This window comes from Uranotaenia lowii, chromosome 3 (assembly GCF_029784155.1).
Source record: "Uranotaenia lowii strain MFRU-FL chromosome 3, ASM2978415v1, whole genome shotgun sequence".
In the NCBI taxonomy this organism is placed as follows: Eukaryota; Metazoa; Arthropoda; class Insecta; order Diptera; family Culicidae; genus Uranotaenia; species Uranotaenia lowii.
The window spans coordinates 116,053,080-116,197,258 of NC_073693.1; the positions used below are offsets into that span (position 1 = coordinate 116,053,080).

Sequence of the window (144,179 nt, forward strand, 5' to 3'; positions counted from 1 at the left end):
CCGAGTTCGCAGTCCGGTACCTTACCACGATGCCAACTCATCACTTGACATGATCCACGCTATAGCTCTATAGGTGAGATTTTTTTACGAACCGGTCAAAGGAAAAAAGGACCGCCCATATCGTAAATTAGTTTACTCAAATCGTAATTGTCGAATCAGCATATTCCCAACCTTTTGGAGACATATTTACGAATTGACTAAACTGCTATCCGACTCAACTATTTTTGGGCAAAGCTTGTCGTAAATGAATGATAGAAAATCCCGAAATACCAACTTGTTTACGATGGTTATCGAATATGTCTTAATATCGGATTTGGATTATCATTTCCATTACGATTTCATGTTAGCTGGGAAGATTTTGTTTACCATCAAATTCTGAATACAACTTCTAAAACAGGATGAATACACCAATCGGTTTTAAACCCTTTCTCAAATCTCAAACCATGTAAAACCATGTAGATAGGCATAACATTAGAAACTACCATACAGAGTTCATCTGTACTGGATAGCAGTCAAAGCTTGCTGATACAGTGAGCAAAATAAGAATAGTACCACTTGAGTTTTTCAACAAAAACAAGATTATTTTTTAAAATTTACGGTGTAATCATACTTCTATGAATTATTTGAATACAAAACTGCATTTTAGGAGTTTTCCAGAATTTCAAAGCTTTTCAAAGGTATTAAAGAAGGCTTTTTAGAGATGCTCCTCTAGCGTTAAGGAATTTTATATTTGAGCTATAAAACTTTATCAAATTGCTTGATTTCTTCATTAATATTCATAAGCATGATGCAAAATGATGAAACATAGATTTGAGGCTGAATTTTAATCCATAAAACAAGTAAGAATTCAAAAATACTAATGTTTTTTAATAGTCGAACACTATTTCTCTAGTTTTAAGTCATAGATGGCAGCACTATCTTGCAATTTAACCAAATTCATGCCAATTTTCGAATATCCGGGATTAATTAGGGTGTGCTGGATGATTTTGGTCAATAAATAAATTCATGGTACCGTGTGAACGCTTTAGAAATTCTAAGATCACTAAATAAAAAAAAAGTAGAATTGCATCAAAGTCACTAAAAGTGATTTTTTTGGACCGATTATCAGAATAAAGTTGTACTTTCCGATGGAGCTTGATGGACCAGACGGCTAGCAGTATTATTGGTATGATTTGCAATTGAATCGGAAGTTGAGATGAGCAGGAATTTTGGCGGTTGTACATTCTTGTGCTGGTGATTCTTTTGCAAATCCGGAAAAAATTTCTGCAGCGTGAACTTCCACAAAACTGTGATAGGAAAATACCTCGAAATGATAAATATGGGCCTAAATAAACCTGGAAAATCAATATTGAGACTTAATTTGGTTTTAACAGCAAAATAGTGCTGCCATCTACGACTTGAAACTGGATTAAGTGTGGTTTACTGAAAAAAAAAAAATCAAAGATTTGGATTTCCAACCTATTTTCTCTGATTCAAAATAAATCCCGAATATTTGTTTCATCAATTCACGTAATTTTTATGAAGAAAGCAAGTAGTTTGGTAAAGAATTACTACTCAAGTAGGGGAGATGGGGGCATAATGGCCACCTTAAGGAAAACGGTTATTTAACCATAGAAAATAGCTATAATATGGAGGTTACATTATTGTTTCGTGTTCAGACACTTGAAAAGCCTATTCCCTAACGGGCTGAAACGTGAAAAACTAGATGAAAACGTTCAAAAATGCATTTGAAAAATTTTTGCCAAAAGCTGAAAACCAGCCACTGTGGAGGTATAATGAGAAACCCCCCTGAGGCAGTATGAGCACCATTAATCAGGGCAAGATGTGCGTTTTCTGCCGGGGAATCTAGCAGCGAATTCAATTCGATGAAGTCAGGTAAGTCGTAGATTCATCAAACAAAGCAATAACAAAATTATCTAGGTCTGTTTGTAGAATACAAACAATTCACGCACGCTCATACATTATGTGCTTTGTTCGGAGGATGATGCTACTAGCCGTATAATGTAATAATAAAAAAATCGATCATGAATTGTAAATGGAAAAAAATCACCTCGAACAGAAATCTAACGCTAGTCTTTTGATTACCTCTCCGACACCTTACCAATAGGCTAAATCGTTGGATGAAAACTAGTCAAGGTGTGGCGCTATAAATCAATTTAAACATTATAGATCAAGGTTATTTTAAGATCATAAAAGCTTATTTTGTGGTGCTCAAAAATTAGTTACGAAGTTACGAAAATAACTTGAGAACCAAGCTAGTTTTTTTTAAATATCTCTGTAAAGATGATATGGAGAATGGAGATTCCTTTTTTTGTGAAAAATTAATACTATAGGATGTACGAAACAAATCCTCATGAAAATTTATTTAAGAAAATACGTACTTTCGTAGAAAAAAGTAGTGCTCATTATGCCCTGGGTGCTCGTTATGCCCTCATCTCCCCTATAAAATTTCTTAACGCTAAAGGAGCATCTCTGAAAACCCCCTTTTAAAACCTTTGGAATTCTAGAAAACTCCTTAAAATGCAGTTATCTTTTCAAATAATTCGTAGAAGCATTATCATCCACTTTTACACAGTAAATTTCTAAAAATAATTTTGTTTTTGTTGAAAAACTCAAGTGGTACTATTCTTATTTTCACCCCTTTTTCACACTTTTGGTCCTCAACGCCAATTGCTACGTCCAAAAAAAGTAAACTTATGCATTATTTATCCGTTAAACAATCAAAATAACCTGTAGAAGATAATTTGCGTAATTTTCCATCATTCATATTTTAACAAGAAAAACACATAGTGGTACTATTCTTATTTCGCTCACTGCAGTTGAAAATTTAAAATTTTGGCGTTTTTTCGTTCTGTTCTTGGATATAACAATGAGCCTACCTTCAGGAGTTTAAAAATGGATCACGAATGTATTAGCGAGAAAACGCTGTATGTGAAGTATGGAATTCATTATAGATGTTTTTGTGAATCGACTTCAAAACTAATAATTCGATTTTAAAATTACATATTTTTGAAAGCTTCTGATTATAGTGTTTAGTTCAGAATAAGCATTCGAAATCTATACCTGATAAAATAAATTTCGATTCCGAATAGAGATGAAGAGTTCAGATTCCGATTTAGAATTTAGATTTGAATTAAGATTTCAGTTCCAGGATTCAGATTCATATTTAGATTCAGATGAATGTAGGTAAATTCAGAACGTGTATTCTGATTTTTTTTATGGAAAAAATGACTCGTAGTTCAGATTTAGGATTCACATTCCGAATTCAATTCAGAATCCAGATTATTATTCTGCATTTGGCTTCAAAATTCAGTTGAGAATAAAGATTCAGAACTTAGATTCAGACCGAAAATTATAAATTCTAATTAGATATAAGATTCAGATTCAGATAACTAAACTCTTCTTAGTCTAGACTTGAAATTTCTGTTCGAAATTCAGATGAAGATTCCAAAATCAGATTTTTATTCAAAAACCAGATTCAGATTTTTAATTGAGATTGAGAAGTGATGTTAAGATTAAAAATTCTATGTTCAGATTCAGAGTCAGAATTAAGATTTAGAAGTCCTTTAATCTCTTAGAAGATACCATTCTTTGAAGTTTATTAACTTTTTTTTTGTTTTACCCCGAATCATCCTACGATTTCCAAAAGACTAATTTCTAATTACGTCGAGCTTCAGTCAACCATACTTGTAGAGTTGTTCATATTACAAACCTAAGTGGGAACCATAAAAGTGATTTGATGTGTTTTGCTGAAAAAATAGGGGCCAAAATTTACTACCAATTTGTGTTTTGATAAAACACGAATAAAATTGACCAAATGAGTTAAAAATTGGTATTCTAGACAGGTCAAGAAGTAGTTCTAGATACCAAGTTTTCGAATCTGATGTATGTAGGTACGAAGTATTTTTTTTACAGCCACTCTGACGGACAGCAGAGAAATTACTAAGTACTTTGGGCAAAAACCTCTAAAAATATGCAATCTTCAATACCTCGGTAACAAGGAATATTCTATTGGGATTTTGATTGGTTGACACTTCACATGTGACCCATACATTAACCAGCTGTTTCATTGAAAAAAAAAAAAACAAATTAAATGTTTACCATCCAATGCCAGAGTTCTCTTCTTGCAATTCAAATTTCTAACTCAAGGGATTCCATACGTAGTTCAATAGCAAAATCTCGAAGATGGCAGATGATTAGATTGCATAAAATTTTCAACCAAACGTCAATGACGTCAACGTCTGCGATTTTGTTGCATTTTGTCAACATTGCTTGCATCTAAGTATAATACACACATTCATGGACGCTGGAACGGGAACGAATTTGAAAGTGAAACCTTGTCAAATTCCAGGTGTAAAGCTGTGATGTCAACGAACCACCTGCCGGGGTATGTGTCACTAAAGTGAGCGTATCTCAAAATGTAGCTCCGGAGACATTCAATTATGTGGAAGCTATCAAAAAAGAAATATCTTCAGAAAATTTTGTTATTGGAAAAATGTTGAAATTGCAACCACTACCCCAAAAATAAATAATTTTGATCTCACTCCATTTGAATTTTCCACAATCGATTGGTGTTAATTGAGTTACATCTTCATGGATGAACTTGAAAATCGATGGTCGACGAATCGTATACAGCCTTTTCGGTGCCGATTCGATACCAGCAGTACCAAAATTTATACATAGTTGATTGGAATTTTATTATAATCTACTGGAAATCCTTTAAAATGAGTATTCAAGATAAAATTTACTACTTCATTCTGCGGAAAAATTTTAAAGCTTGTAGGGCTTATTAAAATTTAAACAGATTTTTTTTTTCAAGTTTCAAACGGATATAAATTTTTTCGTCACCTTACTGAGAGGGGTTAAAAAAAACCCTGATGCTATCTAAACAGGGCCAGCGAAATGTACCCATCCCGTGTGGCGCACCAAACTATTTTCAAGGCTCCGTTGCAAGACAGTTTGCAACGATTGACTATCAATTATCACCTTCTGATCGCCGCGGTCTATGAGGGTCCCCACTATTAGGGCGTGATTTCGGTAGTTTAACAGTATAAAACGAGCGTTACATTGTCATCAATCATTACAGTTGTACCGTTAGGCGAATCGAAAGTGCACCTTGTAAGAATAGTAGAGGAACATCATCTGGAAAAATGGTAAGCATGAAATGTATATAAATAACCGGAAAAGCTTCTAAGATGAACTTAAAGAACATAAAGAACTTGAAGAAAGTAACAACAAGTAGAACAAAAAGTTTCTTTTTAAACCAATATCACAGAGGAGGACGTAAATGCTTTATCCGAATACTGCATCAAATATCAGAATCAGAATGATATTTTGTTTCATGTTTTCAGAAAAACGTAGCCTATTTCATGGCCCTGATACTGGGATGTTACGGTATCGAGTTCCGTGGATACAACTACCCGAAACCAAGCTGTCCCTTGCAACCTCCAGTAACTTATACTGAAACTGCGACGCAAACTGTTGTCTTCAGCACCGAGAACACCGTTTTCCAAACAGTAGTTCAAACTAGCACCGTAGCTGTTCCAACCTACATCACAACAACGGATTACGAAATCCAAACAAGCACCGTCTACATTACGCCTAGTCCGGTTACCCAATACTCAACAGTTATTAACACCGTAACGGCCTGCGTCCAAGAAAAGGAACAGGATTCAGCCATTTTGAACCAATATCTACCCCCAATATCGACGCCACCCCCAGTTCTAACGGAAGAAGGTTCCCACGCGGAAGTAGACCGCACCTATCTGCCACCGGATACATCTGGCAGGTCTTCCGCAACGAACGACATCAACGATGGCAATGTGCTAAACCTGAGCGCCAGCGACAGTGATGGAAATTTGGTGGTTCTGAGGAGAAGTGCTATCAAATCAACACCGAACGATGCGAGGCGAGCCCGATATTTGCTGAATCTGGGAGCGCTGCCTCCGCTGGCTTGAAAGCCTGCTCGACTAGTTGAATAAACTGGTATAAAGTTCCCCTTGGCTGGTTTGATAGATGAATACATAAGCTACCTTTAGGGGTATTTATTTTAGCTCTAAAAGCTGTGCGTTCGAAGTGCGGCATATGTTGATTTTATACTGTTGATTGATTAATAAATTGTTAAACATTAGAATAATATAAATCATTTGTGAGAAATACCCCTGGCATGAGTATTATGATTGATTTCCAGTTTCTTTGAATTTATATGATGCATTTCCTTTTTATTCGTTGAAAAACAAAACATTAAATCCAAAATGCCATTCTGCTAGATTGTTTTGTCAATGTGAAAATTATTTAATATTCCTTAAGATATTTTCTTTATTTAACTCTGAGCAACATACTAAAACGTACATATCTATATCATGGTAATATCAAGGATTAGATTTCAGAAAACATACCATTTTAATGACAACATGTCGAACTTTGCTTAAAAAATTATGTACCGTAAACTGGGGGAACTTTGATCACTTTTTTCATTAGTTTTCGAATATTTTGGAAGGGGTTGCTCTTTCGTAATACCTCAAAGCTTTAAAACCCTTACTGAGGTGAGGAGTATTTAACATGATCATTGATTGGAGTAAATTCAAACGACATTGGTGGTTATAATTAAACGTTTGTTACAAAACCAGATTTCGGATTTAGGGGTAATTTTGATCACTCTGATTTTTACGTATCTCAACATCATCAAATTTATTGTTTTGATGCCATTAAGCACAGAAGGCTCAAAACATCGATAACTGTATTTTTTTGTTTGGACTCAATTGAATTTTTCAACGTTTTCTTTCAAAAACAAATATACTCGAAAGATGGACAATGTTGCTGCATACATTTAGGGGCAAAAATTATAAACCTTTCCTAATATTTTTTGGCCTCAAAAACAAATAAAATTTTACCTTCATGCAATTTCCCAAGTCCTCGTACTGTTCCCATGTTCTTTGTTTCTTCAAAATGAACCATTTGATAGGGGTTTTAGCCATTTTTTCTATTCGGGCTTTTTCATGGAAAATGACCGTTCGTTTTCATTATCCAAAAATTATCATCAATTGACCATAAAAATACCACTTAAACTAAACCTAAGCCGAGAAAAAAGTTGAACTTTCACATAAAGCAACCCATTTGCTCCTAAATGCTTAAATTTGATCAGGAGAGATGTTTGTTTGTAAGCCTTCAAAAAACCAGATATTTCAAGATTTTAAAATGATATTTTAAGTAATATAAAAAATCTCCTAATATAAACCAAGTTAAGGTTATTGGTAACTCAATTTACAGGCTTTCAAACGTAGTAAATAGTTTTTAGATATTTTAACTTTATACATAGTTAATGATGATTATCTGCAAAAATTTCATGTTGATCAAAGATACCCCGCTGATCAAAGTTCCCCCAGTTTACGGTATGTACTAAGCATCCAATCGTCCTGGATCGTCCATTTTAATACCTGATTCAAGTTGGTATTCTCATTTTTTTTTTGTTTTATAATGCCATGGGCTGTATTTTCACATCTTATCCAACACATTTTCTTAAAATATCCTGCTTTTCGATAAAAACATCTCGTCAATGTTCCTAGTGCTATGAATTTCTTGTAATGGGGGTACCGTCAACTGGGGCAACATGCAACACTTTTCAACTTCAATGGCTTCTAAAATCTTAATATATACAGATAATCATACCTCTTGTACATCAAAAGTTTTAAGGTTGATGGGACACCAAACTTTCGTAGTCAGATAAATTAATGTTTTTACCAGTTATTTTTTAATTTACAAAAACATGCGATTTTCACCCTACTAAGAAAAAGGGGTAAGTTGCAACAAACTCTATAATTAATGAAAAATCAAATGAAAACGTTTGAAAATTTATAGTTTTTGATACATTTGTGATGTCACAAGGCATAAAGCACCAAATACAGTAATTTCTGGTTAAGAAAAAAATTGTTAATCTGCTGCATACATTCAGGGGTAGAAAATGCTACGAAATATTCTATTAGCTCAAATCATGAGAAAAAATCACAGCTGAATATTATATTTTGTGGGACAAACGGTGTTGAATTTTTGTTGAAAAATATTGCATGGCATATAATTTATCTCTTGATATAAAAATATTTTTTGATAAGGAGTTGTTGTAGGCTAACAGGGATAAAAGGCAAACACAAAACGCACTTAACAATAATTTTTTTGGAAAATATATCTAAAAAAAATCTCTCGGATGATAGCTCAGAGGATTCAGAGTTTTCGACAGGCTCTGATCATGATGTCACATACAATCCCACGGAACAAAATGAAACTTCGAAAAGTTCAGATGAGTCGTTGTGACAGGTAGTTTATAAAAAATTGCATTAAGTCTTTTAAGGAATATTTACATAACTGTTCAGGAAAGAGGCCTGGTGCAATTAGACCAAAAAAAAAAAAAAAGAAAAAAATTAACATCCACGGTTCTTCTGGAGAATCAGAAGTTGCTGCTGCTGCAGTTGCTAGCAAGAATGAGTCCATTCCTGGAGAGTCAACTGGCCATTCAACAAGACCCCAAAAACGCCAACGAAATCAGGCAGTCTGGAAACTCATCTTGCAAAAAAAGCTACGAAACCAAGGGGAAGCGTACCTACGTTGGTTCTACCGGAAAAAGCGACCAGTTAAACAGGTAATTCCAATGAATGAACACATATGCAGGTATTCTTGTGTATCCATTAAGGAAAAAGAGAGATTGAAAGTTTTCAACAAATTCTGGGAATTATGATAGTGAAACTTGCAAACCTCGTTCATTATGAGTTGCATAGAAATTTGAAGCCCGAAAACGCAGAAAATTAAATGTGTGAACAAAAAAAAAACATCTAGTATCATACTGAAAATACTCGTTACATACAGGTTCCAAAAGGATGCTATCATATTGTTTGGAGTCAGAGGGGTGCAAGTGTCATTCTTGGGTTCAGAAGGGTGCAAGTGAAAAATATCAATAAAAGTAGTTCGGCGTTTTAACATAAATATCGCAAAAACTTTGGTTTTTCTTTCAGAATCGTTCATTTAAGACCTCATGAGACACACTCCATCGAAAATTTAGTAGAAAAATTGATTCGATAATTTTGATTTAGAAAGAAAACTTTGAAGCCCGTTTTCTCGAAATCATCATTTCGGCACTTGCACCCCTCTGATCCTAAGCGCCTCAAATAAAATCTTCCATTTAGAATAAAGAAAAAAACTCCACTCTTCCTGTATCCCATTTTTTTTTATTTTCAACCGATCGACTAAAAAAAATAGATTCTTGTTGCTTGCGGCTATCAAGTTTCGAAAGAAAATTCTTCGCACAAGTGAAAGAAGATTCCTAGTACCGCAAGGTCGGACATTGTACTTCTATCGGTGTTGTTCTTGATTGCGATTATCGTTGATGTTTCGTTCGATTATGCCCTGAGTCAGGTATATGCTGAACTGATTTTAGAAACGGAGACGTTAATCAGACCATTTTCATTCCGTTGTTTCCAGTCCGTTCTGTTTCTGCGGTTTGAAGTTTAAATTTTTCCAAATTTGGGTTCCATCACGGCTAATAATCGAGTTGAACTTTTTGGCGTCAAATCGAATGTTTCAATTTTTGAGGTGGTCGGATTAATCCTAAGGGCGTTATTATTCAATCTGCTTAATAATACAAATTTTCACTCACTGTCACAATGACGACGATGTACTAAAGGTGACTATGATTATATTGACGCCTCATTCGACTGAAGGTAGATTGCTAGAATGTTACTTGGTAACTCATCTGAAGAAACCTCGTTTGAGTACGACTGCTTTAACTTCGTCATAGTCATGGTTTCCTGATAAGTGATAGTGAGTTTTCTACGCCCTGGTTGTAGCTACAATAGATGAACATCACTTGAAGTAGATAAATACTTATCTTATCCATTTCAATTTTTTATATTCAACTAGCTGACCCGGTGTGCTTTGCTACACCTTTAAAAATCGAATGATATTTTGAGAATTTAATCAAATTTTTATTGTTTTGTTGGCATTATTTTAAATCGAATTATAACATAATTCATGAGCAACCGATATAAAATGAGAGCTGCAGCTGGAGATTCGAATTGGAACACAAAAATAACTTAAACTAATATTCTGATTCTTGATCTACAAATTTGTGTTAAAGATCTAGTAATTTTAATCTGTTTCTTTAAGCTTCGCCCTTAAAAGGAGGGTCTCAAATTAATCGTACGCAAACAACCCAACCTATGAAATATGGTTGTTTTTGCTTGATATGTTCTGAATTTATGCAAAAAAAAACTGATAACAGAACCCCCCCTGTCTTTTCCTTCCACCCCTACTGAAAGGAGTTCGTGATCTTTAATAATCATACCCATTTTTACGTTCCCAAAAACCCTCTTGTATCAAATATTATTCCATTGGTTGATAAGTTTTAAGCTTTACAACAAAATTTATATAGAACCCCCTCCTTTCTTCTCCTTTCTACACTGTAAAGCGTAAGAGTCTATAACAATCGTAGAAACATATTTCGTAACCAAGTACCTTTCCATGCCATATTTGTTTCCATTTGTTGGCTTCGTTTGCATAATTTGAGAACTTATGCTAACTAAATTGTATTGGGCTCACCTCCCTCCTCCTATGTACCTATTCACTGAAAGGAGGATGGTGCATCAGATAATCATAGAATCATACCAAAATGATTTTCCATGTTAAGTTTTGTCCATTTCTCGGATTTTATAGAAAAAAAAGTTAAATGTAAGCTTTCCTCTTCCCTTCTTTTATTCCCAATTATATCATCCCACTGGAAAAAAGGAATTGTTAAAAAAAATTCTCGTGGAATACCATCCCATGCCAAATTTGGTTTTATTTGCGTTGTAAATTCTTGAGTAATGCATAAACTTGAAAGGAAGTACCATCCCCCCTTCCGTTCTCCTCATTGAATGGAGGGGTGAGAACTTAATATTCATAAAAGTATTTTTTGTACTCAAATACTTTTTGATGCCACATTTTATTTCATTTGCTCTATGAATTCTCGAGTTATGTTAAAAAGTTGTATGGAATCTCCTCTTTCCCCCTTTATATCTTTCCGCTGAAAAAAGGTGGGGCTTCAATTTATAATAGAAACATTTCTCGTATATAAATGCCCTCACATGCCAAATATGGTTCAATTTGCTCGATCAGCTCTCCAGTTATACTGAAAATTGTGAGAGAGACCTCTTCTCCCCCTTTTCATCCACCTTTTTGAAGGAGTGAGGGATACCAAATATTCATAGAAGCATTTCTCGTACCCAAATATCGTTCCATGACAAATTTGGTTCAATTTGCTTTTGTTTTTGAGTTATGCAATAAAAATTGTATGAAACTTCCCTCCCTCTTTCCTTTTCCCCACTGGAAGAAGGAAGGGGTTTCAAACAATCATTAGAACATGTCACGTTCCCAAATATCCACCCATGCTAAATTTGGTTCCATTTGCTTAATATGTTATTGAGTTATGTAAAAAATTTAAAAAAAAACCCCTCCCCTCTCTCTCCCTAATGGAAAGAGGGAGGTGTCTCAAATAAGAAATATTTTTTTGTATCCAAATACTTTCCCATGCTAAATTTGGTTCCATTTGCTTCATTAGTTTTTGAGTTATGTAAAAAAATATGAAAGAGGCCCCTCCTCCTTTCAACTGGAGAGAGGGAGGGGTCTCAAATAATCATTGAAATATTTTTGGTATCAAAATACCTTCCCATGCCAAATTTGGTTCCAATATCTTGATTAGTTTTCGAGTTATATGAAAAATTGTAAGGTAGACCCCCTCCTTCCTTCCTATCACCCCACTGGGAGGAGGGAGGAGTACCAAATATTTATTAAAATATTCCCCGTTCCCAATTACTACCCCACGCCAAATTTGATAACATTTGATTGATTGGTTCTCAAGTTATGCAAAAAATTGTCTTTTGTTTGGGAAGGCCCCTCCCCCCCTTCCTGTTAGAGGGAGGGGTCCTAAACCATAATAGGAACCTTCCCCGGCCTCCAATACCCCCACCTGCCAAGTTTCACATAAATAGGTTCAGTAGTTTCTGAGTCTATAGGGAACAGACAGACAGACAGACAGACAGACAGACAGACAGAAATACATTTTTATATATGTACTAGCTGACCCGGTGTGCTTTGCTACACCTTTCAAAAACAAATGATATTTTCAGAAGTTATTCAAATTTTTATTGTTTTGTTGGCATTATTTTAAATCAAATTATAACATAACTCATAAGCAAGCGCTATAAAATGAGAGATGCAGCTAGAGTTTCGAATTGCAACACAAAAATGACTTAAACTAATGCTCTGAATCTTGATCTATAAATATTTTTTTTTTTTGCAATTCATTTATTTGAAACGGCTCGTTACCTTACAGTTTTAATGAGCCAAAACCTGTTTTTTGTTTGTTTAACATGGGTTTCTTATGTCTACTTTACAATATTGTTGAGAAGAAAAATAGAAAAAGGATTATAGATGAAGATCGATAGCTTTTAGAAAAATATATATTTCGTACATATAGTCAAGGTCCATCGCAGCTAACACATCTCTCACTGGAACATCAGGTTGTTTCCCTCGGGCCCGAAGGGAATCTTCTAAATTCGCTCTGGCGACAGAATGGACCTCACACGACCAAACAATATGATCGATGTCATGGTAACCCTGACCACAAACACAGAGATTGCTGTTAGCGAGATTTACACGATAGAGTAACGCATCCAAGGCGCAGTGATTGGACATGAGACGAGAAAATGTTTTAATAAAATCTCGACTCAAGTTCAATCTCCTGAACCACGGTTTAAGGCTTACTTTTGGAATAATTGAGTGGAGCCACCGACCCAACTCATCTGCGTTCCATTTGTGCTGCCAGTTGATGAGGGAGTTTCTACGGACTAAAAAGTAAAATTCGTCAAAGGCAATTTGACGCTGATAAACGTCGCCTTCAATCGCACCCACCTTTGCGAGTGAGTCTGCCTTCTCATTGCCCGGTATTGAGCAATGTGAAGGGACCCAAACAAAGGTGATCAAGAAGCAGCGTCTGGATAAAGCACTCAGTGTTTTCCGTATCTTCTCCAGAAAGAACGGAGAGTACTTTATTTTCATTGAGCGAATAGCTTCGATGGAGCTGAGGCTATCTGTTATGATATAGTAATGTTCAGGTTGCTGTAATGTAACGCTTTCCAGTGCCAAGTAAATAGCCGCTAATTCAGCGATGTACACTGAGCACGGAGACTGAAGACGGTAAGATATGCTGGAAGATTCGTTGAACACTCCAAATCCGGTGTTATCATCTATAAGGGAACCATCAGTAAAGTACATTTTATCAGCAATGACGTGTCCATACTTTGCATTAAAAATACTAGGAACAATATGAGAACGATGGTGTTCCGGAATTCCACGAATTTCATGCTGTAAGGACAAATCAAACTGGACAGAGGAGATGTCGTAGTCAGGGTGAAAAACACGAATGGAAGTAAACGACGAAGGATTAACCTGCATAGACATGAATTCATGATATATGGTCATATATCTTGTTTGAAGGTTTTGCTCAAGTAGCTGTTCGAAATTAGCAATCACCAATGGGTTCATGACCTCACACCTGATGAGGAACCGGAGAGATAATGAATAAAATCGATCTCTCAGTGGGAGTACGCCTGCCAAAACCTCGAGACTCATGGTATGAGTAGAGGGCATACAGCCCAACGCGATGCGTAGACAGCAATATTGGTTCCGCTCGAGTTTGATGAGGTGCGTTTTGGCAGCTGATTGAAAACAAAAACTACCGTACTCCATCACTGAGAGGATGGTTGTTCGATATAACTGGATAAGATCTTCTGGATGGGCTCCCCACCAGGTGCCGGTAATTGAACGAAGAAAATTAATCCTTTGCTGGCATTTTTTCTTCAGATACTCAACATGAGCTCTCCAGGTACACTTGGAATCAAACCAAACCCCGAGATACTTAAAACACCTTGATTGTGTGATTGTTCTACCTAGGAGTTGAAGCTTAGGTTGAGCAGGTCTATGTTTCTTAGAGAAAACAACCATCTCCGTTTTCTGAGGGGAAAACTCAATCCCAAGCCCCAAAGCCCAGGAAGACAATCTGTCTAAAGTATCTTGTAAAGGTCTGTGCAGATGAGACTCTGTAGATCCTGTTACAGATACAACGCCATCATCTGCAAATTGTCTTAGAGTGCAACCTTCAGAGAGACAACTGTCGATGTCACTTACGTAGAAATTATACAATAGAGGACTCAAACATGAACCTTGGGGTAGGCCCATGTAAGAAGTCCTTCTGATTGTAATATCTCCTTGAGCAAAATTCAGATGTTTCTCACAAAGTAAACTGTATAAGATGTTGTTCAAAAGCGGTGGCAGACCTCGGGAGTGCAGTTTTTCTGACAAAACCTCAATTGAGACAGCATCAAAAGCTCCCTTTATGTCCAGAAACACTGAAGCCATTTGCTCACGTTTTGCGTACGCCATTTTTTCCCTTTGATCAGCTTTTTGAATTGATTTTCAAGCGTGGAATAAGCATGAAAAGAGTCGAGAGTTCCATGTTTCCGAAATGCTTTAAATGCATAAGATTTGTTCTTGTAAAGCTCGGAGCACTGATTGTCCCACCATGGATTAGGAGGCCTTCGACGTATGGATGAGTCTGGAATGGGTTTTGTTTGAGCGTGGACCGCACTATCGTAAATAACGTGGGAAAGGAAGTTATACTCCTCCAGAGGGGGTAAAACATGTACAGAATTGATCGCTGTGACGATCCCGTCCGCATAAATCCTCCAGTCGATGTGTCTTGTGAGGTCATAAGCCATCCTTATTGGAATAGCGGAACCGACTCCATTGGTGATTGCAATTTGAATAGGCAAATGATCACTACCATTGGGATCATGTATCACCTTCCACTGGCAATCTAATGATAGTGAATTTGAGCAGAGTGAGAGGTCAATTGCACTTTGTCTAGCAGGAGGTTTAGGTATACGTGTTTTTTCACCCGTGTTCAAAACGGTTAAATTAAAACTGTTGCAAATATCATAAATAAGAGGCGAACGATTATCGTCAATTTGTTCCCCCCAGGCAGTTCCATGTGAGTTGAAGTCACCCAGGATCAACCTTGGCTCAGGTAGCACTGAGCAAAGGTCCTCTAGGTGCTTGCAACTCACAGAAACTCTCTGAGGCCAGTACAAACTGACAACACTTAAGTCCTTGCCCCTTACGTTAATATGACATGCAACAGCTTCAATCCCACCACAAGATGGAAGTTGGATTCTATAAAATGTATGGCACTTTTTGATCCCCAAAAGTACCCCGCCATATCCGTCGTTGCGATCTAAACGAACAATGTTAAAATCGTGGAATGAGATATTAGAGTCTGAAGAGAGCCATGTTTCGGACAATGCAAAGATATCACAGTTAGTTTCGTGAAGGAGAAAGTTGAACGGATCCAATTTCGGAATAAGACTGCGACAATTCCACTGTAAAACAGTGATATCTCCGACCTCTCGGCTTAAATTAGCCATCGATAGAGATGAACATTGAAAGGAGGGGCCAAGTTTGCATCATCTGCTGGAAAAGTGTCTTTATAATGGGAAGCATTGCAGAAACAATACTTCTAATAGAGTCTGAGATATTGAAAATAGAGAATAATCCATTCACTATATCTGAAAATTTAAAAAGTCCTGTTTGTGCTGTTGATGTTGATGGTAGTACATTGGGATTGGAGGCTTTTGATGTACCGGCGATAGCAGGATCGTTAGAACGGGAACTCATACCGCGTAGTCCAGGAGGGACTTGATCTATAAATAGATATGTGTTAAAGATCTAATAATTTTAATCTGTTTCTTTCAGCTTCGCCCTGAAAAAGGAGGGTTTCAAATTAATCGTACGCAAAAAATCTAACTTTTGAAATATGGTTGTTTTTGCTTAATATGTTCTGGATTAATGCTAAAAAACCGAAGTGAAGATAGTCCCCTGGCCTTGACTTCACCTCCTGCTGAATGAAGGTCGTGTACTTTAATAATCATACCCATTTTTTTCGTTACCAAAAATTCTCTTATATCAAATATAGTTCCATTGGTTGATAAGTTTTTAAGCTTTACAACAAAATTTATTTAGAGCCCCCTCCTTTTTTCCCCTCTCTGCACTGTAAAGCGTAAGAGTCTATAACAATCGCAGAAACATATCTCGTAACGAAGTACCTTTCCATGCCATAATTGTATCCATTTTTTTGACTTCGTTAGCATATATTAAGAACTTATGCTAACAAAATTGTATTGAGCTCACCTCCCTCTTCCTATGTACCTACTCACTGAAAGAAGGATGGAGTGTCAGATGATCATAGAATCATACCAAAATGATTTTCCATGTTAAGTTTTGTCCATTTCTCGGATTTTGTTAAAAAAAAGTTAAATGTAAGCTTTCCTCTTCCCTTCCTTTATTCCCAATTCTATCATCCCACTGCAAGAAAGGATTGGTTTGATATAAACAAATTTCCCGTATTGAAATACCATCCGATGCCAAATTTGGTTTTATTTGCGTTGTAAATTCTTGAGTAATGCATAAACTTGAAAGGAAGTACCATCCCCCCTTCCGTTCTCCTCATTGAATGGAGGGGTGAGAACTTAATATTCATAAAAGTATTTTTTGTACTCAAATACTTTTTGATGCCACATTTTATTTCATTTGCTCTATGAATTCTCGAGTTATGTTTAAAAGTTGTATGGAATCTCCTCTTTCCCCCTTTATATCTTTCCGCTGAAAAAAGGTGGGGCTTCAATTTACAATAGAAACATTTCTCGTATCCAAATACCCTCACATATCAAATATTCAATTTGCTCGATCAGCTCTCCAGTTATACTGAAAGTTGTAAGGGAGACCTCTTCTCCCCCTTTTCATCCACCTTTTTGAAGGAGTGAGCTATACCAAATATTCATAAAAGCATTTTTCGAACACAAATATCGTTCCATGTCAAATTTGGTTCCATTTGCTATTGTAGTTCTTGAGTTACGCAATAAAAATTGTATGAAACTTCCCTCCCTCTTTCCTTTCTCCCCGCTGGAAAAAGGAAGGGGTCTCAAACAATCATTAGAACATGTCACGTTCCCAAATATCCGCCCATGCCAAATTTGGTTCCATTTGCCTGATTAGTTTTTGAGTTATGTAAAAAATTACAAAGAGGGCCCCTCCCCCTTAATTTCTCCCTACTGGAAAGAGGAAGGGGTTTCAACTAATCATAGAAATATTTTTCGTATCCAAATATCTTCCCATGCCAAATTTGGTTCCATTTGCTTTATAAGTTTTTTAGTTATGTAAAAAAAATGTGAAAGAGGCCCCTCCCCCTTTCAACTGCAATAAGGGAGGGGTCTCAAATAATCATTGAAATATTTTTCGTATCAAAATACCTTCCCATGCAAAATTTGGTTCCAATATCTTGAATAGTTTTCAAGTTATATGGAAAACTGTAAGGTAGCCCCCCTCCCTCCTTCCTATCACCCCACTGAAAGGAGGGAGGGGTACCTAATATTCATTGAAATATTCCTCGTTCCCAAATACAACCCCATGCCAAATTTGATACTATTTGCTTGATTGGTTCTCGAGTTATTCAAAAAATTGTCTTTTGTTTGGGAGGCTCCTCCCCCCCCTTCATGTTAGGGGGAGGGGTCCCAAACCACAATAGGAACCTTCCCCGGCCTCCAATACCCCCACCTGCAAAGTTTCACGTAAATCGGTTCAGTAGTTTCTGAGTCTATATATATATATATAGATTTTTTTTCGAAAATTCACTCAGGCAAACTTTTTTTAAAATATTCATCAGGTGCGTCTTATGAACTGCTTTTAAGAGTGCAAAATTATTCTCCATAAGAGTTTTATTAAATTCTTCTGATTTTCATACGAAGTTCTTATGAAAATAGAAGTAACGGCATTGTGAAAAAATGATGAACATATGTCGCCATCTATTTCGTCACTCATGGTTAAAAAAAAGCTCTCCCCAGTTGTAAAATGTAAAATTACTTTACTTTTTCTAAACAATTCATGTAACGCTAAGCGTTAATTGTAGTTTATTTATTGTCAACGTTCAATATATTTTTGTAAACTTAAAAACATTTTTCGTTTACTTTCAGCATGTTGAGCGGCAAAAAGAGCCAAATTGAAGAAGCCGGATGTGGCAAAAAAAATTTTCGTTAGGGTCGGGTGTTAATGTGCTGCTGCTGGTCACCCATGATGCAATTCCAAGCAAATTTGTCAAAAAATGAATTGAGATTGTCCAACATGAAATATTTTTGATTATTCTTATTAGACGTGTCATTTTCTGTTTCCATAAGACCCTCTTTTGAAAATTAACAACCGTTCATTGAAGTAGGTGTTCATCTGAAGATTTCATTCGTGTCCTATAAAAGACAATCTTTTGATTTTCGAAGATTTTTCTTATGGAGCCAGTTCTTTAGAGAATCTTATGGTAAAGGGGAGATAAGGGCATAATGACCACCTTGAGGAGGACGACGTTCAGACACTAAAAAAATCTATTTCCTAACGGGCTAAAACTTAAAAAAGTGGATAAAAACGTTCAAAAATGCATTTAAACGTTTTTTGGCCAAATGCTTAAAATCAGTCACTGTAGGGGCATAATGAGAACCCCCACTGGGGCAGTATTAGCACCATGAGGCACGATGAGCATTTTCTGCCGAAGAATCTAGCAACGACAGATTTGAACCGCAACCCTCCGAGAGGATAGCCAAACACGCTGCCAAGACGCCACGCCTAGATGTTGCCTTACCGGCAGCTAGAATTCGAAGTGGTCATATGTTTTCTTAGAATATCCGCAAGGGCAGCCAGCGGCCAGCAGCGAAGACGCATGTTGATCATTACTCAGAAGCATTACGAAACGGCATGGCAATTGAAAACATTAACTCTTTCCAAAAAAAAAATCCTTTGTGAGTTAACTTTAAGTTTTTCTGAGTTGAAATTTTAATACAAATTATACATTTCAACAATTTCCAAGCTACAAAAATGATTTATTGTTTATATGCCATTTTGTGATGTTTGTTTACATTTTATATTCATGAAATGACGGACATGTCACAAAGAAGGCTTTTTGAGGAATTTCTTGGAACTTCAAATCCATAGATGGCTATTTGGGGCCCTATTTGTAACTTTAATCCTGAGTTATGCGATTGCCGTGTCACAAAAAGGCTATTTGATGATACCCAATTTGTAACTTTTATACTGGATGGATGCGATTGGCATGTCACAAAAAATCACAATGTCACAATAATCATCAAAACTAATTAATACAATCCCTAGAAACTGCTTTAGACAATAATTATTCATGTGAGCCATTTGAAACACACTTTTTCATCATTTTTTTTAGTTCCTCCAAATTTACGGTTTCACCTTTTTCACTGTGAAATGTTTTAAAGGGAAAAACCACTGTTTTGAAAAATGATTCTCTAAAATGGTGAGTTTGAGTAAAAGCACAGAGAACAGACGTACAAGCTAGCCTCTAAATGTCTCTAAACTCACCAAAAATCACTTTCAAAACCAACCCGAGGAAAAAAAGTTTTGGTCAGTTATGTTCGTATAAACTTAATGAAAAACATGGTTTTTAACATTTAAAAGCCAAGGTCGGAAAAGGCGGTCCTCCACCTGTAACTTCCAATGGCTCGGCCGAATTTCATCAAAAAAACCTTTTGTGGATTTACTTTATGTGTTTAACATTTTTCTGCAATACATGCCACAGTTTTAAGCTACGTTACAAAATGTAGAGACAGCTTTTTTTCCAAAAAATTGTGACTTCTTTGCTCTGTCTACAATTGTTGCGAGCATATGGTTATGATTTTATTTTTGTTTAAACTTCTGATCTTCTAAATTCCTCATTACCTTTTCAATTCGGACAATGAACATTCATACGAATAAGTACTTCCAAAAACAACGATCATATTATTACCGACAATTCACTTGTTTTTGAAGTTCGGAGAAGGTGGAAAAACTTACTTTATTGGACCTCTTAGTAAACTTTATCCAGCCTTACATGTCAAAGACGTAAGCTTACGCTCAAATCTCAATCGAAAATCTCAGAGTAAAACTACAAAACGTATAACATAGACTCTGGCTCATTAACAATAGGAGAGAATGAGGATATTTGATCTCTGGGGATACTTGATTCCTTCGCTATATCTCTAAACAGGAATATCTTACAAATATCAAATGCTCTAGAAAAGTTTGCCAAATAGAACAAAACAACAATGATGTTATCTCAAAAAATTTTGAAAATTTTATTTTTTGAGTTTTTGAACTTTGTTTGAAAATTTAAAAAAAAAGTGATTTGAAGATTTTTTTTTCATGACTTTAAAATGTTTCTCTCATAAAAAAATTACAATAAATATAATTATTCCAATATGTCAATCGTTAGGGTATAATATGAACTATATTATGCCATATTTTCAAAGCAATAGTAAAATCTCATTTTTTTTAAGAAGAAGTTTCCCAAAATGTATGTTATGGGTTTAATTGATCCCTAGAGTCCAAAAAGATATTTTTTCTTCTGAATGGATCGTAACCATTAGTTATCATGAAATTACTTAAATTTGTTCAAAAATTTATGTTTATCCAGTAGTAATCTGTTAAAAAGGACTAAAAATACAGTATTTATCTTAAAATTATCTTAAAAGTATGCAAAAATTCTAGGGTAGTAGAAAAACTTTTAGAATTCTCTTTGTCTGACTTACAAACTGTGAAATGAGCACTAATATGGCAAAAAATAGTCACCGAATCTTTTATCTTCGGATTTTAACTAGATTTTTGCCAAGGGTCAGGGCACCCTGATTTAAGGATCAAGTCATCTTCAATGAAGGATCAAGTCTTCTGCAACTTAAAAGATATCACAATTTTCTGAGTCTCACGGAAATACTTCTAGTTCATCTACGAGTTCATGTATCGTTCCAAATTTTGGGGAATATAAAATTGAAATCACACACAAAATGCAAGTTACGGCGAGTTGCTAAATTTTCCCAAAAAGATATTATGAAAATAAGAAAAAGGGATCAAGTATCCCCATTCTCCCCTACAGGTCAATTACTTTTTTACTTTCAACGGAGATATTTTCTATCTATTACCAAATCTTATCAATTTAATTGTTTGATCAATGATTTGAACATTCGTTCGTTTTTTTCGTGGTTGAAAATGAAAAGAACACTTTTTACATCATATTTTATTCGGGAAAATTATACATTTTTAAAAAAAGTTTTTATCCATTCTTTTCCTTTAACATCATAGGCAATGCTTATTGCTGTTTTCAATATAAATCAAAATTCGCTTTCTAGATGTAACGGATTAAAAAATTGTAGCTAAACCTTCCCACTTAAATTTTTTAAATTTGTTCGCAAAGTGTCATATCCAGGATCATTATTTGAAAGAACTTCTTCGAATAAACATGTTTTAAGGGCCATTTTCTCATATTAATCAGAATTGATTTTTAATTTTTCATTCAAAAATGGTTACGATCATAAGTACACACATATAATTTAACATTTAAAGGTATAAAATTTCAACTCAAAAATCAACTTTCTCTATTGGATAATTTAATAATTTTGAACATCTAAAAATTAGATGGCTACATACATTTCATACAATAAATTAAACGTTATGTGAAAATGATGGTGAAGAAATCAGCTCTAAAATCTTTATCATCAATAAACATAACAATTAATGTCACTAAACTTAGTTTCCTATTTGAATATCCTATCAGTCAGTTGAAGCACAGAGAATAGATGTACAAACTCGAACAAAACATCTTCAAAAAAGTGTGAAAAATTTCAAATGCTGGCATCCTAAAAATACGTTAAAAATTGACTTGAAGCATCGTCATCTATTGCACCGTTCAAAAGTTACAAATGAAACTTTCAAGAGCGAGTTTTCGAAAAGGCTTATCGTATATGAACACATAAATAATTATAATAATGCCGCTCTAAAATATACGGGTTCAATTTTTTGCTAGATAAATGCAATAAGAGTTACTTTTGATTAGACAGAATTTCACTCCCTTTATTTTCTCACTACTGTGGCAGTCAAAATAACTAATAGTTTTGAAAAAATGTTTATCACTTCTTAGACGTTTAGCTTCAGAGGACGAATTGGCTATATCCAGTCAATTAGGTACATTCTTTACGATCTGTCTTACCCATTAGAACCAATTCTAGATATCACAAAACGGGTTACTTTCGAGAATCCCTTTTGCATCCCATTGTTCAAAATTTAGTACTTTCTAGGTTGAAGGAAAGAGGGATTAAATTATAAGATATTTTTCCATTATGCAACGTGACGAAAATTTTACGAATGTTCAAAAACGATTTTCTTGAAACATGCCAAACAGTTCATACGACCTGTTCAAAACTGACCAAAATTTTGTTTTTTTAGTACAGTTTGGTTTTGAAAGTTCCATTTGGTGGGTTTGGAGACATCTGGTGGCCCAGCCAAAAAACAAAAATTGGGTCAAAACGGTCGTTGGATATTTTAAACAAGTTTCGAGGGCTAGCTTGTACGTCTGTTCCCTGTGCTTGAAGAATGAGTATTCAATTTTAAAACATCAATCAACATTCGATTGTCAAATCTTGTTGATTCAATAGAAAAAATAATTCAAACCAAACAAATTATTTTACCACTGATCATACTGACAGGACACTTAGAACAAAAATTCGATCATTTTCTAGCTAATTTTTTTCGTCAAATTTAGCAGGTTCGCAATACCGACGGCAGGTGGCGAACCTATAATTTTTCCGGTAGAAATGCCCTGTAGGAAAAATGTACCTGTTATGCACGATTTTATCGTCTCAATTGCCTGTTTTTTGGCGAAAGTCGGGTGGCACTTTCGAACTGGGATAGCATTTATTCAAATCGATCGATGCGCACTCTGGAATCGATATTGCGTACTATCGATTCCAGAGTGCGTGAATTATCCAAAAAACGAAATCGACTGTCCAGTCAGTATGGTCAGGGATTTTACTTTGATTTAAGAATTGTCGTTTTATAAATGATTGCCAACAGAAAACAATTTGAAATTTCAATTTGGGAGAGAGGAGGAAGTTATCCTTTGACTGGTCAGAGACGGACATCTATGTTAGTTGAAAGAAACTTTTTCAAGACAACAAAACACAACCGTAAGTTTTTCTTTATTGAGACAGAAATTATGAACACCACAACTTACAGGCACAATTTGTCTTTTGAACCACATTTTTATTTTTATTTCAGCTATCTTCTTCTAACATTATTTGTCAATTCCTACATAAGTTTTACATAATAGCACTATCGATTCAGCAACCCCAACAATATATTTACAGCACGACTTTATTTGTTCCAATGCATTCGACGAGTGATGAACGATGTCTTCTTAGAAAAAACTTTTGTTGTCAAAACCTCTGATGACGATTATCGATTCCGGTCTTAAAACTATTACAGCTAATACACAGTGTGCTAACTTTGTATCCCACCAGCGAAAGTTTTTGAGTATTTTATTCGTTCGTAAAGCGGTTTGGTTGAAATTTTTGGATACAAACTAGCGAGTCATGAAACACGAAGACTAACTATGATACAGCACATCTCGCTACAGTAGAGTATTTTACTTGTTCATACAACAACTACACGGTACGGGAAGGGTTGAATGCGTTGAATTTTTCAGTTAAGTCCAAGCGGATATGGCTGATCCGTTTACAGCAGGTTGTATCGATCGTCCGGGGGCAGGATGTCACGGTTCAGGGTTTCCCGACGGTTTACGGTGGCGGATTTCAGAGATGGAAGGTAGGCATTCGTTGGGGTGCAGGAGATGACCGTTTCCGTGAGACGCTCAGTAACTGTTTCGGTGCGGATGATTGTTGATACTCCGGGCTCCGGAAGGTAGGTATTGACCGGCTTGCACACCGACTGCGTTGGTTTGAGCGTGATGGTTGAGTAGATGGTTGGCGTAACGGACAGGGTAGGTGTAACGGTCACTGTGCTGCGGTCCCGGACGGTTACGGTTTGCACTGGAGCTGTTACCGTAGTGGTGCTGGAGGCCTGTGGTGTAACGGTGCGAGTTATGGTGTTCGTAGTGGAGGCCGTGGTTGTGAGGACACTCGTGGGAGTGATGGTACGGGTCACTGTCGTCGTGGGTACCGATGTCTGGACAACGAACGTTGGCGTGACGGTTCTAAAATGAAAAGGTTTGGGTTATTACTGTTGTGAAGAGTCAGTGGGGGGTAGCAATGGACTAAAAGCATTGATTTTTGTAAAGACCTGTTAACATAGTTTGAAAGATTAAAAAACAGTAACTAAGGTAATTTTTAAGCTCAGGGAAATGACCAACGTGAAAGAGTTTCATTGACAAGAAGCTATTGGATGAAACTATACAGTTCTGTAAAATAATTAAGTCTCCGTTCTTATCCAGCTCTTTAGTCGCATAGACGCGTAGAGTGTTCATCCTTCAAGGTCACGTAAAACTAGAAGAAAGCTTTGATCGGTAGATTTCCCTTTTTTAAGAAGTGTAGAGTGTAGAAGTACTTAGAAATGAACAAAAGCAACCACAACCCCGTCTCAGAAAGGGTAGGGTTAGTTTTTCTTTGGAAATCATCAGGTAAATGTTTAAGGTCCTAAGAGAATGACCTCTAGGCAGGCGCCAGATACACCTACTCGTGGTCCAAAGTGGAAACGTGTGCAAGCCCTTTTTTCAATCAGTTTTTATGTTTGTTTTGAAGGTTTTTTTTCATTCTAAACACGGCGAAGTCCGTCAAATGAGGCCGACAGCCCTGCGGGTTAGCAGAGCATATCAAATCGCTGTGCAGAAGGAATGGGGCGTTATGAAGCTCACGTATTTGTTTCAGAAAGAAGTCGTTTAGCTACGGCATGGGTACCCAAGCATAGAGACTACTTCACGACTCAATTTGCAAAAAGTGATTGATTTTTAATAAAAAAAATTACTAAGAGTAAGTTCACTCGTATTGAGAAAAAGTCGTAGAAATTTTGACACTTTAAGTACATATTGAAATTTTAACATGCGAAAAATTTTTCAAGATTTGCAGCCAACATATTTCTTTACAACACTGTTTTCTATTTCAGCCATATGTGATACTAATCCATCAAATTGCATCAAAGCCCACAGCATGCGAAAATAGAACTAGTGTTGACAAAAAATTGACAACCGCAGATATTTTTGCATTGTAAAATTTTCAAAATGTGCTACAAGTGTCAAAATTTCTACCATTTATTCTCAAAAAGAGTGAACTTGCTCTAAAGGTTTTGATAGGTAGGGTCGGCAATCATTTTTTTTTAGATGATCATCTAGGTGGAATATCCTTGGTGGTCCATGGACGCAAGTGGTCGACTTTAGATACTATCTACCATACGCCATAAAGTCCATTTGGGGCCTCTGGCCATCCAGACCTGCAACGAAGGCTATACGCGTGATGGGAGACCAAGTCCGTGCTTCTGAGCTCATCGGCTTACTCGGATTCAAGTCAAAACTCCAGCACATAAACCCTGCCTCTTGCTACGATTCAAGACTACGGACCTCTCCTCTAACGACTTGAGGTTCGACTTTTACTGGTAACTCGAGCCTCGCTTGGTAACCATGACTATCGTGCGCTCATCCTCTGTTAGAGACCACTGCTAGAGATCAATGACCTTTCCTCTAATGACTTGAGGTCTTGGCTCCGCTTGGTTTGACTTGAGGCCCTCTCCTCTTTGCCTGTCCGTTTGCGATCGAGAGCAGCTTAATCTAGACACACGCCTGTCACAGCACCCGTCCAGGGCTTTACGAAACTCCTTGGGTGATTTCCGGCGAAGACGTCATCCTACACCGACTCGAATGACTCACCCGCCGACGACTTTAAGTCACTCTTCCCGAGAGAATTCCACGGCATTTATAGTCTTCTCCCTACGAGTTCTACTGCGAAGATGGTCAAGTCTTATTCTCGCAGTTTCCGTAGTAGCGAGTGCGTTCTACTCGGATTCTCCGAGCGGTGGAGGTATCCTAAACAGCGTTCGCGACGTACTTAGCAGCTTGGCATACGCAGATGGTTGAGTCTTATCTTTGTATTCTTTACTGCTAGGATTGGACGCACTCTACTCGAAGGCTCCCCGCCGAAAGGGCATTCTACCCCAACCGTGATCCGGCCTTAATCCTTCTTCCTAGGATTCCCGCCGTGGGCCGATCGAAAGCAACTTATCCTAGGCTCGCGCCTGACACAGCACACGTACGGCCTTTTACGCGTACGACTCAGATCAATCTCGATGGTGATGTCATTCTACAAATCATTCGAGTGGCTCATCCGACGGCGACGTAAATGCACTTTACCATAGAGTATTCCGCGGTGAAAGTACCCTAAGAATTCGACTGCGGTGAAGGTCATGTGTTATTTTCGCAGCATCCATAGCAAAGGGCGCGTTCTACTCGGAAACTACGCGACGGTAACGGTAGAGGTATCCTATACACGCACGTACTCTGCTCAGATTCTTCCCGGCGAAGGAGTCACCCTACCCTACTCCTCTGCAGGGCAGTCCCGATGCGGGTGAACCCATCGCTGACCACTCGACATGTATTGGCGTTTTCACACATCCTCCGCACGTTGTCGGCTGTCGTGTCGGGTCCAGAGGCTACTCTAAAATGTTAATGCGTACCCCTTCAAACATCGGACAGTTGAATACTACGTTCTTTTGTGTCTCAACTGTGTCACCGCAGGTTGGGCAGAATGGCGAGGTCACATGTTCAAACCGATGAAGCATCCGTGACCAGTTAAGAACTGACTTCTGAAATCTGAAATACACCTCTTCATGTTTCCGATCCATCCAAAATCTGACATTCGGGATCAAACAGCCGCGTTCCGAGCAGTCCCACTGGTGCTGTCAATTGAACATCGAGGCATTTCTGGCATGTTTCTTCTAACAAGACCGAGATGGACATGACCCCCGTAACAACATCAGCAGCTACCGAGGACATTGCTAGGTATGCGCTGATAACCCTCAGGATCGTCAGCCGGTGCACGATGCAGAGCTTCTGCAGATTACACTGCCTGCTCTAGGCTGCCACTCCGTATCGCAAAATGGAAGAGTTCACGTTCGCCATGACCCGCTTTCTGCTGCAGCGGATCGCTGTCGGCATTGCTGCGTGTTTGAGGGCGTAGCAGACGTGGGCCGTAAAAGTCAACTGATCATCGATCATAACCCCCAAGTACTTTATCGCCATTTGGCCTCCATTGTGCCCGATCCAGCTGCAATCGTCCCTGTTAGTGCTGAAATCAGGTTTGTGATCAGCACCATCTCGGTCTTGTGGTGAGCCAGACGCAAGCTCTTGGAGCGCATCTAACTTTCGACCTTCTCGATCGCTACTGTGACAATTAGCTGGCCCTCCTCGGTCGATGAGCCCGATGCCAGGAGAACCACGTCTTCGGCGAATCCCACAAGTCTCACTTCCGTGGAGAGACGCTGTCTCAGCAGTTCTTCGTAAACGATAATATCCGGCCAGCCTTAACCACCTTCTGGATACTGGGTTCGCCGTAGGGTCGCGCGAGCTCTTGGTTCATCCTTCGCCTCCACACTCCGTTCTCCTGTGCGCCGCCAAAGATGGTTCTTAACACTCGTCGCTCGAATACTTCGAGTGTACGCAGGTCCTCCTCGAGCAATATCCACTTCTCGTGCCCGTAGAGAACAACCGGTCTAATGAGCGTCATATACAGGTTACACTTCGTGCGAGGGCTAAGTCTTCTCGACTGCAGTTGCTTGTGGAGGCCATAGTAGGCACGACTTCCGCTGATAATTCACCGCCGGATCTCACGGCTGGTGTCTGTGCCTGCGGTCACCAGTGAGCCGAGATAGACAAAGTCTTCGACTATCTCCAGCTCGTCGCCGTCGACTGTGACCTTGTTATTGCTGGACAAGCGGGTTCGGTTGGTCTCGGATCCGCAGGCCAGCATGTACTTCGTCATGGACGTATTAATCATCAATCCAATCCTTCCTGCTTCCCGTTTCAGTTTGCGGTAGATCTCTTCAACCGCCGCAGATGATCTGCCGACTATATCAATGTCATCGGCAAAGCAGATAAGTTGACTGGATCTGTCGAAAATCGTGCCCCGCATTTCGCCCATCGCTCGTCGACTAACACCTTCTAGCGCCACGTTGAACATCATGCAGGGTAGACCATCACCTTGTCGAAGCCCCCTGCGCGATTAGAATGAACTCGACAATTCACCCGAAATCCGCACACATCACTGCGTTCCATCCATCGTCGCCTTAATCAGTCGGATCAGTTTCCCGGAAAAGCCGTTCTCGTTCATGATTTTCCATAGCTCGTTACGGTCGATTGTGCCGTATGCGGCTTTGAAGTCGATGAATAGATGGTGCGTAGAGACTTGGCGTTCACGGCATTTTTGGAGGATTTGCCGTAATGTGAATATCTGGTCCATCGTTGACCGTCCCTCCATGAAGCCGGCCTGATGACTTCCCACGAATCTGTTTGCTTGTGGTGTTAGGCGACGGAGTAGGATTCGGGACAACACTTTGTAGACGGCATGCCGCGGCATTGAGGACAGTGATCGCTCGGTAATTCTCACAGTCCAATTTGTCACCCTTCTTGTAGATGGGGCATATAACCCCCTCCTGCCACTCCTCCAGTAGCTGTTCTATGTCCCAGAGCCGGACTATCAACCGGTGTAGGCAATCGGCCAACTTGGCTGAACCCACAAAAGTTGTAAAATTGACCCAAAACTGTAACCGTCATTGATCTGTCGAATACTGCGTCATTTGGTCGGGTCAAAATTACATATGTTTTTTTAGGTCCGAGTACGTTTCAGCACGAGTAGCCTTAAATCTTTTCAAAATTTTGCCGGTCATCCAAGAAGCGAATACGGTTGGCGGAACAAAAAAGATTTGTGCGTACAAGCAAGCTGCGGACATGGACGGAGAAGGAAATTGGCAGATGATCGAAACGCACTAAACTTTTCAAATAGATGCATTTCAAAACTGTTTTTATAGAAGCGTATATTCGCGTTTTACCGAAAAGAAATGTCAGATTCGTCAGCTTTTGATTTGTGGCTTAAGGAGACTTTAAAATTCGGTTTGTTCATATTACTTATTGTTTGGGTAATTAAAGCATACTTCAAGGTGCCTATTACCTTCAAAGTTTAGTTCGACGTCTGGAAGTAACCTTTCTGAAAACTAATGAGCTATTGAATTTGACTTAATTTTTCGTTGAAAACTCATTGACAGATTTTAACTTGTATTGTAGGCTTCAAAAAAAAAATTTCATCATTTTTTTCCAAAAACTTGCTCAAACAATTTTGATTGGGCATACATAACAAAAAATGTACAACACAGTTCGTATTTTTTGTTTGATTTGCCAGCCGGACAAAAATCCGAGCTTTTTTCAATGAGATCAGGGAAACCGAGCCGGGCCGGGCTGCTCCTAAATTTGGTTTAAAAATCCGGGCAAACCCGGATAAACCAGGAAATCTGGCAAGCCTAAGTGGGTAAGACTTTTATTTGAGTAAAATTTTATTTCCATAATGTCAAATAAGACTTCCTTGGGAACCATCTCAACGAACTGCCAATGTATCTGCCAACTTCGAACTGCCAATGTATCTCGCTTTGTTCAAAAGACCCGTGAAGGAAGGCTTTAGAGTAAGGAGTATTCAAGTATCAAGTATTTATGATCTGCGTTAACAGTAAACTAAATGATCATGATGGGAGATACTAAGAAAAGATGAAAAATATGCCGGATATTGGAAGAACACTGTAACTGCTATTTAAAGAAAGCGATACTAACCTTGTTACTGTTCGCGTATCGACGGTTTCCTGCACCACGAACGTCGGCGTGAAGGTTCTGGTTTGGGTGTTGGTCGATGTAAGCGTGATCAGACTGGTGAACGTTGGCGTAACGGTGCGCTCGACCGTTACCGAGGCAGCATAGAAGAGATTCGTCGAGGTTGGCGTCACCGTACGGTTAACCGTCGATGAGACTGCGTAGAACACATTGGTTGAGGTGGGTGTAACTGTTCGGTTAACGGTTACGGTGGCATCGTAATAGATGTTGGTACTTGTTGGTGTTACTGTTCGGTTCACGGTTACCGATGGCAGGTAGAATAGGCTGGTGGATGTTGGAGTTACCGTTCGGTTTACCGTTACCGAGGGTTCGTAGAATAAGAAGGTCGAAGTTGGGGTAACGGTTCGTGTCTGGGTTACCGAGTCGAGGTATACGAGGCTTGTGAATGTTGGGGTAATGGTTCTGGTTACAGAGACCGATGGCAGATAGGACAGGAATGTTGATGTGGGAGTAATAGTTCTAGTGATGGATGTACTGCTGGCAGTGAAAATGCTGGTAACTGTTGGAGTGATAGTTCGAGTGTTCGTTACGAATGGAGTTTGGCTGATTACAATGGTAGTTGTGGGGATGATTGTGCGAGTTGTTTCGATTGGGGGACCTCTGCTAGTGATTGTAGTGGTCGTGGCTGAAAGGGTAACGGTTCTAGTCACGGGGTTTTCAGTAACCGTAGTGATTTGTTCGTCCAGTGGTGGAAGGTAGGTATTGGTCGTTCCGCAGAATCGAGATACACTGGTCGTTGTTTGTACAATAGTTGTAGGAATGGTTTCGGTGACAGTTGCAGTTTGCGTCTTGGTCTCGGTTTCAGTCAGCACTTTGGTTTCGGTTTCAGTGGCAGTTTTGTACTCAGTTCGCACTTCCCATGGGCAGGATGGCTTGTCGTAGGTATATCCGCATACATCCGGTCCTCCTTCGCACTGGTTCGATGGCGCCGGGAAAGGAACTATCGGTCGATCATTCGAGTATCCGGCAAATACGTTCTCCGACTCGCTCGGTTCGATCGCATTTCTCGCTTGCTGAACTTCGGGGTCCAGTCCCAGTTCCAACAGAGGAATGTCTGCTTGACAGACCGCCACGAGTGGAACGATGAAGAGTAGACGGAATATCTGTTGAAAAAGCGAAAAGTAAATGGATCCATTAGTGTTGACAATACCGAATATTCCATCCGCAATTTATAAGAAGATTTTGCTTGAGATTAATCCGTGACCTGTTCCCCGAAAACTCGACCGGTTAGGTTTTTCATAATACACATTGAAACTGAGTCTCAATTTCAGAAAAGGAATTTAGCCTTGATCGCGAACCTCCAAGAACTAATTCGCACTATTAGTAGAAAAAAGTAGCGTCTCCACATGGTGGGTGTGATGAATGTGTCAATTTGAATTGCAAATGAATTAGCTGCTGCAAGTTCAACCAGAAAGCTGTCTGAAACTTTGGCGAAAATCTATCGGGAATCATTTAAAGCGGAAAAAGAAACTGGTTTCAGTTTTTGAACGAAACTACCATTAGAACAAAATCGTCAAAGATCAGTTCCAATAAGCAGCAATACGGAATTGGTTTCCATTTTTGAATTTTCAAACCCCCAAACCAAACGACCAAAACTGTCAGCCCGCGTGATCACAAATTTTACGATGTTTTCGTCTTCTAAGCTCACAACAAGGTGCTTCTTCGTCATTATATGATAATGTGATGATAAATATTTGTACGGAACACGGTCCGGTTTATGTTTAGATCTGCCATCATGGTCTCGGTTCGGCTTTTGTCACGTCTGCATATAACCACTTTTGAGGGCAATGGCTGCCCGGGTGCATACCAAAAAGCTATAAAACAGAACCTTACTCCGGGGGTGACGAAATTTGCGCCAAAAAAGGCATGAATCTCTAGAATCGGAGCAGGTTTTCTAGAGCAAGTTGGTGACGACAGCAGCTGTTAGCTCAAAAATTTTCCCCTTTCAGATGAAATCGTCATCATTTTAGAGAGATCCGCTTGAGAGTTGCTAATTTGATGTGATCGCGTTTCTGGCAATCATAACCGTTAGCGCGAATAAAAGATGTGCCTTATGTTGACTGGGCGACAAATGAGCGGCTTTACATAGAACTATTAGTATTCTTGAAACAACTTGGGAGAAATTCCTTCTCGATGGGAATACTAATTTTCTGAATGTTAGCACGAAAAGTGGAACGGGCTGGGTATTAATCATAACCGTTTGGTTTATAAAGTGCCTCATTATTTTTAACACAATTTGTTCGGTAGAATGTGATACCACAGACAAGTAATACCTCGAAGATGATTACGGACATTAGTCCTCATCTTCAAACTTGAATGCACCTTCTGAAGCTACCGAGTCATGATTGATCAAATCAGTTGCAATTATTGTTGAAGTGTAATTATTAGCTTGAAGAGCTAGGCGATACCTAGTAGGAGCATATTTCACTATCTTAGTCATACATGTGTGAGAATTGCAACCATAGATCTCGATATAAACATTAAATAAACATAAAATTTAAAAAAATGGGAATTATGATAATGTTTCAGATATTTGATGATTTTCAATGATTCAAGCCTCAATTCAACTGCATGAAATAGTATTTAAACGTTGTTTTGTTACTGAAATTTAAAAGGAAAACTGGTTTTTTCACATTACATATAGGCTCAGATGAAAATGATTATTGATTCCGTCCTCTTGAAATATCCTTATACAGTTACACAAATTTTCTGTGTCGTGACGTTTTTATAATCCAGAGTTATATATCCAATAATATTGATCAAATGTGATCAAATGTGTGAATCTGCTAAATCAAGTAACACATTGTAGATCAAATACGAGAACTCTAATTTTTTTTAGCTCGCGGCAAGTAAGCTTCTCTAAATAACGTCGCTCAAATGCCATGAATTTAACCCTTCGTTTCACGATTTTTTATTTTTCCTTTAAAATAATTTTAAACAATTGAAAATGATGAGTACATCATGAATAAAAATTAAAATAAAATACGATATTTCCATTTTTCCATTCATTAATTGTTGCAAATTTGTTACTTTATGAAACGAAGGGTTAAAAATGAAAGTATACTCTACAATATACTCTACAGTAGGGTTACCATATGCTTCAACGCCAAAAAGAGTACTTTGAAATCATATTTCAAAATATTTAGGAGAAACGGGAGGAACCAGGAAATTCAAATTCAAATAGTGACAATGAGTTGCTAGTCATGTGACTTCTCTGGCAAATATGACTTTTCATAAAATACTTTTACAAATTGAAAGTTATTGTTTTTAGTTTTTGTTCATTTGCTTTAGATTTTTAGTGAAAAGTCCAAGGTTAGTTGGATTATTGGAAGAGATAGAAATAAGAACTTCGCAAACATGAGAAAATGTTGCATTTCAAAAAGAGTTCAAATTGATGTTGTTCTCTTTGCCAACTGTGTGGGTGCTAATTGCATATTCAAAGGCGCTGATGCCTGCACAGTTTATTTCGACGCCTGGGAGAAGCTTTTCTTAAAAGCGGTTTTAAAACTTTCGAAGCTGTTGTAGTTTACTTATAGAAAAGTACTGCTGATGAAATAGCAAACTTGTTTTTAAAGAAAAATTAAGTTCATAATCGATTTGTGATGCTTTTCATTTTAATTCATCGTTTGGAAATCTCAACAAAGTAGAGAAACCTGAAGTACGGTGCCATGAATGCATAGTGTTGCATTTCTTTCGGAATTCTTGTACATATAGGAACACAAACTTAAGAACTGGAAGAAATAAGTTCGTTTCTCTAATGAAATATAATTCAAAAGAAAAAAAAGAGTACATTCCGCAAGATTTTACAAAAAGAAGAGTACGCTCATTTCTCGATCGAAAAAGAGTACATGTACTCTTAAAAGAGTACGTATGGTAACCCTACTCTACAGTATACTCTTCAAATACCTTCAGCTACCCAAAATAAACTAAATTTGTAGTATTTGGTTCAGTGGTCCAGTTAGTTTAAGGGTTTTTCGGCTTAGGTTTCTTCGTGATCATCAATGAGTTAATATTATAAGAAATCTTTAAGGAAGAATTGCTTAAAACGTTGTAATTTCAGCAACCTCAATCTGAAATGAAACCAGTTATTTATTTATTACTAAAAAAGGTGTTGCAAAACAAAACACTTGCGACGACCGCAGTTAGCAACGCGGCGATTGATCCAGACTGACGAAGCACTTAGCAAATATAAACAATAACAGGGAGTCGCAAGTGAGAGAGAGTGTTAATTTGCTATTGTTCAAGAATCAACGAAGAGTAAATTCGTTGTATTTACTGGAATTGTTTCCAGTTGAACAGATTGGAAATCATTAGGGATGTGTTGCCAATATAACGGATGGATAATCTAAGACTTTATTAATCGTTTTTTCTAACCTGTACCTGTTAACATGTTTTAACCAGAACAAATGTGATAATATCATCGGTTTCCGATACAAATAGTACTCTGTTTTATTTTAAATCAAAACAAAAGGTTTTATCAGCACTCAAAGTAGTAGTCCAACTCGGAAAGTCTAAAATATATTAATTTACATATTATTTACAATAATGTGCGCTTTGTGATAAATGAGTCTTTTAAAATCACCAATAAAATACACTAAATGCTTTCTTCAAAGCTTCAACAACTTCTAAAATCATCATAGTATATGGAACTAATACATGTAGATCTAGAAATGTTTCAATTCTGTTCCGAAGACGGTGAAACATTTTATAGAATCTACAACGTTTCAGTTAAAAAAAAAACTGTTTTTTAAGGTTTTTTTTCGTACTATGTAACTTCTGAGTTCTGAGGATGATATAATAGACTTTGACGAAAACACCAAATGTCTATCTCTTCATCCCTGGACGTTATATTGAATTGAGTACAGTTAGATTGATGTTCTGCACCATTGTGCAATGGACTTCGTTGGTCGAATCCATTTTATGACTTAAATTTCAGTAACTTTTTACTCGCGAAATATTTTAAAATATTATTGTCAGCATTTTTACGAATAAGTATTTTTAAGAAGCGGGCAAAAGCTTAGATTTTTAGCCATTTCTCGAAAAATTCGGCTGTTATCATGCTGAATGGCTACGGTTTTAACCTTTGTGTTTAATGCGGGCTTTTGGATCTTTTGAAACGTTTTTTCAAGCAATTTTGCTTTAAAACCAATCTTGTTGACGGCTTTTCACTTAAGGTTTCCGCATATCTACGGAAACTTACTTTTTCATTTGAAAGGATTCAATTGCGCCCAAAAATCGATAATCTTATAATAAAACCCTTGGTTTTTTTTTCTGAAAAGAAAACGGAAAAATTTTTCAAACAGAGAAATATATTGTTATGTTTATTAACCAGGGGTGGAAAACTGAAGAAAAAAACAAAAAAAGCGCTCAAATGTCAAATTGATTTGATTAAATCACCGAGTATCAAATTTTGTTTCATTAGAATGTTCTTTCTTAAAACTTTTTTTTTAAGTCTTTGAGAGAGTTTTGAATTGGATAAGTTTACAAGTTTCACCAAACTGAGCATGCCTCATCTATGAAACAATAGCTTTGTTGATTTTGTTTGATTCCGGATCGAATTTGTATGATTAACGATTATAATTCTTTTTAAAAAGTGCTCATTTTTCTGTCGAAAAGTAAAAAATGCTGCAAAAATGCTGCAAGCGAATTTCTATTTGCCAGACCTAGGTTGTTAAGACTGCGTACTTGATTTCACGACTATCTCTAAAACTACATGGAGAAAAAAGACGACAGTTGTTCTAATTATTTCAGCTTGTTCTATCAATAATCGAAATGAAGTTGTTTTTTTTTCGCATTCAACTACTTATATAATAGATCCAACTACAAACTTCTAATTGGTCTTACACAATCAACTAACAATATAATGCATTCAACTGTATGATTTATTTTATGCATTCAACTATAAATACAATAGATTCAACTACAAACTGCTGATTGACCTTATGCAATCAACTATGAATATAATAGATTCAATTGTAATGGTATAATTGATTCAACTGTAGATATGATAGATTCAACTACAATTGTACGATTGATTATAGGCATTCAACTTTAAATATAATAGATTCAACTGTAGTGGTATAATTGATTCAACTGTAAATATGATTGATTCAACTGTAGTGGTATAATTGATTCAATTGTCAATATCAATATGGTAAGTCAGCTTATGATAGATTTATGTCATGATATTGAGTAAATTTTTCCCCCACAAGGTCAATCTTTGCCGGGTGCAGAAGCACGGACGGTTCGGGGACCACACAATATCCTGGGCAACCATGCATCAAGATGCAAAAAGATCAACAGCGGAGGAACCAGGACGTGGATATCGGGATTTCCGGTCAGGTTTTCTAGCATCATGGCGGCTCAAACGCACCAGATGCAAAATGCTGAAATAATAAATAATTTCTATAATTATTTCTATAATCGTCTATAATGTTCATTACTTTAATTTGATATTCTTCCTATTAGAGTGTATAGTTCACCGAAATGCCATTAATCATTCAAATAAATCATAAAAATCAGCGGTGATAATCTGTTAACACAATAATAAATAAAAGCTAAAAACGTAGCAATAAAATTATTCCGAAAAAGTTCTTCAGATATGATAACTTCCAATATAAACAGAAATTAAATTAACAATATTTATAGTTGACCTCAGTGAACCAATCATAGAAATAAAATTGAATCTATCATATTTATATTTAAATCAATCATATTATTATAATTGAATCTATCATATTTATAATTAAATCAATTTTATTATTATAGTTGAATCTATCATATTTATTATTAAATCAATCATATAATTATAGTTGATAATTATTGTTGAATGCATAAAGCGGGCAATTTAGTTAAATCTATTATATTTATAGTTGAATGCACAAAATTAATCATACAACTATAGTTGAATGTATTATATACATTGTTGGATGTACGAAATCAATCAGATTGTCTATTGTATGTATTGTTGAAATTTTAATAATTATAGTTAGCGGAGAAGCAATCAGATATATGATTGAATATAAGTGGATTATTGTTGGAAATACTATACTTTTTTCTCTGTGTATGCTTGAGTGTGAAGAAAATATGCCATTTTATCGTTAGTCGAAAATGTATCAAAAGTACTACAGTTCATGAGAATATTTTTAGTTAATATTTTTTATGTGACAAAAGATACAGAAATTTAAAAATTTTGATAGCCATGGCGTGCTTAATTTTTTCCGGTACTGTATATTCACGAAGAATGCACTAATAGTTCTGAATTAATAAACAAACTATATAATAAGAATGTTACTTGAAAGATGCTTTGTAAAAAAATAGAAAACAGGTGAACTTGGCGCTCAAAATTTAAAAAAAAAATCAAATGTGCAACGCTTAACCATTAAAATTATTTTAAGCTGGATTTGATGGTTTTCCAAAGTTTTTAATATAAAAGCACTTTAGCAACATATTTTAATGACAGAATAGTTGCAAATATTAATCAATTCTCATCTAATCAATAAAATTTCATTAGAGAGGGTTTTTTTTTTAAAAAGCTTAATTTTTTAATTATTCAGTACTCCATCAAAACTTTTGAAAAAAAACTTTTATTTTTTTTTTTTTTTTGCTTAAGAGGTCAATTAAGCTATTTCGATCCACAAAAATTGTTTTCTCAACGAATTCATAGTTCATGCATAGATGGTTGAAATATTGCTTAATAATAATTTACAAAGATCATTTTTGTGATCAAATGAGCTCCTGAAGTTTTGAAGTTGTTGATGTTTTCTTAAATTTGCTTTTTTTTTGTAAACAACAGCAGAAGTTAACAATACTTATACCCACTACAATTAGTAACCACCACATTGTTTGAGTCTAAGATGATGTGTAGGATATTGAATTTCAATGCTAAAGATCTCTCTTTGATTGCAACAACCTTGACTGTTACTCCAGTATTAAATGATGTTATTTATGTTTTTTATTGAAACCTTCCCTCAAATGTTCAGCAATAGAAATGTAAAGGTTAAATCATGTACTTATTTAAAATTTTTATAAATTTGTGTATACAATAATAAATCTACTTCGAAAGAGTAGGTATCCGGCTATCCGGTATAATTGTTTTCAATTTTTACACTTGGGCTCAAACTCGTGGACAACGGCTCAGGAGGCAACTGATTTGCCAATCGAACAGACAAAGATTATGTGCCGTTTTTGAAACCACCGTAAAATGGGGTTACTTTGAACACCGAGGTAGCTTTGATCAACATGATTTTTTTCCACAAAATCATCAAATATTCAGTCTAGAGTTTAATTATCTGAAAATTGTGCTCTACGTTTGAAAGCCTAGAAATAAAGCTCCAAATAGGCAAAATATGATTTGGTTTTGAAAATTTGTGCTGTAAGTAGAATTTTAATTTGGAAGCCTTTGAATATCTATTTTTTCGAAGACTAGCGAACAAACTCCTCGCCTAATTAAATCAAAGAATTTATAAGCAAATGAGTTGTGGAAGTTCAACTTTTTTCTTTTGTTTGTCTAGTTATTATTTCAGTCATTTTGTGATGAAATTGTTATTTAAGAAAAAAAAGGGGCAAGGAAAAATGGCAAATCACATGGTGAAGTTAGAAGAAAAAAATAATAGAGAGAGAAAAGTAAGAGGGCCTGCGGAATAGTTTGAAGGTAAGATTTTATTTATTTTGCGTAGCTACAAATATTTAGAAATGTTTATAATTGTTGCCCCTAAATGTATGCAGGATAATTGTCTATCTTTCAATTTTGTATGTTTTGAAAGAAAACGTAAAAAAGGAGTTTTTCCTAAAGAAAAAAATACTGCAAATAATGCAATGCACCCAACTTTTGACAGATCTTACGGGTTTTTCTTAAGGAGAGAAAGAAAAACTTTTCGATACTATCGCCCATTGATGTTTTTATGCCTTCTTTTCTAAATGGCAGCAAAAAATAATTTAGAAAATGTTAAAACCATGGTTTTCAAATTAAGCCGTTGGAGTAATTTTTTGTTGAAATCTCCTTCCGTTTTTGAGAAATCGATTTTATTATAACTGTTGTCAAAATTGCCGAACCTCAAACCGAGCGGGCTAAACGCGCCTATTTATGTTTTAGGCAAAACTTCTGGTTTTTGGAAATATTTCCGTATAATTTCATTGGAAATGCTAGTAACTGATAACTTTCATACGACAAAGCTGAAGTTTTATAAAAATCTAAGTCTTTTGTAACTTTATGGAACAAACAAAATTTAGGGTTGCCATAATAAGGAGGAATTTCATTACTAAGATGAATTTTGACAAATCTGTTTTTAAATCTTCGATTTGCTCTTAAGATGTTAATTAGAGCTTAGATTTGAAGTTTTAATGATAAAAATCATATATTTATTCTATTCAACCTGTTATTTTGGGGTAGCGGCATTTTACAAACATGATGGGGGCATACAAAAACACTCTCTTATTCCACTTTCCCATCATTATGAAACCATCATAAAAGCTTAAATTTGTTTACTTCTAAGGTTCTTTTGAATAAGAAACAAAAACCACCCACCTTTTTGTTTTGAGCTTCTTTACGTATAATTTTTAAAAGTCAAAATAATACATCAAAAGGTATGAAAACCTTGTATGATTTTTTAAATTTTTTTGAGTTGGTTTATTCGTAAAATTCTTTCTTGCCTTACGTTCAAAGCATATTACTCTCAAAATATATTGATTAGATATTTTGTCTTGTCAGCCATTTCGCCAAACGGCCGTAGGGTCATTTTGCCCGATAGGCCCATTTAGGAAATCTTTCCCCTAAACCGGGTAGTAGATCATCTCGAAACGTTCCTTTCGAATCGAGTTCGTGCCAAAGTCGGTCGAATCAAACGAAACTCGATTGTTTCGAGTTCCATAATCCCGCCCCTGGTTTTGTTATAAACATTGCATTGTGATCACTTATGTTGTTTCAATATTCTCCAATTGATGATCATGCATAAGATTGTCAGATATCTCGGTTTTATCCGGGTTAGCTCGAATATATAATAACAATTTGAGCGCGGGTTTTGCACGGATTTATTTACTTTATTTGCCAAATCAAGCAGTTATTCCTGGATTTTAACCAATTTAGCCCGGATATTGCTCGAATTTTGGTCGATAGTTTTTAAATCAAATGCCTGGATTATGTCAGGTTTTAAGATAATATATCCAGGATTTGTATGGCCCGGATACGAAGTTAAAAAAATCTGTCAACCTTAATCAATATTACATGATCCTTTTATCATCTTCTTTTCTCTGCAATTGTTTTAAATTTTTGAGGTGTTACGAAAAAGTAAACCTTTTCTAAATATTCAATGATGAATGAAGAAAATGATAAATGTTCCCCAAGTTTACGTTACTTTCAAATGAATGATATTTTTTTATGTATTTATTCGTAAAGATGACTGTAGTTTTTTTGTAAGCAACAACTTATCCAACTTATAACTTCTTTATTCATCAAACTTGAAACAGGTTTGATCCCTTCTAACTCATCTACAGATCCACAGCATCTAATTCTATGTTTAAAACATGTTCTCTTTCAATCGACCGTACTACATCTAACATCATGTTATTGCATCCAATTACAAACCATTTTTGAATAATTTGTTATTCCATTCTACCTAGTAAAACAATCATGTCTTTGGCATCCTGGAAAATTTAATGATAACCATCTGAATTAAAATGTTAATACAGAAATTACCCATTGATGAATTTCAATAGCAACGGAAAGTAAACAGTCAGAAGGTAACACTCCTCACATATTAGTCGTACGCCAGCCAACACGTCCAGCAACTTGCAATGGTCATCGTCGATCGAGAAGTTGTCCATCGCATCTGCATAAGCGCGCGATCTTTGAATAGATACTTACACCTACTAAATAACAACGCAAGGTTCATGTTTAACGAAGCGTTGATTAATCGCTCCCTCCCACTACTTTATGATGCAGTAATCGTATCCTCCTGCTTCAGGCGGATTTCGGCTTTCCATTCAGAAGCTTGCCAGAGCTGTTGAAGTTTGAGTAAAGTAAAACGCTCAATTTGCATACGAACAATCGGCCCCAAACACTTCACGGTTGAGATAATTTCGATGAACCTACTGAAAATTTTGAGATTGCAAAATTTTAGGACCTAGAACGGCTCTGAGACGTATTCGCGATTTTTGTTTACCTATTTTGAAACTAAACAAATTACTCAATCTTGTCAGAGCTGTGATGAGCAATGTCAGATGGAAGGAAATATGTGTCTGCCGAGAAACTTGCCTTGCGATTGAAGGCATGGCCGGTTCGAGCTATACTATCGGCTAACTAATTAGCCAGTAGTGACTACTCTCTGCTGCTACTGCTGCTACATTAGTTGAAGTTGCGCTTCAACACTAGAGGATTTTAGAGAAGCAAACAAACCACAGCAGCAGCGTCGAGGCAAAACTGTTGGACATGATGAGAAATGCGCGATAAAGTTCCCAGCAAACATTGTAATGTGGTCATTGGTGTCGGTTTTTATCACACATTTTTCATCTTAACGCGTCACCCATTCAAAGTTTAGAGTTTTTTTTTTCAATTCCCTTCAGCTGCTTCTATGATGATATTTTACTGATGAATTGATTCACGATTTGCATACGCGACTGGTTGCAATCAGGCTTCACTCGACCGAGGAAGTGTTACAGAAAGAGGATAAGACTGGATGGGGTAATATGTGTTGAGAGTTGGCGATAAGTTTCAGAACAGCTTGACATAGAGAAAAGTGTGACAATGACAACCGGTGCTAAAAACTAAGTAATGATAACATTCTTGCCCGGAAAGGAATGACCTCAATATGGTTTGTAGTTTGTAAATACAACCGCTGAGCAAGATAAAATGCAAAAGGTTGATTAAGGCATAAAAAAAGCTTTTGAAAAAAAAACATAATGGCAGCTATTGAAATTGGAATGATTGGAAAACCGAAATGAAACATTATTTTCTCATTGGGGAAAGTGTTCCTAAATGCGTCTAGCGGATAAAATGCGCCAACGGTGGTTGACGAAATGGCTGACAAGACAACATATCTATTCAAAGCATTTCGACGGTGATACGTTTAAAACATAAGGCAGGTAAGAAAGAATTTAATAAATTTACTAAAAACTCATAAAAAATTTAAAAAATTTACACAAGGTATCGGTACCTTTTGATGTAATATTTTGACTTTTAAAAACTATAAGGAAGAAGCTCAAAACAGAAACATGGACGATTTTTGTTCTTATTGATTTTGGTTTATTTTCGATGTAATATTTGATTAAATCAGTATTCTGCTTAATGGGTATGCGGGGGGGGGGGGGGGGTTTGGGGGGGGGGGGTTTGGGGGGGGGGGTGTTTGGGTGGGGTGATCAATGTGATCACCACCGCAAGCGGTAAAATACCCGCACGTGTACGGTGGAATGCAGATTGCAACGATTCGCCTCTCACCAACAGCGGCCAACACGCTACTGACGGTAGGAAGTGTAAGAGTAGGGTGGTCAATAGGGCATTTTAGAACCGCACCCAGGATACCGAAGCAGATGCAACGCTGCTTCAACTGCTGGGATTTTGGTCATCTATCCCGAAGCTGCAACGGACCCGACCGGTCACGATGCTGTCGAAGATGCGGTGAAGAGGGACACTTCTCTCGAGAATGCAAAAAACAGCCGAAATGTATGCTATGCAAGCAGGAGGATGGAAATGTCCACGAAACTGGTGGCTTGGACTGTCCGGTATATATAAAGGCAAAGGCAAGCCAGTAAAACTGGAAATAACCCAGCTAAACCTCAACCATAGCGAGATTGCACAGCTTCTGCTGGAGCAAACGGTAGGCGAAAAGAAGTGTGATGTGGCGCTTTTATCAGAACCATACAGAATCCCGTCTGGAAACGGTAATTGGGCAGCGGACAGGTCTGGCTCAGCTGCTGTCTACGCCACGGGACGTTTTCCTATCCAGGAGATAGTGGTAGATTCTCGGGACGGATTCGTGATTGCCAAAATTAACGGCATCTTTTTCTGTAGCTGCTACGCTCCACCAAGATGGACGATCGTGGAGTTCAACACAATGTTGGACGAACTCACTCACGAACTGACAGGAAAGGTCCCTGTTGTAATAGGAGGAGACTTCAACGCCTGGGCGGTAAACTGGGGTAGTAGGTGCAACAACCCTAGGGGCCACAGTCTACTAGAGTCCTTCGCAAGACTGGAAGTTGAGCTGTGCAACACTGGATCCATCAGCACCTATCGCAAGCATGGATTACCAGACAGAACATCAGTGATCGATATCACCTTTGTGAGTCCATCATTAAAAACTGATATGAATTGGAGAGTGTGTGACGATTATACCCACAGTGATCACCAGGCGATACGCTATAGCGTAGGAAACCGAAATCCGGTGGCAGTAAGGCAGCTGCCAGTGCACGAGCGGAGATGGAAGACTAAAGTGTTCGACAAGGAAGTGTGCACCGAAGCTGTATACATGCAGGACTCATCCCAGGTCCATAATGCTGAGCAGCTGACGAAAATGATGGTAGCGGTGTGCGACATGACCATGCCCAGAAGAAATTCACCGAAGTGGTGGCGACGACCGGCTTACTGGTGGACTTCAGAAATAGCTGAGCTTTGTACTAGCTGTCTAAAAGCGAGACGACGAGCTCAACGGGCGAGAAATGAAGCCGACAGAGAAACGAGAGGTGCCGTTTACCGAGCAGCCAGGGTGTCACTTAAGCGAGCCATTAAAACAAGCAAAGAAAACTGCTACAGAGCGTTATGCCAGAGCGTAGATGATAACCCATGGGGCCAAGCCTATAGAGTTGCACTGGCGAGATTCGGTGGCCCAAGGTCGCCGACCGAAAAGTGTCCGGAAAAACTGAGAGAGATCGTTGCACATCTTTTCCCGCAGCATGGCCCGACGCAGTGGCCACTTACCCCGTACGACGCGGGTGCCCACGACATCGAGCCAGTAACGAACGAAGAACTCGTGGCTATCGCTAAGAAACTTGCGGTGAATAAGGCCCCTGGTCCGGACGGAATCCCAAATGCAGTGCTGAAGGTGGCGGTACAGACCATTCCGGATACCTTCAGAGTGGTGCTACAAAAGTGTCTCGACGAGGGATCTTTTCCCAATTCGTGGAAAACGGCGAAGTTGGTGCTACTACCGAAACCCGGGAAACCCCCAGGGCATCCATCATCATATAGACCCATTTGTCTGCTGGACACCCTTGGTAAGCTACTGGAGAGGATAATATTAAACAGACTTATTATCTACACAGAAGGCGGAAGTGGACTGTCGGACAGACAGTTCGGTTTTCGGAAAGGGAGATCTACGGTGGACGCCATCCGTTTGGTGACAGAGTACGCGAAGCGCGCATATAAAAAGAAGCGAACAGGTGTTCGTCACTGCGCCATTGTGACGATCGACGTTAAGAATGCCTTCAACAATGCCAGCTGGGAAGCGATTGCCAAAGCGCTTCACAGGATGCTTGTTCCCAATACTCTCTGCAGGATAATAGGAAGCTTCTTCGAAAATCGAATCCTGACGTACGAAACCGAAACTGGGATACGATCTACTGCCCTAACAGCAGGTGTTCCACAGGGTTCCATACTCGGTCCTGTGCTTTGGAATGCCATGTATAATGAGGTGTTAACGCTGAAACTACCAGCAGGCGTGCAGATAGTCGGATTTGCTGACGATATCGTGCTCATGATTACCGGTGAAACAATCGAGGAGGTAGAAGACCTTGCAACGGTGTCCGTAGAAAGGGTTGGCATCTGGATGGAGGGAGTTAAGCTTCAGATAGCTCACCATAAAACTGAAGTTCTGCTCGTATGTATGTATGTATGTAGATAATCCACCATGGGTGCACGGATTCACCGCAGTTTCGCCAACGTATGCGCTAAATTGCATTCTTTAGATTATTAGTTCGGCTTATCTTCAATGCAAAATACCACATACCCGACACCATGGCTTCGTTTGAACTGTCATGTAATGAATGTATTTCGTGTATGTGTATGTCTTATTTGTAGAACAAGCAAACAGTTTCGCAACCGTATAAAATTCATAACATTTTCAGTGTTATAAATCTTTGACAGGTATTCCGCATGCGTGTAGATACCTGCCCAGCTGGCAACTGATTGAACGTTCTTATATAATACAGTCAATAAATGAAATATTTATACAACAGAATAACCTTACCTTTATACTCATCTTACCTCAAAACACTCTGAGCTTACCTTTAGCTGTAACCGACCTTATTCAGCATCAAAACCATTCTTATTTCCATCTGATCTAGAATAAACCAATTTTATACTGTTAAAAAATTGCGAAGCAAAATATTTGAACAAAATATCGAAAATGATAAATTCAGTTTAAGTACAAAAAAGAACAGTAAACAGTAAACCTGACCACGCCCTACAAATAATAATTCAGGGAAGTTATATTGTCAAAAAAAAATGAAGAAAAAAATGTAATAATAAATGCTAACATTATGTTGGCGAAGCATGTTTCCTAAAGCATGTACCGGAAATAACCAATTAAATTACAAGAAATTCAGAAGTTAATTGCGATATAAATAAAAAGTAAACAGTGAGACTCGAGGAAAGAGAAGAATCTGCACATTTTTATGTGTACTTATAACTGAATGTTGTTCCATCGACCCGTAACTCGCAGCTGTATCTAGAAAAGCTCAGTGTGGGCTTGAATTAATCGTTAAAATAGTTTAAATATTATAGGCCGGTATATTTTAAAGTTAATGAATATAATATAATACGATATGATGATCAATTCCAAAATAATTTAATATGAAGTATTACAATAAAACACAATAAGTAACCAAACACAATAAAGTATGAAATAATGATAGAATGAAAAATAACTTAATGTGAAATTTTACGATAAAACATAATAAGTTATACTTATAAATAAAATGAATAATATGTAAGAACGCTGAAGAAAAAATTACTTCGGTTTGTATATACAATAAACATTTAAGTAGTGAAATTTAAATATGGCGATTGCAACGAAATTTGAACAATTCAATTTATCAGTTGCGTGATAAAGTACGTTCCGAGACCTTCCTTTTAGTTTTACAACGTTTACTAAAGGATATTTAGTTTTTGAAAAATAGAGAAAATTAAATTACAAAATTGCTGGGAGTTTATCGAGTTGTTAAACGTTTTTCGCAAAACAGTGATGTTGACGCATTCACCGTATTCAAAACTCGATACCGATTTATACATATTTGTTACCGATATAAGCGATTAATTTATTATAAATGTTATTTTACGAAACTTTAATCAGCTAAGCAGGAAGTCTGGAATAGCATATTAGGGCCTGAATTCAGCCTAAAAAGATCATACCTATTTCAGAATATTATTTCCTTATTATCTACTGATAGCTTTATTCAAAATTTGAAGAAATTGGAGTCCGGATAATCCTGAAAAAAAACTTTAATAAACTTGGAATTGTTGTATATAAGAGATGTTATTCCTTTTTATTTAATCATGTTTGTGTCCATGCTTTACAATGTGTGACTTGGCATAAAAGAATCGAAAATAATTAAAAAAAAAAACACATGTGAAATTTATTTAAAATACCATACTATTATGTTCATAAAATATTTTAAAAGGTATATAAGATTAATTGTATGGGATGATAAAACAATAATTTTGAACATTAATAATGTAATGATATAATAATGTCAATGTCAGAATTTTGTAACTGTAAAAGTGCATAATACTGTAAACAAAGCGTATGTATGGTAATATAAGAATTCAATAATATGTATGAGTTATTCTTAGCTGTGACGTAAAGCTGAAAAGGTGATATAAGTAGTTTGGATCTAGGAAATTCCAGGGTAAATAATCATTTTCGTAATGGACTGCATTTAAAATCTCAATCTTTCTCTGCAGTATTTTTTTTTTAGTTTTACTAACATACTTAATTAATAGAATGAAAACTTACTCTTTCCAGAAAAATATGGAAGCCACATGCAAAACGAGAACTTTAAAGTATGTTTTCATGAAGTCAAGTTTTATGCACTTTTACCCCTTTGGCTCACAGGGCCTAATATGAACGCGAACAAATAAAAAATCAATGAAATTACATTGATTGACGATTGCAGACTAAATTATGCAAAAAATTATCAATAATGCAGCTATGTTACGTAAGAGATTATATATAAAAAAAAGAAATTGAATTATCATTATAACTTTGAAACGAATTCTTTAATGCTGACATTTGCGCTCTCAAACTCTGTTGACTCTGACTTCTATTCAATTTTCGATGAAATGGAAAAAAATTACAAGGTGAAAGTCTTGGCTGGAAATACAAATTATAGTTAGACTTATTGATTGAAGATTTGAAATTTTTACAATTATTTTATTCTGTAGTAAGTAACTAAGTAAAATCATGTTATTTCATAATCGATAAGTTGCAATGGCTAAATACTATCTTAAAAGGTTTATGTTAAGCTGCCTGTGGAATGTAAGGGTTTAAATTATTAGATGCAGTAACTACAACTATTAGATGTACTAACTACAATTTACATATTTGGAAGAGTTAAGTCTCGGATGCCATAAAGATGGTAAAATGACTGTAATCGAAACAAAAAAATATTTGGACGAAAATTACTAACTGCAAATAAGATAACATGATTATTTACATTTGATTATTTGGAAAATATAAAAATGAATTCATCAAAAAAGGTTTACTTTTATTTTAGATCGTGCATTGCCTCCTATTGAATATTTATCTATTGCTGTTTTTAGCATTGGGTTAACTTTTGGAACTATTTACTTTCCGTACCGTTTCAGTAAAGATTCTGGATTGCCATTTGTCTTTCTTACTGTATTAATTTCAATTTATGTTGTACCTACTGTTGATATGAAAATTAAATAATAAGAAAAAAGTTGGCAAAAGCTACCTTGAAATGCGGCTACACCTTGAACACCGTAAAATACGATAAATTAAATACATAATTAATTCGGATCTCGCTTGAGTTCTGAAACTGAAAAAAAACAATACAAACAATATCATAAGTAATCAAAATTGCATAAAAATCCCTGGAATCTTCACTTTTACATGAGAAAAAATAGCAATAATAAAAAACTGAATTAATTTTAAATAACATTAAATATTAAAAATAAAACATGATTGCAATTAAATAAATGACCACCCTATGAAAAAGAAGTAACCACCACCATCACGAGCACGTATTGCCGCTTTCTTTTACCTACACGCGATTTCAGCTGAAAAAGAATCTCGTATTCTCTATATATCAACAAATGCGATGTACATTTCATAAAACATTTCATTCAAATAAAAAAAATTAAAGATTACTGTATAAAAAGATAACTTATAAAATAATACTGTAAGTTGGAATTCTCTCACCCAATTCTGGCCTCTCCAGTTATTTCTTCTCTGTTTGGTTCAGCAACTCTAGCAACTCAGTCATGCATGCTGTTTTTGAAACAGTGGCTGAGAATAAACGCACACCAGGACGAATCTCGAATGAAGCAGCCACCCGCACTATGTAGACAATACCTTTTTTCACAACCCCCAATTTGTAAGTGTAAATAATATCATGCTGTAGGTACATACTTGATGAATCTTTTAAAAGTTTAAGTTGGTTGTAACTTATCAATATCGTAGCCGCCTTTTCCAATTTCTTTCTTCATTCAAAACTATTTCCTTTTTCAACCTAGCGTACGAGGCAAAATATCAACAGCACCCCCAGTCTTGAATCTCACTCAACACATTCTTCAACCCCTTGTTAGAGATGCTCTCTCCAAGCTCCCACAATGTCCCGTTTGCTGAAACAATTTCTTTGTGTGGGTGTTATATGAGCGCAAATCATATTCCCCACAACTCTGCGAACCTACGGAGCCACTATTACAAACGTTTCGATTGCCCTCCCACACTACAGCATTTCACTGTAACCCTTTACACGTCATTGCATTTTGATTGACGGACGCGTTTTACTTCACACACAGAACACTATTCATCAACGCATAGGACTGCCATTTCATTCACATTCTTGAGGAAGCGACCATTGAAGTTGTTTGAAGCACGTGGTCTCGCTCCTATATATAACTACACACCAACACTACTGAGGCCTCTCACAATCAATGAGAAATTCACCACTCTAAAAGCTTCAGCAACAAATGTGGTACTGCCACGCGAATATATATATTTTTTTTAAATTGATTTTTTCCATCAACCGCCGCAATTTCTGTCCAATTTCTACGATGTACACCTCACCATCCGCCCGATTTACTGAAAAGCACCACTCTTGCCATTAAAAAAGACGTAAAACACGACAATTCGACGCAAATATTCGGAACGATAAAAAACGCGTAGAACTCGTACTTTTTCACCACGTCGGATCACTTGATAAAACTGAAGTTCTGCTCGTGACCAATAAAAGAGTTGTGCGGCACATGGAGATTACTGTTGGAGGGCACACGACATCTTCGAAACAGCAGCTGAAATACCTTGGAGTAATGGTCGACCATCGCCTAAGTTTTGGTGCGCATGTCAAATACTGTTGCGAAAGTGCATCGAAAGTCATAGATTCATTGGCCTGGATTATGCCGAACTGCCATGGTCCAAAGATTAGCAAGAGACGTCTCCTTGCGAGCGTAGCACTGTCGAAACTACGATACGGAGGAGCGGCCTGGAGCTCCGCGATAGAGGTAGAGCGCAACAGATCCAAATTACGGAGCACACATCGGTTGATAGCCATGCGAGTTTCCTGTGCGTACAGGACCATATCAGCAGATGCAGCTTTTGTCATCGCGGGCATGGTTCCCATCGACATAACTCTGGCGGAGGATATGGAATGTTACAAAGCAAGAGCTGTTAGAGGAGTGCGTAATATTCAACGAGCAGCGTCAATGCTCAAGTGGCAGGAGCAATGGGACGCATCGAACAACGCAAGATGGACGCATAGGCTAATCCCGAGGCTTTCAGACTGGGTAAATCGGAAGTATGGAGAGGTCAACTTCTACCTGACGCAGTTCCTTTCGGGTCATGGGTGCTTTAAGCAATACCTTCATCGGTTTAAGCTTATCAGCTCGCCTTATTGCCCGGAATGCGTAGAGACGGAGGAATCGGCAGAACGTGCTATCTTTGTCTGCCCCAGGTTCAATTCAAGGCGTCAACAACTTCAAAATTTGAACGCTGAAAACATAGTGAGTGAAATGTGTCGCGACGAACAGTCATGGCGTGCTATAGTCGACGAAATCTCGCAAATCATGCGCGATCTGATAAGGATCAGGAAAGATGATGAACGGAGAGAGCGAGATAGTCAACCAAATTTGACAAGCTAATGAAAGGTCTTGGGCCTCGTATGACACTTCAATTCAAAAGCAACGCGATCTTAGGGCGCGGTATAACCCTAATCTGGACTCATACGTGTGGTGGGACTTAAAAGGTCTCACGTACTCAGCTACGATCTTTCCTGCAGCAAAAGGAAGCGGAGATACCATTCGGGGTGGTCGTGTCGGGATTCTAGCTTGGTAGTTTCTCAATCGGCCATGCCTTGGTGGTTAGAAATCCTGCGGAAGTGGTTGCTGTGACGGGCGCGAGTTACTTTGAAAGCGTTACCTAACCGGCACACGTTTCGAGGTCCCCGGGATAGTGGATGCTGTGACGGGCGTGAGTTATTATGAAAGCGTTACCTAACCGGCACACGTTTCGGGGTCTTCCGTACCAGTCTGAAGTTGACGATAGAGGAAAAGAAGAAGGAGGAAGAAGGATAAAGCAGAACGATGATCAAGGAGAAATTGAGGAAAAATTGAGAAAGAGGAAAAGGGTGAGATGTATAAGTGCATGAGCACAGCCTACCCCTTGATGTAGTATCATAGGGTGAAACCAAGGGGCACATCTGGCACACGAAGCCCAAGGTGGTTTTAGTGGGACGAACCCACACACGGCAGCAAACACCCGGCTGTTATGGTTTGAAGTCAAATTTCCATCTTGTAAAAAAAAAAAAAAAAAAAACCCGCACGTGCTCGAATTTATATAAAACTAGCTGACCCGGCAAACTTCGTTAAGCCTTTGAATTTCGCAAAAATAATGAACATGTAAATAAGCAGAAAATAGGTAAATAATTGTTTACGCTCATAAACTGGATTGTTACCTTCAAACGGAGTGAATCGTCACAGTTTTTTTTTACTATTTTCGTAATACTTCTGTCATATTATGGTAGTGCCTACCTCCAGGGGCAAAATTTTTCGAAGAAGATTGACTTCCAACAAAACTGGAAAGCGAATATCTTCTGGGATAAAGTTAAAAATCTATTGTCTTCCATTTTACATTTTTTTTTTCATTTACAGAGGATCATTGACACCGATACGTTCAATTTCTATTAACCCCAAGATAAGTGCCAAAAGTGTTTTGTTGAAATGTGTAGTCATTTTAAGCAGTTTTGATCAAATGTCTTTCCTTTTTTCGCCAAAACCATGTTTGAAATTTTCTTTATCGTATAGGTACTTAATTTGGAGAAATGGCATAACACTTTTCATGGCATGAAATTTCGCGTTTTTTTTATGCTGCAAATATATGAATATCAACAAATTTTCATATACCATTCTGTTTTTCGTTATCTATCATGCATTTGATATGTTCTCTGTATTAGATAATCTCCTCTCAATTTTTAAAATCATCTTTTTTATATCGACTTTAACTTTATCATATTTATCGAGAAATGGATGTTTAAGCACTGAACAAAGAAAATTAGAACATTCAGTATATGTGTATGTACATGGAATTTTTATTCACAGCTATTTCAAATCAAACGGTTATGTCTTTTGACGTAGAATTACGTCTTACGGGAACATTATAGGGATACAAATTGAAATTCGCGAACGAATCTCGCGTCACGAAAACGTTCCAATTAAAGGACATCTTTTCCGAAGAATAATTTGAATCGGTTGTGTGTTGGTACACTTACACTAATAAAGCGCAAATACAAATTGGTGCGCAAAACACCCGAGCGAAAAAACCTCGATCGTCGACCCAAACTGCACTAGATCCGAAGTTATAAAAGGGCGAAGATTGCGCCGCCACGGTTTCATTTGTTTTTTGGGCATTCTCCCGTGTGGTCGGAGAGGCATTCTTTCCTAGAGTAGTTGATGTACCTACACTGCCGGCCAAAAGTTTGGAAACAATTTTTGGATGCCATATCTCAGCAAATTTATGGCACATTGCATATCTTTTCTTTGTATGTAATTGGCAATAATTTTATACTAAGCCTAACAGATTCGCATAAACTCGTAAGATGACAGAGCTTTAGGTGATAAAAACTCCAGGCTTTTTTAAAGTTGGTAAAAATTATCGAGAATTAATCAATCTTTACTTGAAGTTTTCATGAAGCACAAATTTATTTTAACAAATTTCCAACAAGTAAGCTTAATAGATTAGCGATACGTTGTTTGATACCAGGGATAAAGATGATATAAAGTTGCATATTTTTGAAGACCGATAACAAACTTTTGGCCGATTCACCATAATTCGGGGTGATTCCAAACTTTTGATCGATAACTTACACTGGTGGACAAAAGTTTTCGACACATGCTAACTCATCGCATCTTACTACATTAATTCAGAAAAGTTGGTGATGTGAATAGATTCTGGGAAATGTTCTCTATATAAGGGCATAAAATTTCCTATACTCAACTTTTCTTCCATAAGAAGGATAGACTATGCTAAAAGGAGGAACATTTCAACAAAACACTAAAAGTGTCGAATGTTTATGTGCATCAGTCTAAGTAGCTATTTTGATAATTGAAGTACAAGGCTATCTATTGCTCAAAGTTTAACGATGTGCTTTGATAAGTATGTTTTCATGGTTTTTGGCCGGCAGTGTACTTTAAATTGATCCGGAAGAAAACCCAATGGATCGAAGCAAGCTTTTGTGCGTCGATACTCGCATGTGTTTTCAACCCTTTTTCGTTATTATGCTTTGAACTTTACCTTCATTTTGCGTGCGCTAAGATATTTTCGGAATATAAAATAAAAATTTGAGCGAATTCGATTAGTTGCTTGGCAACTTTTGAACTAAACACTTGCAAGTTCAACAAGGGCTTGGCTCTATCGCTTTTGCGATAGTGTTGCAATGCTTAGGAAGTCGGCGATGGAGCTGGTGCTTATTTGGTTTACATGTTGCTGTGTAAAGGGGTGAGGGCTGACTTGAAACGGCACTATTGATAACAAGAAAAAATATAAAAGTCAAAATTTATCGAATGCTATATATTTTGTTATAAATAATTAAATCAATTTTTGTGAAATGGAAAAAAATATGTCGTAATTCTACGCAAACTTTGTGGTTGTGTCTGATATACAACCTCTTAAACTTTTTTTTTTACTTTGAGATCTTGAATTCAAAATCAGAAATGAAATTCAAAAAAGTCTTTGCATATCTAATTCAGTTTTCATTTTCTCTGTTTTGGATCTTGAATCATATTTTCGTCGAGACTAAAAATTTTATTTTCCAAGCTTCTTGTATTTGAAGATGTTATTGAACCAGTTATCTGTTCTTGATTTCTGATACTGAGTGTTGGATCAAATTATGAATTTTATTTTTACAAAGTCAACCCTTTTTATATCCTTAATTTTGTTTAGTTTTTTAGCACCTTAGTATGAAAGGAAGAAGTGGATAGTATCTAACATTTCCTTTGTTTTCTGATGAAATTCACATAGAATTACAAAGTTAATATCATTCTATTCTCGAACTAACTCATTACATTCTTGACGTTTACAAAAACCAAGTAAATCAATTTATGGTCGTCTTTTTCTATTAATTAAAAATTAGACGTTCTCTTGGTGTTATACCATTAATATGAACAGAAGATTCTGTAATGGAATATTTCATTGTTATCTGTTCAGTTGTTTTGGATATGTCAAAACTTCCACAGTCATACGTAGAATATTATTTTTCTTGATAATATGACAGTCTTTCATTTATCCGAATAACAAAACAAAATAACGGAGTAAATAAGAGAGATCAGAATTTTTCCCGCGCGTATCCTCGTCAATCCAAAATCCGGGCAATGCCAAGCAAATTTGGGCTAAATTCAGAAACTACTCAAAAAAAAAAAATTTAAACGAAAAGCACTTAAATAGTTTTTTTTTTCATGGAAACACATGGAAACGCATGATTATTATGTTTAAAGTTGCTCAAAAAATTTCGTTTTAGTACGCAAAATTAAAAAAAAATTAACTTAATAAGAGATTTTTTTTAAAGTTGCCTTGATGCTGAAGCAAAACTGACAATTTTTGAAAATGGGTATACTCCATGTCGGCTTATTGCGTTCTTTTTTTTCACCCCATACGGAAGGTGAACAATTACAATCCATTTTACTGGGGCCACGTGAAAACTACACTTGCAACGAAAATAGGCGCCAAAACTTCCTATAGAGAGATGGATGAAGATCAGCAAGCCTTGATTGCTTTTGGCGCCTTCCTACTCTGGGTGATTCGAATGAAAAAAAAAAAATGGAAATTGAGTGCCATGACTTTTATTTGATACGAATAAAAACTAAAAATTAATTTTCAAATTCCACAAAAACATTTTCAAAATTATCTCTCCGTTGTGTTTTTCTTCGCGTGAAGACGATAACAACAAAAATAATCGCATGCAAATCGGATGATCCAGTGAGGAGTTTTGAGTGTTCGCACATTTCTGTATGGTCTGTCTCTCTCCCTGTTTTATATACATAATAAATCTTTTTTTTATACTGCAAAAAATTTTCAAAATCGAAGGAAAATCATCCATTCAGAATCAGGACAAAATATTCTAATAAAACATGACTTTAACAATTAAAACCTTAAACGTATCTGAAATTCAAGTATAAATTAGAATTCCGAATTTTTTTTATTTGTTTACAGTTGGTTTATTGAGTGTTTTTTAACGTTTCTTTCTAAAGTTTAATTCATGATAAGATTGCAAATTAGAATTGGGGTTCTGAATCTTTAAAGATTCTCTTTCACAAATTTCTTCACCCTCAATTTTTCATCATTCAATTATGAATCACAAAACTTCAAATTAATTTTTCTATGAAATTCTTAAATGAAAATTCTGAAATCTGATTTAATTTAATTCTGTTTGAAATCTCAATATCACATCAAACAATCATATTATGGATGATCGTGAAGAAAATACAAGTAGTGCCAAACAGCAATAGAAGATTAAATATTAAAAGCTAAAAATCATCTCAAGATTTTTTATTTATTTATTTATTCATAATTCACATGGCCATCAGCACATAGAGGCTATTCAGGACGAAGGTTTTTACAAATGTTTTCTTATAAACTAGATTAGTAAAAATTAAATCTAAATTAGTGTATATAAATCTGATTCCTTGATGAACTCTTTTTTTTTTTTTTTTTTTTTTTTTTTTTTTTTTTTTTTTTAAATATGTCTTTATTTGTATCAAATCATCATTACACTTATATTACATTATTGCATTAAACTAGGTGTTCAGCTCAATAATGAACTGTTCATAGCCCTATAAGTAACTAGATTATAAAAATTTATTTATAAGATTTTAATTTGCTGAGCGCAATCAAGTTTTTAATGTAGGAGAACATCCTGTAATAGCAAAAATATGTTATACTTAAAACTAAACACTATCTTAAAATTAAACTAAACATAAAGAGAACGAATCTCTGCGATGGAAGACTGCATCGATTTGCCTCTGAAGTTGGAGATGATTTTGTTGGCCATCTCTTCGATCGATTCAATGCCCGCAATCCGATGAAGATCTTCGGTGCTGTGCCAAGGTGGAAGCCGCAAAATCATTTTCAGAACATTGTTCTGAATCCTCTGGATGGCTTTCTTCCTCGTCGCGCAGCAGCTAGACCAAATCGGAACTGCATACATGATCGCTGGTCGGAAAACTTGTTTGTAGATGAGCATCTTATTTCGCAGACACAACCGGGATTTCCTGTTGATGAGAGAATAAAGAGATTTAGTGTATTTATTACATTTAGATTGAATATCGTCAATGTGATTTTTAAAAGTAAGATTCCGATCAAGTGTAAGTCCCAAGTACTTAACGTGATCAGACCATTCTAATGAAACTCCATTAAAAGTTATGGAATGATTTTCATTAGGTTTTAAAAAATTTGCTCTTGGCTTATGGGGAAATAAAATAAGTTGAGTTTTGGAAGCGTTAGGAGAAATTTTCCACATTTTCAAGTAATTCAAAAAGGAATTTAAATTTTGTTGCAATCTACTGCGTACCACCCGTAAATTTCGACCTTTGGCTGAAAGCAAAGTGTCATCAGCAAATAATCTTCTACCTTTTCCTTCTGGTACATCAGGAAGATCAGAAGTAAAAATATTATATAAAATTGGCCCAAGTATACTACCCTGAGGGACACCAGCTCTAATGGGTGTCCTTTCAGAGCATGAATTTTGATAGCTTACTTGTAAGGTTCGGCTAGTCAAATAATTTTGAATAATTTTGGTGAGATATACAGGAAAATCAAATCGAGCTAATTTAGCTACTAAACCTTTGTGCCAAACACTGTCAAAAGCTTTTTCAATATCAAGAAGAGCAACACCAGTTGAATAACCTTCAGATTTGCTAGCGTTAATCATATTAGTTACACTCAAAAGTTGATGTGTAGTAGAATGTCCATGACGAAAACCAAATTGTTCATCAGGGAAAATAGAATTCTGATTAATGTGAATCATCATTCTATTCAAAATAACTCTCTCAAATAGTTTACTTAAAGAAGGAAGCAAACTAATTGGTCGATAACTTGAAGGCTCTGAAGCACTTTTTCCAGGTTTCAAAATTGGAGTTATTTTGGCATTTTTCCATTTATTAGGAAAATAAGCCAAATGAAAACATTTGTTGAAGATTTTAACTAAAAAATTTAAAGTGCTTTCAGGCAACTTTTTAATAAGAATATAGAAAATCCCATCTTCCCCTGGAGCTTTCATATTTTTAAATTTTTTGAAAATCAATTTAAGTTCATCAATATTTGTCTCACAAGAACTTTCAAACACATTTTGCTTGGAAAGAATATCATCAAATTCTAGGGAAATTTGAGCATCAATTGGACTTACAACGTTTAAATTAAAATCATGAGCAGACTCAAATTGTTGGGCTAATTTTTGAGCCTTTTCTGAATTAGTTAAAAGAAGTTTATCCCCATCTTTCAAAGTAGGAATTGGCTTCTGGGGCTTTTTCAAAATTTTAGTTAATTTCCAAAATGGCTTTGAGTAGGGTTTTATATCCTCTACTGCTTTAGCAAAATTTTCATTACGAATGATATTTAAACGACGTTTGATCTCTTTTTGAAGGTCGCAATAAATTAATTTCAAATAAGGATCCCTAGTTCGTTGAAATTGGCGTCGACGAATGTTTTTCAGTCGTATCAAAAACTGAAGATCATCATCAATTAAAGGTTGATTAAATTTATAATTAACTTTAGGTATTGAAGCGGCTCTAGCATTGACTATTGAAGTTGTCAAATTTTCTACAGCCAAATCAATATCTTCTATTGAATTCAATGGAACGTTTACATCTAAATTACGTTCAATAAAATTCATATATCGCTCCCAGTTAGCCTTTTGAAAATTAAAAGTTGATTTTAAAGGGTTTTCAATGGGACTTTGGGATAAAGAAAATGTTACTGGAAGGTGGTCTGAATCGAGGTCCGCATGAGTAACTAATTGACTACAATGCTCGCCTAAATCCGTTAGAACCAAATCAATTGTGGAGGGATTTCTAATTGAAGAAAAACAAGTATGCCCATTAGGATATTCAACAGTATAATAACCTGCAGAGCAGTCATTAAACAAAATATTCCCATTTGAATTTGATGAAATATTATTCCAAGATCGGTGTTTTGCATTAAAGTCACCAATAATAAAAAATTTAGATTTATTTCTGGTGAGTTTTTGTAAATCTCCCTTCAAAAAATTTTTCTGTTCACCGCTACATTGGAAAGGCAAATATGCGGCAACAATTATAATTTTCCCCATAGAAGTTTCTAATTCAATTCCAATTGTTTCTAAGACTTTTGTATTGAAAGAAGGAAGAAGTCTAAATTTGAGACGACTATTGATGACAATAGCTACACCCCCACCTTGTCGATCAAGTCGATCATTTCGCAAAATTTTAAAGAAAGCATTGCTTTTCAAGTTATTGTCTGGCTTTAAAAAAGTTTCAGTGATGGCAGCAATATGTATGTTTTGAGTTTTCAAAAATAAAAAGAATTCATCTTGGTTAGCCAGCAAAGATCTAGCATTCCAATTCATAATATTTAGGGGAGATAAGGGCATAACGAGCACCCGAGGCATAATGAGAACTACGCTTTTCTACGAAAGTGCGTATTTTCTCAAATAAATTTTCATGAGGATTTGTTTCGTACTTCCTATAGTATTAATTTTTCACAAAAAAAGGAATCTCCTTATCATCTTTACAGAGATATTTAAAAAAAACTAGCTTGGTTCTCAAGTTACGAAAATATTATAATTTTTGAGCACCACGAAATAAGCTCTTATGATCTTAAAATAACCTTGATCTATAATGTACGCACTGCAACATGATGTACACATTGTTTCTCAATTTTTACCATCATTATATTTTTGATTTTTCACTTTTATCAATTTTAAAACACGTTTTTACTTAAATTTGTTGACTAGGGGCATATAGAGCACCATATTATCGAGGCATAATGAGCATTTTCTGCCGTAGAATCTAGCAGCGAATTAAAATTGATTTATAGAGCCACACCTTGACTAGTTTTCATCCGACAATTTAGCCTATTGGTAAGGTGTCGGAGAGGTAATCAAAAGACTAGAGTTAGATTTCTGTTCGAGGTGATTTTTTTCCATTCACAATTCATGATCGATTTTTTTATTGTTACATTTTACGGCTAGTAGCATCATCCTCCGAACAAAGCACTTAATGTATGAGCGTGCGTGAATTGTTTGTATTCTACAAACAGACCTAGATTATTTTGTTATTGCTTTGTTTGATGAATCTACGACTTACCTGACTTCATCGAATTGAATTCGCTGCTAGATTCCCCGGCAAAAACGCACATCTTGCTCTGATTAATGGTGCTCATACTGCCTCAGGGGGGGTTCTCATTATGCCTCCACAGTGGCTGGTTTTCAGCTTTTTGCAAAATTTTTTAAAATGCATTTTTTAACGTTTTCATCTAGTTTTTCACGTTTCAGCCCGTTAGGGAATAGGCTTTTCAAGTGTCTGAACAAGAAACAATAATGTAACCTCCATATTATAGCTATTTTCTATGGTTAAATAACCGTTTTCCTTAAGGTGGCCATTATGCCCCCATCTCCCCTAAACATCTATTTGGATCCATGAGGGAATCGTAAAGTCATAATAATTTTGTTAGCATAATTAAAAGAAGTTTGGAAAGCTTCAAACATTGAATTTGCTTTCAACATAAGTTGCATCATTTCCATTAAATTTTGATGCAAAAATTTTAATTTTTCCTCAGTAATCTCACCCAAATCAACAAAATTGTTAGGATCAGAAAATGAAGGAGAAGAACAAGTATTTGAATTTCGGGGATTTTCCCAAGCCTTCGCATGAACGTTGAGACTTGGTTTTTTCCCATTTTTATTAGTTAAACCTGAAGAGGGAAACCCATTTTCAACCACCTCTGAGAACGATAAACAACGAGTCTGGGGCGCAGATTCAGCACAGGTAACATTAAAATCACTTCGGGTATTACCCAGCCGTGATTCCAATGTCGACCGAGGCTGACCGCGAACAGGCAGGTTGTTTGCCGGCCCGACGTGTGAAGACGAAAAAGAGGAAGGAGGAGAAGAAACTTTTCTGGAAACTTTGGGATTTTTCCTAGAAGCAATAATTTTTGCCCTGATGGGACAATCTAGCGAATTCGAGGAGTGATTACCTGCGCAATTCGCACACTTAAAAAATTCTGTTTTTGGCTTATCACCACCAAAAAGGCATTTAGATTTTTCATGATCGAATGAGCCGCAAAACATGCATCTGGCATTCATTCTACAATTTTTAGTGCCATGACAAAAAGCTTGACAACGACGACATTGCGTAATGTTTTGTAAAAAATTGGTAGAAGATTTACGAAAAGGTTCGAATTTGACTCGACAATGAAACATAAGACGAGCCTTTTCCAAAATTTTCAAATTATCAACCTGATCCTTTTTAAAATGGATCAAATAAAGTTCAGGAGCAAAACCAACACTACTGGTATTATTCGTGTTGGTTCTTTTCCTCATTTGAATTACTTGAATTGGAGAAAAACCTAACAAAGAATTTAATTCAGCTGTGATCTCATCCGGTGTCTGATCGCCAGTGAGACCACGAAGTACAACTTTAAATGGACGATCACTTCTAGCGTCGTACGTAAAAAATTGGTGTTTTTTATTATTCAAATAATTTAAAACCTTTTGAAAATCATTAAAAGATTCCGCCAATATACGAGCAGTTCCCCTTCGACCAATCTGAAAAGAAATCTTCACATCCTTGACGGAAGTGACGATTTCTTTTCGAAAGGCATTGAAGTCAGGAATCGTGACCGTTATTGGTGGAATCTTTTCGTTTTTAAGAGTATAAGAAGAAGAAGGTTTCTTAGTACTCTTATCAGAATTAAATATGAATATTTTCTCATCACCGATGTTATGAAGGACATCGAATGAATTGGAAATTTCAACTTTTTTGGCAGATGGCCCTGGATTAGGTTCAGCAATCCGTTTTCTTCCGGCCCTTGAGCCGGCCGAAGACTTCCCCATGCTGGAAAGAAAAGAGAAAATATGAATAAAAGAAAATGAAAATAATTTTAGCACTGAAAAGTGCTGATTGAAATACAGGTATGTTCCTGCAGGTACACAGCAACGATACGATGCTCCGGCGTACGTGTTGACGGCTCAACGGTACAGATGGGCCTTGATGAACTCTAATACTCTGTTAAGTGTGACGATATCATCGGATAATGATTTAACGCTAATATCAAACTTCAATCTAAGGTTTTCATATTTTTTACAGTCATTAAAGATGTGATTAATTGTTTTTCTCGAGTCGCATTCCAAACAAATAGGAGGGGAAGATTTAGTCATCAGATATCCGTGCGTTAAGTTTGTGTGCCCAATACGTAATCTTGATAGAACAACTGAATCTCTTCTATTTCCTAGATACGAAGTATCAAATTTAGAAACACACGATTTGATGAATTTCAATTTGTTATCAGTAATATTATTCCAGTAAGATTGCCAACTAGAGTTAATTTTTCGTTTAATAAATGAACTGAAGTCATAATGAGTGATTTCGTGTAAAATTATGTTACTTTCATGAGCCTCTTTTGCAAGGGAATCTGCCTTTTCGTTTCCTTTAATGTTAAAATGACTTGGAATAAAAAATATTTTTACTTTTCTTTGAGAATCTATAATTTGCTTGTGGAGGTTATAAATTATGTTACATAATCAAGATTTTTGAATTGAAGTAAATGCGTTTAAACACATGAGATCAATAATAATAAATCAAAAGAAAAGATTATGTGTAAGTAACTTTTGTGTTCCTTATGAGTTCTTAAAGTCAAAAAGAAATAAAAAATATTTATAAAAGCTGTTTCAATATGAAGGAATTAATGTTTTGCGAAAGAGATTTAAGTTCAAATTCAGAACTTATAATTTCCGAGGTGTGAAGAATTCTGAAACTGATTTTGAACTATTTTGTTACACCGCATTTTTTTTCTATCAGCTCTTGTTTCCAGTATAACTTTTTAAAATACAAGATAAAAATTCATTGAATAAATTTGTTCCCTATTTGAGCAAAAGTTGAAAAAAAGGTTTTTAACTTTATGATCAATTTTTCTGAAGACTGTGAGTAATTTACCGTGACTTTTGGGTGAAAAAATAAAACAAATAAGTATATTTCCCTGTTTTGTAAAATAAAGATAATTTAAAAAATATTTTAACGAAAATCAATCAATCAAGTGAAAATGCTTTTCTACCCTAAATAAAGCTGTTAAATAGATAAAAATTTATAGTATCATCAAATACTTAACTCTTTCCTTTTGAGATGTTAGCAATAGTTATTATGTTATCTAATAAACTTTCAGACAGAAAATTTAGAATTTATCTTTTCAAAACGTTGTATCTTCGGAACAAGATTATCTAGACAAAATCTGTATTGTTTTTTTTCGGGAATTTGCCACTTTGTGACATACTTCCCTATAATCTGTATCGTTGAATGAATGATTCAAAATAATTTTGTGCTGTTCCTGTAGGATTAAACTGATAAACTGATTAGTTTTCAAATGTCTAAATGCAACAAAACTAGAAGTGATAGACAGAATCCGGCACAAAAAATTGAGTTTATGCCGCAAAATTCTTCCAAAATCAGTTTGCCTATGTTTAAATTTTTTCCCTTGTGAATTAAAATTATCCCGTTATCAGTCGACTATTTTTTCGGGAACAAGACAATCTATCTAGACCAGTGGTTTTCAAAGTGGTCCCTACCGCCCCCTTGGGGGCGTTGAGAGCTTCCAGGGGGGCGGTGAGCTTAATTTTGAAATTTGGGGGGCGTTGGAAGGGCTCAGGGGGGCGGTGAGGTCGTAATCCACTTTTTCACAAATCACGAAACAACATAGATTTGGAATAACAACGAGTAAGTTTGATGCAAAAAATGAAATTACTCTACAAAACTAGACATCGGGTTAAAGAATTAAATATTTATGATTTCACAGAGCTGCAAGCAAATTTTTTGTTCCAGTATCTCAATAATAATTTTTAAATGTCAATAAAGGATTTTTTTAAGTTGTCACTAATTTTGTATACGCTCTACATGTTGATCTTGTTTGGGAAGAATATTTTTGGTTATTTTACAACAAGAATAATTTTAGATGGCAATGCTTGATAATCTTTAAAATGTATTGTCTCCTAAAATCTGATAAACAGATAAGTTATCTGTGATTTAGTGATGGATTTGTTTGCAAGGAATTGTGTAAGAATTATTTTAGATCAGAGAATTTTTATTTTAAATTCTTTTCTGTTCATCTCGATTACAATCGATACAAAAAATCAAGTGTACCATTTGTGGATAAACTTTTAATCATTTTTTTTTAAATTTAGTTATTAGAATCTTATTTAAACTTGATGACCCATGAATGCTGCATAACTTTGAACAGGACTCAAATTCAGATATCATGAAGTGATACTATTCTCACGTTATTTTACCGTCTTTACAGTATTTGTATTCAATAATGCAATTTAGTTTTCAACACTAATGCAAATTAATGATAAATAAAAAAAATTTTTTACCAAAATTTAACATTTATGATTTGATATCAAACTTATTAATCAGTTTAAGTAAATGTCCAGGAAACTTTACCTGGAATTATGCGTTTTCTTGAGGTTTGAAGCAATACGAGGCCCTTGGAACCAAATAAGTGTAAGTTAAGGTAGCCAGATTGCCCGGATATTTATTGAAAAACTCGTAAAAGTTCAGTACGGTTCGGTTGCCCGGAATTATCCACTTCATTTGCCAAAACAAACAAAATAAAAACAAATTTTGTTGTTAAAATTTTTATTTAAGATTCCAAAACGAAATTTTTTGAAATTTTAAAAAAAAAATAATCATGAAAAGTTTTTTGAATGCCTGAATAAAAACTGCTAATAAATTATGACGAAAACAAGTTTTTTTGTCTTGATTTTTTGTTAAGGCATTCCTGGGTATTTAGAAAATTTTCCGGGATATTATCCGGGTTTTTGTTCGACAATTTTTAAATCAAATGCCCGGATTTTGTCAGGTTTTTAAATAAAATTTCCCGGATTTATCCGGCTCGAGTACGTGCTTAGAAAATTCTTTCAACTTTAGTATAAGTGAATAAAAGCAAATTTCGAGGAAACACGCATCTAATTTGTTATGTTTAGTAATTTTCCATATATTTTTTCAAAAAAAAAATGCTCTTTTCTTACGAATAAAATAGTATGCAAATCAAATTCTAAAAATCTGAAAAATCATGAAATATAATTCTAAATATAAGCATCGTTTGACATTATTAAATCAAAATAGACCATTTGAGGGCCTCATATAAATTTGAATGAATTTTGAGTTAGCCTTACAACAACATCAAGCTAGAAGCTTATGGCTTTTTAACGATCCAAATTTTCATTTTTTCAATAGATTTCCTGAAAATTTGCTCAGGGGGGCGTTGAGCTCGAAAATTTTTCTTAAGGGGGCGGTGAGTGAAAATAGTTTGAAAACCACTGATCTAGACTGTCCATTTCCCGGCCATTTTCCCTTTCCCGGGAATCGAGAAATCTGGTGGCCTGTTTCTAGGGAATTCCCGGGAATTCCCGGGATCCCGGGAAATATTCAAAAATATGTAAAATATATGCACTTCGATTCAAATATACATATCTTATCGAACCTTCCGTGCATACAAGCCCATAATTTGTTCAAAATGAACTCTTCATAATGTATTTTTTTAACTTGTTTTTAATCAAATAATTCAAAGTGTTTTCAGCAATGATAAATTATAAAAAGTCTAACGAACTATAAAACAACCTGAATAAGTCAAATAAAGAATTTTTCCATGCAATTATTTGTTGATAAAAAAAATATGTTTTTATTTGTTTGATCATTCCAACCAATTTTTGTTTTTCTGAATACTTCACATATTAGCTCTTCATATGAAAAAAAAAATGATGTGTTCTCCATTTTTAAGTTTTGTACTTTATCTGGCTTTCAAAGCCAAAGCAAACAAGTGCATGAATGTTACTTTCGAGAAAACATGATATGTCTACCTGCTGCGCGCTTTTTCATATATTATTCAAAGTGTTGTGGGTTTTCGTTCAATGAATACGGTGTGGAAATACATATAATCTTTTTAAACTTATCTATTTGAATAAAAAAAATTGCACCCAATGCATGGCTGCAAAATGTCTACTGCCACAGAAATCGGCATACTCTCAATGAGTTTTGAATGACTACATTCTCAAAAATAAAATAAGAATGATTCCGGAGGCCTTCAGGCTTTTCCAGAGAAATAAGTTCATACATGTCGAGAATTCCCGGGAATGAAACTGCGATTCCCGGGAATCGGGAATTCCCGAGTTTTTCAAATTCCCGTGAATTCCCGCCTGGGAAATCCCGGGACGGATACTCTAAATCTATCAAATTCGAAAGATTTTATAGTGATTTTGAACTAACGCTGCTGAATTCCAAGATCTATACCAATTATATCGCCGATACTGCTTTAAGCTCATCCACACAATACCTAATAATGACATTTTAAGTGAAAATCCAGTTCAAGGTTTGATACTCTGCATCTATAAGTTTGGCTATTTAAAATGTAATTGATTAAGACTCTCTACTTAAGAATAGTATTAACTATCAGAACTTACCCTTCAACTCATGAATTTTATGATAATTAAAAATCAATTAAAAAATTTGAAATTTTGTGTAAGTACCTACATGGAGAAAATAAAAAAAAACCTTTATTCACTTTCAAAGTCATTTATTTGCAGCAAATTTGTAACGATTTCACTCATTTCAGTACAATTAAAATTGAAAATTTTGTATGATTACTTGAAATTCAAATGAATTAAAATTTAGTTCCGGAAGCTTCACACTTCAGGAACTGATATTGATAATCTTATTGGCATCTCAATGTATATTTAGAGTGTGGATTTTTAATATAAAGAAATTTAAAAATCAAAGTTGTGTTACAAAATTAAAAATACTACCTAATACGAAATTTCAAATAATGATTTAGTAGAATTTTCGATGTAGAATTTGATCACCGTTAGTTATGTTTGTTATTTATTTCATAGACCTTATCGGTGAACAGTAAATACTTCAGAAATATAATAAAATATCAAAGTTTTGCAATCAGTTTTTAATTCATAATTGACTAAACTAAACTCAAATGTTTTTTTTGGACGTGTAGTTGCAAAGTTAAAATCATTAAACAAATTTTTGAGCCTAGCACTAATATTCAGAAGCTCAGGAAAACTTGAACTTAAAGAATTTTACTCTACATTTTCATCTCTCAACAACGTGTGTAATATTTTAATTTGTAAAATGACATTTATAGCGAGAAATTCTTCAAAAAGCTTTCAAAGTGGCAGTTTTGAACTACTAAATATACAAATTACGACAATTTTCTTTATATCAACATTTTTTCACAGTGAATATTATAGATTCGCTTGTTGTTGTATAAAAGAATGTATAAGTCGTGTAGAAGGGTATTGAAATGAGTAAAGAAATAGTATGAGTATGAATAAAAATTTGTTAAAAGTTTTCATTATTTTTCTCTTATTTCATATTTTTCGAAATACATCTGATGTTTTATCAGTGATATTCAGGGGGAGGATGAGGAGCAGTATTCAGCTTATTTGTAGACTCATTTGCAACTGAACCCTCTCCCCCTGCTTTGGCTCTCTCAAAATGATTGTTTTTCACCAGAAACTTCCCTTTATATTGACTGATTTTTGAAAATTTCTTAAACTTTTTATAAATCCAAGCATACTTTTTGATTTTTGAATTTCTGAGTTGATCTATGTACATTGTACAAAGGTAAATATTGAGTCCAATATTTTGAGTCTAGTTTAGGAGCCTTTGGAAAAAAGAAGAGGTATCAAATAAACATAGAAAATTGAACTTAAACAACGTCTCATGCCGAATAATGTTTCATTTACATGATTAGTTCTCGACTTTTATTAAACATTGAATGGGAACTCCTCTTCTACATTCCTATTCCCCCACTCGAAGGAGGGAAGGGTCTCAAATCAATCTTGAAATATTTCTTCTACTCAAATACCCTCGCATGTCAACATTGCACAGTGGTGCAGAACATCAATCTAGATGTACGAAATTAATAGCGCCCAGGGATGAGAAGATAGACATTTGATGTCTTCAGCAACATTGTTCAGTTTTACAAGGAGCATATTCTAGTATCAAAATTTTTGCCGAGGGGTCCACCGATAGCGAGATAAAAATGCTAACTTTTTTGTTTTTCAAATTAGAGCTTTGATGTCTTCGACAAAGTTGTTTATCTGATCAAAATACATAAGTTTGTTGAATATGTCAAAGTCCTATCACATCACCCTCAGGAGTTACAGTCAAAGTAAAAAAAATGTATTGAAAAAACAGTTTTTTGAACCTGACACGTTGTAGATTGGATAAAATGGTTCGCTGTCTTTGAAACAAAGTTGTAACAAGCCACGATCTACATTTGTCTCATACATTATGATGGGTTTAGAAGTTGCTGAAGCTCTATAGAAAGCATATAGTGCATTTTATTGGCAATTTTGGAAGGCTCGTCCATCGAAAAGTGCACATTTTCGCAACACCCCCTTTTTTGTGATTATTTTTGATGATAAGCGAAACCGTTTCCATTAGAAATTAGCGCGGAAATCGGTGGAAATGGTAGAGATTTGAATGATTGAAAATACACATTTTATGAAAAAATTACCTATTTTACTTATAGAAAAAACGTTAAAACATTTAATTGATTAATAAAATGTTAGAGTTTTCTTTAATATAGTTTGCTTGATTAAAATACATTGAAATTCGATTTTTCAAATCATTTAAACCTAAAAAAAACAAATGGAACTTATCTGTTAAATTTGGTAGAGCACTAAATTAGTATTTGATATTATTTAAATGAATAAAAGAATTTTGTCATTACAATATAACTGCTTCAACTGGTTCCAAGTAACCAATCTTACAAGCAATTCGCTTTTGTCTTTTCGTTGAGTCATGATTTTGAATAGAATTTAAATGCTTTTTAATAAAACAAAAATATAAAAGTAAACTGCAACATTTTATTAATCAATTAAATGTTTTAACGTTTTTTCTATAAGTAAAATAGGTAATTTTTTCATAAAATGTGTATTTTCAATCATTCAAATCTCTACTATTTCCACCGATTTCCGCGCTAATTTCTAATGGAAATGGTTCCGCTTATCATCAAAAATAATCACAAAAAAGGGGGTGTTGCGAAAATGTGCACTTTTTGATGGAAGAGCCTTCCAAAATTGCCAATAAAATGCACTATATGCTTTCTATAGAGCTTCAGCAACTTCTAAACCCATCATAATGTATGAGACAAATGTAGATCGTGGCTTGTTACAACTTTGTTTCAAAGACAGCGAACCATTTTATCCAATCTACAACGTGTCAGGTTCAAAAAACTGTTTTTTCAATACATTTTTTTTACTTTGACTGTAACTCCTGAGGGTGATGTGATAGGACTTTGACATATTCAACAAACTTATGTATTTTGATCAGATAAACAACTTTGTCGAAGACATCAAAGCTCTAATTTGAAAAACAAAAAAGTTAGCATTTTTATCTCGCTATCGGTGGACCCCTCGGCAAAAATGTTGATACTAGAATATGCTCCTTGTAAAACTGAACAATGTTGCTGAAGACATCAAATGTCTATCTCTTCATCCCTGGGCGCTATTAATTTCGTACAGCTAGATTGATGTTCTGCACCACTGTGCATTGGTTTCATTTGTTCAATTACGTCTCGAGTAATTCAAAAAATTGTGAGAGCCCCCCTTCTTCTTACATATCTTCTCACTCGAAGGAGAGAGAGGTCCAAAATAATCAAATCAAAGAAATATTTCTCGTACCCGTATACCCTCACATGATGTCGCAATCGAATACATTACGCTTGATAAATTATTGGGACATGCAACAAAAATTGTATGGGATCCCCTTCCCCTATTTCAATATTCTTTCATTTTGAGAGGGGCCTCAAAAAATCATAGAAACTTTTTCCGTAACCAAATACCCTCTACTAAATTTGGTTTCTTTTGATCGATTAGTTCTCAAGGTGTGTTAAAAATTGTATGAGAGCCCCCTTCACGCTTTCTATCTCCCCACTCGAAGGAGAGAAGGGTATCAGACCATCTTTGAAATATTTTTCCCAGGCAAATACCCTCGCGTGTCAAATTTGGTTCCATTTGCATTATTGGTTCTTGAGTTATTCGAAGAAGGCCCCCTCCCTCCTTCATGTGTGGAGGAGGGGTCTCAACCATAATAGGAACCTTCTATGGCCTCTTATACCGCACCCTGCCAAGTATCACGCAAATCGGTTCACCAGTTTTCGAATTTATAGGGAACAGGCAGCTAGAAATCTTTTTTACATACACTGAATTCTTTTCTAAAACGATTGTTGTGCACGTTTAAAAATATAAATCGTTAAGAAAAAGTTATTTCGAGTAAAGTGGTATAGTTAGACTGTAAATCTATCATTTCCAACCAGATAGACTATGAAATTGAGAAACTCTAAGATTTGTTTAGCTATGGTTTTGTTACAGGGAAGGAACACGCTGTCTTTGTTGTCTGACGTATCACAGCTTTTAAGCTATTTATGCATTGGAATTCCTATTATAATCGATTTTAGAAAACACGAACAAATCAGCATCATCATGCATTATTCCGGAATATGAAGACGTCTAACAGAATGTCAGCATTCTCTCGCGCTAGAATGACCTTTATCAACAAAACCTAGACCGCATATCATACTTATCATAAATTTTTGACAGCAGTTCGTAAAACCATTTCATTGAACCCATGTTTGCATCGAAAGCCATCAGAAAACTGTCCATCTGTCAACCCATATAATGTATGGAGCATCAAATCGGAAAAGATTGGATGTGATATGATCCAAGAGCCGGGCTTAGTCTGCGGATGTGTTGAACACATTTGCATTTTCAGCTGTCAAGGGTTTATTAGATTCAAAGCTGACAACCCCGAAAGCGGGACGATCTTTTGGTCAAAAAGCTAATAGTGTAAGGTTAAAAAAAAGCTTCCGAAAGATTTACAGCATCTCGGTTTTCCCGCAATTTGCTGTGTACATTCAAGATCACTCGGCGGATCCAAAGCCAAAGGTCAAATTGGCTCGGCTCAGTGTGTTTAATCAATTATTACATTAGGTTAAATATAGACATTTGATTTGTACGATGAGTGATATCCGCCCAGAAGTTGATGATGGGTTTGGTTTCTCGTGTTTGCGGTCTTGGTGTAAGTGCAGTAAAACAGCAAAGAGATGTAAAGCGGCTACACTGGGTAAACCCCTGATCAAAGTTACAAAGACTGGCAAAAATATTGTTTCTAATTTTAAAATTATGTGTCACGAAGACTTTTTCTTAACTTTTGTCACCCTACCCGGTAACACCGTGAAGGCCACAAACGCCGACCTAAGCTCAAGAATGTACTTTTAGTGTCGGCGAAAACCTGTTAATTTACAATGTAAACGTTTCGCAGATCTTCATGGATGCCGGTAATAACCGTCAATGTGATGGTCAAGATCGCTGCCTGTCAGATTATTTCCAGTTAAATTTAGCCGAGAGCATTCGCCGGAAATTTGAAGTGAGTTTTTTACTTTTCGAAATTTGCTAGCTTCAACGCAAAAAATAGGACTTTTGTTTGTGCCAGTCCGAAACTTCCTCCAGGTAATGGTTGATCATTCTTTATCCATCCTCGGGCGGCCACTTGAAGACTCTTCATCACACATCATTGACGGTGTTTATCAGCGTAGATAATGATGAAGATGACGAGCTATTTGTCATCGAGATCGCTCACGCATGGCGCAGATAATGGCTTATCCCATCTCGATTTCATGTTCTGTATGGCGCTGCTAGCAGCTAGGGATTGATGTTGCCGGAATCGAATGCAAAACTATTTTTGATTCTTCGACACGAATGCTTTCGAGTTGAAGAGGTTTTTTTTTTGAAGAGCTTCCTGGAAAAATTACTTATAAACAAGATATTATGAAGATGTGACGGCAAGCTTCGCAATTTTCAGTAAGCTTCACATTTTTTTCGGTTCTATCGAAGAAATCTTAACCAATCTTCCTGAGTAAGAGGGATCTCAACAATGAGAAGCTCGTTTAAGCGCTTTGTGAAGCTTTTAATTGAGCAAATTATAAAATTACACACACAATTCGCTACAGTAGGAATAAAAGTGCAATTATTTCTGATTCGAAACACAAAAAATTGCTTTCATTGTATCAACGCTTGCTGCATTCAATGAACAACTTTGAATCAAAATTTAAAACAGTAAAATTGACGCGTATAAAGCTTTCATATACGAAAAATAAGGTCAGTCCAGTTCGGAGAACTGAGATTAACAGAAAAAATGCATAAATCAATGAAACGGACATACACTAACAGCAAATCTCCTAACTATTCTATGTTAGAAATATGTATTTGATTGGCCATCTAACTTATTCAGTCAACGTTAATGCCTGCGATGAAGCGACTATCATATTTGATTTATTCTGTGAAGCAACATTCTGGTGTCATTTTTTTATGCGATATCAAACCCGGGCTTTTGATTCGAAAATTAACAACAAAAAATCCAGGCAATATTCGGGAAAATTCGATCAGAACCATGGATTTTTAGATTTCCCGATTCCCGGGAACGTAAAAATGGCCGGGAAATGGACACTCTATATATGAGAGGAGATAAGGGCATAATGGCCACCTTAAGAAGGACGCTAATTTAACCACAGAAAACAGCTATAATTTGTGAATTACTTCATTGTTTCGTGTTTAGACACTAAAAAAGTTTCCTAACGGGCTAAAACTTAAAAAAGCAGATAAAAACTATTGAAAAGCATTTTAATTTTTTTTTGTCAAAAGCTGAAAATCAGTCACTATAGGGGCATAATGAGAACCCCTTTCGACGATTATTTCTACGATAGATATTCGACGATTATTTCTGTATAGGAGAGATAAGGGCATAACGAGCACCCGGGGCATATTAGGCACTTTTCTTTTCTACGAAAGTACGAGTTTTCTCAAATAAATTTTCATGAGGAACAGTTTTGTAATTCCTATAGTATAAATGTTTCAGAAATCTCCTTATCTTCTTTACAGGAATTATTGAAAAAATAAACCAACAAGGTTCCCAAGTGACGAAAATATTAGAATTTTTGAGCACCGGAAAATAAGCTCTTATGGGCGTTAAATCGTCTTAATCTATAAGATTCATACTGCAACATGATGTACACAATGACAAATTAATACTATAGGAATTACAAAACTGTTCCTCGTGAAAATTTATTTGAGAAAATTTGTATTTTCGTGGAAAAGAGAAGTGCTTAATACGCCCGGGGTGCTCGTTATGCCCGTATCTCTCTATAGAAATAATCGTCAAATATCAATCGTAGAAATAATCGTCAAAATAATTGACGTCAAAATAATTGACGTCAAAAATTGGTTTTTGCCTAGTGGCGTAAACATTAACATTTTTACTGTTATGAAAAATAAAATCATCGGTTCTGAACTTTACAGACACTCCCAATTGTCAGCATAGCACTCGTTTGTCTGAAAGTAGAATGAATACATTCCATCGAAAACGAGAATGCGACCATTCGTTCCAACGATCTATGATCGAAAAAATCGAACTGTACTCATATGTTCGAACAAAGGATACGAATTTAAAAAAAAAAACTTTCGAGTGAATGTCATTCGATCCAGAATCAAAATAAGCGTGACAGTTTCTATGAATATATTTTCTAGAGGGTGATACGGCCAAAACTTAATCAATATCAACTTGACGTATTTCTTTCAATTTTGCATTTAAAAAACCAGAACATCCCTCATTTTGAAGGTGTGTGTGTGTGTGTAGAATGTTGCTCCTATTTTGATTTTGGAATTCACTCTTTAGTTGTCAAAATGCCGTCCAAGGAAGAAGAGCAGCGTATCAAAATTTTGCTCGCGCATCGCGAAAATCCGAGCTACTCGCACGCAAAGCTGGCAAAATCTCTAAAAGTTGCCAAATCAACCGTTACAAATGTAATTTAAGTGTTTGGGGGACGTTTGTCGACAGCCAGGAATTCTGGATCGAGGGGAAATCGAAAACCGAAAGCCGCTGAGACGACAAAGAGAGTTGCCTGTAGTTTCAAGCGAAACCCTAACCTCTCTCTCCGAGATGCCGCAAATAAGCTGGATGAATCGTCTACAACCATGCATCGAGCCAAAAAACGAGCCGGACTATCGACTTACAAGAAGGTAGTGACTCGAAATCGCGATGATAAACAAAATACGACGGCCAAAGCGCGATCCCGGAGGCTGTACACGACGATGCTGACGAAGTTTGACTGCGTGGTAATGGACGACGAAACCTACGTCAAAGCCGACTACAAGCAGCTTCCGGGACAGGAATTTTATACGGCAACAGGGAGGGGAAAGGTAGCAGATATTTTCAAGCACATGAAACTGTCAAAGTTCGCGAAGAAATATCTGGTTTAGCAAGCCATCTTTACCTGTGGCTTGAAAAGCAGCATTTTCATAGCTTTGGGGACTGTCAACCAAAAGATATTTACGTGAAAGAGTGTTTGAATAAACGTCTGCTGCCTTTCCTGAAGAAACACGGTTGTTCCGTACTGTTTTGATCGGATTTGGCATCTTGCCATTACGGTAAAAAGGCCATGGAGTGGTACGCCGCCAACAACGTGCAGGTGGTTCCCAAGGACAAGAACCCTCCCAACACGCCAGAGCTCCGCCCAATTGAAAAATACTGGGCTATTGGCAAGCGGAACCTAAAGAAGACCAAAAAAACTGCTAAGGACGAGCAGCAGTTCAAGGCAAACTGGCTTTTTGCGGCAAAGAAGGTGCACAAGGTGGCTGTACAAAATCTGATGGCAGGGGTTAAGCGTAAGGCCCGGCAATTCGGATTTGGAAAAGCGGAAGCCTAACGGAATATTTTTCCTGAATTTTATAATAATTAAGCTTGAAAAAGAAATTTAATTTGATTTTTTAAATAAACGATCTCACCGATTTACACTCGTTTTCCCTTGACCAAATTTTGACCGTAATACCCTTTAATAATGATATTTTTTTTACTTTTCAATTATACATACATACGTTTCTCTGTAATTTGTTGAAAAACGTAGATCTTAGTATTGGCATTTGTGTTTTGTAATTTGAATGAGTTGAATATTACATACTTGAAATGAAAAAGAAAACAATTATTTAAATAGTTTGCAGGATTATTTAAAAAAAATTGAACTAGATCTGAAATTTCAAAACACAACAAAAATATCTTTACAATTTTTTATTGTTCAATGAGGCATCATGCAACAGCAGGTTTAGATGCAACATCTGTATACCACAGCTCTTATTCCATTTTTATTCTAATACTAGCTTACCCGGTGTGCTTTGCTACCCCTTCCTTGGAAAAAATATATTCGTCAAAATTATTATAATTAAAATAAACTTTCTTCTAAATGAAATTTTTAACATTATTCAAAAGCAAACTTTTTTTCATGGCATATGAGCTTCTATATTGTCTTGAAAAAAAAAAATAAGAGGGATCTTCAATACAATAAAAAACATCGCACCTTTTTGAAGTGGGACGAGTATTTAAACACAGGCAAATTTGTAAATAATAAAACAAATGTACCGAACTTGCGTAGCAAATGCATGCAGCACAATGTTACAGTTTTTAATTTTTTACAGATAATAGCATACATGAAAAATAAATTCTGTATAGAATTGACAGACAAACAAACAATACCAAATAAAATGGTCATGTAGGATCAAATATTAATAAATTATAAGGTTCTTTTCCTGTCAAATATCTATATGCATTACAATCCGATTAACAACGAAAATATTGTTTTTAAGAATCGGTTGAAAATATCATAGGTTATTCGAACTTTCAGAACACCACTTCAAAATGCGTTAAATAGGGGTGACTATGGGCCAAGCAAAGGATATAATTAATGTACACAACTTTAAACTTTTTTTTTAAACACTGCACAGATTAAAAATGTTGTTGTTAACAGCAGGTGTATGAGGTATAACATTTTTATATGAAAATTTCCAAAAATATTGCCGATTTACTATGTTCAACTAACGGATTTTCAAATAATCAAACAATTTTAAAGGGCGAACATGAAATCATTGCAACACATTCAACAAGGCATTATTTTTTTACCATTGGGTAAAAATTAACCAAATTTTGCACACTTTCTCATTGATGTGTATTGTTTACATGCTGTCAAACTCAAAGTCATGTTTTTCGATTCAACGAAAATGGAGGTGAACCAACGCAAGTCGAGAGAACAAATTCTTTTCAAACACCTGGAATTTCCTGACCTGTCGCACCGCCGCACACAGGAGTACGTAGAAAAAAAAAGTTGGCCAAAAGTATTTTTTAATTTTAAAATCAATAAAAAAGTTGATTTTGACTTATCAAACGTTTTTAAGATCATTTAATAAATTTTTTACCGTTTTCGTAATTTTTCATAATTTTCTATTAGAAATTTTCTATCATTTATATGACAAGAGAGATAATCCAGGTTAGAAAAGTTGTAAATTTAAAAAAAATCTAGATTTTTTAATGTGTTTGTGAAACTTAAATAACATTAGAAAATATTCAAAAAAGAACACAAATATTACTGAGCTTTAATTTAAAATAAACGGAGCCCTAGGTGACTTTATTGTGGAAAAAATCCATCAATATTTTTAAACTTCAAACTTGAAAATATCAAAAATGCGCGAGTTTGCGCAAGTTTTTTCTTTTGCACATGATTTTTGAAGTTATCAATTTTCAAATGATATCAAATATTTTGCCGGGACTTGCTGGGAACATAAACAAAAACACTAATTTGTAAAAATCAACGTTTAAAACAAAAAAAAATAATAGAAGAATTTTCAAAGCACTGTGCACTGTCTCTATAGTCATCGAATTTTGTCTATTATACTTCAAATTATTAAATATCCCTTCATTGAAGTTTTCCATTTCAAATTTTTGTTTTTAATCACTTAGGAAAGTTTTATTCATTGACATGACGTAGTCGCGATGATTCAACGATTTGTAGAAAAATTCTATCTCATAAAAATACTAAAGTTTCGACAGTTGCAACAGCTTATAAACAAATCAGATGTCAAAAAACTGACCGGTACATGGTGCTAAATTTATTCAAGAATCAAATAAACATTGACATAAAAGTAACCAATGAAATTTAAATTTTGAGTTTTGGCCAGGTTTTTTGGGTGAAATACTCCTGTGTGCGCCGCTAGTTGGAAAAAATGTTGAAGATTCACCATTCAACTGACTCCAAAGTATTGAAGCGGTTCCTGGAGCAAATCAGGCTGTGATTTGATTAAAAAGATCAGCATGTCACAAAGCTAGGTCCAGAATGCAAAAAGGGGTCGTTCAAATATTACGTAACGCAATTTTCGACCTTTTTTGAGCCCCCCTCCCCCCTTCGTAACACATTCGTCTTAGAATTTCTAAGAACAATCCACAAAGCGTAACAATCTGCTATACCCCCTCCCCCCCCTAAAAGCGTTACGTAATATTTGAATGGTCCCAAAAGAGACCGGTACTACATACATAAAAGGTACAGAACTTCCCAAACCACGATCAGCGGCAACAATTGAAGGCTGAAACTCGGGCACGGAAGCTCTACGAGAAGATGCTGACAAATAAGGCAGCCGATTCTACGCAAATTCCGGGGTTGGAATTTTTCACCGGCAAGAGCAAGTTCGATATGGACGACAAATTTAAAATGAAGAAAATGTTGAAATTCACCTCCAAAAATCTCGTTTAGCAGGCCATCTGCTCTTGCGGAATGGGGAATGAGCTTTTTGTGGAGGAAGGACGTAGTAAATGGCGAGATCTACAAATCTGATTGCCTCGAGAAGCGCCTTTTGCCTTTCTTGCAGCAGCACGACGAAGCTCCGCTATTTTGGCCAGATTTTTCATTATGCCACTATTCTTAAATTGTCCTGTAGTGGTTTGAGGCCAATTCTGTCCGCAATTTGTTCCAAAGGGCATGAACCCACCAAACTGTCCGGATGCTCCATCGATTAACTTTTCTTTTGATTTTTGAAGTAAATGTATGCATGAAACCTCCCTAAAAAATTGGCATGACATTTTCGGTGTCGCAATAATTTCGTGTTCGCCCTTTATGTCTATTGGTGAATAGTCACTCCTAGCTCTGCCATTTCGGGCATTGTCAATCCACGGTTATTCATTTCAAATTGATATTTCAAGAACTAGACACGTGAAGATAATGTCCCAAATTTTACCCACCGTCTTGTGGTGTCGTTTGGAGTAGCAATGTACGAAGTGACAAAGCAATATTTGAGATGCAGCCCGAATCACTCATGTTCACAGTTATTTGGCAACCTTTGCTCAGGCATTTCACATTTTTCCACTTGAATTTATGGCTAATTTTGTCTTTTTGATAAAATTTTTTTATAGTACCTACTCTAAAGAAACAACGTTAACCCCTCTAAGAAGTGACTGAGGGTCCATTTTAATTTTACCATAACTTTTTAAAAAACCAATATTTTTCAACAATATTTTGCATTCTCACACCTTTACTATCTGCAAACATTCCTGCATTTTATTATTATTTTTTGAGTTGAATAACGGAAAACTGTTCAAAACCTTCATCAACCCTAAAGTTTAAAATATGACAGAGGATTACCATATTCGATAAGGGATTCTTTTATAAACGTTAGATACATTTCCTGAAGTTGAAGGCCTTATTGTAAATCAAATCTTCAATGTTCTCAAATTCCTCATTTAAACAAAGGACCAAAAACTTAAACCCAGCCAAATATGCCGATTTCAGGTTCAACGACCTAAGGGACAATCTGTTTGGCATAAAAATGCGATAAAATATGTCAAACTACGGACCGAACAATTAATATGCTAACCGATGGATAGAAATTTGTTCTGCCGTTATTGATTCACAACTTTAGTGACAGGAATTCAAATGCCTTGATTAAGACGTTGTTGTTTGAAAATTTACTATGTTTGTATTTTGAGATGTTTTTCATTATTTTTTTTTTTTTTTTCAAAAAAAAAAACAAATTTGAAAAAATAGTTTCACAACCAGAAATTTCCGAATTCGTAAAGCCTAAAAACGAGGTTGTAAAACCGTTCGTTCTTATGACCTTCTCAACATGATGATCAGATTCAATAAAGGTAGCGTTCAATAACAGCTAACAACAAAATTTTCGAACAAAACTGATCTTTGTTAGTTTGTCTTAAAATGATTAGAATTTTTTATTGAATTTTGAATAAATTATATTCGCTCAGTAGAACCTGCCTTAGATCGGTCCACAAGTTCATTGCCAATGTCAACTTCGACGCCATACGCACCACCCGGTGTGGTTTTCGATGACGTAACGTTGCGTTACAACCGAGATATCCTACTAGACACTGGTTTGCCACGAAGCATGTTAGGGTTGTAATATTTGAAGTGAGAGAAAAAGATGGAAAAAAGGAAAGAGAGAGGCGCGGTGCGTTTTTATTACACTTTGCGGAACTTCTTTTGGCTGTAGAGAAACTTCTCATCGAAAAACTTGTAGTAGGACAAAACTGGTTATTCTGACTGAGATGAGCTTGAGCTCGGACGGAAGAATCCGAGGACTGCCGGAGGAAGAATCATAAATATCAATTTAGTTATTTTTACCAGTTAGGATAGCAACTAAGTTTCTCCGCACAGTAAACGGAAATTGATTGATTTGCGTGCATTGCCTTGGGTAGTATAAAATGCAAATGAACCGGCTACTAATTCCGAACAGGTGATCACTACTGGTGAGATTTTATGAATTTGACCATCTTCCTGGATTATAACTTAATCAGCATCTCGTAGTAGGAGCACATTTTTAAGCTGTACACATTTTCAAGTTATGTGATAGTTTATAAAGGAAATTTATTCAAAAGATTTCCTAATAATGTTTTAAAGTTTCAGAAGATGTCTACAGTCATCCGAATTTTTAATAAACTACTCTTATCAACAAAAACCCAAATCAGCAACACTGAAGCAAATGAAACCAAAATAAAACATGCCTCGAAAGTTTATCATGCTACGTTACCGGTGTTATCTTCCATTGCTCAGATCGACACAAATTCTCCATCACACGCCATCTGACACACTAAATTGCCAGCATCAATTTCAACCAAAGTCTTCCGGTGCAATTCTTTCGCATCCAACAAAACTTCGAAAGCGGGATCCGTCGAAATCGCGATACCCAAGCCACAAGTTGAATGCAAATGAGATGACCGACAACAGAAAAAAACCGGGCGGCACATGTGAGAGAACAGCAGTGATACGACTCGAATAAATCATCGGCGATTGTTGACGGGCGCTTTTTTCTTCTGACAGGGGGAGTGTGAAATGCCAAAAAATGAAGTTAAATCAAATTAAACGAAAAAAGTGTTCCGTCTACTTTTGTGTTTTTTTGTTGCAGAGATGATTGACTTTTGGAGATATCTTTTGAGGGAATGGACTGAAGAACCAGATTTTTCCACAAAACGATGATATTTATAAACGGCGGTTTTATGGGGCATTCGAGCTTGCATGATCAATTTGGATTTCCCATTTCGAGAGTTGAACTTTGTCTCTGATTGGATTGCAATGTATTATTGCATCCTTTTCTAATTTTAAGACCCGTTTTGTGAGACCAGTTTTATGTTTTTTTAAAGCGTGGTTTAAACATAAAAAGAGAAATCAAACATTTGCTCATCGCTAAAAATAATATAGAGTTGGAAGTATAATTTGTTCAGATTTTTTTTCAGCAAGCTTTCCTGCTGATCATTTTGCTCATAAATAATAATACTTTGTATGTAGGTTAGGGTGAGAATAGATGTATGAGTAAAGTTTCATGATTGAATTTTGAAATCCAACCAAATACCTATTGTGGATTGGCCCAAAAAACTGACCTGTGTGAAATTTCAGCTCAATCGGACTTTATTTGAGGGTGATTCAAAGTTCAAATTGTTTCCAATTGTTTACCCTTAAAAATCACCAAAGGAATGATCAAAAGAAATGAGAAAAATCGAAATTTTAATTTTGATGCCATACGACTTAGAATTGCACGAAACTTCCAGAACTGGTGTTATCTCGAAAAAAAATTTTTGGTCAAAAATCGATTTTCTGGGATTTTTTAGAAAATCGACTAAATCCCAGAAAGTCGGTTTTTGACCAAAATTTTTTTTTCGATGTAACATTAGATCTCGGCGTTTCATGCATTTCTAAGTCATTTGGCATCAACACTAGAATTTCACTTTTGCTTGCTTCCTTTGGGCAATCAAAATTTCATTTTTCCACCTTTGATGATTCCTTTGGTTTGATGATTTTTTAGGAGCAATAACCAAAACATTGAGCGCTTTGATTTATTTATTTTATGAGCACTTTGAGCGCCTCAAGGCACTCCTAAATTAAGTCCAATTAAGTCCGATTAAGCTGAAATTTTGCACAGTTCCGTTATTTTGGCCAATTTAAAATATGTTTATAGTCGATTTTCGAAATTCGACAAGACATATTTGGCTGCCACTCCTACAGGCGCGGTCATATGGAGGGGGTGATCGGGGTAATCACCCCCCCCCCCCCCCCACAAGTGGCAAAAAACCGTTACGAAGCACTCGCAAACGCTGGATTTTATATAAAAACAAAGAACTTTTCGTAGTCGGTGTACTTCCGAATTCTCAAATTTTTCCACTCCGTGGGGGGTTTGTTTAATAATAGAATTTATTAATCACTTTATAGCTTAAAATTGAAAAAAAAATCGATCCGCCAAACTAAAACAGCTATAACTTGCAATTCCCTGGACCGAATTTCACCAAATAACTTTTGTTGAGGTACTTACACCGTTGAATTCGAGATTGATGACCATATACGCTGCCGGCCATAAGTTTGGGATCACCCCCTTAAAAAAGCTAATTTGTTTGACCATATCTCAGTCATCTTATGACATATTGCATTTCTTTTGATCTCACAATAAAGTCGATTTAAAACCCTTCTTCGTCTGTTATTGGCAAAACGTATATGTTAACCTAATATGACTTAAACTTGGCTTAAAGTTATTAAATTTCCAAATAATCGCACTTTATATTTAAACCCGATCAGTTCAGGGTTGCAAAAAAAATTGAGTTGCATTTAAATCTTTTTTCATTTGAAATTTTGTGCTTAACACTTCCATAGTGCTTTAAATAGATAAAATAGCTACTTAAGTATCGATCAATAGTTTGGGCTCATCCCTCAGTATGGTGTATCGGCAAAAAGCTAGGGATCATGCGAAACATGCAATTTAATTTCGTGCGTATTTCTGTCATTAAATAACGTCTCACTAATCAAAACTAATAACGTCTCACTAATCTGATCTGAAGTTATCTTTAATGCTCATGAGTATTTTTTCGCTTTTTGGATATTTAGGGAAAATGTTTTTTCAGACTAATTTCGTAAAAAACTTTAGCTATAGTCTGATCATTTTTTGATAATGTTCACCAAATCCTCGGTATGTTCGATAAATACCTGCAAACTTATTTCGACCATAAATGAGAGAGATATTTACCCCCTTCTACCTCTCCGTGCACAAGTGTGGATATTTGGCAACCCCTACTTCCCATCCTTAGATGTCCACCTGAACAGACTCATTTCCATTTCTCGGTTTATTTTTCATTGCAAGCTCCGATTTTTACAGAATGCATCTCCAAAGCCCATATTTTTTCTGAATCAATGATATTAAAGATACAATTTTAATTTAAAAGATACATTTATATTTCAGAATTTTTATTTAAAAATAATTTCTTATTTTGGAACGTTTAAAAAAAAAATAGCTTTGATTGTATTTGCCTCATCGTAGCAAAAATGATCGATTTTGGTTTATTGATATAAAACAATTCTTCATAATTTGGTAATTTTTTAGATTTCAAGAATTTTAATTTAAATGCTTTTACGTTTGGAAAAGAAATACAAATTTGAGATAAATATATGGAAAATGGCCAAACACGTAAAATTAAAAATGTGTTTTCTCGAAATAAGTTTTTTTTTAAATTAATCATTTATTTTTCTTTCGATGGCTCGTTTACTGTGATATTTTACGTCTTTCATTAGCCTTTATGCATTTACAAATCTTTGGCTCGTAAAGCGTCATACATTTTGAGCCGTTATCACAATTAAACAATTTTAACAATGATCAATAGTTTTTATAAAAAAAAACATTCTTTAAAATTTCAAAATTAAGGTAATTAAGTAAGAAATGGTTACGATAAAGTTGTTCAGAGACCCATTAAATTTTCTTAAAATACTGAAAATACTACTTCTGAGGTGATAAATAGAATCTAATAAAAAATCGAGTTCAGAAAATTTATTCAAAAAATATTTTTTTAAAGCGTAGGCTCCAAACACTTGCCCATGTTTTAATTTTTCCCAGGTGAGATAACACCTTCCGTCATTTCCGACTATTTTCTCCGAAACAGGGCATTTGCTCAAGTAGAGCATTTTTTTTCCTTTTTATTAATCCTTTTATTTATTACAAACTTATTTTATAATAATTTGCTTATAGTTCTTATAATTCCTTCATGTTTTCAATCCTAACATTCGGAAGACATTTTTGTAATTTTCTGACAACGTGGCTGGATTTCAGAATTCACCAATTATATCGTCGATACTGTTTTAAGCTCATTTTCACAATATTATTAAAAATTTTGAGTAGAAATCCAGCCTAATAATTAAGGTTAAAAAACCCACTCTGAATCTGAAAGTTTGGCTATTTCAATTGCAACTGATTATGACTTTTCACTGAAATATTGGAATAGGATTAACATTCAAAAATCAACTCTCTATTCAATATTCTGTTATTTCATTCAAACATTAGACAAATAGTTTGGAAATATTGAAAGCATGAAGAAAAAATACTACTTTTCGCTTTTTTCATAAATTATTCGTTGCAAATTAGTTACTATTTCTTTGGATTCAGTTACAATAACATTATAAATCTAGTATGATAGCTTGAAATTCGAGAAAAAACAAATAAAAATGAAGTTCTAAAAGCCTGATATTAAAGCATATGATTTTGATGATCTTATTTAGAATTAAACCTTTATTCGAAAATTGAAGAATTGAAACAAGAATTAATAATAATTCGACACCTTCGAACAACAATTCAGCAAAATACCTCAGAAAAACAATTAAATATTCAGTTTTTAATTCAGAGCAATTATTAACGAACACTTTTCTCAAATAATTGTTTTGGAATTGTTGCAATTGAGAATCAACAAAATTTTGGTGAAGATGAAGATGCCCAGTAAAAATATTGTGGATAACTTGAAAATTTTTTTTTACATTTTCTTCTACCAAAATGTGTGTTTAATTTTTATTTGTGAAATGACAATTGTATCGGAAAATTCCTTAAAGAATTCTTAAAGTTATAATTTTTAAACTACCAGTTGCAACAATTATTTTTCATCAAAACTTTTTCGCAGTGAATATCTGAGATTCGCAGATTGTTTTATAAAAGGATATCAAAATACATGTTTTATTGGCAATTGTAAAACCCAACACTCTCCCCCCCCCGCCCCCCTCTTCCACTCTGTTTCTTGAAATAAACGTTTTTTCGCCAAATATTTACGATCCATCTTATTGACTGATTTTTGAAAATTTGAAAATAACCCCCCCCCCCATCCCCCAAGAGCCAACTCTAGGACCGCCCCTGCACTCCTATGTAGGTATAAGTACCGTTTTAACTTAGCCACGGCTGCCCCCTTGTTGTAGTTGAATTAAAGATAGTTAAAGCGGAGTAATAAGCATTTTCGAAGACAGCTTCAAAATATTCCTCCAGTCTTGCTAACTTGAGGAGAAATAGTTTTAAAACCTACCACTTTTTAAACGAAACAAGAGCAGCTTTGAACATTTTCCAGTCTTAAGTCACTAAAGCCAAAAAAAATTCCAAAACATCACTGATAACAAAGCGTAGCTGAATAAATACCGACTTATTTACTGGAACCTAAACCTATTTTAAACATATTCTTCTAAAAAGCGCAACCTTTGAAATCCCCTGTCAACACTCTGGATATATCCTGAGGAAATTTTTATTTCTATCTATGACGCAATGATAAAGAGCTTAAGAGCTGTCTCAAAGACAACATTATTACAGTAACGAAATTATCGGAAAATAAAGCTTTTTTTAATCTTTAATCTTTAATCTTAATCTTTAATCTTTAATCTTCTTTAAGCTAATTTATTTTTCTAGCTGTTATTTTTGATTTGAAATATAAAAAAATATGAACATTTTGCTAATTAATAAAATTGACTTCGTTGCTTTGGTTTAAATTTATAAATGAATATTCAGTTGATATAATTGAATGAAGTCATTTTTGGAAATTCGCCAACGTGATCCCGCTCTTAGGCTTCTTTTATATTTTGCAATTACACAGAGGAAAAAAATGATTCAATTAATTTTCCAAGGTGCAAGGAATATAAAAACTGAATCTGCATAGTTTTGAGCCGCTAATTCCAAAAGTTTTTTTCTTTTATCCCTTGATTGTGAGATAAATTTTGAAAAAAATTTAAAATTCATGAACTTTCCCAAAGACCGCGAGTGATCTTGACTTCTGAGAAAGAAGTATTAAAGTTTTCCTTTTGCTAATTTCACTCAATTCCTTATAAATAATTAATACTCAATGACGTTCTTGATTAATGTTGTTATCGTATCTAATCTGATTTCTACAAACTCTATAAATTGTAGAATTTAATTTATAAAAAGCGTTGTATTTCTGAAACGAGAATATTCCATCACAGTAAAAGAAAAACTAAGCTTAAACTTTTACAACTTATCTTCTTACTCTTTTACCATTTTTTGCGAAAAATATGTAATTCATTAGAAAGGCAATTTCATGCCGGTTCGAGCGCTGTGATACTAAAAAAATGATAGCTATCAAAACTCAGTGCAAATTGCAAAGTGCAAAATATGAAAAATTGCAAATTGATAAAAAGTTCGAGCAACAGATACCTTGAAAGTTCGTCAAAAAATCTATACACCGTATTTTGAGAATCTAAAGGTGTTAAAATGTGTACGGTTTTCGCACTACTTTTTTACATTTCTTGAAGTCATGATCTTAAAAAAAATTTTCATAGGTACCCATGTTCGCAACATCTAGTTTTCTAACTTCAACTTTCTTAGGCACTGAGTGAAACTTTTTCGGACATTTGATAGCTATTCTATAGTTTATTTTCCGAAGCATGACGTATAGGTTTTTTTTAGTCTATGTGTTGAAAACGTTCATTGAATGTGTTGAAAACAATTCATTAGCGATTGCTATTGTCTCACTCTCTACTGATCATCTTCCCTTACCGGGAAAGTATTCATTTCTGAATTAGTTCTTTGATACTCTTACCCAGAATATCTGGCAACACTGTTGTGTTACCACGAACTCAATTTGAGTAGTCTCGCTTAACCGTGTGATGATGTAAACATATGTATCGCGTTTATCATCATCGCCTGTCATCAGAAATCATTGACCCATTGTTCTCGATTGCGAATTGGACAACACGCTAACTTTCAGAGACTTTCAGTTACTCAGTTCAGAGTGACGGTTACTCAGTTGTCGCCGAAACCGCACCTACTCAGTTCTGACTAAACGCCTTTTACTCAGAACGAACAACCCTTTTCGTGACAACTGAGTCATGGTTACTCAGAATGCGCGAATAATTCTGAAGCGGTTTTTGGCCGCATTTTTCATGTTAGGATAGTTAAAACCTGCATTATTATTCAGACAAATGATGGATTTGTTGACTTTATGAATAACAAAAGTAAAAATATTGTGCATACACCTTTATTTTGAAAAAAGCCACAAATTTTTTCCACTTCGTCACAGAACCCTCTAATATGAATAAAATCGGATTAATATCTAGAAATTACCTTTAACATGAATATTTACCTTGTAAATTTTCTAGTTTTTGCTTCACTAAAACAAACCAAGTCCGACCGCCTCGCACAAACTGATCAACATTTGCTCAGTTGTCGCCTTCGAGCACTCGAATTCTCTGAGGGCCGAATTTTCTGATGTCTGAGTAATTTTTCCGCTGATATTTTACTTCAATAAGATCAGCCGTTGGCTGCTTCAAACATATGGCGACGTCTGAGTTAAAGGTAGTCGGGCTCTGGGTATTTCAAATTTAGCGAGAAAGCATGTGGAGAACCAAAACAAACAATGTTTTGGTTCTGCTCGTGACAGCAGCAAGAAAGCGTTTTCTGACAGGTTAGTTGACAAATTAGATTCTTTCGAACTAATATCAACAAAACCACCGTCTTCTCAAATATGATTTTCGTGACTTACCAGAAATTTATGAATGACTTAAAAGCTCTTTGAACTTATTTTTCATGAAACGATCGCCATTGAATCAAATGCGCGATAAGCGATGTAATGTATTGTAATTTAGTTATCTTTATTACAAAATGATGATGACATAATTTTTCGCATCTTAAGCTAGTTTTTTAAAGTTTTTTATTTTTATATAAAATTTAAAAAAAATCGAGCAATAAATGTACAAATTTTAACATTTCTCGATGCCGAAGATAACTTTACCCAGTACGACGGATTTGCTTGATACAATAACCTACAAACTTTTTATTGCTCTCCTCATGCTATACCAACACTGTTTGTGTAAAAATATTTTTCAAACAATCACTAATTGTTTTTAAATAAATATTTTAAATGATTCAGTTAGGTGTCTAGGGTAAAATGCAACAAAATGCAAATCAAAGAAACACCTTGTAAATCTCGTTTCCATGTGCTGGAATATGAATGTTTTGCATCACGCATTTTTAAACAAACATTGAAATTTCATTCATCCAAACATTTATTTTAATGATTTAAGCTTGTAGCATTTTTCGTACTATTATTTAACCCCTAAAGCTATGCAGCATCTTTATTTTCAGAAAAATTGTGAAAATTAGTATTTACAGACCAAAAAATTACTGCAATTGGTGTTTTCATACGTAATGGTCTTTGAGGCATCGCAAATATATTAATAACTATAAATTTTCATACGTGTTCATAAGTGTTTTCATTAAAAACAAAGTTTGTTGCAAGTTACCCCCATTTTATGAGGAGGATGAAAATCGCATGTTTTTAGAAAATTCAAAACAAATAAAGAAACCAATAATGTTTTTAACTACGCCAAACTGATGTCCCATCATCTTTATAACTTTTGATGCATAAGGAGTAGGAATAACTGTGAATATAAGTTTTTTAGAAACCAGTGAAGTTGAAATTGTTGCCCCAATTGCTGTTTTCTATCATACTTAAGGTATTAAAAGTTTTTGTGGATTGTTAAGGATAATACGTTATATTTTTTTAAATTTTTTTTTAAACCGATAAAAGCCATTAGCATGGGTAACTGCATCAAACTAAATTAAGTTGGAATGCACAGATCGAAAACAAGATTTAATCTCGACCCGACCGTGAATGTGAGTTTTATCGCTGTGATAAATTAATGTTTACGATCCCCAGCCTTAACTACGGGTGGCCCCAACTCGCAGGTCACTCGCGCACTCGGGCAATTCAGTCCAGTTATAAAACAATCCCATTCCCATCGATTCCTTAAACTGTTGACATTTGTCTGTCATATCTGTTTTGTCTCTGTTTGGGTAGGTATATGATGAGCAAAACGAACGCTTGTTTACGTTTGAATTTCAAAAGATTAGGAGGAAAAACGTGTCTTCTACTGCCAGTAATTTCGATGACAACCGATGATGACGGTTGACCTTGGATCGTGAATTTTTGATTTCAGAAAAATGCTAATTCGCCTGGAAGCAGCAATCGACTTGCACGTTGCTGTGGGAGGTATTTGGATGTTTGGTAAATTTTATTTATTCGATAAACACAAAATTGCACAAAAGCAGGTGCGAATTGTCACATGTTGTACGATGTGAAGCAAACTTCCTGATATTTTTCGGCAGTTTGCGAATTAGCAGCTCAACGGAATTTCACGTTAATTTATGGATACATAAGTTCGATTTATTGATATTGCACCCGATTTATCGAAAGTAACTGATAATAAACTTTATTGCCTGATTCAAATGCTCATTCACTCGAGAAAAATCATAATTTCTATTTAAATGCTTTACGTATGTTAATCGTTATTGCTCTCTTTAAACAAAATTCCTCTAAAGTATTTTTTGGATGTTTAATTTTTTTGTCAAATCATAATTTTTCTTGTTAATCTCGGACAAAGAACAAAAACCTGTTCATCCATGCAAAACGAGTCATCCTCTGATTCATCGATGTGGACCTGAATCGATTGGGCGGTGTCAATGGTCTGATCTGGACTGGACTGAGAATTATGATCAGATATAAAGACCTTGTCTCGGCCAAAACAGTTAGGACAGTGAATTTGAAGAATAAAAACTTACTAATTCCAGAGGTTGGATATGACAAAGAATTCATTACATACATTCGACTCGTTGCTGTGTTTTGAAAGAACTTTTAAAATTTCAAAACGTGTTTTACATTCAGATTTTTATAAAGTCAATGAAGTTTTAATTTTGGTCACTATGCTCAATTATAATTTTTCAAATTCAAATATGCGATTTCTACGTTTTTAAATTCGTGAAAAAAATCTTATTCTTGATAGTTGTTCTTGTTAACCTACAACCCACAATAATGATGCCAACGCAAATTGTCTTCCCTAGAAAAGCAAAGATGATCTCTTATTTTCACACAATTTGTCTCAATGTGTCAGGTGAAACCATGAAGCGTCTTTCCGATCAGCGCCTCCGAAGCTGACCGCGAATGACCATCAAGGCTGGAAAGAATTAAATGGAAGGTGTGACTAGGGCGAGAATAAGCTGAGACTATTTAAGAAAAACGAAAGATGTCCGACGATAACGATGCCTAACATGTTCCAGCAAAGGCGATGGGGTTGCAGGTGACATGACAACTTTGGAATCGTTTAGCTTTTTGTTATAAGAGAGGTTACTTTTCAGCTGTGTTGCTTCTGCGGGGGCGAAAACTCCTTCAACTTGCTTAGCCACCGGAAGGGCTTCGCGGTTTCAATGAATAGTCTTTTCACATAGTTTCGAACAGCTAAGCGATTCTAGATCATAGATAAAGAGATGATATTTACTACAATTATTTTGTTTTAGATTGATAGAATATCTCTGAACACAACAAAGATCGCTTTTTAAGTATACAATAACTCATCTAAAGCGATTGCTCAATATTTGAGGAAAAATATGTCTGCAAAATGGTAAACTATTTTTATTTAAAGGGATTGTGTTTCCGCTTATAAAATTCCCACGATATTCTTTGAGTGACATTTTTTCAATGCTTCATCACAGACAAACATACAGGACACTCGATTTTAATTCTTCAAAAAGCGTTTTTAGCTCTTAAGAAGCTAAGCAATGTCGCCACTAGAGGCAGTTCATTCGAATGAAAAAAATTCGATCATGGTAGCCTTCCGTTTCTAAGGTCTCCAATAGGTATAGTTAAAATTCACTAACAAACAAGTTAAGTGTCACGGCAGTAAGAAAAGAAAAGTTGTGGTTCCTGTTGTTATTTTTCACGTTTTTCAATCCAGGAACCAAGAATCGCTACAGCAGACGATAACCATCTGTCTCGGAGAATAAAATAATCGGCCAGTTGATAAAAAAGCTAAAAATTTACTGAAATGTTCTGAAAATAACGCGCTTACAATCTTGAGAGATGTAAAAATTGATATCAATCGGAGCAAAGCCATTAAGATTTTTAACAGCTCAGAAGACAATCAAGAAAAGTATTGTGATTATTTTCAGTTTTGGCGACTGTTTGTAAAAGTTTAGTATATCAAATGAACATTATTTTTTCACCGCAGTTGGTGGCATTTGGTTGTAGTTTCTACTGGATTGTTACAAAATTTATGTTATTTACTTACACTGATGGACAAAAGTATTCAACTCATGCTAACTCATCGCATTTGTATGAGTTTACACAATAACAATAACTAGTTTGTGATAATTGCACATTTTTATATGTCAATAGATTCTGAGAAATGTTTCTATCTACAGACATGAAAATTGCTTTAATCAACTCATCTTCCATTAAAAGGAGAGAATATGTTAAAGCTACGAAAATTACAACACAACACTGAAAATGTCGAATAGAGTATTTCCTGAGACAGATTGTGATAGCGTAACTATTTGTTTTTGTTTTGGCAAATGTAAACACCGACTGGTCGCCATTTTGATCTTTGATGATAAGCACTGTTCAATGCTTTCTTTAAAAAACTTCTTTAATTAAAATCATTAACAAACCTTCATGTCTTAACTTGTTATGAATTTACAATTAATTAAATAAAGAATTTATACTCTCCTCACCAAGGTGCGCTTGCAAATCACTACAATTGCATTGCCATTTTTATTTTATTACTCTCTGGTCATTGAACATGCGTAATGTTGTTGTTATGTTTACCCTACCACGATATGGCTAGAAAATGTAAACATGAGAAATCAGCTGTTCGCTTGACAAGTGGGGAAATGCCTTATACTACTCAGATTATGTTCATTGTATATTTTGAAAATTAGCGTTCACTTGAGCTGGATCATGGATCAAAATTCCAAGAAACGTTGCTGAGGATCTTGCGATCAAGGGTTATTGGTGATTTGTCTAGGTTTTTATTTTGATTGGCATCTTGTGTAATGATACCAGGTTTGGCTGGTTTTAGTTTAGAGCTTACGCGAATTTTCAGAGAAAAATAGGAAAGCGAGGTATGGAGGAGGTCTGGATTTCGTGGAAAAAAGCTCGATTTTTAACCGGATATATCTACAATTTTGGCGAAACCAAAACCAGAAGCTCCAATAAACGTATGATTATTTCGTCAAATAACAATTTTTTCTTCATCAAATTAAAACCATTTTTTTTAATTATAAATAAGATGAATGCCACTGAGATATCTCAAGAATAAAAAAAAATCATATTTCAATTTTGCAAGTCCTGAAATTTTATAAAAATACCGGGATTTGGACTGAGTAGCCAGATTTTTTATTTGAAAATTTTGCATTCCAATGCGCAGATTTTGCAAAGATTTCTTGTAGAAACAACCGGATTTGTTCTTCCTGTATACGTTCTGGAATGGTTAATCATGCGACATTTTGGATTTTGTTATTGTCTTGAATGTATCCAAAAACCCTCTTTGATTTCCCATCCAATAGGACTCTGATTCCAGACAAAAATATACATCCCTCTAAAAATGAACTTTAATGATATTGGTTGCGTTTTAGGAAGTTGAGCATTAGTTGCATAAAACTGAAAGCAGTTTTTCAAAAAAAAAAAAAAAAACCTGGCACCCCTGTTGTGTAACGGGGCAGTTCGTTTAGTTTTCGTTCACTTAGCAATCACGGTCTTCGTCCTCCAATAATGCTGAGCAGTTTACCAATAAGTCATTTCCCCGCTTTAAAACAAACAGCTGATTTCTCATGTTTACAATTTTCGGCACCTGGTGGTACACGCAAAATAATTTTCACTTAAAAAGTAAGTGACATCTGTAGTAAATTCTCGCCTACGTAATTTCATTTGAATTTTTAGTGACCGGTCAAGTTTAAGTCACCTGTTCGAGTGAAATTTATCTGAATTTCTAAATAAGTATCAAGTTAATTACCTCTCGGGTTTTAAATAAAAGAATATTTAGGTATATAACAACACTTCGATTTCAAATACTTACATTACGCTTTCGCCATAAATTTATTGATTGGAAAATTCCATCGTAATCCCAAGGCAGATCAGTTACTGCGGATAGTGCGACTTCTAAATCTTCCCTGCTGCAAACCAGAAAATCTGTCCAGTTCAACCCACAAGCTGAAACATGATAACACCTTTAAATAACTTTTTCTTACATCACGTTTAACACAAACTACCGCCAAAATTGCCTAGTAAAGAATTGGGAAAATCCACATCCAGCATAAGCTTTGAACGCTGCTCTTTAGAATTTACCATTTTGAACTCTGAAAGTAAACACAATTACAACCAGACATTCACTTGAAATTTAAGTGATGGGGAAGTGAATATTTTTCTCACATCAATTTCAAGTGACGATTAAAGTGCATGTGGATGAATTTACGTGAAATTTAAGTGACTGCCTGTGAAATGTATATGTCGCACTTGAATGGAATAAAATCAATGGATCCTTGTTTTAAAGTGAAAAATCATGTGTATTTTAAGAGTGAATTTGGGTTCAGTGTAGAAGTGATCATATTTTTTCCAATTTTTTCAGTGTTGCCAGCTAATCCTGATTAAAATTGATAATTTTTTCAATGTTCTTAAAAAAAAATTATTTTTGCAAAAACTTTTGGTTAAAAATCTTTTTCATCCAAATGTTTTGTGATTTGCCTATTATGTATTTTCGAAAAAAAAAATTATACACCTATGTTTGAAAATTAAAAATTTGAAGTTTTTATGAATAGAATAAGTATAAGTGTAAAGTTTAAAAAATTCACTTGTAATTTGTTGGCAAATCTTCAAAAAAAAATTGTTCTAGACCACCCGATCAATTTGTTCCTGAACAGTGCGCTGGATAGCGGAGAGTCCCGTCTATAATGTGGCAAATTTTATGAAATTTCGAATTTTGATTTTCCAAAGTCCCAAACAAAGGCATCGTGAAGATCTAATGAAACATGACGTGTGATATGTGACATGTGAAACGATAGTTATGAGACGTGAGATGGGAGTGTGCGATGTGATGCAAGATCGTGATAAGTGAGAAAGTGAAATAGTAAAATGAGCCGTAATACGTGAGTTTTGAGATATGAGAACAATATATGTGGAATTTTAAAACTCATGCGTAAAATGTGAGATGTAAGATGTGAGTCGTGAAATGAAGATGAAAAATATCATATTAGATTTGAGATGCGAGACGTGCATTAATTAGTGATAACATTTTTATTGATTCTTTCAATCGATACCCAGGTTCAGGTAAGGTTCCCTTGCAGTTGCAGTTATTTTTTTTTCCTTTTTAATAATCTAGAACAACGAAATCAGCGGATAAATGGAGGTTGCCAGAACATGTCCAAACCCCGAGAAGTGAAATTTCGGGCTATTTTATATAAAAACCTGGTAAAATCCGGGCATTTGATTTCCAAATTTCAACTCAAAAACTGATCAATATCCGGCCAAAGTTCGTCAAAACTCAGGAATTATTCAACACAAATCAAAACTAAAATAACTTGAAACTTTTTTTTGCAATGAAATTCATCATCAAATTTTCAATCGTGTTTTGGGCTTCCAAAAAACGCAATATGATTGTTTTGATAAAACTTTTTTTTATTTGTTTGCGCATCTGTTACACGACTAATGCCTAAGGCCACTATGGTCCAACTTGGCTAAAACTTGCCAAAAAATTTGTGTTGGTTCGTTTGTTTGCTCTCCGAGAACCATGGATGGTTTTGTGCGGTGGAAGAGCAAAACGGAACGAACGAAATTCACAGTAGGGGAGGAGCGGGCTATATGCGCCTACTAAGCAGAACACTGATTTAATCAAATATCACATCGAATATGTGTGCAAAAACTATTTACACGTGTGCAGGCATATGTTTTTTATACATTGGAGTTATTTTTATGTTAAAAACTTCTTCTGTTTCCATAAAAATGATTTTATTTAAGTGTTGTCTTAAATGCCGAACCTCAAACCGTGCGGGCTAAATGCGCCTATTTATGTTTTGAAAAAAAATCTGTTTTTTGGTAAATATTTCCGTATAATTTCATTGAAACTGCTAGAAATAAATAATTTCTCTACGACAAAGCTGAAGTTTCATAAAAATCTATGTATATTATAATTTTATGGAATGAACAAAAGTTAGGGTTGCCATACTATGGAGGCAGTTCATCCATGAGAAAAACTTTATCAAATCTGTTTTTAGATCGTCAATTCTCTCTTAAGATGTTATTCAGAGCTAAAATTTGAAGTTTCGATGATAAAAATTATTTATTTATTCTATTTAACCTGTTGTTTTAGGATGGAGGCATTTTACAAACATGATGTGGGCATACAAAAACACTTTATTATTCCACTAAATAATCATTATTGAACTTCCACAAAAGCTGAAATATGTTTAATTTCTTAAGGGGGGGGTAGGGTCTAACGGGTATACAAAAACACCATTTTCACGATTTTTTTCTAGAGCTATCGTTCAAACAAATGTATTCAAATTTTTTGCATTATATAAAGCATTGTGAAAAGAGTATTTAGTAATTTTTTCGTAGAAAAATATTGAAAAATGAGCCGGTGACGGAGCACTTTTGAGGATGCCTTTTAGAAAACAGGATTTGCGGTGGACACTGTATCTCAGCACACAACCATCTGAAGTCAAAAAATCAGAGCAAAATATTTTTTATAGATGTTTTTCTGGACCCCAACGTTTTTATTTAACTTAAAAATATTTTTATGAAATTTTTGTGGCTGTTTGAAGTAAAAACTACGATTTTTCACTTAAAAATCCGCCATTTTTCACCTCTAAAATCTCCCCAAAGTAAAAAAAATCAAAAAAGAAAAACGTTGGGGTCTGGTATTTTATTTGTAGAAAACATGTTCCAAATTTGAAAAGAATCGGATAAGTAGTTTTCAAATGACGATGTCCACGGACTTTGAAAATGTGCTTTCGAGAAAAACGCGTTTGAAGTTTCTGCTCTTGCTTTCTTGCAGTATAAGATAGGAGGAGATAAAGGCCTATAACTTCTACAGTTTTGCTTCAATTGACTTGAAAATTTGACACAACATTCTAGAAATGTTTTACAATAAGAAAATAAAAAAATAAAAAAATCGATTTTTTGAAAGTGTTAGACCCTCCCCCCCCCCCCCCCCCCCTTAAGTTCATTTGAGTAAGAAACAAAACCCATCCTAGTTTTTGTTTTAAGCTTCTCTACGTATAATTTTTGAAAGTCGAAATATTACATCAAAATGTTTCAAAACCTTGTACGATTTTTTAAATTTTTTGAGTTTGTAAATTCATAAAATTCTTTCTTGCCTTATGTTCTAAGCGTATCACCCTAAAAATGCATTGGTCAGATAAGCTGTCCAGTCAGCCATTTCTTCAAACAGCCGTAGGGTCATTTAACCCGATAGGCCCATTTAGGAAACCTTTCCCCTAAAGCGTGTCATCACTTCGAACATGAATATTGTTTGTTGAGAGAGTAAGTGTGTTCGAAGCGAGGGATTGAAATAAAGAGAATTCTTTGCATTTGGAATGGTAATGATCAAAATTCCACAACTGATTCACAAATTGCAACAGTTCGCACATTTTCTCGCTCTCTGAGCACTGGTTTCTCTTATTTTAACTTACAACCTTCTCATTTTCTCGTACAAATCGTCACAAATTACAACAATTTCAATCATTGGCTGCACAACTTGAGTGATCATTGACGTATCTTCTCCCTTTATCTTAGTCTCCCGATTTCGTACACACAGACATGCCAAGCCTTTAGGTATTAGATAAGAAAACTTAATAGGCAGAGAAAACACATTTTTAATCATGAATTTGTATCAAATCACCAAAATACGGGTGGCCCAAAAAACCTTACATCCAGTGGGAATGCTGAGTATGAAGTTTATTCGCCATCTTGAAATTATATATAGCGGCTTATGATTGAAACTACTGTTAATATATGATCAATCGGACACAAAACCCGGACAATTTGAGTCTTATGCGGAGGCTCAGTGAGTAGAAATCGAAAATTGTGAACTGCAGCCACGAAAGATGTCATACGGGGGAAAATGAGATGTGAGATGATTAGACGTGAGAAATGGGATGCAAGATATGATACATGAGATGTGAGACGTTAGAAGATAAAACGAGAAATAAGGGAAGCGATATTAGTGGCATCAGAAGGGGTGGTGAGCCGTGAGACGTGGGTAGATGAGACAGAAGTCTTGATATGTGAAACGCAAAGTGTAAAACATTAGAAGAAGTGAGACGTGGCATAGGAATTTTTCAAAGGTGAGAAGAAAGGGTGAGATCTAAGATGTGGAACGTGAGATGTGAGATGCGCAACGAATGGATAAATAAGATTTGACACGTAAGTCGTGAGCTGTGAAACGTTAGTGGTGATACTTGAGTAGTGAAATGTTAAATGTATGAGGTAATCCTTGAGGCGTGAATTTTAAGGCAAAGTCGGACGTGAGCTGAGAGGCGTAAAACAATAAAACGTAAAACATGAGACATAAAGCGTAAAGCTTGAGACATAATAAGTGAGATATAAGAAGTGTGGAGTTAAATAGAAGTGAATAATTAGGTGTGGAAAGGGTAACGTGAAATACGATTGAGAAGTGAGACATAAGATGTGAGATGGAAGATGAAAAACGTAAAGCTCTAGTTGGCAAGATTGTTGTTGAGCTTTAAACCTGATTGAAAAGGTTTAATTTCACAGCTTTTAAAATAAAGCAAAGATAAAAGCGCATAAGTAGAACAGTGGCCACCATCAGAGAGTCATAATTTAAGAACTTAAAAACAGTTTCAAAAGTTTACTATGTTTACTGCCAAAACCTTGCAAAGTTAATCGTGCGTAAAACATGTAAAATAGGTGGGGGAGAGTGGGATATCGTGGGCCATGGGGAAACGTGGGCCACTTTTGATATCTCAGATGTGTGTTGAGATAAAAATCTCAAACCAAATGTCAACCTAAAGTGCATAACACAAATATGCTCATACGCTTATGATCTTAGTTTTTTCATGATCTTTCACGTGGAATAGGAATTTTTGATGAAACATCAATAAGTCACACAAACGCAACCAATTTGCAAATCATAGCTTGTGGGGAATCGTGGGCCACACATCTTAAATCACCTATATTTTTATGTTTTTATACACATTCAGAACTTAAAATACGTTTTACCTATCTGCAATACGTTTTACTTATGCCAAATGAAGAGTTATGAAAAATATTTTGTCCATCCTATGTAATAAATATTGCCAAAACGTTCGCGAGCCAGGTTTTGGAATCTATGCGATCATTCACAGCTCTCTTTTTTATTTCATCATCTGAAATTGCTTTTAAATAACGAAATGAATTTGGAAATCTCAGTTTTGGGTCAACTCATAAACTTTGCATGTTATTTGGTCAATTTGGATTTGGTGGCCCACGATTCCCCACCATTTTTCAAATTGCAAAAAATATTGCTTTCTTTCAAACAGTCAGAATTTAGGGAAACAACTTATTAAAAAAATTCAAAAATTACCTTATGATACCTTGAAAATGTAGAAAACCATACCATTTTTTATTATCATTTTATCTTTTATAATAAAGAAGATATGAAACAACGAAAAAAAGTGGCTCATGATTCCCCACTCGCCCATACCTTTAAAAAAAAACCCTGCAAAATTGTATCAAACGACAATGTGCAGTTTAAATTCCTTGAACATGGTTGCTTGTAAACAATTACGTATTAAACAAAATTCGGAACGTATCGTACACTTAAACGGTTACATTGAATGAAAAAATAATGGGGTTATGCTTGTCAAAAACACCAGCGTCATGATTTTTATAATCGTCATAAAAAATGAAAAACCAAATATAGCATTATTTAGACGATTTAAGCTACCTAAATGACATTGTAACGAGTAATTTCGCTGCCGCAACCAGCCGATGCAATACTTAGCAGACTTCAATGTTTTTAGTTGGAAAAAATCGCGACCTTCTGTCAGTGATTTTTGATTTAATGATAAGCCATAAAGTGAAACCGCAAAGTTCAGCGGTATCCTAAAATGAGTGAATAAATGACTGCATTTGCAGCATTCTTCTGCATTTTTCACTCGCCCGGACACCGAAAGTGACCGGCACACGTTCGTCCTCTTCTGGGAGCTCCCCGGATCGAAGCAAAAAACAACTGCAATAATGCAACAGATTAACTCTTCCCTCATGTTGATGCTCCTTCCTTCTGCTCGGTGTCGTAAATAAGTTTGCTCAAAACAGCCCTTTGAGGTCGCTCCACACCCGCGGGGAGAAGTCCTTTTTTCGCCGTGCTCATATTCAATTGTGCCAGTCAGTTCAATTTTGTTGATCACCTTCAACTCATTACAGAGTTGGCCGGCGAGGAACATCATCATGGTCAAGAACTACTGAGTGGCGGGAAAGTACGAATCTGCTCATCTGCTCTGGTCGTGGAAACAAGTGGACCAAAAAAAAGTTCCAAACTACCAGCAAGTTGGTATGCAGTTTCAGGAGCAAAACGCATTTCGAGTCGGTTGTCGGTTTGTTGATATTTATCGACCGAGACGTGATCAATTCCAAGAAAAGGCGAGGTGGTCAACCCAAAAAGAGCGCGTCAACAGATTATACTCGTGCTTACTGTTTTTTCACAAAAAAAGAGCTCGAGAGTTGGTTCAATATCTTAATCGGGAAAATGATGACGACGCTCCTCGGATGGAGAGATGAATTATGCGTTTGCCATTGGAGCTAAACTCCAAAAGATATAAATCGTAGCTTGTTTTTATTTTTATTGTTTATCTTATCACAACAACGCCAACAGCAGTTGATTTGCGTATCCCATTCGGGCGATCGTGAGAACAGAGCAAAGGGCCCCTGGTGGGTAGGTAAACGATGCCACATCAAATCAGCAGCATCATGTTTCGTTTTGGACGTGACATGAATGGCAAGATCTGTGGAGAATCCTGTTTCGTACTGTTGGAAAGAACATAGTTTTTTGAATCTTATTCAAAATAGTTTTTCTTCAAAAGATAGGCAGTAGATAATTTTCAAGTTCTAAAATAATCGAAACTTTTGAATTTCAACTTTTTCTAATCAAATCGAAACTAAATAAACATTTTCCAAACTGAATAGGAAAAAAATATAACAAATTTAATAATATTAAAAAAAAATATTAGCAAAATTATGGCTATTGTAAGGATCAATTAACGTACATTTGTAGCAATGATGAATCCTCAGAAAAACATGCAATATCAATTACGCTTTGAGGTTATTAATTATTTCTTCTGCATCATCGGTCGGCCCACAAAAAAACTGGTTGAAAATTAAACCAAGGAGGAGCCAAAAAGTGAAAACGAATTGTACCTACCCTTTATGACTGAGAGCTTCGAGATAACTTGAACGTCATGTACAAGAAAAATGCATCGAGAAAGCGATAAAAGTAATTCATACTTTTCGAGATGAATCATCACAAAAATGATAACATTATTTAAACGTCATTTATCAAAAGGAACGGAAAGTGAAAATACAAAAAAAAAAAGCTTTTGTCCTTGACCTGTACATTGAAAGGACACTCATTAAATACTATTTTTACGACGGATCAGTTTTGAACGGTACAAAAAAAGAAAAGGAAGAAAACAGGTGCTTTTTTGGGATATTCAAAATTCCTTAATTCATAATTTTTAAAATCCAATGCAACAATTTTGTTTCGATTATAGTCGTTTTACCATCTTCATGACATTCGCGACTTGATATCAACGTTGCAGTTTTCTTGGTATTAATGTTGCAGATATCGAAAAACTTACCCGTTACAACTGTCTTCGATGTTTACTCTTGGGCTCGAAATCGCGGACATCGGCTCAGAAGGCAGCTGACTTGTCAACTGAGCTATATCACAAGCCCTCTATTTCAAAGTATTTTAAAGAAATGTCAACAAAGCTGTCGATTAAGGATTGCTTTAAAATCACTCAATAGCACACAGCCATAGTAACAATTTTAGCTTTATTTTAGTCAGCACAACTTCGTTAGAGCTATTTCATATAGCGCTTTCTATACATCTGTCACGTCATCTACGGACGCACCTCCGTCATCAAGTGGACCCCACCAAAGTACGCCGTCACTGGTAGCCGAAAAACCTCAAAACGGTAAAACATACCATAATCGATATTAAAGTTAGCTCATTAGGTTTAGTGGACATATAGTCTGAGTTACTGAGCCACAACTAGAAGTTGTCAGAAGGAGATTTCATTGAGAAAGAAAAAAAACATTAAGTTTAGTGCGAACAGTTGAGGAGTAAAAATATACTACATTTTCGATACGAAATTATACTAATGTTCAGTTACTGTTACAGTTACGTTCCAAACGACTAACACAGGAAGAATCGCTAGCTTGAAGAAGCATTAAGTGCGTTTAGTTTCGTAGAGGTAAACTGAAGTGTGAAAGACTGAATTGTATGTTACTTATGTAGGTCTAATATCACAGGTAGTCTTGGCGTAAACCTAAGTATTCCGCTGAACATAGTCAGTGCCGCTCATAGTTAGTGCCGAACCCTACCGGAGAACAGGTAAATCCTAAATAATACAACAATTCAAAATCCAAACAGTTGTAAACAATTGCGTTTGCCATAGGTTAAAATCAGTGCTAGCCGTACCGTACGACACTCGAATTTCGGACTGAACACAATATTAACAAAAAGGGCATTAAACGTGAGTAGACAAATGATACAACACACACACACTATATTGTAAAATTACACAATTTATTGTCAAATCAAATCCCTAAATGCTGAATTAAAATAATTACAGGGATAATTTAACGATAGAAATAAATCGTTCAAATTACCGGAATCCGCGTCGTTTAATTCTTGTTTTGAGAACAAATTAAATTATCCGTTTAGTTCGAAATGTCGAATAAAAGTGTAGCGAGTGCAAATAATACTGGTGAAAACAATGAAACTGTTTCTCATGGTGAGGGGAGAAGTTGTGGGACATGTAGCCGCATCGATACGAGCCGGATGGTCCAATGCGATTCCTGTGACACCTGGTTCCATTATGAATGTGTCAATGTGGATGAAAGCATTGAAAATGATGATTGGAGCTGCAACAAATGCGTTAGAAAATCGCTGGAGAAGGAGAGAGTTGCTCTGAGAGAAGAGATCGACCGAGTTAAGAAGCAGAAAGAACAGTGGCAGCGTGAGCAACAGCGTGAGCAGCAGGCTAAGGAGCAAGAACAACTCGAGCAGCAGCAGAAACAACAGCAGCTTGAGATGGAGAGACTTCGGCAGTTGAAGGAGCAGTCACAAAGGATGCATGAGCAGTTTCTACTGCTAGATGAATCCATCGTAAGCCATTCTGGTGAACTAATTAATTCTGGCCGTCGAAGCGTTGGGGCGATTCCAAAACAACCGATGATGTCAACGCGATACGAAACATTGGTTGCTTCTAGAGTTCAGGGTTCTAAGGGTAGCGGAATATCTTCCCTTAAGGGATCACAGCATTCAACAAAAACTCGCGAACAGAAACTCAAAGCTCTGGAAGCCAGACAAGCCCTAGAAAGAAAACAATTAGATGAGCGCCTACAGTTGGAAGAGCAGTTGTCAGCAGGTCTTGACACCGATTCGGAAACAAGTGAAAGTGTTCAAAGGGTCGAAAATTGGCTGAATAAAACCCATAACATCGAGAATGCTACAGCAATGCCCGGGAATGAAACAACACTTCCCGAGTATCCTGGAAGAGTAGCGAAATCGGTGAGGATTCAGGTTGCATCAGATTCTTCAAAGAGTTCGACTCCAAGGGCGGCATTAGCTGCAGCTACATCCAATATCATGCCAACTTGTAGCATACAGTCTTCAGCGACGATTCCCTCTATTCCTCCCCTTTATGGTTTGCAATCTTCCGGCTCGGCTGATCCTCAATTCGCTTTTCCGCTTTCAAACCCCTCGTCCACTTCCATGTGCGTTCCATCATTGCCAAGTGGAGCATTTCAAGGCTCAGTTAATCTTCCGCAAAACCACCACCAATCTTACCCTTCAGCATGTCCGCCCAGTTCATTTCCGGTGCAACAATACCCACCAGTGTATACCACTCAGCAGCCGAGGGTAGCAGTTTCACAGCAGCATGTTCCAAGAAGTGTGATAGGTACCTCACAGCCCGACTTAGTGAATTATTCAAATCCCTACGCAACCCAGAGCGGTTCCAACCTTCCCCCTGTATCAGCATCGACCCCAAGACGCCTATCGCTATTCCCTCAACAGCAAACCATCGCTGATGAAGTCTGTTCTATCGAAAGGAGACTGAGTGCAGAGCATCTTGCTGCTAGACAAACAGTCAAAGACTTGCCTAAGTTTGGTGGAGATCCAGAGGAATGGCCTAGGTTCATTGCGGCGTATGAACGCACAGCGAGGATGTGCGACTTTCGGAATGATGAGCTTTTGGATCGTTTAGAAAGAAGTTTACAAGACAGAGCTCTTAGTACCGTCAAAAGCCTTCTTCTTCATCCAGACAACGTTCCGGTTATTATGAATCGTCTGAGCACCCTCTTTGGAAATCCGGAAACGATAGTTGACACGATGATGAAGAGAGTCAAGTCGATGCCACCACCAAAGGCAGATAAGCTGGAGAGTATAATTGACTTTGGTATTGCCGTTCAAAATCTCTGTGCCACAATTCTAGCCTGTCGATTGGATGAACGTCTGTATAACGCTACCTTGCTACAGGAGTTAGTCGAAAGCCTTCCTATAAACTTGAAAATGAAATGGGCAACTCATCTACAGAAAACTGGCGCGTCGTCTCTTATGGAGTTTAACATGTGGCTAAGCAAAAAGGTAGATGCCTTTAGCAGGGTAACGAGACCACAGTCATGGAATAAATCTTCCGCCAAACATAGGAAAGACGAGGCTTTCCTACACCTACACTCGGAACAGCCGTCCTCAAGGTCGTACCAGAATTCATGTCCAGCCTGTAGTGGAGACTGTACCACCATCGAAAACTGCAGAGCATTTCTTGACATGTCAAAAAATCAACGATGGTCTGTAGTGAACGAGCAAAATATTTGCCGTAAATGTCTAACCAGACATTTTAAGACATGCAGTAGAAGAGTTCCATGCAACACAAATGGGTGTAAATATCTGCATCATTGGCTTCTACATGACGATAGGAAGCACAAGGAACAGAATAGTCCTAATATTCCTAACATCCCTGCTAATAATGCTATTAGTCCTAACAATCCTATTAGTCCTAGTAATTCTAGCAGCATGTTACAGCACCCTTCATGTAACGCCCACAATTGTTCACTAGGAGGAGTTTTACTCAAATATATCCGCGTTACATTGCATGGTAGAAAAGGATCAATCACAACCTACGCATTTCTAGACGGTGGTTCAACCTCCACATTTATGGAACACGGCTTATGGCAAGACCTGAATTTGGAAGGCGAAAAATATCCGCTCTGTATTAGTTGGACAGCTGGTCAGGGACGATTCGAAGCAGACTCAGTAAAGTGTTCGATAGAGATCAGTGGAATGCAATCGGACGAACGCTTCAACCTAGCCAAAGTACACACAGTTCAAAGTCTATCCCTACCATCGCAAACGCTTTCCGGTGCAGAACTCATTCAACGATACCATTACCTTTCTGATATTCCCATAGATTCCTACGCTAATGTCAGACCACGCATCCTACTAGGAATGGACAACATTCGTCTCGAGTATCCACTAGATTCCAGAGAAGGTCTAGAGAATGAGCCGACAGCCGTTCTTACACGCCTTGGCTGGGTTGTTTATGGGCCATGCTCAAAGTCCGACGATTATCGCAGCTCAGAAAAGCGACTTGCGTATAACTATCATGTTTGCCAATGTGACGAACTTCACTTAACAGTGAAAGAGTATTTTTCTCTGGATAGCCTTGGAATCCGATTAGATACGAACCGAATTCTATCGAAGGACGATGAGCGCGCACTGGCACTTCTGGAGAAAAACACAAATCGTCAAGGAGCCCGATACGAAACATGCTTGCTTTGGCGCTATGATAATGTTGATTTACCGAGCAGTAAAACTATGGCTCTAAACCGTCATAAATGTCTCGAAAGGCGGCTTATTCGAGAACCAGAAGTAGCCAAAGCCTTGCAGCAGAAAATTCTCGAATACGAAACCAAAGGATATATCCGACAGCTTACCACAAAGGAAGAGAACGAACATCATGAACGCTGTTGGTACTTGCCGATTTTCCCAGTTGTGAATCCTAATAAACCTGGAAAACTAAGGATTGTTTGGGATGCTGCAGCGAAGGTAGGCAAAGTGTCTCTCAACTCTTTTTTGTTGAAAGGTCCAGATCAAGTTGCTCCGCTATCGCACGTTCTACGTCGTTTCCGCGAATATCGAGTCGCAATCACAGGTGATATACGGGAGATGTTCCACCAAGTTCGGATAAACAGCAGAGATCAACACTGTCAACGGTTCTTGTGGAACAAAGGAAGTCCTGGAGAAGCTCCCACGACGTATGTTATGGAAGTCATGACGTTCGGAGCGAGCTGTTCACCAAGCAGTGCTCAGTACGTAAAAAACTTAAACTCGAAACGGTTTAACGAACAGTACCCTAAAGCTGCCGATGAGATAGAGAATGGAACTTATGTAGATGACATGCTATGTAGTGTTGAAACAGAGGAGGAAGCTATTGATTTGGCAAAAAACGTGAGGATGATTCATGCTAGTGGAGGTTTTGAAATACGAGGGTGGTTATCGAACTCAAGAAATGTGATGGAAGCGATGGGTGAATGCACACCAGTCTCCAAGGATCTAGATGTTGGAAGCCAGCTAGCTACCGAAAAAGTATTAGGGATGTGGTGGGATACAGATTCCGACACGTTCACGTTCAGGACTCCAAGAAGATGCAAACCGGAATTACTCGATGGCTTAGAGGTTCCTACCAAGCGTGAGGTTCTACGGACTTTAATGCTCATATACGATCCACTGGGATTTCTCGCAAACTTTCTTATGTTTCTTAAAGTCCTTCTCCAAGAAATCTGGCGTTCGGGAATACAGTGGGACGACCCGATCAATGAGCAGCAGTTTGCAAAGTGGTGCATTTGGTTGAAGGTGTTACAACAAGTCGAAAACGTCTCTATTCCAAGATGTTACAGAAAGCATACCTCTTCCTCTCTCGCAACAAATTTGATTCAAATTCATGTGTTCGTGGATGCAAGCGAAAATGGCTACGCTGCCGTTGCTTATTTGCGCTTTGAGGAAGATGTCGTGGAGTGTGCCTTTGTCACCGCAAAAACCCGCGTAGCTCCCCTTAAATATATGTCAATTCCCAGACTAGAACTGCAAGCAGCAGTGATTGGAGCACGACTAGCGAAGGATATAGTAGAAACTCATCGTCTTTCCATATCGAAACGATTTTTCTGGTCTGATTCACGTGACGTGCTATGTTGGTTGAGGTCCGACCATAGGAGGTATACAAAATATGTTGGAGCCCGCGTCGGTGAAATCCTGGAAAAAACTAGTGTTGCTGAATGGAACTGGGTCCCAACCAAACTTAACGTAGCTGATGAAGGGACAAAGTGGCAGAAAACTCCAAATCTGAACCCATGTAGCAGATGGTTTAAAGGTCCGGACTTCATTTGGCAACCACAAAGCGAATGGCCAGAACAACTGACATGTTATGGCTGGACGGATACTGAAAGCGTTCAACAAATCAACGTACATTTGATACAAGAGCCCCTGATTAACTTCAACGATCACTCTAACTGGATGAAACTGGTACGTTTGTTAGCCTACATTATTCGTTATCCCCGTAACATTCGTGCCAGACGGACTGGTAAAGAGCCAAAGGTTGGCGTATTGCAACAGACGGAATTACTGGATGCCGAGTGTCATATCTATCGAATGGCTCAGCTGGAGGAATTTAGTGAGGAGTATGCATTGCTATCTAATATCAACCAGAATGGAACTCGTGTCCCAAAGTCTAGTGCTCTCTACGGCCTTTCACCTTTCCTAGATGAACGAGGAGTGCTACGAATGAAAAGCAGAATTTCGAATTGCAGGTTTGTAAGCTCAGATACTGCGTGTCCCATTTTGCTCCCGAAGAGTCACCGTGTCACGACTTTAGTCGTCACATTTGTTCACGAACGCTACCACCATCTTAATCACGAAACAGTAGTGAACGAACTAAGACAGAAGTATTATATCCCGAAACTTCGAAGAGTCTGCAACAAAGTTCATCGTGACTGCCAAGCCTGTAAGAATGCCAACGCTCGGCCTCAACCACCAATGATGGCCGATCTACCTCCAGCAAGGCTCGCCGCCTGTTCCAGACCTTTCTCTTATGCTGGAATCGATTATTTCGGCCCGATGCAGGTTGCAGTTGGTCGACGTGTCGAGAAACGATGGGGAGTCCTAATCACCTGTTTAGTCGTACGTGCAGTACACATAGAGATTGCCCACTCATTAACGTCCAGCTCCTGCATAATGGCCATTCGAAACTTCATAGCCAGGCGGGGTACACCTGTTGAAATCTTCAGTGACCGTGGGACCAACTTTGTAGGAGCAAGTCGCGAACTAATTGAAGCCTCCAGAAGCCTAGATCAAGACGAGATGATGCGAGAGTTCGTTAGTGCAGACACGAAATGGTCATTCTTACCACCCAATAGTCCCCATATGGGTGGAAGCTGGGAGAGGCTTGTGCAATCGGTGAAAAAGATTCTGAACAACATGAATCTCCCAAGGCTACCAACCGACGAAGTTCTACGTAACAGTTTATTAGAGATCGAATTTATTATCAACTCGCGCCCCCTCACCTATGTTCCAATCGAAAATGCTGACTGTGAAGCATTGACGCCCAATCATTTCTTGCTCGGATCTTCGCACGGTTCCAAACCTTTGATTCCATATTATGAAAGCCTCGCTACACTGAAAAATACGTGGAAAACCTCACAGGTGTACGCCAATATTTTCTGGAAGAGATGGTTAAAAGAATACCTGCCGACTATCCGTCATCGTTCCAAATGGCACTACCCGGTGAAACCGATTGTAGAAGGAGATATCGTCGTGATAGTGGATTCCGATCTTCCCCGAAACTCATGGCCAAAGGGTCGTGTGGTTAAAGTCAACGAGCGTAACGGACAAGTACGCAGTGCAACGGTGCGAACTTTATTCAACGTCTACGAGCGACCAGCGGTCAAATTGGCGGTACTTGACGTCGGTGCAACGGAGTGTAAGCAAGATGCTGGTTCTGGCTTACCGGGGGGGAGTGTCACGTCATCTACGGACGCACCTCCGTCATCAAGTGGACCCCACCAAAGTACGCCGTCACTGGTAGCCGAAAAACCTCAAAACGGTAAAACATACCATAATCGATATTAAAGTTAGCTCATTAGGTTTAGTGGACATATAGTCTGAGTTACTGAGCCACAACTAGAAGTTGTCAGAAGGAGATTTCATTGAGAAAGAAGAAAAACATTAAGTTTAGTGCGAACAGTTGAGGAGTAAAAATATACTACATTTTCGATACGAAATTATACTAATGTTCAGTTACTGTTACAGTTACGTTCCAAACGACTAACACAGGAAGAATCGCTAGCTTGAAGAAGCATTAAGTGCGTTTAGTTTCGTAGAGGTAAACTGAAGTGTGAAAGACTGAATTGTATGTTACTTATGTAGGTCTAATATCACAGGTAGTCTTGGCGTAAACCTAAGTATTCCGCTGAACATAGTCAGTGCCGCTCATAGTTAGTGCCGAACCCTACCGGAGAACAGGTAAATCCTAAATAATACAACAATTCAAAATCCAAACAGTTGTAAACAATTGCGTTTGCCATAGGTTAAAATCAGTGCTAGCCGTACCGTACGACACTCGAATTTCGGACTGAACACAATATTAACAAAAAGGGCATTAAACGTGAGTAGACAAATGATACAACACACACACACTATATTGTAAAATTACACAATTTATTGTCAAATCAAATCCCTAAATGCTGAATTAAAATAATTACAGGGATAATTTAACGATAGAAATAAATCGTTCAAATTACCGGAATCCGCGTCGTTTAATTCTTGTTTTGAGAACAACATCTCTAATCTACATCGTATTCTTTACAACTCTAGTAAATTTATTTATTTATTTATTTATTCGATCCTAGGCTTCAGCCTTTAATCTTTACTAGTTTTAACTTAATATTAGGAATACGCTAACTTAAATCTATTTTTGATTTGTTCTCTGGACATTTCTAGCTTTATCACATTAGCATGAGCGTTGTAGAGCGCCATCATTCTATAAATAGGTTCATTCCGAGCATGGTTCTGGATACGGTTTGTTAGCTGAAACGGCCTTATGCTGCGCAAACTGCTACGTCCTTCGTTAGGTGAGATTTGTGACAACAAATACGGTGAAAAATATTTTCCAGTGTTTAGATCTTTAAAAACAACACGTCGATTGATTTCCTACGATTTTCCAGTGCATCAAATCCTACCAGCATACATAAGGCTCGATATTCCGGCATTTCGTCCTGCCAACCAAGGTTCCTTAGGGCGTATCTCAGAAATCGTTTTTGGACTCGTTCTATTCTGTTTTTATGTACATTGTAGTATGGCTGCCACACAATACTGGCGTATTCGATTGCAGTTCGGATAAGGCCAACATAAATCGAAACAATGATGTAAGGGTTGTCCAGCTCGTGACAAATCCTGCTTACCATACCGTACATGAAGTTTGCTTTGGCAACGACTTGTTCAATATGTTTTGAAAAATTGAGTTCCGCATCCAACTCAACGCCTAGGTCCTTCACCGAAGATTTTCTAGCAATGATACTGCTGTTTTCGAAACGATATTCGTGCAAGATGTTATTCATCTTCCGAGAAAAGTTTATCGTGCTACATTTTGAGGCATTAATTTTCAATTCAAACGCGCTAAATAGTAAAGCTTAAATCTGGCTATTTGGCCCTGTTCTAGAAACGTCATCATCACTTATTTTTAATACTCAATAAAATCGCTTTGCTGTACAATTTTGGTCACCAAAGCTTTTATAAAGATTTTAATAAAACGTACTTACATAATTTATTATTAACCTACTAATTGCATCAGTGGAAAACTTATTGTGCATTACAAAAATTTGCTCATATGGTTTTTATCTCAGTTTTATATTGCTTTTTCACATGGAATTGGAATTTGTCGTGAATAACCAATAAGTCACTTTAACGCAACCAATTTGCAAACCATCTCTTGTGTGGAATCATGGATCACATAATGTGGGGTATCTAGGGCCATCTTTATGTTGGTGTTTTTTTACACATTCATAACTTAAAAAACATTTTTCCTATCTGTGTAGTTTTCTAACTTGTATTAATCTTAGATAATGAATTTTGCCAAAACGTTCGCGAGTCAGGTTTTGAAACTACTCGATCTAACATAACTCTCTTTTTAATTTCATCATCTGAAATCGCTTAAAAAACGAAATAAAAAATGAAATTACAGTTTTGGGTCAACTTATAAACTTTGCATGTTATTTGGTCGATTTGGATTTGGTGGCCCATGATTCCCCACCATTTTTCAAAATCCAAAATTTTACATTTTTTATGAAAGTCAGAACTCGGGGAGGATTATTTATTTAAAAAAAAAATGAAAATTGCCTATGATACTGAATATTCTTTTATGTAAAGTCTGAATCAATGGCAATTAGAATATTCAACTCTTTTGTCAAATCTGAAACTGGATCATAACTTTTAATTTTAATTATCATTGGGTGAATGATCTGGATACAATATTGTCGGTATGAATGATGAGGATCTTGAAACTCAGCCGAGTTTGGAAACGTAATTCAAAAATTGATTTTTTATATTATGATTAGGGGCATTGTGATATTGCCCTTTGGCTTTTCAACCAACAAGGCGTATGTCAATCCAATGCTCAATATCTTTCTTATAGTCATATAAATGCTAATTAGTTTTTCAATGGTCTTATGAGAGCCATATAAATAGCGTGCTTATAGTCAGATAAATGCTTATTAGTTTTTCAATGGACTTATGAGAGCCATACAAATAGCTAAAATTTGACGTTCTTTTCACCAGCCAACAAATTAAACGCGTAGGATGAGTTTCTCATTTCTGAATTGTACAGTAAATGAGGACTGATTTTTTAAATGGAATAAATAAGGGATTGGTTTTGAATGTCCGGTGGAATGGGAGCATGAACTCAAGTCCAACTTCGTTGTCTGACGCCATCATGATATTCGAGAGGGCGGCTCCCGATTAACTTTAAAATGCTGTAAGCGAATAAAAACCACATAAAAACCACATAAAAACCCCAAAATATGGGTTTTGTGTGAAAAGGCTAAACGATAAGAAGTCAAATTTCACTATTTGTTTATTTACTAGTTTTTCATTTTTATATTTATATTTTTATATTTTTAATACCCATATTGTGGGATTTTCGTGCAATTTTTAATCATTTACAGCATTTTAAGTTCAGCAGAAGCAGCTATCTTGGATTTCAAGATGGCGTCGGACAACGAAATTCGACTTCTACACGTTTAGTCCTTTCATCCAATACCCATGTTGTAAATGTTTCAATAGATTGTACGTCATTCAAAGCTTTGAAAAGAAAAGCGGGAGCCGCCATTTTAGATTAATGGTTGGCGTCAACCAACAAATCTTTAATCCTACTAGTTGGACCCATTTGCTCAATAATCATATTATAGAGATAATTATTACAAACTTAAAAATAACGCACATGACTTTTCAAAAAATGTGTAAAAATGGGAGTTCCAATTCAAATATCTGCAATCTAGCCTGAGCGTGTTCTGTTTTGCCATCTTCATCGAGAACTGTCACCTTCTATTATTATGGCACGGTTTTAAAATCAATACTCAGAAAAACTTAGTATTTGAACCAAAATAAAAATGGTTTTTGATCAAAAAATATGCTAATGAAACAAACTCCTTTGTATTAAAAACAATGTGTTTGGGTAGACCTTCAGAATGGTTCAAGAAAACACATCTGTTCTTGATCGCGACAAACTTAAGAAGAACAATATATTTTCTCATTAGTCATAATACAAATTTTCCCTCCAAAACATTTAAGACGATTACAAAAACGAAACAATGATTAACTGGCATCATTTTGAATCAAAATTATGGCAAACGCGTTCAAGAGATTTGTGAAAACATATCTATTGAGACGAATTTAGAGTGACCAAAATGAACGAGATTCGTCACAATGTAATATGGATCTGAGTTTTTTTTAAATTGGAAATAATGGATTTATTCTTGAAACTAAAAAATGCTTTGAATCAAAGATTTTTTATTAATTTTCAAAGTGGGCAATTCTTTGAAGTAAAGGAAAACAAATTAGAAACAAAGGATTTTTTTTTGCACTACGTGAAGCACTGCATGACTTTATAAAACATACAAAAAAAGCATGAAACAATTTCTTATTTAATCAGTAAAAGCTTTATTAGCGTGTCCAAAACTACCTGAAACCAAATGGTTGCATCAAGCATCTAAGCCTTTTTTATGACCATTATAAAACAGTTATAAAACTAGCTGCATATAAAATGCAATAATAAAACCATAATAAAAATGTTCAACACATATAGTTTTCGGATAAACCATATCTCATTGAATAGGTTATTGTAGTGAAATCTCTCAAAGTCGTTAAATTTCGACACAACACGTTGCCATTAAACTGAAAAATTCACCTGGTCAAAATATTTTCATGACAACAACGTTTTTTCTTTCGTCAAGGTAGGGGATATAAGGGCATAACGAGCACTCGGGAGAAATGGGCATCGCTCTTTCCTATGGAAATACGTATTTTCTTAGATAAATTTCCACTATTTTCCACACTTTTCGCAAAAAAAGATATCTCCTTGTCATCTTGACAGAAATATTTTGAAAACTTTATGTACCGGAAAATAATGATCTATAATGTACGCACTGCAACATGATGTAGGGGAGATAAGGGCAAAATGGCCACCTTAAGGAAAACGCTTATTTAACCATAGAGAACAGCTATAATATGTAAATGAAAATATTGTTTCGTGTTCAGACACTCAAATAGTCCATTGCCTAATTGAATGAAACTTGAAAAAGTAGATGAAATTGTTCAAAATTGCATTTTAAATTTTTTTTTTGCCGAAAGCTGAAAACCAGTCCCTGTAGGGGCATAATGAGAACCCCCACTGGGGCAGTATAAGCACCATTTTTCGGGGCAACATGAGCGTTTTCTGCCAAGGAATCTAGCAGCGAATTCGACTCGATGAAGTCAACTGAATAATAGAGCTACAGCTTGACTTGTTTCATCTGTCGATTTGGCCTATTGGTAAGGTGTCGGAGAGGTAATCAGTAGAATCGAGTTCGATTCCTGGTCAAGGTGATTTTTTTTTTTTCATTTATCATTTATGATTGATGCATTTTGCACTAAACGGTTGGTTCAGATGTTTATTTTAGATTTGGATTTGAAGTACTTTCTGAATTCTAAAAAGTCAACACAAAACCCTGTTTGGATGACGGGTGCAGTGGGGCAATATCTCAAAGCCATTTTGCGCACAAAGATGTGTGAAAGGAAAAAAAAACTAAAGATGAATGTTACAAATTACGTCTACTTTCCATTTCACTTTTTTTTAATTTTCTACTGTGCCTGAAACCTTTAGCAGTTAATTGATTAAAACGTACGGTTTTCACACTACTTTTAACTTTTTTTTTTGTTGCCATGTTTTAAATAAAATATCAAAATATGTCCATATACAGTACCGATCATAATTGTAAACAAATTGGAAGACCTGTCACTTCGACTATGAACTTCAATAACTTTACACTTTGATGATATTTTTTTATAAAATTTTCTGCCTAGGATAGATCAACTATCACACTATTATATCACAAGATTTGAGCTTTCTAAAATTTGCCTTTTTTTGTTTACCGAAGGAAAATGAATCTCTGTTCGTTCGTTCAATCTTAGTTGATTTTTTATTCAAACAGCTTGAGATACAGTAATTCTTAGAAAATCGGTCTATTTAGACTTTTACCATTCAAACTGCAATTTCTCAAAAACTATGCTACGCTTTATATTGAAATTTTGAAGAATGATTGTTGAAATACAAAGTTAGCATGTCTGATTTTTTTTCAAAGTTCTATCGATGGGATCAAAAGCTATGCGAGGTACATTATTTCAGAGATGAATCGAAAATGCGAGTTCTATTGAATTTCGGACGAGTAGGGAAATCATATTTTATGTTCAAACACCAGTAAATCTATTACTATCAGAAACTCAAAATAATATCGTGAGATACTGATTTCAGAACACAAATGAATCATTTATTCCATTTTTTCTTTCCTTTAGTGCTTCTGTTAGACAGTTTTTGACTGATTTGTGGATGGAAAAAATATTGTTCTCATGGATCGTCCAAAATTCTGTAGAAATCACATTTTTAGATTCATATCTGAAATATTGTACCTCGAGTAGCTTTTATTCTCATCGATTGAACTTTTCAAAAGCTTCAGACATGCTAACTTTATATTTCAACAATCACTCTGCAAAATTTCACTAAAAAGCGGAGCGTAGTTCCTGAGAAATTGCAGTTTTAAAGGTAAAAGTCCAATAAGTCCGATTTTCGTAGAATTACTGTATTTCAGGCCACACACATTTTAGAAAGCTCAAGTGTGAAAGTTCTTCTATCTCACGCAGAAATTTTGATCAAAAAATATCATCAGAGTGATAAGTTATGGAAGTTAAAATAAGAATGACCCTAACGGGTTTAACTCCTTTCAAAAAATAAAATAAAATGGAAGTTCAAAGCCGAAGTGACAGTGCGCGTGCTTCCAGTTATACAACTATGCTGAAACTGCAGCTTAGGCATTTAGTCATTTTTTTTTGGAGCTCTAAATAACTGATCTACCGCCTTTTTTCTTAAGCGTGTTTTTTTCGTTTTTTTTAGACTTTAAACTTCAAAATATATTACTGTAGCTCAATATTGTTTAAGAATCATATTTAAGTCACGTTACAAGCTTTCCAAAACTATAAGATTTGTAGAATTGACGTGACACAAGAGAGTTTTAGCGAAAAAAGTGTATGGCACATGCGTTATTCGGAAACAACATAATTTAGAATATCAAAATAGTCCGATAATAGGATTTCCGAAAAAAATATTTGAAACAATTTCTTTCTTGCAGTAGTCCGATAATAGGATTTCCGAAAAAAATATTTGAAACAATTTCTTTCTTGCAGTAGAAGAATAGGATTGAGAATATTGGAAGGGAGAGGAGGGCTTCAATACATTTTTTTTTTTGAATAATCCGAGAATTAATCTAACAAATGGGAAAAATTGACATGAGAAATTATGTTAGGTATGGTTCTATAACTATTTGAGACAAAACACTTTTCCCAGGGAGTAGGTACAAAGGAAAGGGGGATAATTTTTTGAAAATTTTGTTAACTTTTGAAAGGTGTATCGAAGCAAACTGGACCAGCTAGTGAGATATGAAATACAAAATGAAAAACTTTTTTTGTTTCGATTAAAGTCGTTTTCCATAATTATGGAACTTGTCAATTTCTATCAATGTTTGAGTTAGCGGACCGTCACTGAAAAATTAATCCGGTATCTACAACTGTGTTCAATGTTTACTATTGTGCCCGAACTTGCGATAATCGGCTCAGGAGGCAACTAACTTGCCAACTGAGGTGTCATGGAAATGTTTTCACTTATTTTCAAGATAAAGTGCATTACAGTTTTAACTTATTGATTCTTATTAGTTTAAATTGTCTTTTCACTTGCCCATAAGCCGTTCCATCAATTTCAATTTCAATTTGCATAACCGGCATTGGGCTTCTTCGTGGCCGGGTGAAATTTATCACTGGATCACTAATTGTTTCGAGCATATACCTTCATTATCATGTTTGCCAATCAGCGTGATAAGTATGTTGAAAATGGTCGATCTTTTTTTTTATGATGTCTCTTCCTTTGGGCTAATATTCACTTCGTCGCCTACGTTTGGTGGATGCCTCAAACTACCAATTACACGGTAGGTGTGTTGAATACCGTGAACAGGTTCATTTAATTTTTGCTTATATTAGTAGGTTTTTTGCTTCAACCTTTCAACCCTCCCCTCTTGAAACGACGGAACATATCGGGTGTAGCAATTTATCATCTTCACTGACAGAAATTGCTAGTTAACTATCGTGCCCTGACGCCCCACACATGTGTTGTTGTAAAACTGCATCGATGCATCCCATAGCCATAAACCGCTGATAAATGTCCTTGCAAGGTTCTCTGGGTCGACCTGTGGCATTTTATGAGCTGCAGGTCGGCTTGAATTGCACTTACCATTTTGTCTCTCCGTCAGCAGCTTCCGAATATCCTTTGAAGGATTGAAGGCTGCCAGTTGAAATTTACACCTGATGCTAATGAAGATGATGTTGAGCACCTTGAAGGTTTTCGCACTAAATGACTAACTATAAGTCCCCCACACTGTTTTCCGATTATTTTCTTACTTGAATTACTATTCAGCCGAAAGTGAGGTCATGCTAGTGTTTTCCAACTTTGTTGTCACACTGTCACTCAGAGATGATCCACTAAATCCACCCGGCTCGTAATACCGGATTTTCCCACCCAACTGATATCCAAACACGAAGGGCACCAAAAGCAGCGCGAATCACCAAAAAGACGACACTCAGGTGAAAATTCAAATCTGAACTAAAAGATGCTCCGAGGGGTTACGGACGTTTTATACGAAGTGCCATTCGGCTCACGCGATCATCTTCGCTCGCCGAAAGGACCGGACTTTGGCCGGAGTTGGATGGAAGCATAAACAATAAAATAAACAGCAGAAAGGTGCGTTACTCTCCGGCTGACGGTTCTGAAAAGTCTCCTACGGCAGTCGTCTTCTTCCATGTGGTCTGTTTGTTGTGAGTGTCGAGGGAGATTTTTGCGCTCCCCTCGAAGTTACCTTTACGGAAACCGGCTGACTAATTTCTCGCACAAGATAGATAGAACGGGTAGAACTCGCGCGCGCGATTTCGCCGACAGTTTCTCTTGTCCAAACATGATTAATTTCAGCTAGGTTCGATTTCCATGCAAATCGGTTGGTCGACGGGACAGGTTCGTCGTTCTAGGTTTCGTTCAAGTCCATCAACCGGACAGCTAGCGTAACGTTTTCCGAAACGAAAATGATTCTATCTCCCCGGTTGTTGAAACTTTTTGAAAAAAAAAAACCCGGAAAGTTTCACAGAGCGAGAGATTGGTAGATTGGACTGTGAAAATTATTCCATATGATAACACCCGGGCATGAATTTTATTGAGTCTTTGCATAATTTTAGGTTTATAATTCTTGACTTCAGATTTTTTTTTTGAGACTGCTTGAAAAAAACTGATTTGATGATCATCAATATGGCAACCAATCAGTCGTAATTAATCTATATATATAAAAATGAATGTTTGTCTGTCTGTCTGTTCCCTATAGACTCGAAAACTACTGAACCGATCATCGTCAAAATTGGCATCTGAGGGTTTTTGAGGCCGGGGATGGTTTCTGTAATAGTCAAAACTCCATCCGACTTACGGGAGGGGGGGCTTTCATACAAAATTTGTAGTTTTTCGAAGCAAATTAAAGTCATGACATCCATTTTCTCGAGATTTTTTCTTCCTTTGGGCGGTTTGTTTTTCGTCTCTATGGTCGAGGCGTCGCAAGCCAACGTCGCCAAAGGGTAGTAACCATCGCATAGCATACTGATCAGTGGGAATATTTTGGCGCGTATTTCTCAACCAAGAAGATTTTCAATGCAAGGGGTGGCGATATGGAGCCTTGATGTGATTTTTTTTCTACTTGATTCCTAGCTCATTTATAGAGCACATGGTTATGGATGACTCCTAGATGAGACCCAGATTGACATTCTGAAATTGAAAAGTCATGGCATCCATTTTTCTTTTATTTGAGGGGTTTGTTTTTCGTCTCTATGGTCAGGCAAACGTCGTCGTCGCAAGTGGATAGTAACCGAAGCATACTGTTCATTCATTGATCGCTGGAAAAATTTAACAATCAGGCGCCTGTTTCTTAACCAAGTACCTATTTTTCTTATGCACGTGGGAGCGATATGCAACCTAGATGTGTTTTTTTCTTGCCTAATTGCACGTGGTAATAAATGACGCCTAGATGTGACACGGATTGGTATGTTATCAATCGAATCGAAACCAATTGAAAGATTTGAAAAAATACTTCCGTATTTAGTTCATGTTAATGTAGGTAGAATTCGTCTTTTCATTCAAGGAACATTAGAACATGTTCAAACGTTCAACTTTTTCTGTAAAAAAATTAAAAATTATGTTTTCTTCTAGAAGTTGTTTCAACTGAAACGAATTTAGAAATGAAAATGAGAGCTTTTTATTTTAAATAATTCTGAAAAAACCATCATACTTTTTGCTTACATACCAATTCAAGTACGTACTTAACATGAAATGTGTTTTTGTGTTACATGGCTGCATAAAAGAGACTTTTGATCCGCTTCGTTTTTGAAAAGCGAGACTTTAGATCTGATATTAAACTGGACGCAAAATTTTTATGTGAAATTTTTAGTATACCCTTAAAGTGTTTAAAACAATATTCCCTCCTGTCAACTTACACGGTGGGGCAAGGGCAAACGTCGAACTGATATTTTTTTTAAATATTTATATTTTTGCCGTAGTAAATTTATTTAAAAAAAAAGAAATATGCACTGTGTTTAATACATAACTAATTTAAAATATTTTTTTCATTACCATGATAAGTGCTGTTTGGGAAAAAATCAAGCAATAATGTCTCATGTCCACGAGTTTGGAATATGGTGAAACATTTTTTTAAAACAATTTTGGCGCAAGAGGATAGATATTCAAACTGCTTCGTAGGCGAGGATAGTGAAAAATGCTGTTTGAAAATGGCTATTAAAAATGTTTTTCATCGGTTTTTGCTAATTTCTTTAGCTTATTTTTTCAACTCCAAAAAATACCCCATCTAAAGCTTATCAGGAGGAATCTACTCAAAAAACTGTCTCGATTCACGCTGTTCATCTCCATAAAGTACAATCTGCAATAAATTCCAATATGCGAATCTATTTCTTTCAATTAGTAATTTTATGTAAACTCGAGCCGGTTAAATTTGCCTACCTTCTTCAAACAGTGGGGGACAAAATTGGAAAAGATGGGGGAGCTCCCATGTAAATTTAAGATAACGAACTTTTCAAAGAAGGGACCATATTTAAAAAGAGTTTTTTTTTGTGTACAGAGTACAAATTTGAGATCTTGAAAAACAAGTTTAGAGATCAAGTTTCAGTAAATAATATATACCATCTTTGAATTGCAATTCAGAACTGCAGCTGAAGCTCTCATTTTAAAGTTGTTGGTTCTGAAGTATGATGAGGTTTGATTTAAAAAAATGCTCTCTAAAATCTAAATTTGAATAAATTTTTACAAATTACATTTATTTTCGGAAGGTGTAGCAAAGCACAACGGGTCAGCTAGTACTAAAAAAAAAGAAAAATGCTAGCTTAAGACTCTTCCGCTCAAAATAGCTACGGATCTGTCAGTATTTTTGGACATCCGCTAAAAACAAAAAATAAAACCTTTATGAGTTCTAGAGTATCAATTTGACACTTTTGGCTGAAAATTGATAAATCTCTTTCCAGACATTATTCTACTTTAATCATTTTTATTGTCAAAGTTTTTAAAAAATAAGGCTGAATGCTTATGTTACTTAATGTCAAGTGAGAAGAAGTTAGGAGCTTCATATATTTTGCACTTTAATTTATTGATATTTATTGATTACTTCTCGACAAGGTTGCGAAATCTCATGAGATTGAGATTTTTTTGAGTGAGATTTTCCCTTTTTGAATCTCAGTGTGATGCTTGGTAATCTCATCGTGAGTATCACAAACGGTTTTTGTCTTGAATGTCAACGCTTTCTCAGACTGAGAATCACGAGCAGAAAAACTACTTTTTGGAAGGCAGAGATGCCATGGAATTATATTTATGCAAGCTCTTGAACAATGAAACAAGTTTTATAGTTCAGAAAAAGCTGAACATACCACGACTTTTTAAAAACTGTCAGTTATACTTGATGAATGTTAAAGGCCAGTTAAACTTTTTTAAACATTTTTACAGAGAACATACTATTAAAAGCTCAGTACAATCAGGTTGATGATAATAATTTGTTTTTTTTTTTATTTATGTCTTAAGCAAAGTTGCGAAATCTCGTTTAGTTTATATTTTATCGAGTGAGGTTCTTCCTTTTTGAATCTCAGTGTAAAACGTAAACGATGATTGTGAATGAAAGTTTTGATTTTAAAACATCTTTCTGAAGAATGTATTATCATGACTTGTAAGAATCTGATTATAATATTTATGTCTTAGTTTAATGAAAGTTTTACAGAATGAGCAAAAAGTTTTTATGACCAAATATGTTGATGAGTCTCGCTCGTATTCAGAGGAATTAAGACATGCAAGTTATGAAATTGTATTTCCTACAGTAATGTACTTTTAAATCTCTTAAAAACGTTGATGCAAAGTTATGCAATCATGGAAAAGAACCGCAAACATTGAAATGCCCAAGCTCAAAATTCTTCAAAAAAAACCCCAATGGCTTAATGTGCTTGCAGGAAAAAAATATCTCAAATCTTCTGGACATTACAAGAAACTATAAAAAAATATAGCAAAATCTGAATAGCTTAATATTTGATTATTATAAATATTAACACTGCAAAGACAACTAAGCTGGGAAACACTAAAATTCAGAATTAAAATTATAAGGATCCACCGGGCTTAATTTTACAAATTTAGTATCTTTGAATTACCGAAAGTTTTTTTTGTCAATTTTGCAGCAAAAAGTTTTATGATTTTATTTATAGCATTCGAGCTATGCTTTGCTTTTACTTGTAGCGGCAACCTTAAAAACGAAGTTTAAATTAATAGGTAGCTATGTAGAGTTTTAATATAAATGAAGAAAATAGTTTCTTATTCTTCCAAACAAATTAAATTTTAAAATATAAAAATTAAAAAAAGATTTTAATGAAAGCGGCGGTTTGTAGCTTCTAGCCTAACGGTTATTTTTTTTTATTTCAATTTAAAAAAGACATTTTATTGATTTTATATGCATTTTAAAGATTTTCTTTTTCAAGAGAAAGAAAGCCGGTTTTATTTGCACCGGCTCACAGATCTTTTTCAAATATTATCTCGACTCGCATGATGTTTGAAATTCCCAGTGGGAAATTTCTGAAGTAGAAAACATGATTGTTGCACCAAAAAGTAGGATATGATTCATCCTACTAATCTCATGTCTATCTGGCCTATCTAATGTCCGATAAATTCACTTATTCTATTAAGAGCGTTTCCAGAAGATTTATAAATAGAAATATATATATATATAAATAGAAAAAAGAATATAACAGAAATAATAATGTGCCATTGAATATTAAGATTGATCAAATATTATTGTACTACCATTTGGAGTAATTGTGAAATCGCTTCTCTTGTTAAGCGGTCTTACTTCCAATTTTTTGATTACTATCTTATGAGCTTTTAGACACATGCATCAGAAATAAATTGTTCTTTAATTATCATAGCTGGATTTTTTTAACGATTTTTGAGTACGTTTAAAAATACCCTTTAAAAGAAATTCGTGAAACCCTTGGAAAAAACCTTGTTCAATTTTATTAAAATGGCTAGTTTAGACTGTTAATTGATCATTCATGACCTAGTACATCATTTTGAAGTGGTTTTTGTGAAATCGGGAATGTCAAGATTGGTTTCGAAAGTTGGTTTTCTCTACGGTTGTTCCGGATCTTTTACAGTCTCTAAGTGACTATTATTGTCAAAAATTCGGCAGAAAATTGCACTACCAATAAGAAGTTTGGAACAGAGAAGGGATGTCAAGGACCAAGGACGTTTAAAAAAAGATCGTTTGAAAAGAGATTTAAATAAAAGTTGAAACTAAGCATATTGCACTGATTTCAAATAACCAGAAAATCGATTAGAAATGTTGCTTTTAATCCCATATTAGGTTGTTGCTTTTAATTTGAAAACCAACAAAACGTCAATGGCTGAATTTTATATTTTTTATTTAAGTCGTCTTGACTATGAAATTATGTTATAAATTGTTTAGTACCAAAGCGCCGTATTTGCAAATAATATTATAAAATTAACTTGCTGTTCTCAACATTTATAAGTAGTGTGTTGTGTACATAGAAACTTTTTGAAACATAGGTACCACGAGCTTTAACACTTTCGTTATTAAAAAGTTTCAATAAACTCCAATCATTAAAGCGCTCTTATTTTTTTTATATCCAAGCGTTTTGAGTCGTTCAACTTGGCGTTTCACTAATGTGAAAAGCTAATCGAAATATATGATACATTCAAATATTCCATAAATTCGTTACAAATTTAACTGTCGTCAAAAAATAGTAGGGGAAAAAGTGGGGAATATAGCTGAAGATTTCTCTAATGGGATTCTGGATTTCTGATTTTTTTTCTAGATGTGATGCTCAGTGAATTTCGTTTGACATCGAAAGCTTTGAGCATCACAACGAAATTCATTGTGCTGCTTAATTGATACTCATCACGGTGAGTATCAATTTCAAATGATTATCTGAAATCTTGCAACTCTGCTTCTCGACCACACACAGTGCGGTGATCTCATACAAGCCGTGGACAAAAGTAATAAAAAGTTTGTTTTTGGCAACTTTTTGTGTTTTTATGGTGAATAATGATAAGAAAATGTTAGAAATCTTGTTTTTGGTGATTGGATCCTTTTCTGTTAGTTGTTTTACCATGGTTGCACGGAAGTACCGAAGTTTTGATTTACGAGAATATCATTTTAAACCATTTTAATATAGAAATGTGATATGTCAGAAAAATATGCTTATAATCAAATGTTCAATGTTGTTTAATTCATTATTTAAAAGTAAGAAGAAAAAGGAAACAAAAAAATCAATTCAAGGAGATTTGTCATAATTTTCCAATTTCGTATCTTTCAAATACGGAAGAAGTAGGGCATCATGCTTCGGCAATTGGTTGTTTGAATTGAAGGTCTTTCTTGCTGTGGAAATAAGAGGATCTGAATTCAGCAGCAATCTTCCCAATAAATCAGCGTTTGTGTTTTGTCTGGAATTTTTACGCGTGTGGTTCAATCGATTTCGTCTAACAATCTTGTGAGTCGCTTCTAAGGCTTCTTCAGAAAGGTCTCCTATAGGTAGTTCAAACATGCTTATGATTTCTGCACTGTGCATTAGGAGTTTGTGAACAGTAACGGGCATGTAAAACCATTGATAAAGTTCCACGTATAAGTTTTTCGTTTCTTCCAGTAGTTTTCCGAATTTTAGTATATCCAATTTAAAATTGCTGGATATTAGACGTAGGATGAGGTGAAATTTTTTAATTATTCTCTCATCAATGCCAGTTATTTTAGAGCTAACTGAGGAATTCTCAAAACAACTACGAGCCGTGTTTCCGTCGTTAGATGTTCCAAACCCAGCTTTTGGTGTATCGACGGTTAGTCCTAAATTTGTTTTAAATTCCCGTTGAATTTGTTTTTTGGTTGCCTCGAAGATACTCTTATCGTTAGATTTGACTTGCCATTTTTTTATATCACGACGATATGCGATGTGCAAAAGGCACTCGAAACACCGAATCCAGCAATGCAATGTCGATAATCCAAACCTGTGTTGAAACAAAAGTTGTGAAAGGTTGTTAAACGAATAAACAAACAAACGAAACTAACCTGTATTGAATTTCGTCTGCAGGCTTTTGACCAATTACAAGAGTGTTCATTTCTTTTGGAGAAGCATGGCAGATATAGCACCGTGTTGAAGCTGATTCGTCTGACAAAGCTGTGCAGATCTTACCATCCACCATGGTCAGAAGAAACTCAAAATCAACTTCTACGACATGAGAATCGACTATTGTTTTATATTTCTCAAGGTTTTTTATTTTTTGAGTCATAAGAGATTCTTGTTCCGCTATCAAATCAGTTGATTCCTTGGCAAACATAAATTTGATTGGTCGGCAAAACATTGTTGAGCTTGGTTTCGAATTTTTTCAGCATTCCTTTCCAGTATCAACGTCAACCAATTTCAACGGAACAAACGCTATCAAGAAAAGACTTTCATCGGTTTTATTTCCTTCGCTGAATTTTTGTTTATATAAGCTATGTCCAGAACTGCCATCGAATCCCCATTTTGATATTAATTTTAAGGATTTGACAGATTCATTAATTCCAGAAGAACACTGCAGAATTCTGTCGGCTGTTACACTGGCGATATCTTTTAATTCTACCTCTGCAGTAGTCTCTGTTACGTTTATTTTCTTGGGTAACACTGTTTCCTTATGTTTTTTAATGGAATATAAGCTTGGAAAAAAACCGTTAATTTTTGAATTAACTACTGAGCGTAATGTTTCATATTTTCGCTCTGATAAATCCAAATCTACCAGCAGTACCAATGCTTCCGAGGGAGACATTTTGCAGTCGGAAAAGTTGTTGGAACCAGTTGAGTCGCTAGAAATGTTTGCAGCATATTCTAGCTCTTCAAATTGATGATGTTGGATCAGATTTTCAACTCTTCGTTTTTTTTGTCATTGCCGAGCATTCTGAAAAAGATTTTTTTGGTCTTCCGATTGATGATGATGTTGGTTCTAGTTGTTGAATGGAAAGCGGCAATGACAGCGGTTTATCCAACCAGTGACAATGGCGTTCGTTGAAAACTTCCATTTTCTGATACGAAGACTCCCATTTTTTGCTCAAGTTCGAGCAATATTGGCTGCAATAATCCCTCAGTTCTTCAAAATCAGATTTAGTTTGAATAAACGACTCAAATGTTAATGATAAATAATCCAAAACCTTGTCAATTTTCTGTTTTTTATTCACACTATTCCAAATTTCGAAAATATTTCGATTTTTGGGGTACTGATGGTTTCCTATAAAAATGCAAATATCTCTGTTAGCGCAAAAAAACGCAAAAAATCCTTTATACAGCTTATTCTAGGATAGTATCCTGAGCTTTTGAGCATAAAATGGTAATGACGTCTTTTGACGCAAATTTTAACGGACCAACTCAAAAACAATTTAAGATTTAGATAAAAGGAAAAATACTTTGGATTTAAAACAGGTGCTGTGGCCGATCGAATTTTTTTTTCATCAAAATTATACTGCAAAATATTCTACATACCTGAATCCATGTTTGTAACACAAGTAACTTATTTTCGAATCAAAAATATCCGAACGCGATGCGGTTGTTTGCTCCGCAATGTTTGAACCAAAAAGTTTTCAAAACAACCGAAAATTTGACAGAACAACTTCCAGGTCACCGTATAGCAAAACAAAAGGCTTAAATGACCAACTTACACTTGTTCAAGGTGCTTCAACCTCTCACCAATACATTTGAATGATAAAATGCACATTTGCATGAAGTTCATTTTTTGACTTTTGTCCACTGTTCACCGCACTGTGCCACAGTTGCTTACAGAGTCAATAGTAAGCACGACTTCCGCTGATCATTCGCCGTCGGATCTCATGGTTGGTGTTATTGTCTGCGGTTACCAGTGAGCCAAAATAAACAAAGTCTTCGACTACCTCAAGGTCGTCGATGTCGATCGTAAACTTATTATTACTGGACAAAAGCGGGCTCGGTCAGATCCGCAGGTCAGCATATACTTCGCCTTGGACGTATTCATCGTTAACCCAATCCTTCATGCTACGCGTTCCAGTTATCGGTGGATCTCCTCCACCTCCGCAGATGATCTACCGACTATATCAATGTCATCGGCAAAGCTGATAAGTTTACTGGATCTGTTGAAAACTGTCACTTGTAATAACACGCTGCTTCGTTCGATCTGAAAATGGTACGTCTGCTTTATTCGGAACTCACGAAAAAAGTGATTTCGTGGCGTTTCCGTCGATGACAGTTGGCCCGAGGGTATCTGATTGCAGTACTAGATTAATAATATACACTAAGCAAAAAGCAACGATGAGAATTACATAAAGTTTGTTAATTCATATTTATTTGTTCCTCAACATGCTCCTCCCGCCTGTATTTCCTTCAAACGGTGGAAGACATAACTTATCTAGGGATCTTTTGATTCCGCCTTTTGAAATCAAAAACGTCGCAACTCGAACTCGTCCATCTGGTCCTGGATGAACCTGAGTGATACGACCGGTAATCCAAGTGTCCGGAGATAGATTGTCTTTCTTTATGAGGCACAGGGACCAACTAATAAGTCCGGTACACTGCAAGACATTTTTTGTTTGCTGTTGCACATTGTTAAAGTATTCCACCCTCCATCGTTTCCAAAATTGCTGCGAGGACTTCTAGATGGCTTCGTATTTCGACTACTACACTTGTTTTGACAGTGGTTCCAGTCGAAAAGACCGTTGATTGGGCCTCTGGCTATAAAATGGCCAGGGGTCAGCTGATTTGGAACGCGAGGGTCAGATGACATGGGAGAGATTGGTCTTGAATTCAGGCATCCTTCCATTTGCTTCTACAGTGTCAGCATCTCTTCGTACGTTGGTATAGTGTGTCCCAAGACACGACGCATATGTTTCTTGACATTCTTGATTCCCACTTCCCAAATGCCGCCAAATGCAGACGTTTTACAAAACTCTTTGACGTTGGGGGCTACATCAAAGTTGAATCTATCCACGAGTAATTTAATTTGGTTTGTAAACCCAAATAAGAGTTTGGGGTTGTCGCAATAATGGTTTACTCCATCTTCGTTATCCCGCAAATATTCTTGGGGCTTGAATGAAATCAGCTGTTGACAACCCAGACACCAACTCTAAATGAAAAGCGCTAGTTCGCAAGCAAACAAACAGAGCCACGTACCCTCTTTTTGTTTTCGTAGTTCTTACGAACATTTGTTTAGCTAGAAAGCTGTCTCCAAAGTCTACCCCGACCGTTTCAAATGGCCTGCCTGGGTGCAATAGATCGTTCGGCAACCGTCCCATAAGGGGCCGTCCATGATGTCTCGCAAAATTTGGAAAAAATAGATCCCCTTTCCCCCCCTTGTCACATATTGTCACAACTTCCGTCACCCCCCTTTTTGTATTACGTCACGTTTTTATAAACCCCCCCCCCCCCCCACTCCCTCCCGGGATAGAATTTTGAATTCCTTAGAAATTTGATTAAAAATGTATCTTTATTTTAAATTCATCAGTTTTATTCAATGAATTGAAAAAAGGTTACCAACTTTTAAAAGGCCTTCAACCATTGCTTGAAACACATTTCAGTCATTAGCCCAAAGATTATGTTGATGACTTTCCATATAAATGACCGGGAAAGTCGAAACAGTAATTGCAGCATCAGCGACGATGTCTGAAAAACCATTCAAATCTAGTTCCTCAATCAATTCGCAATCGAAATCTTCTGAACAGGTTAAAATAGCCAAGCATTCCAGTTCACGTTTTGCCACAATTTAGGTGGGCACAATTTCCTGAGTGTTGCAGTGGAAGTGTTCTTGTGAACTTTCTTATGCTCATAAAGTTTACGTAGTATGATTTTATTGAATTTAAGATAAAATTATTTGTTATTGTGTTGCTTTTTTTGTAACAATATGTGATGTCACGTTCAAGCTGACCCCCCCTCCCCCCATGTCATAAATTGTCACAAAAATCGAAACCCTCCCAGCAAACATCTATGAAGGTATAACGCAGGAACAACAGAATTATTCAAACAAATATAACAGATAAAACGATTGTATTAAACTTACCAAAATAGCATATAGCTACAAAAGTGGAGGCAATATATCTACAATGACAAGATTCCAACGATTCGATTCTTCAAAAAAAAGCAAAATAAACAAAAAAAAATTTTTCGACCGAGATTTGAACTCCAGTCCTCCGAGTTCGCAGTCCGGTATCTTACCACGATGCCAACGCTATAGCTCTATAAGTGAGATTTTCTTTTTACGAACCGGTCAAAGGAAGAAACCGGAGAGAGTGTCAATTGAAGGACCACCCATTTATCGTAAATCAGTTCACTCAAATCGTAAATGTCGAATTGGCATATTCTCAACTTTTTGGAGACATACATATATACGAATTGATTAAACTGCTATCCGATTCAATGTTATTGGGCAATGCTTGTCGTAAATGAATGATAAAAAATAACTCAATACCAACGTGTTTACGATAGTTATTGAAAATGTCTTAATATTCGATTTTGATTACCATTTCTATTACGATTTCATGTTAGCTGGGCCCTCTCCCCCCTTAACGCGTGACATCATTTATGGACGGCCCCTAATTTGTTGTAGAGTTTTCGAATTCGTTTGAAAGCATTGAAGGCACTGATCCACCTCTCTACACCGAAAAAAGTCATGGTAAACGTTATCATATCCAAGGGTAAATTTAATAATGACGACAGATGGATTTTTTGAGTACGTTTTTGTTAAAATTTCCTTGCATTAAATTTTCCAAGTCATCGTGGGTGGTCAGTACTGGTTTTAGGGTATTGATCTCCAAATTCAAGCAAGTAAGTATTGACAGCTTCTTCTGGTGAAAAACGCCACAAAATTAATTGCAACTGGCGATCATCTTCGTGAATCAAAACTTGCCTGAACATTTGTTTTATATCAGCGGTCAAAGCGTATCGATGACACCGGAATCTCAATAGAATACCAAAGAGGTCTTGCTGTATGGTTGGTTTACTCATCAGCACATCATTTAACGAGAGGTCTGTTGATGTACTGACAGATCCGTTGAACACAGTTCTAAGTTTTGTGGTGCTGCTGTCAGGTTTAAGCACCGAGTGGTGGGAGGAATAGAATTTAGGAGCGCCCATGGTTAAATTTCTCTCTTCTATCTTCTCCATATGCCTAGTTCTCAGGTATTTTGTAATGAAGAAACCCTAATCATGCCGTAGCTGGTTGTTCTAGCTTCAGAAGGCTGTCCAAAGCCATACTTTTAGAATCACCCGATTGTTCACTATTGCTTTTAGTTGAGAGTCTGAGTATGAATCTACCATCTGAACTGCAGGTGATGGAATTCTGGTTCGGCCATGTTTACGTCGGCTAACTCCCACTCGTTAATGTCTACATCTTGATCAGGTAGCAGGCCAGTTATTGTCTCTGTCACCATTGACAATATAGGATTGCAGTAATTTGATGATCTCACCTTAAGAATCAATGATGTCTTTCCTAATATGGATTGAACTTTTTGTTCATTGACGACAAGACTAAGACGGACGCTGTTGGCAACGAGGCTTCGGTATTCGATTTATTAAGAAGATCTGAATTAACAAGGATATTTTCTTAGGGAAGAAATGGGCTTGTGATATAGCTCAGTTGGCAAGTCTGTTGTCTCCTGAGCAGATGTCCGTGAGTTCAAGCCCAAGAGTAAACATCGAACACAGTTGTACCGGAAAAGTTTTTCAATAACGATCTGCCAACTGCAACGTTGGTAAAATCGCGAATGCTAGAATGATGGTAAAAAGACTATAATCGAAACAAAAAAAAACTAGGGAAGAAAAAATAACAATACAAAACAAATTCGACCATATTAATTTTTAGGCGTGGTTCAATGACAGTTAACTAACGCTTTTTGTCTGTATGAAATTTGCGATCATAGTGAGCACTGCTTGTTGCGGCCGGATTTTCTCGATGAATAGAGGTATGATATCCTCACAAGATGTTCGCATATCTCGCAGGCTCTGCTTCTGCATAAATCAGCTGTGTGATGAGCTTGACAACTATTGTAGCGTTTGATTAGTTTGATTTTCTCGTCGATCGATTTCGCTTTAAATCGGTTGCAGCTAGCCAAAGCATGATCCCTGCCACAAGCAACACATCCTTGCTTCTCAAATCGCTGGTTCACCGTGAGAACACTTATTTCCGGTTTGAACCTTTTTGTTGGCGGTGTTTCAAATGTTGCAGATTTGGTTGGCTTGCATCCAACATCTGACATCTGTAACTCACGAATCTTCCTAGCTGCTCATACTTGGACGGCCATTGTACCCGATGCAGCTGATTCCCACTCTCTGCCCGTTGCCGAATCGAGTTTATTGGTCATTAAAAGAACAAGTATTGCATCCCAAGAATCGACGGGTTGTTCTCAGATAAAGAGACATCTCAGATGTATGCGGGCCAAATTAAACAAGTTGCGTAAAGCACCGGAAAATTCCATCTTCACTGGCTTCAGTTCGAAAAGCTCTCGCGTATGTTTTTGTATGAGTAGTTTCGGGTTACTCCACCGTTGAACCAGGAGGCCGTACGCAATGGCATATTTCGCTCCGGTGTGGTCGCTAAAGAATCCACAAGACCCAGCGCCGTACCTCACAGCGAAAGATTTACGTACTCAATCTTCTGGATCGTGGGTCGAGATGTTCGGCGATGAATCAATGAGTTGTACTTATCGATCCACTCCAACCAGTTTTCTCCGACACCACTCAAGATCGGCAGGTCAACTGTAGGAGCCTCACAGAATCTCGGCTAAAATATAAGGCTTGTTCATTTGATTTTTTGGCTTTAATGGTCTTCTCAAACATAGCAAGGCCACAGATGTATTTGAGCTCAACTACGGTATGGTTCGCTCCTTCGCGAGGTATCCACTGCTCCAGCAGTGGGTTCTGTCGTAGGCTCTGTAGCAGTCTTAGAGCATATCTCTTATGGTTTCCAAAAGGGTATTGTCGTGCTCAAAGGCTGCTATTGTCTCTATAATTGATTCTTGTTACAGCATGGTTACGTTGCAAAACCGTCCCGTCGAGAACCGTTTGTAGAACGCGGAACAGGTTGCTTGGGTGTCGTCTGTACTCCATCTTGTTCATCGATGGGCACGGGTGCTACCTCTTCTGGGTCCATCCCTGTCAAAAAAGAAACAACTTTTACCATCGCTTAATTTTCTCAGTTCTTTCTATTCACTTTCGACAGTTCATTCTATTCTCTGGCTCCGGAAAGCTAACCTTACTATCAACTTATGTTGGAGTGAAAACCCAACGCAAGTTTTTCTTAGCCTCCAAAGTCCCGAGTGTGTGACCCGATCGTCACAATCAACAACTTCACTTTTATCCACACTCCAACCCGCTTGTTGGATTATTTGCGTATGAATAATGACCCACTTGTCGTCGCTTTTTCCTATCGCCGCCATATTGATGAAAACAAAATAGGCTTTTCACTGATTCCAACCCTCGTGTTGGAAAGCTTTATCACAATCTTTTAATTTCTGAAAATTCTGAAATCTTCGCAAATATTACCTTTGATAGCTCCTCGAATCCGGTTCGACTAAAACGAGAAAATGTAACTTGTAATCACACGCTGCTTCGTTCGGAACTCGCGATTAAAGTAATTTCGTGGCGTCGCCGTCATTGACAGCTGGCCTGAGCGTATCAGATTGCAGTACTAGATTAATATTAGACACTGAGCAAAAAGCAACGAATTACATCAAGTTTGTTTATTTATAATTATTTAATAATCAACAGAAATCGTGCCCCGTTTATTTATTTGTTGTTCGATGTTCGTTGCTTATGTTTTTTTTTGTAATCACGGGCTCGCAAGGCCCGCAGCTAACCCCACTATCTCGCAGGAGGACCGTCGTGATGTTGCTGTTTTGGGTCCCGAACACCACCAGAACGTTGTTGCAATCCGCACGCCGCCCCTGACATGGAGAACAGACGCGTACGAAGCCCCCTATCTCAGTCTGCATGCGACCAAAGCATCCACCGGGGTTGGTTACCCGATCTCCGCTAAGGTTGCTCGCACCCCAGCTAGCACCACGGGGAGGTAGAGAATCGGAGTTGCAGACAAGAGGTGATATGACCACTACCCGAAGGATGGGTGTATGGGGTCTCGAGTTGCACATTGTCTACCGTTCGCTAGCCTGCCCCGCATTTCGCCTATTACCCCCTCCTTTCACTCCTCCGGTGGCTGTTCTGTGTCCCAGATCCGGGCCATCAACCGGTGTAGGCAGTCGGTCAACTTGTCCGGGCCCATTTTAATGAGTTCAGCTGCGATGCCATCCTTCTCAGCCGAATTGTTGCTATTCAGTTGACGAATAGCTTTCGTAACTTCACTCATCGTTGGGAGAGGCTCCTCTACGTCGTTGGCTACGCCGGCTACACCTCACATTGCGAGATGCGTGAGGCATTTGGTTCTATTTAATCTAATTGCTTTGTCGATGACATTTGAACTAAACGAGTATTAAGAGTATGATAAAAATCACTGCATTTTTGGTGTCAATGCCTCTAAATTAGTCTTAAGCAGCTTTTAAATTGTTTTAGTATGCTTAGATGCATAACCCTAATGTTATAATTTAATGAAACTTTTTTCTGCATGATAACAAAAAAAAACACCATACTTACCCAACTCAAAGATACTACATTTAAAGAGTTGGGTCCTGAGGATTCTTATATATAGAATGTCAAATTTCGGTGCTTCCTGTCTAGGATTTCCTCGTGGTCGTTCATATGTTTAGGTTAACTTGAATAGAAATAAAATCGTGAGTTATAAAATCATACAATTTATTTTCGCATTTTGAGCAACAAATGTTAGCATCACTCACCCCTGATCGATAGGTTTCCAACTGGGACAGTTATTGAAATCATATATCACGTATTAAACGAGTTGAAGAACGCCAGTGTCAATTCAGTAATTAATTGATTGATCAATGATTTGAACAGCCCTAGAACTGATTGGTTTAGGATTAAGGTGTTCAGAACCAATCCAAAAAGCAGTTATCGATCCTTCCGTCCGGTTCAAAATCTGTTCCGCAAAGCGAGCTGACATTGACCTGCAACCCATCTCAACCTAATCGGCGATCTTCATTTTGGTTCGTCTGATTTGGTACCTTACCCGCTTATCATTCAAAACAGATTCAAGTCATATGTCAGACAGTGATGATCGAAAAACTATTTGCAAGCGAGAAACTGATCTCCGATCTGCAGGCAGATTCATCGATCTTCAAAACTGGACTACCTTGGGGCCTTTGGTTTTTTTTTCTGGTGAGATTTAAACTGTTTGCACTATTTTCGCAAACAAAACGGTGGTTTTGAAATTAACTTTTGTTAGCCCATTTTTGCTTGTTTGTCCATTGTATTTCCCAATATTGCCAATAGTAGTTGTGAAACTAGAATCAATTTTCAATTTGAATCAATGAATGAAACCGGCAAACACAGCTGTGATTGGTTATCATTTCCGACAAATAGGAAAAATCAAATATATGAAGTATTCAACAAGAGGAGAGTGATATCGCCAAATCAACCGGTTTAGTCATCAACCATGAATCAATCTTGTGACCGGTCAGCTTCCGAGACGTTTGTTGGGTTATGTATTTACTTCTGGTTTACGGCCAAGGAATGGTCGCCGCTCAATGTCAAAGTCAGCATGATGCGTTTTCAAAATACTTTGCACAAACCGTGCCCAAAAACGCTGCAAAACGTTGAACTTTGGAAATGAAGCTGCCGGGGATGCTGCGTTGTTGATTATTTCTATTTGTAAGAGTTGAATGGTTCCGCGCGCTCTTAGAGTAGCGCTGCTGTGTGAATTCCTACAGCTTCAAGGATCGAAACGTTTAGTAGGGGTGTTGAATCAACAGAATGAAAAATATTAGAAAAAAAACAAATCATCACCCACTATTATTGGTGGCCACTTAAAGAGCGACTTGTTTGAATCATCACAATGGATTTGACAAGATAATTAGCATGATAGTAGCGTATCCATGCAAACAATTTGTACAAATATGAGGACTATTTGTTGAGCGCGTGCATGTTCAGCCGAAAGTTTTTCTTGATCTAATCTAGCGATGTTTCATCTAATCGAATAACACACAAACATGAGTTTTACCATTTAAAAAATTGTAGAAAGCCATTTCGCTTCAATAGGAAGCTGATCTTTCCGGGAAATCAAGTGTCTATCCCCCAATCTTGACCAAATCAATGATTTTAATTCATTTTCGAAATTCAAATTTATCTAATAAAAATAACAATACCAAAAATACACAATACATGAGAAAATGGAATCCTACCATCATTTTTTACTCATGATTGTCACACAAAACAATAAATCCAAACTTCCAAAACAAATCACTATTAAAGTTTCCAATCAATAATATTTTCGGTGAGTCAATGATAAATTTTTCAAAATGATGTTGCATATTCTGAATTAGAAATTTGCTTCAAAATCATTTCCAAGCCACTTAGTATTAACATTTGATATAAATATTCCCAAAACACAAATTAAGAAAAAATAAATTGAAATCTAAAATAAATGTCAGATTAGAAAAAACAATATCATGATTATTTGTAAGGAAAAAAATAAAATTTGTTATTGATTATTCATCTTCATTGACATTTTTTTTCATTTTTAACTAAAGAACTGATTGAAAAATACCACTGTAGTGTTTTGAAATTGGAAAAAACCGCGATTTAAAATGTGAATTTATGATTAGAAGAAAAATTTATGGTTAACGTATTAAGAACACCGAAAATTCAAAATTGAAAACATAGACAAACTTATCATAAATATTTCTAAATATTTTAATAGTTCGATTTTGAAATTCGGAACATTTATTAAAAAATTGAAAAAAAAACTGTACTTTAAATTCGGTAAATGCATTTGGAAATTTAAACAAAATATGAAGATTTAAAAGATACATTTTTTACAATTTAACATGGGTTTCTTCAATATACACCTCTTACCATTATAAAAACTCATTTTAAGAGTTTTGTTAATAACTTCATGGAGAAGCACTTTGGTGCATATGTTTTAATAATTGATTTGGTAGATTTTAGCGTCCTGAACTTAAATCTTTTATCAAATTTAGACTATCACATCTAGTTTTGGTGAAATGAAGTTTTAAAATATATCAGATTTATCATTTATTACTGATTAACTATTGAACTTATTATTTAAAAATCTAATTTTCATTTAGTTTATTATACTTCATTCAATAAATCCGTGCAAACGTAACTAAATTATATCACCCCTTGATAGCATTTTATTAAGATTATATTTCAATCAGATAGGATTTCGACCACCGAAAATGCAAAAATATGAGTCTTGCATACAAGCTTGTATACATTTCCAATTCGAACAATACTTGAAAAGTGTGTGTTCTAGCCAGGAGATTCGAATCTCGACCTGCAAGTTGAGAGGCATGCACGCGGCCACAGAATTGGTGCATTGCCTGGTGCATTGGAATGAGAGCTTCAAACTTTCAGTAACAGTTTTCGAAGCATTTGCTTGCCCGGCAAAAAAAAAATACTGATTGTATCAAAAGAGATATAATCATTTATATCGAAACGACCAAAACGCAGATTATGATATCAAAGATATATCTGAATAAGTTAATAACATTTCGTTGAGATGGGTTTGTATAACAATTTTGATATATTTATTCTCCTGAACGAGCATTGATACAAAAAGTAGTTTTTTCTGCCTCAATTTGCTTGAATGTCGTGGTTCGAAACTTCTGGCGTGCCTCAAACTTTTCATGATTTGTTCAAGTTGGATACATTGCATGCAAGTTTGAGTACAAGACATAACAGTCCAACATTGCATAGAAGTATGTGAATAAGATTACAAGATCAAAATTGGATACACACTTGTATGCAATACTTATATTTTTGAATTTTTGTGTGTGTTCAAAATACTATCTCATTGAGTTATAGACTTGATATAATACTATCAAGAGGTGATATAAATAAGTTATGCTAGTATGGATAAGGTTGCCAGATAACAAATCTTACAAAAACAAATTGTGTTGTAAAATTGTTTTATTTAGCCACCAAAACTAAAAAATTTGAGCAGATTTTGCAAAAATAATCATGAAAGTTTTTATCGCAGCCTGAAATACGATTTAAAATCTGTTTGGACGGCATCCCCATTATCGGCCTTAGCAGTGAAAAGTGATGTCCTTTTTAGTAAGGACATCTAAAGATTATGAAATTGTTATATACAGACCTCGTTCGTTTTTGGCAACACGCCCGTAAATTTTATGTTGCCAAAATCGAACGGTTTTTTTGAAACGGCCTCAGACTGATAGATTTCGCCGCCTCCAAACGAATGGCCGTACGTAGTACCTTTTACAAGCACCGCCTCCCACACAAGTACACCTGGAGATCACCGTACCAAACGCAATCACAGATCGACCACGTTTTGATTGACAGCCGGCACTTCTCGGACATCATCGACGTCCGATCCTGTCGAGGCGCCAACATCGAGTCAGACCACTATCTGGTGATGGTGAAGATGCGCCCAAAACTCTCCGTAGTGAACAACACACGCAACCGGCGCCCGCCTCGGTTAAATATCGCGCGACTGAAGCAACCTGAGGTCGCGGCAGACTACGCGCAATCGGTCGAAGCAGCGCTGCCGGCAGAGGGCGAGCTTGATGAAACCCCTCTCGAGGACTGTTGGGATACCATCAAGACAGCCATCAACAGTGCTGCGGAGAACGTCATCGGTTATGTGGAGCGAACTCGACGGAACGACTGGTTCGACGAGGAGTGTAGGAGGGTGATGGACGAAGAAAATGCCGCGCGGGCGGCAGTAGTGCAGAGAGGCACCCGTCGAAATGTGGAAAATCACCGAAAGCGGAAGAGGCAGCGAGTCCGAATTTTCCAGGAGAAAAAGCGCCGCCTGGAGGAGGAGGAGCTCGAGGAGCTGGAGCAGCTGCATCGTTCCCAAGAAACACGAAAGTTCTATCAGAAACTCAACGCATCCCTCAAAGGCTTTGTGCCGCAAGCCGAAATGTGCCGGGATAAGGACGGAGGCATCCTGATGGACAATCGTGAGGTGATCAAAAGGTGGAAGCAGCACTTCGATGAACACCTGAACGGCGCACATGCAGGAGATCAAGACGGTGGGGGAAGGTACATCGCCGGCGTAGCCAACGACGTAGAGGAGCCAATCCCAACGATGAGTGAAGTTAAGGAAGCCATTCGCCAGCTGAATAGAAACAAGTCGGCTGGGAAGGATGGCATCGCAGCTGAACTCATCAAAATGGGCCCGGACAAGTTGGCCGATTGCCTACACCGGTTGATAGTCCGGGTCTGGGACATAGAACAGCTACCAGAGGAGTGGAAGGAGGGGGTAATATGCCCCATCTATAAGAAGGGCGACAAATTGGACTGTGAGAACTACCGAGCGATCACTGTCCTCAATGCCGCCTACAAAGTGCTGTCCCGAATCCTACTCCGCCGCCTAACGCCACAAGCAAACAGATTCGTGGGAAGTCATCAGACCGGCTTCATGGAGGGACGGTCAACGACGGACCAGATATTCACATTACGGCAAATCCTCCAAAAATGCAGGGAACACCAAGTCCCCACGCACCATCTATTCATCGACTTCAAAGCCGCATACGACACGATCGACCGTAACGAGCTATGGAAAATCATGGACGAGAACGGCTTTTCCGGGAAGCTGATCAGACTGATCAAGGCGACGATGGATGGAACGCAGTGCTGTGTGCGGATCTCGGGTGAATTGTCGAGTTCATTCGAATCACGCAGGGGACTTCGACAAGGTCTATCCTGCATGATGTTCAACGTGGCGCTAGAAGGTGTTATTCGACGAGCGGTGGGCGAAATGCGGGGCACGATTTTCAACAGATCCAGTCAACTTATCTGCTTTGCCGATGACATTGATATAGTCGGCAGATCATCTGCGGCGGTGGAAGACATCTACCGCAAACTGAAACGCGAAGCAGGAAGGATTGGGTTGATGATTAATACGTCCAAGACGAAGTACATGCTGGCCTGCGGATCCGAGACCGACCGAACCCGCTTGTCCAGTAATAACAAGGTCACGATCGACGGCGACGAGCTGGAGATAGTCGAAGACTTTGTCTATCTCGGCTCACTGGTGACTGCAGACACCAGCCGTGAGATCCGGAGGCGAATTATCAACGGTAGTCGTGCCTACTATGGACTCCACAAGCAACTGCGGTCGAGAAGACTTAGCCCTCGCACGAAGTGTAACCTGTATATGACGCTTATTAGACCGGTTGTTCTTTACGGGCACGAGACATGGATATTGCTCGAGGAGGACCTGCGTACACTCGGAGTATTTGAGCGACGAGTGTTAGGAATCATCTTTGGCGGCGTACAGGAGAACGGAGTGTGGAGGCGAAGGATGAACCACGAGCTCGCGCGACTCTACGGCGAACCCAGTATCCAGAAGGTGGTGAAAGCTGGCAGGATACGCTGGGCGGGACATGTTGCGAGAATGCCGGACGACTGTCCTGCAAAACAGGTGTTCGCTACGAATCCGGTAGGAACAAGAGAGCGGGGGCGCAACGAGCGAGGTGGTTAGACCAAGTTGAGCGTGATCTGGCGAACGTGGGGTGCCCGAGGAATTGAAGAACGGTTGCCATGGACCGAGTGAATTTTAAGAATTATGTTCGTCAAGTTATGTCGTGTGACAGAATACTATGTAAATAAAATTGATGGAATAAAGTAAAAAAAAAAAAAAAATAACAACTACGCTCAAAGTTTCAGATCGTTTAAATGATTATGAGCTTATCATGCTATACAATTTTGTATAAGAATTTTTTTTCGAAAAGTTAATTGATTTAAATATCTTTTTCATATAAGTGGGTTTATTTGTAATTAATGTAACCTCTGTAGCATTTCATCAATCTTCAGGAAACAATCATATCACATAGAAATGCTTCCCGAGAGTTTTCCGGCTGAAAAACTGTTTTGGATTAAATTAAGTTTCACAAAGCTATGACTGTTTATTTTTCTGGATGATAAGGGCCAAATAAAACTTCACATAGATGTCTCCAGTGACGGCAACTCGACGGCAGATTCGAATTCCTGAGAAAATTGCCCGTTAGATAAGTAATATTTCGGGTCTTCCAACCTTCGACTTCTAGTTTTTGGGATTGAATGATTTCCTCCTGTACAATATTCTGACAATATTAATAACAATATCATGGGGATCGCTGTTGACATGTAATAAAATTCTTTTAGATTTGTCGTCACGAAATCAGAGAAACAGATTTTTTCAGAACAGCTTTTAGATTCTTTGCATAAAATGTTGATTAAATGGTCGGGATAAAGGATTTCAAAATAAATCTGATAAAAAAGTAGTCTCTCAAAGCCAATGCAGTTGAGTTGACTTTGACATTTTTCAGACAATGCAAATTGCCCAACTTTCATGCAAACATAAGTTTTTCAACGAGTTTAATAATTTCAAAACTTCATTTTTAAGATTTGACGGTAGAAAAAATAAACTTATGGATATATAAAGTGTCTTTGAATTATTGAGTTAATTATTAAAAATCATCATTGAGTGTATGCAAGAAGAACTTTTCGCGTATACAAGAAATTCAAATAAGTTATAAATGAATTTTGTTTAAATTATAGATTTTGCCCATTCCTAAGATTAATTGTTTGCCAGCATGAGAAGAAGCAAAGTATTTCATGAAAAAAGTTATAGACATTTCGAAATAAAAAATCGTAATCCATTGAAAAGTATAGTAAAATTGCAGAAAGCTTTCTGAAGCTTTCAATAATTTCATGACATGTTTTTGCGAAAGATTTAAATCATCACACTTATTGGCTATGCAAAGCATTATAATGCGATTCTTATTTTCATCTGGTTAACCAGCTTTCAAATTAGCTGTCAAAACACAAAAATTAAAAAAAATATTTACTTTTTTTGAATTTTTCGTATGAAAACGAACATCATTTCTGGGGTGAAAGTTAGGTTTAGTTTTTGTTCACATGCAATGTATTGCAAGAACCAAGAAATATTTTAAAAATATATAATTATGTTACTTTAATTTGTCGGCCTTAGCGGTGAAAAGTGATGTCCTTTTTAGTAGGGACATCTAAAGCTTATGAAATTTTTTTTTTTATAGATGGATAGTAAGTTAGATGAAAATGAAAGATGTTGAAAATGAGCGGGTAGAATTTATTTAGAAGCATATCATCACATATCAAATTTTTGTTCCTCACGGGCCTACTACTATGAAGCAGTAGATACAGATAGATGCAACTCTATCTGTATCTACTGCTTCATAGTAGTAGGCCCGTGAGGAACAAAAATTTGATATGTGATGATATGCTTCTAAATAAATTCTACCCGCTCATTTTCAACATCTTTCATTTTCATCTAACTTACTATCCATCTATAAAAAAAAAAATTTCATAAGCTTTAGATGTCCCTACTAAAAAGGACATCACTTTTCACCGCTAAGGCCGACAAATTAAAGTAACAAACATACATTACGGTGGTTAATCTCTTCATAAAAATATATAATTATGTTATTTGAACTTTCAGTACATCTCTGATGGTTTTTGAATGAAAATTTGGATTTTTCCGTACAAGCTTCCATACTAATTCAAAACACGTTGTTATAATTCAGCACTTAATCAATCGCTTGCAAAAATTTTATTGCTATTTTTCGCTGTAAAAACAACCAAACAAAGTTATATAAATTTGAAATTTCCAAACAAATTTTGCAGCGGAATTATGTACAACAATGGGGCAGGAGGAGATTGAGCGGACCAATTGTTGCACGATCCAACATATTTTCTGGTTAAGTATGGATCATATTTTTTTTTTCAAAATCATGGTGTTAAAATTGTCCAACAAACGTTTCGTATAGAAAACTGATACGAAAAATGTTTTGTTCTGACGTAAAACCTTATTTGCCGTAGAAGGAATGTTAAGGTTTTTATTAACAATTAGCACAAAAACCGCGTGAAAAAAACAAGAAAAATTAAAACTGTCGCAAAATACACACTTACCAGCGGAAAATTTCACAAAAGCCTCATTTCATCAGAAAACATTCAGAATTACATGATTCAGTATTATTTTTGAGGAAAAATTGAAAAACAGCTGAAATATTGACAATTTAAGTCATGCTGTGCAACAATGGGTTAGTGGACAACAATTGGCAAATCACCCTATTACGTTTTACATTAATTTTGATTTATTTGAAATGAAAATACAAAATAAAAAAGTGACAAAAAAAAATATCTTTTTTGGATGCTGCCAAAATCGAACGGTTTTTGCTCGGATGTTGCCAAAATCGAATGTTGCCCAAATCGAACGGGGTCTGTAGATGGATACAAGGTTAGATGAATTTAAAGATGGTGAAAATGAGCAGGTAGAATTTATTTAGAAGCATTATCATGAGGAACAAAAATTTAATATGTGATGCTCAGTTTGCTAGCCGGGTCCAAAGATTTTATCGGAGAAAAAAGGTAAAGAGGGAGAACACCAAGATTTGCAACGTGAGGCTAACTTAAGTGAGAGAACGTCACATGGCGGTCCCATGGCGACGAACGTGTTAAAATTAAGCAACAAAATTGCTAATTAGCTATAAGCGAATGAAGGGTTTTGTGCGAGAAACTGCTTTTAACCCTTATCTGAAATGCAAGAATGAAATCGAAGGTAAACCTTTCAGCTACAAAAACACTTTACAAAGCTTAACATAGAATTTTATTGAAATATAAAGCAATGCTATGACATTTTTGTTCCGATCTATTCAAGTAGGTTCTCAAGACCGTATTCTTGTCCTTCCGGTGATCTCGAGTAGGGTGCTTCGTGAATGATTTTCGTAGGAATGATCAATTCAGCTGTCCTCATTAACTTTTCCGAGTCCAACAGTACCGTGGTTGTAACCGTCTCATAGTTGAAAGCCGTGTGTGTTTCGTAGATGGTGGCCTTTGTCGTCAAAACATCTGTTAAGGTCGTCGTTAACGTTGTAACCATTGTTTCGATCGATATCATGGGCGTTGAGCTCAGAGTGATCGTATCGGTGATGGTCTCCGTAACTGTAACCGGCGAAGGCGTAACGACAACGGTCGGAGTGTGGGTGTAGGTGGTCGTCACATCGGATGGGTGAAGCGTTACCGTTACTTTTTCGATGGAAGTTACAATCGTGGCACTAGTAGTGGTCGTAGTTGAGGTAACCGTTTCCGTTGGAATGATGGTGCGTTCCGCTTCGTAGATCGTTGAGGTGGTAGTTTCCGTAAGACATTTGCGATGGTACCAGGGATCTGCCTGTCGATGATCTAAATACGCCGGGAATTTTATTTTCAGTGCCGAAATGGAACACAGAAGCACAACACAGGGCACAATAAATTTGATCTGAAGAAAAAGGAAAAAAAAACAAAAGGTCCTTAGCAATAATATATTTCTATGAACCTCCTTTTGAAAATAAATACTACCCATTATTAAAAAGAATTGACAAAGATTTTCACAAATTTTGCCATGAATTCCAGCAAGCCCAAAATCAATATAATCCAGAGAAGATTATCACCCTTTTGAACTTAAATCATTAAGGTATCATCTATGAGGGATTTTTGTTGGATCTTTTATTTCAACTTCCTTGAATTTTAACTTATGACTTATTTGTCTTAAGAAGAATAAGAGCATAAGATTCTAAAAATAAGATCACACTAATGAAAAGTTTCTCCTCATCATGCCCTACCACTCAAATCTACAAACTATTTTTTTTTGCTAGGATGCAGAGGAAACCTTGGTCCTAAAGGACAAATTTGGTTCTTCATCCCTCTCTACCTTTTCCAATCTATTCAATGACTTCTAGGACGTGGCTGGCGCCAATATTGTTCCGATGAGTCACGTCTGCGATCATGGAATTCAAAATACATTTGGTTCAATATACAGTTACGTTCAAAAAATAATGAAATCGCGTGAAATTGTGCACTCTCTGTCAACTTTTACATTTCCATTTTTCTTTTGATTGATATTTAACATGAAGTTTTTACACAATCTAGCTCAACTTTCAAACTAACGCTCCACAAAATTTGAAGTTTTTATAATAACTGGAAACAAACATAAAAAAATTGCAACGATACATAACCTCGTAGATGAACTAGAAGCATTTTTGTGAGACTAAAATATTGTGATTTTTTTTATATTACAGGAGACTTGATCCTTTACCAAAGACTTGATCCTTAATTCAGGATGCCCTGACCCTAGGCAAAAATCTAGTAAAATCCGATGATAAAAGATCCGGTGACTATTTTTTGCCATATAAGCGCTCATTTCACAGTTTGTAAGTATCAGACAAAGAGAATTCTAAAAGTTTGTCTACTACCCTGATTGATTGCATACTTTTAGGCGCAATTTTCTAGTTTATAGATAAATGCAGTATTTTTAGTCCTTTTTATCAGTTAATTGTTGAATAAACATTAGTTATTAAACAGATATTTGTAATTTTATGATAACCAATGATCACGATCCATTCAGAAGAAAAATATATCTTTTTGGACTCTAGGGATCAGTTAAACCCATAACATGCATTCTGGAAAACTTCTACTTAAAAAATTGAGAGCTAACAATTGCTTTGAAAATGAAGTTTTTTTTTAAAACTCTAACGATTGACAATTTGTGATAAATATTCTTCTTATAACTTTTTTATGTGAGAAACATTTTAAAGTGATAAAAAAAGATCCTCAATTATATTTTGTTGAATGTTTCAGACAAAGTTTAATAACTCTAAAAATAAAATTTTCAAAATTTGTTGAGATAACAGCATTGTTGTTATGTTCTATTTGGCACATTTTTCTAGAATATTTGATATTTGTAAGACATTCCTGTTTCGAGATATGGCGAAGTAATCAAGAATCGCCAGAGATCAAGTATCCTCATTCTCCCCTATATATACAAAGTGTCAGTATGTTTGGAGTTAATATAATTTATATATTTCAGAGAGTTAAAAAATAATTTCCGAAAGTTACAAAGTACACACTTCTGCCACAGAAACATTCAGAATTTAAAATCAATCCATGTTTTAGTTATGAATAATGAGACTGCTGCTTTCTTTTTTTCAAGAGCAAATTATAACATTTTATTGTTTGACTATGCTGTTAACTTTTTTTTTTTTATTTAAAAGGTATTTTCAGTACTCAGTTTGATTTTATCTCTTGAATAAAAATATCTTTTTGAAAAAAAGAAGATTTAACATTAACTCTTCAAACTTCACTTATCAAAATGCAACAGCATTATTTAAATTATCACTGTGAATTTCAGGGTTCTTCTTGTCACTTTACTAAAAATTTCAATTGAAACACTGTCTTAAAACAAAAATCACTTGTATCCAATTTGAAATCACAAAGAAATCAATAACGAATTTCACTACTATAGCATTTTAACAAGCCCAAATTTACGACACTTCCAATGGATAATAAATTGCTTGGCAGCTTGTAAAAGATCCCATTAATGAAAGAAGAGAACCGAAAACCAGCCTTAAGTTAAGTCTTACCATCATTGCACTGCGCTTTTTCTTCACCGATCAACTGCCAACGTAAGACTAAAACCATCGGCCGAAAGCCCCGATCAGGATCAGTCTCGAGATTCCAGAATTTTTGGCGTGGCAGTCACCGGCTTTGGGTCACGCAATGTCAACCTTGCCAATTGTTTTTGGGGTAAATTATTTTGGGTTTTAGAAAGTTGGACTTCAGGCAACGTGAACGTCTCTGGAGAAAAATTGGACCGGTTTGCCCAGACGAAATGTTGCCTTGCGTCCTCTTAATTCCCCCTGAGAGAAAGGCTGCGTTCTAAGGCCAAAGATGCAACATTTCACCATCATTAGGTATTCATTTCTTGTATGGCTTACTTCCGTACATGGTAAGGTAGGCAGATAAAGCTGTGGCTTCATGTTTCTGGGACTTAGCTTCCTGTAACCATATTTCGAAATATATAAACATTCGCTAACCCAGATAAATGTAATTAAATAGTACCAAGACAATATGAGGAAAAAATGGTAAAAGGTATATAAGACAGTAAAATTTTGGAATATTGAAAATGAAACTGAGATAAGTGAAAAAATCTTAAAAGGATCAAGAATACAAAATAAATTTGATAATACAAATTTAATTAGGTCCAATAAGGACAATGAAAAGAATGAACAAAACTAGAACTCAGAAATTTTTAATAACATTTTAAAAATTGAAATGACAAAATGAGAATATGAAAAAAAGGAGCAAATGAAAAAATGAGAAAATGAGAAAATGAGAAAATGAGAAAATGAGAAAATGAGAAAATGAGAAAATGAGAATATGAGAAAATGAGAAAATGAGAAAATGAGAAAATGAGAAAATGAGAAAATGAGAAAATTGTAAAATGAGAAAATGAAAAAATGAATGAGAAAATGAGAAAATGAGAAAATGAGAAAATGAGAAAATGAGAAAATGAGAAAATGAGAAAATGAGAAAATGAGAAAATGAGAAAATGAGAAAATGAGAAAATGAGAAAATGAGAAAATGAGAAAATGAGAAAATGAGAAAATGAGAAAATGAGAAAATGAGAATATGAGAAAATGAGAAAATGAGAAAATGAGAAAATGAGAAAATGAGAAAATGAGAAAATGAGAAAATGAGAAAATGAGAAAATGAGAAAATAAGAAAATGAGAAAATGAGAAAATGAGAAAATAAATAAATGAGAAAATGAGAAAATGAGAAAATGAGAAAATGAGAAAATGAGAAAATGAGAAAATGAGAAAATGAGAAAATGAGAAAATGAGAAAATGAGAAAATGAGAAAATGAGAAAATGAGAAAATGAGAAAATGAGAAAATGAGAAAATGAGAAAATGAGAAAATGAGAAAATGAGAAAATGAGAAAATGAGAAAATGAGAAAATGAGAAAATGAGAAAATGAGAAAATGAGAAAATGAGAAAATGAGAATATGAGAAAATGAGAAAATGAGAAAATGAGAAAATGAGAAAATGAGAAAATGAGAAAATGAGAAAATGAGAAAATGAGAAAATGAGAAAATGAGAAAATGAGAAAATGGGAAAATGAGAAAATGAGAAAATGAGAAAATGAGAAAATGAGAAAATGAGAAAATGAGAAAATGAGAAAATGAGAAAATGAGAAAATGAGAAAATGAGAAAATGAGAAAATGAGAAAATGAGAAAATGAGAAAATGAGAAAATGAGAAAATGAGAAAATGAGAAAATGAGAAAATGAGAAAATGAGGAAATGAGGAAATGAGGAAATGAGAAAATGAGAAAATGAGAAAATGAGAAAAT

At 36.1% G+C, this 144,179-nt stretch overlaps 4 protein-coding genes across 4 annotated transcripts; 2 read left to right on the plus strand and 2 right to left on the minus strand.

The window, feature by feature from the left end:
• Positions 1–5,097: 5,097 nt before the first annotated feature.
• Positions 5,098–5,994, plus strand: LOC129750814 (uncharacterized). The gene is made up of 2 exons (XM_055745895.1): positions 5,098–5,153; positions 5,352–5,994. The coding sequence occupies exons 1-2, from the start codon at positions 5,151–5,153 to the stop codon at positions 5,955–5,957; spliced, it is 609 nt and encodes a 202-aa protein (XP_055601870.1). The 5' UTR covers positions 5,098–5,150; the 3' UTR covers positions 5,958–5,994.
• A 17,171-nt stretch (positions 5,995–23,165) lies between these two features.
• Positions 23,166–114,898, minus strand: LOC129755232 (mucin-2-like). The gene is made up of 3 exons (XM_055751618.1): positions 114,542–114,898; positions 29,765–30,924; positions 23,166–24,160 (listed from the first exon to the last, which is right to left on the minus strand). Exons 1-3 carry the CDS (start codon positions 114,542–114,544, stop codon positions 23,683–23,685), a joined length of 1,641 nt encoding a protein of 546 aa, XP_055607593.1. The 5' UTR covers positions 114,545–114,898; the 3' UTR covers positions 23,166–23,682.
• On the plus strand, positions 102,581–106,827 carry LOC129755231 (uncharacterized). Its single transcript, XM_055751617.1, has 2 exons — positions 102,581–106,561; positions 106,768–106,827. The coding sequence occupies exons 1-2, from the start codon at positions 102,622–102,624 to the stop codon at positions 106,818–106,820; spliced, it is 3,993 nt and encodes a 1,330-aa protein (XP_055607592.1). The 5' UTR covers positions 102,581–102,621; the 3' UTR covers positions 106,821–106,827.
• A 24,697-nt stretch (positions 114,899–139,595) lies between the features above and the next one.
• LOC129758603 (uncharacterized) lies at positions 139,596–142,533 on the minus strand. The gene is made up of 2 exons (XM_055756149.1): positions 142,410–142,533; positions 139,596–140,269 (listed from the first exon to the last, which is right to left on the minus strand). Exons 1-2 carry the CDS (start codon positions 142,413–142,415, stop codon positions 139,661–139,663), a joined length of 615 nt encoding a protein of 204 aa, XP_055612124.1. The 5' UTR covers positions 142,416–142,533; the 3' UTR covers positions 139,596–139,660.
• Between the last annotated feature and the right edge of the window lie 1,646 nt (positions 142,534–144,179).

Bases quoted from the DNA above. Each gene is read 5' to 3' on its own strand.
- LOC129755231 (XM_055751617.1), top strand. From the start codon at position 102,622: ATGGAACACGGCTTATGGCAAGACCTGAATTTGGAAGGCGAAAAATAT. The intron at 106,562-106,767 runs GTAAAACATACC...TTACTGTTACAG, and splicing joins AGCCGAAAAACCTCAAAACG to TTACGTTCCAAACGACTAAC.
- LOC129755232 (XM_055751618.1), bottom strand. The intron at 24,161-29,764 runs GTTAGTATCGCT...TTTTCATTTTAG, and splicing joins GATACGCGAACAGTAACAAG to AACCGTCACGCCAACGTTCG.